The 144179-nt window shown below is 46.4% G+C and overlaps 1 protein-coding gene and 4 pseudogenes across 5 annotated transcripts; 1 reads left to right on the plus strand and 4 right to left on the minus strand.

Annotated features, from left to right (window-relative positions):
* Positions 1-13009: 13009 nt before the first annotated feature.
* Positions 13010-16042, minus strand: LOC114111321 (melanoma-associated antigen 10-like). Of its 5 annotated transcripts, none has more exons than XM_042241783.2 (4): positions 15919-16041; positions 14663-14755; positions 14443-14574; positions 13010-14310 (listed from the first exon to the last, which is right to left on the minus strand). In XM_042241783.2, exon 4 carries the CDS (start codon positions 14288-14290, stop codon positions 13496-13498), a length of 795 nt encoding a protein of 264 aa, XP_042097717.1. In that variant the 5' UTR covers positions 14291-14310; positions 14443-14574; positions 14663-14755; positions 15919-16041; the 3' UTR covers positions 13010-13495. The 5 variants fall into 5 exon arrangements, with proteins under 5 accessions (XP_042097717.1, XP_042097716.1, XP_042097718.1 ...); XM_042241782.2 differs by lacking the exon at positions 15919-16041 and adding an exon at positions 15525-15552; XM_042241784.2 differs by lacking the exon at positions 15919-16041 and adding an exon at positions 15227-15552.
* Positions 16043-17074: 1032 nt separating this feature from the next.
* Positions 17075-45970, minus strand: LOC106992002 (protein EOLA1-like; annotated as a pseudogene).
* A 1-nt stretch (position 45971) lies between these two features.
* LOC101116810 (heat shock transcription factor, X-linked member 3-like) lies at positions 45972-53151 on the minus strand (annotated as a pseudogene).
* Positions 53152-55998: 2847 nt separating this feature from the next.
* Positions 55999-56761, minus strand: LOC101110658 (melanoma-associated antigen 10-like; annotated as a pseudogene).
* Positions 56762-59325: 2564 nt separating this feature from the next.
* LOC101112298 (melanoma-associated antigen 10-like) lies at positions 59326-61871 on the plus strand (annotated as a pseudogene).
* Positions 61872-144179: the final 82308 nt, after the last annotated feature.

Raw genomic sequence — 144179 nt, forward strand, 5'->3', positions numbered from 1 at the left:
ATCACCATCTGCAGTGATTTGGGAGCCCCAAAAGATAAAGTCTGACACTGTTGCCACTGTTTCCCCATCTATTTGCCATGAAGTGATGGGACCAGATGCCATGATTTTAGTTTTCAGAATGTCGAGCTTTAAGCCAACTTTTTTCACTCCCCTCTTTCAGTTTCATCAAGAGGCCTTTTAGTTCCTCTTCACTTTCTGCCATAAGGGTGGTGTCACCTGCATATCTGAGGTTATTGATATTTCTCGCGGCAATCTTGATTCCAGCTTGTGCTTCTTCCAGTCCAGCGTTTCTCATGATGTACTCTGCATATAAGTTAAATAAGCAGGGTGGCAATATGCAGCCTTGACGTACTCCTTTTCCTATTTGGAGACAGTCTGTTGTTCCATGTCCAGTTCTAACTGTTGCTTCCTAACTTGCATATAGGTTTCTCAAGAGGCCAGTCAGGTGGTCTGGTATTCCCATCTCTTTAAGAATTTTCCACAGTTTTTGTGATCCACACAGTCAAAAGCTTTGGCATAGTCAATAAAGCAGCAACAGATGTTTCTCTGGAACTCTCTTGCTTTTTCCATGATCCAGCGGATGTTGGCAATTTCATCTCTGGTTCCTCTGCCTTTCCTAAAACCAGCTTGAACATCTGGAAGTTCACGGTTCACGTATTGCTGAAGCCTGGCTTGGAGAACTTTGAGCATTACTTTCCTAGCGTGTGAGATGAGTGCAATTGTGCACATCTTTGGCATTGCCTTTCTTTGGGATTGGAATGAAACATGACCTTTTCCAGTCTTGTGGCCTCTGCTGAGTTTTCCAAATTTGCTGGCATATTGAGTGCAGCACTTTCACAGCATCATCTTTCAGGATGTGAAGTAGCTCAACTAGAATTCCATCACCTCCACTAGCTTTGTTCGTAGTGATGCTTTCTAAGGCCCACTTGACTTCACATTCCACGATGTCTGGCTCTAGGTGAGTGATCACACCATCGTGATTATCTGGGTCATGAAGCTCTTTTTGTACAGTTCTTCTGTGTATTCTTGCCACCTCTTCTTAAGCTCTTCTGCTTCTGTTAGGTCCATACCATTTCTGTCCTTTACTGAGCAGATTACAACCCAACAAAAATATTCAGCCCTGTTTCCTGCAGTGAAACAGAAGTCTTCCAACATGGAAAACAATAAATGGGATCATGGTGTAAATAGAGAATCTATGGCAGTTTGTGTCCAACTTACGGGGACCCTGAATATCAGAGGAAGGTGTGTGGACCTTATGTTACACACTAAGTTGCTTCAGTTGTGTCAAGACTCTTTGCGACCCTAGGGACTGTACTTTTCCAGGCTCCTCTGTCCATGGGATCCTCCAGGCAAGAATACTGGAGTGGGTTGCCATTTCCTTCTCCAGGAGATCTTCCCTGCCCAGGGATTGAACCTGCATCTCTTATGTCTCCAGCATTGGCAGGCAGGTCCGTTTCCCCTGGTGCCACCTGGGAAGCTTTTTCTTTTATGGGTGGTAGATAATTAAGCAGCAGAGTGACATGATCACACCTGGGCTCCTCTCCTCCCCAGTTCCTTTTGGGAGTGGGATTTGGATCTGTTTTCTTATATACTGTCCTCACCGGGTATGAGGAAGGCTTAAATGTTCTCACTTTGGGATGTACTTATGAATATCTCAAAAGAACGGCCCATTTAAGCTCCCGTCTAAGAGCAATCCTTTGCTCATTTTGAGATTAAGGTGTTTCAATAAGTCACACATTCAGTTCACCTGTGTTCTCTTTATTCTTTCAGGTCAAATTCCATCCAGTCACTGCTCAACATCATGGCCCAAAACCCTGGAAAGCATGAAGTCTTAATGAGGAGCTGAAAACACCAGTTGAGCACCTTCATTCTTCATTGTGTATTATGGACTCCTATCCTATGGTCATGTGCACCATTGTATTTCCATCTGAATTCTGACTGTAGGCCTATTTTTGTGCCCAGGTATCTATCACCTCACTGTCTTGACCTCTCTGTTGCTAGAAGGGTGGATTTGCTAAACTAACACTGTCTCAGGTCCTTTTGACTTAAGCAAAAGTGAAACAGAAGTACTAAATACTTGTTTCACACACTCACTTTTCTGTAATAGTGACAGGAAGGCCAGGCCTGGAATTCGGACTGTGAGGGTACTTGTTTCTTGTGTACTGACATTTAACACATACACTGTCATGGAAGGGCCAGAATGTTTATCTTCTTAGAAGAGTCAAAGTTGTCTGTATCTTGGAGGTGCCAGAGGAAAGGCGCATCCATCCTTTCCTTTTAGGTAAGGACTGGGTTTTATACTTCTGGAAGTCATCAGAATATTGTACTCCTCCAAACCTAAATTGTCTTCCTATTGTGCCTAGTTGGTCCTTGCCTCCTAAATGCCACTTTGGTTATCCCAGAACGTGGAGGACACGGGCTCAGCTTGTCACTCTATGAGGAGCTCTTTCTTGCCATCATTTTGTTCTTTCATGGCAGTGATCAGATTTTGGGATTTTTTAAAGCTACCTATGGCCTAAAATGGTTCTGTCTCTGTTGGTGACGGAAGTGTCAGGCACCTCTCCTACAGATGTTTGCAGAGGTGTGTTTGCGTCACTGCTCCTGTTTGTGTTTATGGTTGTGTTGACCTGTTGCATGTGCTACTGCTAAGTCACTTCAGTTGTGTCCAGCTCTGTGCGACCCCATAGACGGCAGCCCACCAGGCTGCCCCGTCCCTGGGATTCTCCAGGCAAGAACACTGGAGTGGGTTGCCATTTCCTTCTCCAGTGCATGAAAGTGAAAAGTGAAAGTGAAGTCGCTCAGCCGTGTCCGATTCTTAGCGACCCCATGGACTGCAGCCTACCAGGCTCCTCCACCCCTGAGATTTTCCAGGGAAGAGTACTGGAGTGGGCTGTCATTGCCTTCTCCGGTTGCATGTATTGGGGGCCAAATAAAGTTGATCCAACCAGATTGCAGGAGCCATGAGTAAGACATTAACTAGCAAACACTTTCTGATCTCCCACGGAGTGCCAAGGACCATGGTGGACACCAAGACCACAGAGCATGACCAGTAGCCCTTACCCAGAGGAGCTCACAATCTTGATAGCTAAGTTGCTCCAAAGTTTTGACTATTCTTCAGAGTTCTGATAAAGTTGGTTCTTACACTTTCTGCTTGAGTTTTTGAAGTTTCTGAGGTTCTACACATTTTTTAGAAAAATTTAAAATGTGATATCCATTCTCGAATAGTTGTAGTACACATCAGGAGTGAGTGGGGTAGTTTCTGGATTTTGAGGAATTGTACGATTCCATTTAAGTTCTTGAATTTATCTACCATACATAGATTTGTTCTTAGTGTTTCCTTTTTATCTTTCCAACGTCTTCAGTGTAGGGCTTGTAGAATTGTAGTTATAGTCAGTATTTCATTTCTGGTATTAGTCATTTGTCCTCTCTTTTTCGATTTTGTTTATCTGGCTAGAGTTTTATCAATTTTGTTGATCTTTCCAATGAACCAGTTTTTTTTTTTTCCCATGATTTTTTTTTTTTTCCTCCTATGTTTCTAGTTTGTTTTCAGATTGCTTTGGGTAAAGTTTTCTCTTCTTTTTCTAAGTTAAGGTGGGAGCACAGATTATTGCTTGAGGTCCTTCTTCTTTCTTAACCTAAACATTAAATGCTATAATTTTCCCTCTTAACACTGATTTAGCTGCATGCCATGAATTGTAATACATTGCACTTTCCTTTTAATTCATTCTATTGCAGTTTCTGCTTCCTTGAGACTCTCTTTGACCTATGGATGGTTGTTTAATTTCCAAGTGTTTTGAGATTTTCTTCTCCTTCCATATTGCTTGATCTCTATTTTCATTCCTTTCTTGTCAGAGAACATACTCTGCATCATTTACATTTTTTCAATGTCTTTTGAGGATATAGGATTCTGTCTTGGTGGATGTTTCCCATGTACTCGAAATAAATGTGCATTTTGCTGTGGTTGATGCAGTGATGCTTAGATCCATAGTGTTTGTGAATCATGCAGGGCCCAGCCTGCCCCTTGGGCAACGGTTCAGTTCTCCATGCTTTTGGTGTTCTGCCTAGGGTGAAATTCCTACATGCACAGCTCAGGTCAAACTCAGGAGTTCCTACAACATGCTGGAATCCCTTGCTCATATTTGCTCTTCTCCACTCTCTGCCCTCACTCTTTGGCTACCAGGAGGCTCTCCTTCTGGTCCTCTCACTCTGAGTGGGGGTATTTAGTTTCCTCCCTCTGTCGTGTACTTCCCTTGAATGGATTCACCTAGATCACCAAGCGGTGAGGTAATACAAAAATAGCACAACCGTCACTTCTCACAAATTTTTTGTCTTTACAGAGAGAAAAAACGCCCTCCCTCAAAATTTTAGGTGTCTACCATGCTGTTATTGAGTCTTCCACCACAGGGTTACAACTCTAGACCTGGGGTTTTTGCTTCTATCCATGTTATAAATCCCTCAGATGTTCATGCTACTTTGCTTTACACCAGGGATCAGCAGATTTTCCCGGTAAATGGCTAAATTGTAAATATTTTTGTCCTTGTAGGCCATACTTTCTCTGAGATAGACAGATTTTAAATTTTATTTTTGTATTATATTCATAATAATTTTGTCTTTAATGTATTCATATTTAATGTTTATGATTAATTTAGTTACTTAATTGATCGATTTACTTAATATAAAGTTTTAATTATTTAATATCGGAGTGTTCATTGGAAGGACTGATATTGAAGCTGAAACTCCAATATTTTGGCCAGCTGACGCGAAGAGCTGACACATTTGAAAAGACCCTGATGTTGGGAAAGGTTGAGGCAAGAGGAGAAGGGGACAACAGAGGATGAGATGGTTAGATGTCATCACCGACTCAATGGAAATGAGTTTGGGTAAACTCCAGGAGTTGGTGATGGACATGGAGGCCTGGCGTACTGCAGTCCATGGGGTCGCAAAGAGTTGGACACGACTGAGCAAATGAACTGAACTGAACAGTATAACAATAATTAGCTTATATTATATTTTTATAGTTAGTCTTTAACTCATGTTCTTTTTTCTTAGAGGGTCATTTTACATCCAGCATACCACAGTCTATGTAGCTGTCATATTTCCTTAAATTTGTCGTTGCAGGGACAGTTTCTCAGACTTTCGTCTTTTTTTGTTGTTTTTTTCTCTCATGACATTGACAATTTTGAGGCATCCTGGTTAAGAATATTGTAGGGACTTCCCTCATGGTCCAGTGGTTAGGACGCTCTGCTTCCACTGCAGGGGCCGTGGGTTTGATCCCTGGTTGGGGAACTAGGATCCTGCATGCTGAGTGGCCAACATAATTTAAAACATCAAACTAGGTTGTGGCAACCACGAGTCCCTCTTTATCCCTCTGGACTTTACTCTTGAGCTCCACACACTGCAGGACACTCTGGCTGTCCACTGAGTTAAGTTCACAGCTATTTGAATATCATGGTACTTTGCTCACCTTAAAGGACAATTTCATGGACTCCTACAAGAAAGCAGTGGAGTTCTAGGAAATAAATTACAGCCACTCTCAGTTCAGCACAGCTTCTGCAGACACTGGCGTTTACTCACCACAGGAGCAACTGCTAAAAGTCATTGGGAGACATGGAGTTACCACGTTAGAGATCATTTCTCCAGTTCCCAGAGGGGGAAAAGGTGTCCTCAAGATCTTACCCTGGAGAGCCAGCTCTCCGTGCAGCCCCTCCGAGCTGGCAGGGGTTGGCAAAAAGGGTTTTGTGGAGGGAGACTGGGTAAGACCCAGATACAGATGGAGTAGGGGTAGAGTGGCCCTTGTCCTGACCTCTGTAAACCTGGACTTTGGGTTCAACCCTAGAGCTGGCGAAATGGCCTGGGAAGCCCATGGTCAGAGCAAAGTGCCCTAGAATTGAGGATCCTCTACCTTAAGAATGAAGATCTCTGTTTATTATCTCTACAGATATTGCAACATATATGCTCATCTCTTTGGGAATGCTTCTGGCTCCTGACCCCTGGGCAGGGAGGCTTTGGCTCTAATCCAGGGCAGGTGGGTCTCTCTCTGAAGCTCTTCATTCAGATAACTGGAACCAAGAGTAATTTATCACTTTGTGAAGGATTAATCAAATGTGTTTCAAGTTCACTTCAAAGACAGTTCAAGTGATGAAAATATACAAGACACTTGAGGGCCATAGACCAGGTGCGAAATTCAGAATAGGACTTTAGGAGAGCAGAACACTATGGAGATACTGTTAGACAGTCTTAACCTATGTCTTCTGCTCTGTTACATATTCCTCTGTCATGTGGTGTTTACTACTCTTGACTGTGTGGCGGTAATTGTCAAAGCTGGGAAATGGACTCACATTGTTCTCTGTTTGCATGTGGGGAGAGAGGTGACACTTTCTGAGTAACAAATCTTTGAACCAGGAAAGCAACTCTTAACCTGCATGTGTCCTCCAGTTCCATTAGTTATTACTGATGTTCAGTCAGGGGAGGTAAGGGAATTTGAAATTTAAAGTCTGACAATGTATAGATGCCAACTTTAAAACACTGAAACAAGCAGAAACTGGGATGACCCAAGAGGGATGGTACGGGGAGGGAGGTGGGAGGGGTGTTCAGGATGGGGAACACGTGTATACCTGTGGCGGATTCATGTTGATGTATAGCAAAACCAATACAATATTGTAAAGTAATTCATCTCCAATTAAAATAAATAAATGTATATAATAAAAAAAAAGGCAGAAAAGGATTCTGATCTGCAGACTGGTTTCCAGAGTGTTATATGGGATGCTGCACTGGACCCAGAATTGACAGCATCTCCTAAGGGATGTTTCAAATTTTGCTCACACTGAGAACTGTTTCTTGCTCAAGTCTGGAAGCGTCACATGGGTGAATGACACCACCACTGCAGTTAGGTTTACTCCACTAGAAGAGAAGCCTCGCTAGCAAGGAGGGATGGAGTTCAAGCAAAAATCTTGACATGTTGATATGATACATTTATAAATGGTGAAATGATTACTGACATAGTATTAGTTACCACCTCCATCCTGTCACATTTCTTTCTTTCTTTCTTTTTTTTGTGGCGAGAACGTAGAAGTTCTACTCTCCTAGCAACAGTCAAGTATTTGATACAGAATTGTGAGCTATAAGCATCCTGCTGTACACTGGATTTCAAAACTTGTTAGTATTATAAGTGGGGGCTAGTACCCTGTGAACAATCTCTGCCTATTTCCCCATCCCCTAATTCTTGGTAAACACCACTCTTGTCTCCATTTCTCTGTTTGTCCTTTTTACTTCTTAAATTTATTTTTATTTATTTATTTTTTTAATGTTTGGCCTTGCTGCTCAGCATGTGGGATCTTAGTTCTCCAACCAGGGATCAAATCCATGCTCCTTGCATTGGAAGCACAGAGTCTTAGCCACTGGACTGCCAGGGAAATCCTGGTTTGTCCTTTTAGGATTCCACATGTAAGTGACAACAACCGGTGTTTATCTTTTTCTGTCTCACTTATTTTACTTAGCATAACGCCCTCAAGCTCCTTCCAAGTTGTTGCAAACGGCATGATTTCCTTCTCTCACATGGCTGTGTATTGAATGTGTCACATCTTTATCCATTCATCCACTGACGGACACTTAGGTTGTATCCACATTTTGGATATTGTGAACAATGATGCAATAAATCTAGGAGTGAAAATATCTTTCTGATATCCTATTTTCATTTTCTTTTGAAAATACACTCAGAAGTGGAGTCGCTGTATCATATGGTAGCTTCCTTGATTGTGTTCTTTGATGCAGAGACATTTTCTCTTTTTAATTTGATGAGGTCCAATTTATCTGTGTTTTCTTTTTCTTTTTGCCTCTGTTTTTGGTATCATATCCATGAAATCATTACCATCTAAAATATTTCTAGATATATAAATAAACACAGATAGGAAGTACACATATAATTCTTTGCTCTGTCAAAAAAGAGGTCCCCAGAACCAATGACTCTTCAGTACCTATGAGCACAATTAGTGTACAGATCTAGATTTGTCAACACCATTCGATAATAAAAGGAATAAAGGCTCCATGGAAAAATGGATGATTCTAGAATTGGGTTAGGAAATATGAAAAATGAGCCTGGAGCATCTTTGTAGGGTGTGGAAAAAAAAAAAGTGCTCAAAAAGTGTTTAAAAAACGAAGCAACATTTCCAGGGGTATGACAAAGTTATTCACAAAGGGAACTGACAGGAAGAGCTCCCAATGGCCAATCTGAGAACAATTTGAAAATGAAAATATATAAATTTGTATAGGAGTTTAACCCAAAGTGTAATATAAATACCATGAGTCCATACTGAGAAAAAATTAATGATTTCTTAATTACACAAAGATAGGCAAATCTCCCACAGAGAAAAATTCCAGTTTATGCAGACACTCCCACTTCTAGAAAGTGGAGCATAACTCCCTACCCGTGAAGCATGGACCGTCCATCGTCGCTTTCCTCCAAAGAGGACAGGATGGAAATGGGGCATAATACAATCACTTTATCGCACAGATACCTGACAAGCACTACCTCAGCCAGATGATCAATGAGAGCATCATCAGTGATCAATTGTGCTAATAGAATATACACTTGATATGATGTGATGAGAATGGGATTTTTATCAGTAATATTCCTCTGGCAAACTCGTAATCCAAGACGAGGCAAGAGTACAATATCAGACAAATCCCAATCAAGGGACAGGGACATTGTACAAAACATCTACTGAGTACTCCTCAAAACTGTCAATATCATCCAAAACAAAGAAATGTTAAAGCGAAGGGGAACCCAAGGAGACATTACAACTAAATGTTAGGCTGGTTTCCTGGCCAAGATCCTGGAGTGGGTAAAACCTATAGAAATCTGAGTAAAGTATGGGCTTTAGTTGATAATAAATAATGCATCAATACTTCCTCAATAATTCCTCAGTAATAAATGTATCATATTAATGTAAGATATTAGTAATAGGGGAAACTGGGTGAGGGCATATGAGAAGTCCACGATTTTCACAAATATTACTCAAATCTTAAAGGGTTACAATGGAAAAGCTCCAATTAAAGTCTATTGACAGTTTCAAAATAATTTTTTAAAAAAGACAAGGAATCTTTGGGGAAAAGATGCTGAGTATGTTTAAAAAGGGAATAGAAAGGAAACCAAACGCGAGCACACAGAACCTATAAGTGTGAAACAACCCTTCCTAAATTATCTTCAGCTGTTCTTCTCCCTTAACCTCCAACCCCATATAATATACTAACTGGGCCTCTTCCACCACAGAAACATCTCTGGATCCACTTTTTCTCAAGTCCCACAAACACTGCCCTGATCCAATCTCATAGATGCTTTGCCTGGATGTGGCAAGAGCCACCACCTGAGGCCAGGGGTAGACCTGGAACCCTGTATTGCCCCAAATCCACTTTAGGATGTCTGCCAGTGTTATTTGCCACAGAAGAAGTCTGGCAAGTTCCAGCAGGGGCCAGTGTCTTGCCAAAGATAAAAGAGTCCAGAGCAAACCTTCAGATGTGCATACATGTGAGCATGCTCAGTCGCTCCGTCATATCCGACTCTGCGACCCCATAGACTGTAGTCCCCGGGCTCCTCTGTCCGTGGGATTTCCCAGGCAAGAATACTTGAGTGGACTGCCATTTCCTCCTCCAGAGTACCTTCCCACCCAGGGATCAAACTCGTGTCTCCCACATTGCAGGCGGATTCTTTAACACTGAGCCTCCAGGGAAGCCATGAGGAAACACAGGGCCTTCTCAGAAGAGCAGAACATTCACTGAGACTCCTTAAGCCAGGGGAGGCGCCTGTCCAATCGCTGATGCCCTGGGCAAGATCAGCTTGGGAACAGGGTGGTGTGTTTCCGCACAGAGGCTACTGCAGAAGATGCTGGATCCTGGAAATGACCTCCGGATAAGTCAGTGGGGGCAGGGAGCAGTTTGGGCCTCCTAGCAGCCAAAGGCCTGAGGTTCTTATGTACCCAGAGCAAGAACCCAACCACACCTAACAGTCATATCCAATAAGGGGCATGAGGAGTACCTGTTATGAGAGCTGTCACGTATCCATCCTGGAGTGAAACCCAGGGCTGTGGTCCTGGCCTTGGCCCCAGAGCACGGATGTCCTCATGGAGGCCGGGGTGGCAGCTCACCTGCAGCAGCATATGCTCCCCTCTCCCTCTCCTGGCCAGTCCCGGGAAAGTCAGATGGGATCTCCAGGGGCTTGCTGCTTCCACCTCTCTGCGGCAGCCGACCCTCTGTGCAGCCTGCACCCCTGGGATGCCAGATTCCTCTCCTCCCTGGTTCCTTTTCGAATCCCCACTGGAGTCTGTGGCCTCTGGCACCTAGGAGAGCGTCCTGGGTATGATCCCTGCCATCTGCTAGAGCCTGTCCTCTGCTCAAACAGCCCGACTGGCTCCTAGCTGGCTCTGCGGGTGGCTGACCAGACACCCCTCTGCCTCTCTTATTCAGGCTCAAAAGCCATGACCTAACAGTCACAGTCAAAAACCCTGCATTTACTCCAACACGTGGGATTCACAGGGAATGGTCTGATACACCTCAGGATTATACAGATGTGCCCCGCACATCCATGGCAATGATTACTACTGACCCACCATGAGGAGACTCGCCCAGGGGCTGCGTCAAGTCCTGCGGGCTCAAGCTGAAGCACCGTGGAAGGGGATGCTGCTCTGGGACTTCCAGATAAAGATACACACGTGAGGTCATCAGGACCAGGGCCTAAGCTGTTCTCAGTGGGGGGCCGGAGAGGGGGCCAGGCAGGACAAAACCCAAGGCCAGGTTCTGAGGGAGAGGGGGCACTGTGGGCAGCAGGGGTGGGAGGCCTCATGACTCTGGCCCATGAGGAGTATGCTCCCAACCCCAACAGGGACCTTTGGCAGCTGGCTGCTGTCCTCCCGATGGAGACTGAACAGAGCCCCGAAGGGGCTGACAGTGCCTCTCACCGGGGGTGGTGGCAGGCTGTGGGGGGGGGTGGGTGGAATTCCTGCAGCCAGCTCCCTGTGGGCCAGCCTCTCTCAAGGGTCAGAAGTGCAGGACTTTAGTCCCTAGGAGAGAAGCCTCACTCAGAGTTGTCTATGTCTGTGTGTTGTCCTCACTTGATGATTAACTCCCAGGCACCTGTGTCCCTTCAAAACAAATGGTCGTGACAAAAAATGCTTCTTTTCCAAATTCACTGGTCACGGGTCATCACATGACCCTTCCAAAGTGAAGAGGCCTGGCAGGGCTGTGTCCCCATGTGTGCAGGGAGAGAGGAAGACAAGAAGCAACTGAACACCTGCTGCTGCTAAGTCGCTTCAGTCCTGTCCGACTCTGTGCGACCCCATAGACAGCAGCCCACCAGGCTCCTCCAACCTTGGGATCCTCCAGGCAAGAACACTGGAGTGGGTTGCCATTTCCTTCTCCAATGCATGAAAGTGAAAAGTGAAAGTGAAGTTGCTCAGTCATGTCCGACTCCTAGAGACCCCACGGACTGCAGCCTACCAGGCTCCTCCGTCCATGGGATTTTCCAGGCAAGAGTACTGGAGTGGGGTGCCATTGCCTTCTCTGACTGAACACCTGACATCTCTCCAATTCCACACTGCCTACCAGATGCTCAACAAAGAGCAGCAGTTAGAACTTATAATGACAAAATCTCCTGTTTTGGGGAAGACAGTCTGAGCAGGTCACATGGGTCTTGAAATTCTCAACCATTTCCAAGTGTCCACTGACTATGTGGCAGGTGCCATGTATGTAGCCAGAATCACATCTTCTGTTCCTGTTGTTCTCTGGCACTCAGCAGGGAGAGCTGCCCCTTCAGCCCCCTGCACCCGCCCGCACACCAGACTGCAGTGACCTCACCACCTCCTGAGGCCGGAACTCGCTCCTGTCATTTGATGCCAGGCACAGCCTTAACCTGTTGAGTCTCTGCTGCCTCCACACTTCTGAACCCACCTGAAGCCAGGGACGCTGGTGGATGTTGCATCATTTTTTTTTTTTAATATCACAGCAAAAGAGACACAGATGTATGGATGCTGCATCTTTTCTGGCTAGTACTTATTTCTTTTGTCATTTGGATCTCAGACTCTGAGTCTCAGATAAATTAAAAAAGCAGTCAAAATCACTGCTCTGTGCGTTTTCCTCTTAGAGGTTATGTTATTCAACCTGGGTGTATGTGTGTGTTTGAGGGGTGCGGAGCTGTGTCTTTCCCACCTGGGAATCAAAGTTCCCAGGATCCAGTCACCCAGCAGGATTTCTCCACTTAGCAGCTTCTCTTCACTCATTTCATCCCTCTGATATCTAGAGCATGGGCACAAGTGGCCAAAATAAAGTCCAGATGACCAAATAAATGGTCATTTCAATATACTTGGTAATCTGCTTTCCCAGGACAGAGAGTAGAGGGCCAGCCCAGGGAATACTGGGCCATACTTCAAAGCAACATTTGCTCTTCTCCAGGATTCTGAGCAGATGGTGGGGCAGTGGTAAAAAACACCTCCTTTGCCCCTGTGGTCGACAGCAGTGCAACAACAGTCAGGACCCCTTCCTTCCTGCCCGAGAAAGAGATCTCTCTGTGTTTTATCCAAGATGCAAAAGGATACCTCACAGCAATGATCTGTTTCAGACTTTCCCGTCACCCCCAAGACACACTGTCTGCAAGTCTGAAGGATGCCACCATGCAGCCTCATCACAATCACCTCCCACAGAAGGAACCCAGCTTCCCAAAGCCCCAGAACGCCCTGGCTCAGACATTGACATTGCAGCGTTCCTCTAGGAGCCCGAGAGCCTCGCCCTGTGTTGCCTGGTTTAGTGTGACTAGGGGACTTATCTCCACCTTCTTCGTGTTGCTACGGCTCCTAGATCATCGCTCAAGGTGTGGGGGGTGTCCGGCTTCTCCCAGTGTCCCCACTGCTAACCCAGCCTTTCATGGAGCAGTGGCTCCATAAAGGTCTTTGGAATACACGAGCCGGTGAGCAGGGGGCTCAATTCATTATCCGCTAATTCCTTAAATAACCCAGGCAAATCCAAATGAACAAGACATTATTTAGTTTTTGAAAATGACACACGAGAAGGACAGAACCATGAATTCACTACAATTACTTTTATCATCTCTTCCATCATCAGTATTACTGCCAAGTAAGCTCACTTTTCCAAAACAGTTCTAATTCCCATTCCATTGCATCCTGTTCAGGACCACAAAATACCATGGAAGAGTCTCCAATCTCTTTTACAAAATAGCAAAACTCTTGCTCACAATCTGGGTAAGCGCAAATGCACTGTGATCAGCATCATTCACGAAGCTGAGACACTGAAGTTTATTTAGCATTCTATGAAAACAATCAAAGTTTGAAAATTTTCTAAGGAGAACTGGGGAATCTCCATGTCATCATACAGAAAGCAAATGCAATGAAGCTATACACTGGTTCCCCAAACTGCCCCAGGCCCTCACTTCTGAGAAGGCTGACCGCTCCCTCTTCAATCTCAGAGCGAAGGGTCACCTGGATGCTGCTCTGGCTCAGTCCGCCTCATCGTCCTCCCTTGCAGCCTCTGCAGACTGCAGTGGGAAGGCCCTCAAAGCCCTTTGTTTGACCCTGAGCAGAAATGCCATGATTTCCCACTTGCTGGTCTCCGCATAAGCCCGGGGACCCCACAGGAACTCATAGCGAGCAGGGTGGCTGTAAGGCACCTGCCGGTACTCCAGGTACCCCTCCTGCACCCACACGTGGGTCAGAAGCGTCCTGGGCTCCCCAAAGATGCAGTGCACACTCCCAGCATACACACCCAATCTGCTGAGTGCTCCCCAGACCTTCTCCTCAGGGGCACGGTCTCCATTGCGCATGATCAGGTTGAGGACCAGCACCAGGAGGCCGGCCTTGGGGATGCTCTGCCCACTGCTCAGCATTGCGTTGCAGCTGAGGCCCAGGATGGAGACCATGATGTAGATGTGCTCCCTGGGGTCCACCTCCTTCACTTCCACGCCAAAGACCAGCTGCAGGCACTGCGAGGCTTGGCTGAAGACCACCGGGAAGTACTCCTGGTTATCCCTGAGGACCTTATTCAGCATTTCCGCCTGGGAGGTCGGCTCCTTGGCTCGATACTTGAGGAGCAGGAACTTCATTAGGCTAGCTATCATCTCATTCAGCGCTTCCTGGGGCAAGGACTCCCCAGTGCCTAAGGAGGACACTGTGGGGGAGGAGGCCGAGGCAGATGCAGCCACCCCTGCCTCAGCCCCCAAGAGCTGCGCATTCACCGGGCCCTGGGCCTCGCCAGGGTCCTGAAAATCTTCCTCGGGCTTGCTCAGCTCACTCATCTCGACCACGAGCGTGATGCCTGGGATCAAACCACAGACAGGAGTCAGCCAGGGTGACAGATGGGGACCACGGGCCAGGCTGGGGGAGAGAGGGGCTGTGAATGGCCTCAGCTGAGCACCACACCCTGGGCGGACTGACACAGGCAACTTACAGGTCTCCTCTTGAGGGGTGCTCTCACACCTCACAGGGGCAAGCCTCCGGGGCAGCCAGTCCCCTGGCTACCGGAAGGAGGAAGTGAGGTGGCTCCGCAGGGTACAGTCAGCACAGTCCAAGATTTCTGAGGCTGACAAGGTGAGGGATTAGGCCCTTGGGTGGTCCCTTCTGTTCTGGGGTGGGGAGCCCCCAGTGCACATTCAGGGTACCCTCCTTACCTTGACTCTGGGTACTGCCTGCACCTTCTCTGCCCTCTGACCTCAGGGCACGAGCCTCAGTCCTCTGCCTTCCCCTCCTGGTTCCTGCAGCTCCTGTGAGAAAAAGGGAGGGGCAGCTCGGGGTATCCTGTGGCACAGCCCTGAGCCTTCTGTGACAGTACGAGGGTGGACTCTGTGAGGTCCCCCCAGTTGTGTGGTGGGAGGTCCCTCAGGGCTCCCTTGTAGTGCTCACCTTGCCCCTGGCACCACCTGGTCCCTCCCCTCTGGGGGCCTGCATGGAAATTCAGAACCAGATCCCAGCCTCAACAGAAAGCGCTGAGGGGCTCCACATGCTGCCGAAACTGCCCAGGGCTTCCTGTGGGTCCTAGGCTGGGGACATGCTCGGTCCTCAGCTCCTCCTCACGTCCTGCCTGGCCTCCCAGCACTGACCACAGGGGCGGGGGTCTGCTTAGTCCTCCCCCGGGTTTGGGGAGTTCAGCCTCTGCCGACCTGAAGCCTCTGCCCTCCGCCCAAATAAACCTCACCTCCCGGGGTCCCTAAGCCAGAAGTCAAGAAACTGCTCACCCCGCTCTAGGGCCTCCAAGAGTCCCCACAAGGGCTAGGATCCCTGCCTCCCTGTTGGGGTCTTTCCGCTTCAGTCCACCCTCGCATGCAGCCTGGCCCTCAGGCAGGACCGGCGATTGTCCCGTCCGCCATTTTGAGACCCTGCCACTTTCACAAGATCCCCAGTCTCTCTCAGACCAGCATGTAAGAAAGGCAGACAGACAGAATGTGCTCCCAGGGCCGACTACAGGGGCGGAGATCTGTGGGGATCCGTCGCTCCTCATGCAGGGTCCCCTCAGTCCTCCTTCAGGCACCTCACCTGCCTCCGGCCGGGACCTGGGATTCTCGCCTCGCCCCAGCTGAAGCCCCGCCCCTTATACCAGGGCCCCAGTCTCTCCAAGACCCGGATGTCAGGAAGTCAGACCATGCCTGCTGCGCTCATCCGACCCCACAGTTGCCCTGGACTGACAGCAGAGATGAGCCTCTCTGAGGTACCCTCTGATTGGGGTTCAGGGTCCTCTAGTTCCTCCTCAGGGTCCTCAACCTGACACCCCACCGGACCTGGGAATCGGACCACCTAAGGCCCCGCCCCAAATGCAAGGTCCCCAGTCTGAGATCCCGACTGACCGACTCAGGAAGTCAGCCCCCTACCACGTCTCCAGTCTGAGATCGGATATGAGGAAGTGAAACCACGCACTGTGGGCTCATCCTACCCCAGGGCCGCCAAGGACCAACAGCAGCTACAGGCTTCTCTGAGGTCTCCTCTGATTGGGGTCCAGAGTCCGCTCAGTCCTCCCTCAGGGTCCTCAACTTGAAACTCTGGACGAGCTGGGCTTCTTCCCTCTGCTCACCCGAGGCCACGCCCCCTTTCCCAGGTCCCCAGTTTCTCTGAGACCTGGATGTCAGGAAATGCAGCATGTGCTCATCCACCCTCTGTGTTCCCTGAGCCTTGATGTGAGGGTCCCGCCTCGGGTCAACACTAGGGGCATCCCTGGACCTGCCAGGGCTCAAGATGAGGTCCCTGAGGGATGATAAAAGGTAACCCCACTGATCCCTGCCCCTGCTGTCAGCCCTGGGCCACCCTGGTGGTGGGATGAGCACTTGGCAGCCTGTTCTGACTTCCGCATCTGCATCTCAGAGACATTAGGCAACTGTTAGAAGGGGCAGGGCCTCAGATGGGAAGAGGGGAGATCTTAGTTCTTTTGAGGGTCAAGGTGAAGACACTAAGGGAAGACTGAGAGGACGCTGGACCCCAGAGCAGAGTGGGGTCTGGGAGGACCTAGGGCAGATGAACCATGGTGCATTTCCTGACATCCGGGTGTCAGAGAGACTGGGGACCTGACATAACGGATGGGGCACGAGTGGGGAGAGGAGAGAATCGAAAGCCCTTACACAGAGACAGGTTGAGGTCCCTGAGGGATGACTGAAGGGACCCCAAGTGAAGACTCTAGGGACCCCAAGGTAAGACTGATGGAACCCCACAGATCTCAGCCCCTGTTATCGGCCCTGGGAGCCCTTGGGGTGAGAAGAGCACACTAGGTCTGTCCTCTCTTCCTGAGTTCCGGGTCTGTGAGTGTGGGGACCAGGTGTGAGGAGCAGGGACCTCTTCCCACCTTTCCTAGTGGGGAGACGCCAGAGCCTAGGTCCTACCGGAAGTCAAGGTGAACACCCTGAGTGAGGACTGAGGGTAGTCAGATCTCAGACCAGAGGGAACCTTGGTAGTCCCCAGGCAGGACAACTTCATGCCGCATTGCCTGACATCCCTGTCAGAGAGACGGGTGAAAGCAGCAGAGCCTCCTGATTGCAGACAGCACACTTGCAGATCTTGCCTGGAGTACAGGCTCCATGTGAAGAGGGACCGCGAGACAGTTAGACCCCAACAGGGAGGGACTTGGCCCTTGCAGGAGGGTCTTGGAGGGCCCAGAGCAGGGTGGTGAGCAGGGTGAGCAGCTTCTTGACATCTGGCCTAGGGACCTCATGAGGTGAGGTTTTTCGGGTGGAGTGCGGATGTCTTCAGGTTAGCAGAGGCTGGACACACCAATCCCGATGGAGGACTAAGCAGACCCCTGCCTCTGTGGTCAGTGCGGGAGGCCAGGCAGGACGTGAGGAGGAGTTGAGGACCGAGCATCTCCCCAGCCTAGGACCCGTGGGATTCCCTGGGCAGGTGTGGCCTCTTGTGGGGCCCCTCAGCACTTTTTGTTCAGGCTAGGGTCTTGTTCTGAGTTTCCTTGCAGGTCCCCAGAGGGTAGGGACCGGGTTGTACCAGGGGAAAGGTGAGCACTGCAAGAGAGCCCTGAGGGGACCTCCCGCCACACAAAACTGAGGGGACCTCACAGAGTCCACCCCTCGTACTGTCACAGAAGGCTGAGGGCTGTGCCACAGGATACCCCCGAGCTGCGTCCTCCCTTTCTCTCACAGGAGCTGCAGGAACCAGGAGGCGAAAGCAGAGGTCTGAGGCCCGTGTCCTGAGGTCAGAGAGCAGAGGTGGTCCAGGCAGTACCCGGAGTCAAGGTGAGGAGGGTGCCCTGAGTGTACACCAGGGGCTCCCTATCCCAGAACAGAGGGGACCCCACATGGGCCTAGGCCCACCACCTTGTCAGCCTTGGAAGTCTTGGACTGTGCTGACTGCACCCTGGGGAGACACCTCACTTCCTTCTTCAGGTAGCCAGGGGACTGGATGCCCCGGAGGCTTGCGCCTGTGAAGTCTGAGAACACCTTTCAAGAGGAGATGCATAAGTGGCCTGTGGCCGCCCAGGGTGTGGTTTTCAGCTGAGGCTGTTCACAGCCCCTCTCTCCACCATCCAGGCCTGTGGTCCCCATATGTCCCCATCTGCCCCCGCCCCCTCCACGGCCTCCCTCCTGCCTCAGGCTGTGGTTTGATCCCAGGCATCGCGCTCATGGTCGACATGAGTGAGCTGAGCAAGCTGGAGGAAGAACTTAGGACCCAGGCCCAGGGCCCATTGGAGGCGCAGCTCTTGGAGCCTCAGGCAGGGCAGACTGCAATTGCCCAACCCCCTTAGTGTGTGTCCGTAATTCTCCCACTGTATCTGTGTCTCTCTCAGTGTGTGTGTCCCTCTTAGGTTGCATGTCTTTGTGTGTTTCTCTCAGTGTTTTTGACTCTCTGAATCTGTGTGTCTGTCTCAGTGTGTTGTCTCTCTCAGTATGAGTGTGTCTGATTCTCAGTGTTTGTATTTGTTTTCTCTCAGGACTGTGTGTTTCTCCCACTGTATGTGTATGTCTCTGAGTGTGTGTGTCCCAGAGAGTTTGCCTCTCTGTGGGTCTCTGTGTGTGCCTGTCTGTATGTGTGTTTCTCTCAGTGTGTTTTGACTCTCTGTTTGTGTGTCGCTCTCAATAAGTGTGTCTCTCTCAGTGTGTGTGTCTCTCTCAGTGTGAGTGTGTCAGATTCTCAGTGTTTGTGTTTGTTTGCTCCAGGACTGTGTGTTTCTCCCACTGTACGTGTATGTCTCCCAGTGTGTGTGTCTGTCTCAGTTTACATGTTTCTGTGTGTCTCTGTGTGTGTCTCTCGGTGTGTTTTGAGTCTCGAATGGGTGTGTCTCTCTCAGTGAGAGTGTGTCTGATACTCAGTGTTTGTGATTGTTTGGTCTCAGGAATGTGTGTTTCTCCAGCTGTATGTGTATGTCTCTCAGTGTGTTTGTCCAAATGAGTTTGCCTGTCTCTGTGTCTGTGTGTTTCTCTCAGTGTGTTTTTAACACTCTCTCAGTGTGTGTCTCTCTCAGGATGTGTGTTTCTCAGTGTGTTTTTGTCTCTTTCAGTGTGTGTCTCTGTCAGTGTGTCTCTCTCATTGTGAGTGGGCCTGGTTCTTAGTGTGTGTCAGTATTTCTCCCACTGTATGTGTATGTCTCTCAGTTTGCATGTCTCTGTGTGTGTCTCTCAGTTTGTTTTGACTCTCTAAATGTGTGTGTGTCCCTCTCAGTGTGATTGTGTCTGATTCTCAGTGTTTTGGGTGTCTTGCCCTCAGGAGTGTTTCTCTTCCTGGATGAGGGTGTCTCTCAGTGTGTATGTCCCTTTCAGTTTGCCTGTCTCTGTGTGTCTCTGTGTGTGTCTCTCAGTATGTGTGTCTCTCAGTGTGTTTTTCTGTCTCTCTCAGTGTGTGTCTTTCTCAGTGTGTCTCTATCATTGTGTTTTTGTAGCTCTCTCAGTGTGTGTCTCTGCCAGCATGTTTCTCTCATTTTGAGTGTGCCTGGTTCTTAGTGTGTGTGTGTGTTTTTCTCCTTCTGTATGTGTGTGTCTCTCAGTGTGTGTCTCTCTCAATTTGCATGTCTCTGCGTGTCTCTGCATGTGTCTCTAGGTGGGTTTTGAGTCTCTGAATGTGGGTGTCTGTCTCAGTGTATGTGTCTCTCTCAGTGTGAGTGTGTCTGATTCTCAGTGTTTGTGTTTGTTTGGTCCAAGAATGTGTGTTTCTCCCACTATATGTGCAGGTCCCTCAGTATGTGTGTCCCTGTGAGTTTGCCTGTCTATGTGTCTCTGTGTGTGTGTCTCAGTTTGTGTGCGTCTCTCAGTGTGTTTTTCACTGTCTCTCAGTGTGTGTCTCTCTCGGGATTCTCTCTAATTGTGAGCATGCCGGTTGTTAGTGTGTGTGTGTGTGTGTGTTTCTCCCTCTGTACGTGTATGTCTCCCAGTGTGTGTGTCTGTCTCAGTTTTTATGTTTCTTTGTGTCTCTGTGTGTGTCTCTCAGTGCGTTTTGAGTCTCTGAATGTGTGTGTCTCTCACAGTGTGAGTGTGTCTGATACTCAGTGTTTGTGTTTGTTTTCTCTCAGGAATGTGTGTATCTCCAGCTGTATGTGTATGTCTCTCAGTGTGTGTGTCTGAAAGAGTTTGCCTGTGTGTCTATGTGTTTCTCTCAGTGTGTTTTTAACACTCTCTCAGTGTGTGTCTCTCTCAGGATGTGTGTTTCTCAGTGTGTTTTTGTCTCTTTCAGTGTGTGTCTCTGTCAGTCTGTCTCTCTCATTGTGAGTGGGCCTGGTTCTTAGTGTGTGTCAGTATTTCTCCCACTGTATGTGTGTGTCTCTCAGTGTGTGTGTCCCTCTCAGGTTGCATGTCTCTGTGTGTCTGTGTGTGTTTCTCTCAGTGTGTTTTGACTCTCTGAATGTGTGTGGCTGTCTCAGTGTGTTGTCTCTATCAGTTTGAGTGTGTCTGATTCTCAGCGTTTGTGTTTGTTTGCTCTCAGGAGTGTGTGTTTCTCCCACTGTATGTGACTATCTCTGAGTGTGTGTGTCCCAGTGAGTTTCCCTCTCTGTGTGTCTCTGTGGGTGTCTCTCTGTATGTGTGTGTCTCTCAGTGTGTTTTGAGTCTCTGTCTGTGTGTCTCTCTCAGTAAGTGTGTCTCTCTCAGTGTGTGTGTCTCTCTCAGTGTGTGTGTGCCTGATGTTCAGTGTTTGTGTTTGGTTGCTCTCAGCAGTGTGTTCCTCTGACTGTATGTGTATGTCTCTCAGTGTGTGTGTCCCTCTCTGTTTGCATGTCTCTGTGTGTCGTTGTGTGTGTCTCTCTGTGTGTTTTGATTCTCTCTCAGTGTGTGTGACCCTCTCACGTTGCATGTCTCTGTGTGTCTCTGTGTGTCTCTCTCAGTGTGTGTCTTTCTCAGTGTGTCTCTCATTATGTTTTTGTATCTCTCTCAGTGTGTGTCTCTATCAGTGTGTTTCTCTCATTGTGATGGTGCCTGGTTCTTAGTGTGTGTGTTTTGTGTCTCCCTCTGTATATGTATGTATCTCAGTGTGTGTCTGTCTCAGTTTGCATGTTTCTGCGTGTCTCTGCATGTGTCTCTAGGTGGGTTTTGAGTCTCTGAATGTGTGTGTCTGTTTCAGTGTGAGTGTGTCTGATTCTCAGTGTTTGTGATTGTTTGCTCTCAGGAATGTGTGTTTCTCCAGCTGTATGTGTATGTGTCTCAGTGTGTGTGTCCCAGTGAGTTTGCCTGTCGTGTGTCTCTGTGTATTTCTCTCAGTGTGTTTTTAACACTCTTTCAGTGTGTGTCTCTCTCAGGATGTGTGTCTCTCAGTGTGTTTTTGTCTCTTTCAGTGTGTGTCTCTGCCAGTGTGTCTCTCTCATTGTGAGTGGGCCTGGTTGTTAGTGTGTGTCAGTATTTCTCCCACTGTATGTGTGTATCTCTCAGTGTGTGTGTCCCTCTCAGATTGCATGGCTCTGTGTGTCTGTGTGTGTTTCTCTCAGTGTGTTTTGACTCTCTGAATGTGTGTATCTGCCTCAGTTTGTTGTCTCTCTCAGTGGGAGTATGTGTGATTCTCAGGGTTTTGTGTCTCTTGTGCTCGGGAGTGTGTGACTCTTCCTGGATGAGGGTGTCTCTCAGTATGTGTCCTTGTCAGTTTGCTGTGTCTGTGTGTCTCTGGGCTTGTCTCTCTGTATGTGTGTCTCTGAGCATGTGTGTCTCTTAGTGAGTGTTTCTGTCTCTCTCAGTGTGTGTCTCTCTCAGTGAGTGTCTCTGTCAGTGTGTCTCTCTCATTTTGTTTTTCTCTGTCTCTCAGTGTATGTCTCTGTCAGTGTGTCTCTCTCATTGTGAGTGTGCTTGGTTCTTAGTGTGTGTGTGCTTCTCCCAATGTATATGTATGTCTCTCTGTGTGTATGTCTCTCTGAGTTGGCATGCGTCTGCTGTCTCTGTATGAGTCTCTCAGTGTGTTTTGAGTCTCTGAATGTGTGCGTCTGTGTGTGTGTTTCTCAGTGTGAGTGTGTCTGATACTCAGTGTTTGTATTTGTTTGCTCTCAGGACTGTGTGTTTCTCCCACTGTATGTGTATGTCTCTGAATGTGTGTGTCCCAGTGAGTTTGCCTCTCTGTGTGTCTCTGTGTGTGTCTGTCTGTATGTTTGTGTCTCTCAGTGTGTTTTGACTCTGTATGTGTGTGTCCCTCTCAATAAGTGTGTCTCTCTCAGTGTGTGTCTCTGTCTCCGTGTGAGTTTGTCTGATTCTCAGTGTTAGTGTTTATTTGCTCACAGGAGTGTGTGTTTCTCCCACTGTATGTGTATGTCTCTCAGTGTGTATGTCCCTCTCAGTTTGCATGTCTCTGTGTGTCTCTGTGTGTGTCTCTCAGTTTGTTTTGACTCTCTAAATGTGTGTGTGACCCTCTCAGTGTGAGTGTGTCTGATTCTCAGTGTTTTGGGTGTCTTGCTCTCAGGAGTGTTTCTCTTCCTGGATGAGGGTGTCTCTCAGTGTGTATGTCCCTTTCAGTTTGCCTGTCTCTGTGTGTCTCTGTGTGTGTCTCTCAGTATGTGTGTCTCTCAGTGTCTTTTCTGTCTCTCTCAGTGTGTGTCTTTCTCAGTGTCTCTATCATTGTGTTTTTGTATCTCTCTCAGTGTGTGTCTCTGCCAGCATGTTTCTCTCATTTTGAGTGTGCCTGGTTCTTAGTGTGTGTGTGTGTTTTTCTCCTTCTATATGTGTATGTCTCTCAGTGTGTCTCTCTCAATATGCATGTCTCTGCGTGTCTCTGCATGTGTCTCTAGGTGGGTTTTGAGTCTCTGAATGTGGGTGTCTGTCTCAGTGTATGTGTCTCTCTCAGTGTGAGTGTGTCTGATTCTCAGTGTTTGTGTTTGTTTGGTCCCAGGAATGTATGTTTCTCCCACTATATGTGTAGGTCCCTTAGTATGTGTCTCCTTGTGAGTTTGCCTGTCTGTGTGTCTCTGTGTGTGTCTCTCAGTTTGTGTGAGTCTCTCAGTGTGTTTTTCACTGTCTCTCAGTGTGTGTCTCTCTCAGGGATTCTCTCTAATTGTGAGCATGCCGATTGTTAGTCTGTGTGTGTGTGTTTCTACCTCTGTACGTGTATGTCTCCCAGTGTGTGTGTCTGTCTCAGTTTTTATGTTTCTTTGTGTCTCTGTGTGTGTCTCTCGGTGTGTTTTGAGTCTCTGAATGTGTGTGTCTCTCACAGTGTGAGTGTGTCTGATACTCAGTGTTTGTGTTTGTTTGCTCTCAGGAATGTGTGTTTCTCCAGCTGTATGTGTATGTCTCTCAGTGTGTGTGTCTGAAAGAGTTTGCGTCTCTGTGTGTCTCTGTGTGTTTCTCTCAGTGTGTTTTTAACACTCTCTCAGTGTGTGTGTCTCTCAGGATGTGTGTTTCTCAGTGTGTTTTTGTCTCTTTCAGTGTGTGTCTCAGTCTGTCTCTCTCATTGTGAGTGGGCCTGGTTCTTAGTGTGTGTCAGTATTTCTTCCACTGTATGTGTGTGTCTCTCAGTGTGTGTCCCTCTCAGGTTGCATGTCTCTGTGTGTCTGTGTGTGTTTCTCTCAGTGTGTTTTGACTTTCTGAATGTGTGTGGCTGTCTCAGTGTGTTGTCTCTATCAGTGTGAATGTGTCTGATTCTCACTGTTTGTGTTTGTTTGCTCTCAGGAGTGTGTGTTTCTCCCACTGTATGTGAATGTCTCTGAGTGTATGTGTCCCAGTGGGTTTCCCACTCTGTGTGTCTCTGTGGGTGTCTCTCTGTATGTGTGTGTCTCTCAGTGTGTTTTGACTCTCTGTCTGTGTGTCTCTCTCAATAAGTGAGTCTCTCTCAGTGTGTGTGTCTCTCTCAGTGTGAGTGTGCCTGATGCTCAGTGTTTGTGTTTGATTTCTCTCAGGAGTGTGTGTTTCTCTGACTGTATGTGTATGTCTCTCAGTGTGTGTGTCCCTCTCTGTTTGCATGTCTCTGTGTGTCGCTGTGTGTGTCTCTCTGTGTATTTTGGTTCTTTCTCAGTGTGTGTGACCCTCTCACGTTGCATGTCTCTGTGTGTCTCTGTGTGTCTCTCTCAGTGTGTGTCTTTCTCAGTGTCTCTCTCTCATTATGTTTTTGTATCTCTCTCAGTGTGTGTCTCTATCAGTGTGTTTCTCTCATTGTGATGGTGCCTGGTTCTTAGTGTGTGTGTTTGTGTGTCTCCCTCTGTATATGTATGTATCTCAGGGTGTGTCTCTCTCAGTTTGCATCCCTCTGCGTGTCTCTGCATGTGTCTCTAGGTGGGTTTTGAGTCTCTGAATGTGGGTGTCTGTCTCAGTGTGTGTGTCTCTCTCAGTGTAAGTGTGTCTGATTCTCAGTGTTTTTGTTTGTTTGCTCCCAGGAATGTCTGTTTCTCCCACTATAAGTATAGGTCCCTCAGTATGTGTGTCCCTGTGAGTTTGCCTGTCTGTGTGTCTCTGTGTGTGTCTCTCAGTTTGTGTGCGTCTCTCAGTGTGTTTTTTACTGTCTCTCATTGGGTGTCTCTCCCAGGGATTCTAATTGTGAGCATGCCGGTTGTTAGTGTGTGTGTGTGTTTCTCCCTCTGTACGTGTATGTCTCCCAGTGTGTGTGTCTGTCTCAGTTTTTATGTTTCTTTGTGTCTCTGTGTGTGTCTCTCAGTGCGTTTTGAGTCTCTGAATGTGTGTGTCTCTCACAGTGTGAGTGTGTCTGATACTCAGTGTTTGTGTTTGTTTGCTCTCAGGAATGTGTGTTTCTCCAGCTGTATGTGTAGGTCTCTCAGTGTGTGTGTCCAAATGAGTTTGCCTGTCTGTGTGTCTCTGTGTGTTTCTCTCAGTGAGTTTTTAACACTCTCTCAGTGTGTGTCTCTCTCAGGATGTGTGTTTCTCAGTGTGTTTTTGTCTCTTTCAGTGTGTGTCTCTGTCAGTGTGTCTCTCTCATTGTGAGTGGGCCTGGTTCTTAGTGTGTGTCAGTACTTCTCCCACTGTACGTGTGTATCTCTCAGTGTGTGTGTCCCTCTCAGTTTGCATGTCTCTGTGTGTCTCTGTGTGTATCTCTCAGTGTGTTTTCACTCTCTCTCAGTGTGTGTCCCTCTCAGTTTGAGTGTGTCTGATTCTCAGTGTTTGTGTTTGTTTGCTCTCAGGAGTGTGTGTTTCTCCCTCTGTATGTCTATGTCTCTCAGTGAGTGTCTATTTCAGTTTGCATGTCTCTGCGTGTCTCTGCATTTGTCTCTCAGTGGGTTTTGTGTCTCTGAATATGTGTGTCTGTCTGAGTGTGTGTCTCTCTCTCAGTGTGTGTTTGATTCTCAGTGTTTGTGTTTGTTTGCTCCCAGGAATGTGTGTTTCTCCCACTGTCTGTGTATGTCTCTGAGTGTGTGTGTCCCCGTGAGTTTGCCTCTCTGTGTGTCTGTGTGTGTGTCTTTCTGCATGTGTGTTTCTCTCAGTGTATGTTTCCCTCACAGTTCACGTGTCTCTGTGTGTTTCTCTCAGTGTGTTTTGACTCTCGGAATGTGTGTGTCTGTCTCAGTGTGTTGTCTCTCTCAGTGTGAGTGTGTCTGATTCTCAGGGTTTGTGGATGTCTTGCTCTCAGGAGTGTTTCTCTTCCTGGATGAGGGTGTCTCTGAGTGTGTGTATCCCTGTCAGTTTGCCTGTCTCTGTGTCTCTGTGTGTGTGTCTCTCAGTATGTGTGTCTCTCAGTGTGTTTTTCTGTCTCTCTCAGTGTGTGTCTTTCTCACTGTGTCTCTCTCATTATGTTTTTGTACCTCGCTCAGTGTGTGTCTCTGCCAGTGTGTTTCTCTCATTGTGAGTGTGCCTGATTCTCAAGGTGTGTGTGTGTTTCTGCCTCTGTATGTGTATGTCTCTCAGTGTGTGTCTCTCTTAGTTTTCCTGTCTCTTCGTGTCTCTGCATGTGTCTTTCTGTGGGTTTTCTGTCTCTGAATATGTGTGTCTCTCTCAGTGTGAGTGTGTCTGATTCTCAGTGTTTGTGTTTGTTTGCTCCCAGGAATGTGTGTTTCTCCCATTGTATGTGTATGTCTCTGAGAGTGTTTGTCCCAGTGAGTTTGCCTGTCTGTGTGTCTCTGTGTGTGTCTCTCAGTTTGTGTGCGTCACTCAGTGTGTTTTTCACTGTCTCTCAGTGTGTATCTCTCTCAGGGATTCTTTCTAATTGTGAGCATGCCGGTTGTTAGTGTGTGTGTGCATTTCTCCCTGTGTACGTGTATGTCTCCTAGTGTGTGTGTATGTCTCACTTTACACATTACTTTGTGTCTCTGTATGAGGCTCTCAGTGTGTTTTGAGTCTCTGAACGTGTGTGTCTCTGTGTGTGTGTGTGTCTCGCTCAGTGTGAGTGTGTCTGATTCTCAGTGTTTGTGTTTGTTTGCTCCCAGGAGTGTGTTTCTCCCTCTGTATGTGTATGTCTCTGAGTGTGTGTGTATGTCTCTGAGTGTGTGTGCATGTCTCTGAGTGTGTGTGTCCCAGTCAGTTTGCCTCTCTGTGTGTCTCTGTGTATGTCTCTCTGTATGTGTGTGTCTCTCAGTGTGTTTTGACTCTCTGTCTGTGTGTCTCTCTCAATAAGTATGTCTCTCTCAGTGTGTGTGTCTCTCTCAGTGTGAGTGTGTCTGATTCTCAGTGTTTGTGTTTGTTTGCTCCCAGGAGTGTGTGTTTCTCCCACTGTATGTATATGTCTCTCAGTGTGTGTGTCCCTCTCAGTTTGCATGTCGCTGTGTGTCTCTGTGTGTGTCTCTCAGTGTGTTTTGACTCTCTCTCAGTGCTTGTGACCCTCTCAGTGTGAGTGTGTCTGATTCTCAGTGTTTGCGGGTCTTGCTCTCAGGAGTGTTTCTCTTCCTGGATGAGGGTGTCTCTCAGTGTGTGTGTCCCTGTCAGTTTGCATGTCTCTGTGTGTCTCTGTGTGTGTCTCTCGCTATGTGTGTCTCTCACTGGGTTTTCTGTCTCTCTCAGTGTGTGTCTTTCTCAGTGTGTCTCTCAAGGTGTTTTTGTATCTCTCTCAGTGGGTGTCTCTTTCAGTGTGTTTCTCTCATTGTGAGTGTGCCTGGTTCTCAGTGTACGTGTGTGTGTTTCTCCCTCTGTATGTGTATGTCTCTCAGTGTGTGTCCGTCTGGTTTTGCATGTCTCTGTGTGTCTCTGCATGAGTCTCTCAGTGGGATTTGAGTCTCTGAATGTGTGTGTCTGTCTCAGTGTGAGTTTGTCTGATTGTCAGTGTTTGGTGTCTTTTTTTTTTAATTTTGCTCTCAGGAGTATATGTTTCTCCCACTGTATGCGTATATCTCTTAGTATGTGTGTCTCTGTGAGTTTGCCTGTCTGTGTGTCTCTGTGTGTGTCTCTCAGTTTGTGTGCGCCAGTCAGAGTGTTTTTCACTGTCTCTCAGTGTGTATCTCTCTCAGGGATTCTCTCTAATTGTGACTGTGCTGGTTGTTAGTGTGTGTGTGTTTTTCTCCCTGTGTACTTGTATGTCTCCCAGTGTGTGTGTACCTCTGAGGTTGCATGTTTCTTTGTGTCTCTGTGTGTTTCTCTCAGTGTGTTTGAGTCTCTGAATGTGTGTGTCTATCTCAGTGTGTTGTCTCTCTCAGTGTGAGTGTGTCTGATTCTCAGGAGTTGTGTTTGTCTTGCACTCAGGAGTGTGTGACTTTTCCTGGATGAGGGTGTCTCTCAGTGTGTGTGTCCTTGTCAGTTTTCTCCGTCTGTGTGTCTCTGGCCTTGTCTCTCTGTATGTGTGTCTCTCAGCATGTGTGTCTCTCACTGTGTTTTTCTCTCTCTCTCAGTGTGTCTCTCTCTCAGTGAGTGTCTCTGTCAGTGTGTCTCTCTCTTTTGTTTTTCTCTGTCTCTCAGTGTGTGACTCTGTCAGTGTGTCTCTCTCATTGTGAGTGTGCCTGATTCTTAGTGTGTGTGTGTTTCTTCCAGTGTATGTGTATGTCTCTCTGTGTGTATGTCTCTCTGATTTTGCGTGTGTCTGTCTGTCTCTGTATGAGTCTCTCAGTGTGTTTTGAGTCTCTGAATGTGTATGTCTCTGTGTGCGTGTGTCTGTTCAGTGTGAGTGTGTCTGATTCTCAGTGTTTGTGTTTGTTTGCTGTCAGGAGTGTGTGTTTCTCCCACTGTATGTGTATGTCTCTGAATGTGTGTGTCCCAGGAGTTTGCCCCTCTGTGTGTCTCTGTGTGTGTCTCTCTGTATGTGTGTGTCTCTCAGTGTGTTTTGACACACTCTGTGTTTGTCTCTCTCAAGAAGTGTGTCTCTCTCAGTGTGTGTTTCTCTCAGTGTGAGTGTGTCTGATTCTCAGTGTTTGTGTTTGTTTGCTCTCATGAGTGTGTGTTTCTCCCACTGTATGTGTATGTCTCTCAGTGTGTGTGTGTCTCTCAGATTGTGTGTCTCTCTGTGTGTCTCTCAGTGTGTTTTGACTCTCTCTCATTGCTTGTGTCTCTCTCAGTGTGAGTGTGTCTGATTCTCAGGGTTTGCTGGTGTCTTGCTCTGAGGAGTGTTTCTCTCCTGGATGAGGACGTCTCTCAGTGTGTGTGTCCCAGTCAGTTTTCCTGTCTCTGTGTGTGTCTCTCAGTATGTGTGTCTCTCAGTGTGTTTTTCTGACTCTCTCAGTGTGTGTCTTTCTTATTGTGTCTCTCATTGTGTATTTGTATCTCTCTCAGTGTTTTTCTCTGTCAGTGTGTTTCTCTCATTGTGAATGTGCCTGGTTCTCAGTATGTGTGTGTGTTTCTCCTTCTGTATGTGTATGTTTCTCAATATGTGTCTGTCTGGGTTTGCATATCGTTGCGTGTCTCTGCATGTGTCTCTCAGTGGGTTTTGAGTCTCTGAATGTGTGTGTCTGTCTCAGTGTGTGTGTCTGTCTCAGTGTCATTGTGTCTGATTCTCAGTGTTTGTGTTTTTTTGCTCTCAGGGGTGTGTGTTTCTCCCACTGTATACGTATATCTCTTAGTGTGTGTGTCCCTGTGAGTTTGCATGTCTCTGTGTGTCTCTGTGTGTGTCTCTCAGTTTGTGTGCGTCACTCAGTGTGTTTTTCACTGTCTCTCAGTGTGTATCTCTCTCAGGGATTCTCTAATTGTGAGTGTGCCGGTTGTTAGTGTGTGTGTGTTTCTCCCTGTGTATGTGTAAGTCTCCCAGTGTGTGTGTATGTCTCAGTTTCCGTGTTTCTTGTGTCTCTCTGTATGTCTCTCATTGTGTTTTGAGTCTCTGAATGTGTGTGTCTCTCTCAGTGTGTGTCTCTCTCAATGTGAGTGTGTCTGATTCTCAGTGTTTTTGTTTGTTTGCTCTCAGGAATGTGTGTTTCTCCAGCTGTATGTGTATGTCTCTCAGTGTGTGTGTCCCAGTGAGTTTGCCTGTCTGTGTGTCTCTGTGTGATTCTCTCAGTGTGTTTTTAACACTCTCTCAGTGTGTATCTCTCTCAGGATGTTTGTCTCTCAGTGTGTTATTGTCCCTTTTAGTGTGTGTCTCTGTCAGTGTGTCTCTCTCATTGTGAGTGTGCCTGGTTCTTAGTGTGTGTCTGTATTTCTCCCACGGTATGTGTGTGTCTCTCAGTGTGTGTGTCCCTCTCAAGTTGCATGTCTCTGTGTGTCTCTGTGTGTTTCTCTCAGTGTATTATGACTCTCTGAATGTGTGTCTGTCTCAGTGTGTTGTCTCTCTCGTGTGAGTGTGTCTGATTCTCAGGGTTTTTGTGTGTCTTGCGCTCAGGAGTGTGTGACTCTTCCTGGATGACGGTGTCTCTCAGTATGTGTGTCCTTGTCTGTTTGCTGTGTCTTTGTGTCTCGGGGCTTGTCTCTCTGTATGTGTGTCTCTCAGCAAGTGTGTCTCTCAGTGTGTTTTTCTATTTCAGTGTGCCTTTCTCTGAGTGTGTCGTTCTAATTGTGGCTCTCTCTTCCTCTCTCTCTGTGTCTCTGTCAGTGTATTTCTCTCATTGTGAGTGGTACTGGTTCTTTGTGTGTGTGTTTCTCCCACTTTATGTGCATGTGTCTCAGTGTGTGTCTACCTGTCAGTTTGCATGTCTCTGTGTCTCCTTTTGTTTCTCTCAGTGTGTTTTTAACACTCTCTCACTGTGTGTCTCTCTCAGGATGTGTGTCTCCCAGTGTGTTTTTCTCTCTCTCAGTGTGTGTCTCTGCCAGTGTATCTCTCTCTTTGTGAGTAAGCCTGGTTCTTGGTGTGTGTCTGTATTTCTCCCACTATATGTGTGTGCCTCTCAGTGTGAGTCCCTCTAAGTTTGCTGTCTCTGTGTGTTTCTCTCAGTGTGTTTTAACTCTCTGAATGTGTGTGTCTGTCTCTGTGTGTTGTCTCTCTCAGTGTGAGTGTGTCTGATTCTCAGTGTTTGTGGGTGTCTTGCTCTCAGGAGTGTTTCTCTTCCTGGATGAGGGTGTCTCTCAGTGTGTGTGTCCCTGTCAATTTGCCTGTCTCTGTGTGTCTCTGTGTGTGTCTCTCAGTATGTGTGTCTCTCAGTGTGTTTTTCTGTCTCTCTCACTGTCTGTCTTTCTCAGTGTGTCTCTCTCATTGTGTTTTTGTACCTCTCTCAGTGGGTGTCTCTGCCAGTGTTTTTCTCTCATTGTGAGTGTGCCCGGTTCTTAGTGTGTGTGTGTTTCTCCCTCTGTATATTTATGGCTCTCAGTATGTGTCTCTCTCAGTTTGCCTGTCACTGCATGTCTCTTCATGTGTCTCTCAGGGGGTTTTGGGTCTCTGAATATTTGTGTCTCTCTCAGTGTGTGTGTCTCTCTCAGTGTGAGTGTGTCTGATTCTCAGTGTTTTTGTTTGTTTGCTCCCAGGAATGCGTGTTTCTCCCACTGTATGTGTAAGTCCCTCAGTATATGTGTCCCTGTGTGTTTGCCTGTCTGTGTGTCTCTGTGTGTGTCTCTCAGTTTGTGTGCGTCTCTCAGTGTGTTTTTCCACTGTCTCTCAGTGTGTTTCTCTCTCTGGTATTCTCTCTAACTGTGAGCGTGCCGGTTGTTAGTGTGTGAGTGTCTCTCCCTGTGTACGTGTATGTCTCCCAGTGTGTGTGTTTGTCTCAGTTTACCTGTTTCTTTGTGTCTCTGTGTGTGTCTCTGAGTGTGTTTTGAGTCTGAATGTGTTTGTCTCTCTCAGTGTGTGTGTCTCTCTCATTGTGAGTGTGTCTGATTCTTAGTGTTTGTGTTTGTTTCCTCTCAGGAATGTGTGTTTCTCCAGCTATATGTGTATGTCTCTCAGTGTGTGTGTCCCAGTATGTTTGCCTGTCTGTGTCTCTCTGTGTGTTTCTCTCAATGTGTTTTTAACACTCTCTCAGTGTGTGTCTCTCTCAGGATGTGTGTCTCTCAGTGTGTTTTTGTGTCTTTCAGTGTGTGTCTCTGTCAGTGTGTCTCTCTCATTGTGAGTGTGCCTGGTTCTTAGTGTGGGTCAGTATTTCTCCCACTGTATGTGTGTGTCTCTCAGTGTGTTTTGACTCTCAGTGCTTGTGACCCTCTCAGTGTGAGTGTGTCTGATTCTCAGTGTTTGCGGGTCTTGCTCTCAGGAGTGTTTCTCTTCCTGGATGAGGGTGTCTCTCAGTGTGTGTGTCCTGTCAGTTTGCCTGTCTCTGTGTGTCTCTGTGTGTTTCTCTCAGTGTGTTTTGACTTACTGAATGTGTGTGTCTGTCTCAGTGTGTTGTCTCTCTCAGTGTGAGTGTGTCTGATTCTCAGGTCTTTTTGTGTGTCTTGCGCTCAGGAGTGTGTGACTCTTCCTGCATGATTGTGTTTCTCAGTGTGTGTGTCCCAGTCATTTTGCCTGTCTCTGTGTGTATCTCTCTGTATGTTTGTCTCTCAGTGTGTTTTTCTGTCTCTCTCAGTGTGTGTCTTTCTCAGTGTGTCTCTCTCATTGTGTTTTTGTATCTCTCTCAGTGTTTCTCTGTCAGTGTGTTTCTCTCATTATTAGTGTGCCTGGTTCTCATGGTGTGTGTGTGTGTTTCTCCCTCCTTATGTGTATGTCTCTCAGTGTGTGTCTCTCTCAGTTTGCCTTTCCGCGTGTCTCTGCATGTGTGTCTCAGTGGGTTTTGAGTCTCTGAATGTGTGTGTCTGTCTCAGTGTGTGTGTATCTCTCAGTGTGAGTGTGTCTGAGTCTCTGTGTTTGTTTGCTCCCAGGAATGCGTGTTTCTCCCACTGTATGTGTAAGTCCCTCAGTATGTGTGTCCCTGTGAGTTTGCCTTTCTGTGTGTCTCTGTGTGTGTCTCTCAATGTGTGTGTCTCTATGTCTCTCTGTGTGTGTCTCTCAAGGGGTGTGACTCTGAGTGTATGTCTCTCTCTGTGTCTGTGTGTGTCCCTCACTGTGTGTTTCTCTCTCTGTTTTTGGATGTCTCTCTTTCACATTGTGTGTGTCTTTCTCAATGAGGGTGTGTTTCTCTATGTTTTGTGTTCAATCATGCACAATGTGTGTGTTTACTCTCAGATAGTGTGTGTCTCTCTCAGTGTGAGTCTGTCTTTTTCTCAGGGTGTGTGTGCCCGTATTAGTTTTTTCTCTCTCTGTAAGGGTATGTTTCTCAGTGTGTGTATCTGTCAATTGTGTGTCTGTATGCGTCTCTGTGTGTGTTTGTCAGGGTTTGTGACACTCTCTCAGTGTGTATATCTCTCTCAGTGCATTTGTCTGTCTCTCAGTGTGTGTGCCTCTCTCTTGGTGTGTATGTGTCTTTGTGTGTCTCTCAGTGTTAATATGTCTGGTTCTCAGTGTGTGTTTGTGTGTCAGTGTGCGTGAGTCTCTCTCTCTGTATGTATATGACTAACAGTGTGTGTGTTGTGTCTGTTCATTGTGTGTCTCTATGGGTCTCTGTGTGTCTCTCAGTGTTTGTGACTCTCTTGAAGTGTTTAAGTCTGTCAGTGTGTGTGTCTCTCTCTCAGTGTGTGTCTGTTTCTCTCTCTCAGTGTGTGTCTGTTTCTCTATCTGTATTTGCATGTTCTAAGTGTGTGTGTGTCTGTGTGTGTGTCTCTATGTGTCACTGAGTGTGGCTCACAGTGTATGTTTCTCTCAGTTTCTGTGTCTCTCACAGTGTGTTTCTCCTTCTCAGTGTGGATGTCTCTCTCTCTTAGTGTGTGTGTCTCTGTATGTTGTGTGTTCATTATTTCACAGTTGGTGTCTCTCTCTTGTATGTCTTTCCCAGTGTGTGTGTGTGTGTGTGTGTGTGTGTGTGTGTGTGTCTCACAGTGTGCCTGGATAAATCTCAGGGTGTGTGTTTCCCTTTCAGTGTGTGTGTCTCTGTGTGTGTCTCTGGGACTCTCACAATGTCTCTGTTTGTGTGTCTCCCAGTGTATCTCTTTCCATGTGTGTGTTTCTGTCTCATTTTGTGTCTGCCTCAGTGTTGTGCATCTCTTTTGTAGTGTCTGTGTGTTGCTCAATGTGTGTGTCTCCCCCTCGAAGTTGTGCATGTCTCTCAGTGTGTGTGTATCTCTCTCAATGTGTGAATGTGTGTCTCGCTCTCTGTCTTTAAGTTTCTCTCCCTCAGTGTGTTTATTTGTGTGTCTTGTGCTCAGGAGTGTTTGTCTCTTCCTGGATGCGGGTGTCTCTCAATGTGTGTGTCCCTGTTAGTTTGCATGTCTCTGTGTGTTTCTGTGTGTGTCTCTCAGTATGTGTGGCTCTCAGTCTGTTTTTCTCTCTCTCTCTCAGTGTGTGTCTCTCTCTCTCTCAGTGTGTGTGCCTCTTTCTCTGAGTGCGTATCTCTGTGTGTGTCTCTCAGTGTGTTTTTGTCTCTCTCTCTCTCAGAATGTGTGTCTCTCTGTGTGAGTTTCTCTGGTTCTAAGTGTGTGTGTGTGTCCATGTTTTTGTTTTCCTCTCTCTGTAAGGGTATTTCTCTTAGTGTGTGTATCTCTCAGTTGTGTGTCTGTATGTGTCTCTGTGTGTGTTTCTCAGTGTTTGTGACTCTCAGTGTGTATGTCTCTTTCAGTGTGTGTGTCTCAGTGTTTGTGTGTCTCTCTCTGTATGTGTATGTCTCTCAGTGTGTGCCTCTCAATGTGTGTCTCTCAATGTGTGTGTCTCTATGTCTCTCTGTGTGGGTCTCATGGTATGTGACTGAGTGTGTATGTCTCTCTCAGTGTCTGTGTGTGTCTCTCACTATGTGTTTCTCTCATTGTGGATGTCTCTCTTTTGCAGTGTGTGTGTGTGTTTCTCAATTCGTGTGTGTTTTTGTATGTTTTGTGTTCAATCTCCCACAGTATGTGTGTCTACTCTCATATAGTGTTGTGTGTCACTCTTAGTTTGAGTGTGCCTCTCAGTGTGTTTCTCTCTGTGTTTGTGCTTCTCTCTCTGAGAGTGTGTGTCTCTGTGTTTCTCTGTGTGTGTCTCTCTCAGTGTGAATGTGTCTGATTCTAAGTGTGTGTTTGTGTTTCAGTGTGTGTGTGCCTCTCTCTGTATGCGTATGACTCTCACTGTGTGTCTGTCTGCTGTGTCTCTCTATGTGTCTCTCTGTTTGTCTCTCAGAGTTTGTGACTCTCTCGAATTATTTAAGTCTCTCAGTGTGTGTTTCGCTCTCTCAGTGTGGATGTCTCTCTCTCCTAGTGTGTGTGTGTATGTGTCACTCTCTGTATGTGTCTGTCTCTAAGTGTGTGTGTGTGTGTGTGTATCTGTGTGTGTGTCTCTATGTGTCACTATGTGTGGCTCATGATGTTTGTGTCTCTATCTCAGTGTGTATGTTTCTCTCAGTGTGTATGTCTCTCACAGTGTGTTTCTCCTTCTCTCTCTGTAAGGGTATGTCTCTTAGTGTGTGTCGCTCAGTTTTGTATCTGTATGTGTGTGTGTGTGTTTTTCAGTGTTCATGACTCTCTCTCAGTGTGTATGTTTCTTTCAGTGTGTGTATGTCTCTCCCTGTATGTGTATGTCACTCAGTGTGTGTGTCTCTCAATGTGTGTATCTCTATATCTCTCTGTGTGGGTCTCTCATGGTTTGTGACTCTGAGTGTTTGTCTCTCTCAGTGTCTGTGTGTGTCTCTCACTGTGTGTTTCTCCTTCTCAGTGTGGTTGTCTCTCTCTCTCAGTGTATGTGTCTCTCAGTGTGCGTGTCTCTGTAAGTTGTGTGTTCACACTTTCACAGTGAGTATCTGTCTCTTGTGTGTGTCTTTTTCAGTGTATGTGTTTGTGTGTCTGTCTCTCTCAGTGTGCATGGCCAACTCTCAGCATGTGTGTCCCTTTCATTGTGTGTCTCTCAGTGTGTGTCTCTCACAATGTCTCTCAGTGTGTGTCTCTGTGTGACTCTCACAATGTCTCTGTTTGTGTGTCTCACAGTGTGTCTCCCTCTCCATGTGTGTTTCTGTCTCATTGTGTGTCTGCCTCAGTGTTGTGAGTCTCTTTGTTAGTGTCTGTGTGTGTTTCTCAATATGTGTCTTTCCCACTAAGTTGTGTATGTCTCTCTCTCAGTGTGTGAATGTGCATCTCGCTCTCTGTGGTTCAGTTTCTCTCCCTAAGTGTGTGTGTGTGAGACTTGCTCTCCGGAGTGTGTGTCTCTTCCTGGATCAGGGTATCTCTCAGTGTGTGTGTCTCTCTCTCAGTGTGTGTGCCTCTCTCTCTGAGTATGTGTCTCTGTGTCTGTGTGTGTCTCTCTCAGTGTGAGTGTGTCTGGTTCTCAGTGTGTGTGTGTGTCCGTGTGTGTGTGTATCTCTGTATGTGTATGACTCTCAGCATGTGTGTCTGTTCGTCGTCTGTCTCTATGGGTCTCTGAGTTTCTCAGTGTTTGTGACTCTCTCGAATTATTTAAGTCTCTCTCAGTGTGTGTGTCTCTCCCTGTATGTGTATGTCTCTAAGTGTGTGTGTTTGTGTGTGTGTTTTTGTGTTTGTGTCTCTATGTGTCACTATGTGTGGCTCACAAAGTTTGTGTGTCTCTCTCAGTGTGTAAGTTCCTCTCAGTGTGTGTGTTTCTCACAGTGTGTTTCTACTTCTCAGTGTGGATATCTCTCTGTCTCTCAGTGTGTGCGTCTCTCAGTATGTGTGTGTGTCTGTATGTTGTGTGTTCACACTTTCAAAGTGAGTGTCTCTCTCTTGTGTGTGTCTTTCCCAGTGTGTGTGTGTGTGTGCTTATCTGTCTCTCTCAGTGTGCATGTCTAACTCTCTGTGTATGCCCCTTTCAGTGTGTGTGTCTTTGTGTGTGTGTCTCCAAGTGTGTCTCTCTCTCTCCATGTGGGTGTTTCTGTCTCATTGTGTATCTGCCTCAGTGTTGTGGGTCACTTTGGTGCTGTCTCTGTGTGTTTCTCTCCCTCAAAGTTGTTCATGTCTCTCTCTAAGTGTGTGTGTCTCTCTCAGAGTGTGAATGTGTGTCTCGCTCTCTGTGTTTACATTTCTCTCCCTCAGTGTGTGTGTGTGTGTGTGTGTGTGTGTCTTACTCTCAGGAGTGTGTGTCTCTTCCTAGAAGAGGGTGTCTCTCAGTGTGTGTGTCGCTTTCAGTTTGCCTTTCTCTGTGTGTCTCTGTGTGTGTCTCAGTATGTGTGTCTCTCAGTATGTGGGTCTCTCAGTGTGCTTTTCTCTCTCTCAGTGTGTCTCTCTCTCATTGTGAGTGTGTCTGGTTCTTAGCATGTTTGTGGATGTCTCTCAGTGTGTGTGTCTCTGTCAGTATTTGTGTGTCTTTCAGTATGAGTCTGTCTTGTTCTCCGTGTGTGTATGTTTCTGTGTTTTTGTTTTTCTCTCTCTCTAAGGGTATATCTCACAGTGTGTGTATCTCTCAATTGTGTCTGTATGTGTCTCTGTGTGTATTTCTCAGTGTTTGTGACTGTCTCTCAGTGTGTATGTCTCTCTCCATGTGTGTATCTCTCTCAGTGTGTGAGTCTCTCTCAGTGTGAGTCTGTCATGTTCTCAGAGTGTGTGTGTGTCCTCTTTTTTGTTTTTCTCTCTCTGTAAGGGTATGTCTCTCAGTGTGTGTATCTCTCAATTGTGTGTCTGTGTGTGTGTTTCTCAGTGTTTGTGACTCTCAGTATGTATGTCTCTCTCCATGTGTGTGTCTCTCTCAGTATGTGTGTCACTCTCAATGTGACTCTGTCTTGTTCTAAGGGTATGTGTGTGTCCATGTTTTTGTTTTTCTCTCTCTCTAAGGGTATGTCTGTCAGTGTGTGCAACTCTCAATTGTGTGTCTATATGTGTCTGTGTGTGTGTTTCTCAGTGTTTGTGACTTTCTCTCAGTGTGTATGTCTTTCTCCCTGTGTGTGTCTCTCTCAGCGTGTGTGTCTCTCTCAGTGTGAGTCTGTGTTGTTCTCAGTGTGTATGTGTCTGTGTTTTGTGTTTCTCTATATATGAGGGTATATCTCGCAGTATGTGTATCTCTCAGTTGTGTGTCTGCATGTGTCTCTGTGTGTGTTTCTCAGTGTTTGTGATGCTCTCTCACTGTGTATGTATCTTTCAGTGTGGTGTGTCTCTCAGTGTGTGTGTGTCTCCCTGTATGTGTATGTCTCTCAGTGTGTGTGTCTCTGTGTCTCTCTCTGTGGGTCTCTCATGATTTGTGACTCTGAGTGTGTATGGCTCCCTCAGTGTCTGTCTGTGTCTCTCACTGTGTGTTTCTCCTTCTCAGTGTGGTTGTCTCTCTCTCTCTCAGTGTGTGTGTCTCTGTATGTTTTGTGTTCACACTTTCACAGTGAGTGTCTGTCTCCTGTGTGTGTCTTTTTCAGTGTGTGTGTTTGTGTATCTGTCTCTCTCAGTGTGCCTGGCTAACTCTCAGTGTGTGTGTGTCCCTTTCAGTGTGTGTGTCTCTCTGTGTGAGTCTCTGTGTGACTCTCACAATGTCTCTATTTGTGTGTCTCCCACTGTCTCTCTCTCTCCATGTGTGTTTCTGTCTCCTTGTGTGTCTGCCTCAGTGTTGTGGGTCTCTTTCATAGTGTCTGTGTGTGTTTATCAATGTGTGTATCTCCCCCTGTAAGTTGTGTGTGTCTCTTTCTCTCAAGGTGTGAATTTGTGTCTCACTCTCTGTGTTTAAGTTTCTCTCCCTCAGTGTGTGTGTGTGTGTGTGTGTGTGTCTTTCTCTCAGGAGTGTGTGTCTCTTCCTGGATGAGGGTGTCTCTCAGTGTGTGTGTCCCTGTTAGTTTGCCTGTCTCTGTGTGTTTCTGTGTGTTTCTCTCAGTATGTGTGTCTCTCAGTGTGTTTTTCTCTCTCCCACAGTGTGTGTCTCTCTCAGTGTGTCTCTCTCATTGTGAGTGTGTCTGGTTCTTAGCATGTGTGTGTCTGCCTCTTTCTGTATGTGTATGTCTCTCAATGTGTGTGTCCCTCTCAGTTTGCATGTCTCTGTGTGTCTCTGTGTGTGTCTCTCAGTATGCGTGTCTCTCTCAGTGTGAGTGTGTCTGGTTCTCAGTGTGTGTGTGTGTCTGTGTTTTTGTTTTTCTTTCTCTGTAAGGGAATGTCTCTCAGTGTGTGTATCTCTCAGTTGTGTGTCTGTATGTGTCTGTGTGTGTTTCTCAGTTTTTGTGACTCTCTCTCAGTGTGTATGTCTCTTTCAGTGTGTGTGTGTGTGTCTCAGTGTGTGTGTGTCTCTCTATGTATGTGTATGTCTCTCAGTGTGTGTGTCTCTCAATGTGGGTGTCTCTCTCATTGTGGATGTCTCTCTGTTGCACTGTGTGTCTTTCTCAATGAGTGTGTGTTTCTGCATGTTTTGTGTTCAGTCTTGCACAATGTGTGTGTCTAGTCTCATCTAGTGTGTGTGTCTCTCTCAGTGTGAATGTGTCTGATTCTCAGTGTGTGTCTGTGTGTCAGTGTGCGTGTGTCTCTCTCTGTATGTGTATGACTCTCAGTGTGTGTGTCTGTCCGTTGTCTGTCTCTATGTCACTCTGTGTGTGTCTCTCAGTGTTTGTGACTCTCTCGAATTATTTAAGTCTCTCTCAATGTGTGTGTCTCTCAGTGTTTGTTTCTCTCTCTCAGTGTGGATGTCTCTGTGTGTGTGTGTGTGTCTCTCTGTATTTGTTTGTCTCAATGTGTGTGTGTGTGTCTCAGTGTGTGTGCCTCTATGTGTTACTGAGTCTGTCTCAGAGTGCGTGTCTCTCTCAGTGTGTATGTTTCTCTCAGTGTGTTTGTCTCTCACAATGTGTTTCTTCTCAGTGTGTTTGTCTCTCAGTGTGTGTGTTTCTCTGTATGTTGTGTGTTCACACTTTCAAAGTGAGTGTCTCTCTCTTGTGTGTGGTTTTTTCAGTGTGTGTGTGTTTTCTGTGTCTCTCATTGTGCATGTCTAACTCTCAGTGTGTGTGTCTCTTTCAGTGTGTGTGTCTCTGTGAGTGTGTCTCTGTGTGATTCTCCCAATGTCTCTGTGTGTCTCCCAGTGTGTGTCTCTCTCTATGTGTGTGTTTCTGTCTCATTGTGTGTCTGCCTCAGTGTTGTGGGTCTCCTTGGTAGTGTCTTTGTGTGTCTCTCAATGTGTGTGTCTCTTCCTCTAAGTTGTGTATGTCTCTCTCTCAGTGCGTGAATGTGTGTCTCACTCTCTGTGTTTAAGTTTCTCTCCGTGTGTGTTGTGTCTTGTGCTCATGAGTGTGTGTCTCTTCCTGGATGAGGGTGTTTCTCAGTGTGTGTGTCCCTGTTAGTTTGCCTGTCTCTGTGTGTCTCTCTCAGTATGTGTGTCTCTCAGTGTGTTTTTCTCTCTCTCAGTGTGTGTCTCTCTCAGTGTGTCTCTCTCATTGTGAGTGTGTCAGGTTGTTAGCGTGTGTGTGTATGCCTCTCTGTATGTGTATGTCTCTCAGTGTGTGTGTGTCCTCTAAGATTGCGTGTCTCTTTGTGTCTCTGTGTGTGTGTCTCAGTGTGTTTTTGTCTCTCTCTCAGTGTGTGTGTTTCTCAGTGTGTGTGTGTGTGTCCGTGTTTTTGTTTTCTCTCTCTAAGGGTATGTCTCTCAGTTTGTGTATCTCTCAGTGTGTGTCTCTATGTGTCTCTGGGTGTGTCTCAGTGTATGTTACTCTCTCTCACTGTGTATGTCTCTTTCACTGTGTGTGTGTGTGTCTCTCTGTATGGGTATGACTCTCAGTGTGTGTGTCTCTATGTCTCTCTGTGTGGGTCTCTCATGGAGTGTGACTGAGTTTGTATGTCTCTCTCAGTGTCTGTGTGTGTCTCTCACTGTGTGTTTCTCTCTTTCATTGTGGATGTCTGTCTGTCATGGTGTGTGTGTGTGTCTTTCTCAATGAATGTGTGTTTCTGTATATTTTGTGTTCAATCTTACACAGTGTGTGTGTCTACTCTCATATAGTGTCTGTGTCTCTCTCAGTGTTTGTACATCTCTCTCTTTGGGTGTGTGTGTCTCTGTGTGTGTCTCTCTCAGTGTGAGTGTGTCTGATTCTCAGTGTGTGTGTGTCAGTGTGCCTATGTCTCTCTCTGTATCTCTTTGACTCTCAGTGTGTTTGTCTGTCTATTTTCTGTCTCTATGTGTCTCTGTGTGTGTCTCTCAGTGTTTGTGACTCTAATTATTTAGGTCTGTGTGTGTGTGTGTCTCTCAGTATGTGTGTCTCTCAGTGTGTGTTTCTCTTTCTCATTGTGGATGTCTCTCTCTCACTGTGTATGTGTGTCTTTCTCTGTATGTGTATGTCTCTAAGTGTGTGTGTGTGTGTATGTGTGTGTCTCTCTGTGTGTGTTACTCTATGTCACTATGTGTGGCTCACAATGTTTGTGTCTCTGTCTCAGTGTGTATGTTTCTCTCAGTGTGTGTGTTTCTCACAGTGTGTTTCTCCTTCTCAGTGTGGATGTCTCTCTCTCTCAGTGTGTGTGTCTCTGTATGTTGTGTGTTCACACTTTCAAAGTGAGTGTCTCTCCCTTGTGTGTGTCTTTTTCAGTGTGTGTTTGTCTTTCTCTCAGTGTGCATGGCTAACTCTCAGTGTGTGTGTGTCCCTTTCAGTGTGTGTGTCTCTGTGTGTGTGTGTCTCTGTGTGACTCTCACAATGTCTCTGTTTGTGTGTCTCCCAATGTGTCTCTCTCTCCATGTGTGTGTTTCTGTCTCATTGTGTGTCTGCCTCAGTGCTGTGGGTCTCTTTGGTGGTGTCTGTATGTGTTTCTCAATGTGTTTGTCTCTCCCTGTAAGTTGTGTGTGTCTCCCTCTCAGTGTGTGTGTGTATCTCTCTCAGTGTGTGAATGTGTGTCTCACTCTCTGTGGTTAAGTTTCTCTCCCTCAGTGTGTGTGTGTGTGTGTGTGTGTCTTGCTCTCAGGAGTGTGTGTCTCTTCCTGGATGAGGGTGTCTCTCAGTGTGTGTGCCCCTGTCATTTTGCTTGTCTCTGAATATCTGTGTGTGTCTCTCTCAGTATGTGTGTCTCTCAGTGTGTTTTTCTCTCTTTCTCAGTATGTGTCTCTCTCAGTGTGTCTCTCGAATTGTGAGTGTGTCTGGTTCTTAGCATGCGTGTGTGTGTCTCTCTCTGTATGTGTATTTCTCTCAGTGTGTGTGTCTCTCAGTGTGTTTGTCCCTCTCAGTTTGCATGTCCCTGTGTGTCTCTCTGTGTGTTTCTCAGTGTTTGTGACTCTCTCAGTGTGTATGTCTCTCTCAGTGTTTGTGTCATTCTCTCAGTGTGTGTTTGCTTGTTTCTCTGAGTGTGTGTGTCTCTGTGTCTCTTTGTGTGTGCCTCTCAGTGTGAGAGTATCTGGTTCTCAGTTTGTGTGTGTCAGTGTGCATGTGTGTCTCTCTCTGTATGTGTATGACTGTCTGTGTGTGTCTCTGCATTATGTGTCTCTATGTGTCTCTGTTTGTGTCTCTCATTGTTTGTGACTCTCTCAAAGTGTTTAAGACTCTCTCAGCATGTGTGTCTCTCAGTGTGTATTTCTCCATCTCACTGTGGATGTCTCTCTCTCTCTCAGTGTGTGTGTTTCTCAGTGTGTTTGTGTCTCTGTATGTTGTGTGTTGACTCTTTCACAGTGTGTCTCTCTCTCATGTGTGTGTCTTTCTCAGTATGTTTGTGTGTGTGTGTTGGTCTGTCTCTCTCAGTTTGCATGGCTAACTCTCAGTGTGTGTGTGTCCCTTTCACTGTGTGTCTCTGTGTATGTGTGTCCCTGTGTGACTCTCACAGTGTCTCTTTTTGTGTGTCTCCCATTATTTCTCTCTCTCAATGTGTCCGACTGTTTGCAATCCCATGCACTATATACATTCCATGGAATTCTGCAGGCCAGAATATTGGAGTCAGTAGTCGTTCCCCGCTCCTGGGCATCTTCTCATCTCAGGCAAGATCCCAGATCTCCCTCATTTCAGATGGATCCTTTACTGACTGAGCAACCAGGGATATCTCAACTTATTCCACTTTTGGCTATTGGATGTGCTGCATGAACATGTGTGTGTTAAGTCGCTTCACTCGTGTCCCACTCTTTGTCACTCCATAGACGGTAACCCGCCAGGCTCCTTTGTCCATGGGACGCTCCAGGCAAGAGTACTGGAGTGGGTTGCCATACTCTCCTCCAGGAAATCTTCTCGACCCCGGGACCAAACCCATGTCTCTTACACCTCCTGTATTGGCAGGTGGGCTCTTTCCACTTGCACAACCTGGGAACATGCATGTACATATACTTGTTTGGGTACCAGTTTAAGCTGGATTCAAGATTGCCGGGAGAAATATCAATAACCTCAGATATGTAGATGACACCACCCTAATAGTAGAAAGCAAAGAGGAATAAAAGAGCTTCTTGATGAAGGTGAAAGATGGGAGTGAAAAAGCTGGCTTAAAACACAACATTCAAAAAAATGATGATTATGGCATCCAGTCCCATTCAGTTCAGTTCAGTTGCTCAGTCGTGTCCGACTCTTTGCGACCCCATGAATTGCAGCACATCAGGCCTCCCTGTCCATCACCAGCTCCCAGAGTTCAGTCAAACTCATGTCCATCGAGTCGGTGATGCCATCCAGCCATCTCATCCTCTGTCGTCTCCTTCTCCTCCTGCCCCCAATCCCTCCCAGCATCAGGGTCTTTTCCAATGAGTCAACTCTTCGCATGAGGGGGCCAAAGTATTGGAGTTTCAGCCTCAGCATCAGTCCTTCCAATGAACACCCAGGACTGATCTCCTTTAGGACGCACTGGTTGGATCTCCTTGCAGTCCAAGGGACTCTCAAGAGTCTTCTCCAACGCCACACTTCAAAAGCATCAATTCTTTGGTGCTCAGCTTTCTTCCCAGTCCAACTCTCACATGCATACATGACCACTGGAAAAACCATAGCCTTGACTAGACGGACCTTTGTTGACAAAGTAATGTCTCTGCTTTTTAACATGCTATCTAGGTTGGTCATAACATTCCTTCAAAGGAGTAAGCATCTTTTAATTTCAAGGCTGCAGTCACCATCTGCAGTGATTTTGGAGCCCTAAAGAATAAAGTCTGACACTGTTTCCACTATTTCCCCATCTATTTCCCATGAAGTGATGAGACAGATGCCATGATCTTCATTTTTTGAATGTTGAACTTTAAGCCAACTTTTTCACTCTCCTCTTTCACTTTCATCAAGAGGCTTTTTAGTTCCTCTTCACTTTCTGCCATAAGGGTGGTGTCATTGCTCAAGCACAAACAAAATCCCTGAGCTGGCAGATCCCTAGGGGCACTCAAAAGCCCTCTCTTGTAATCAAAAGTCGATTTCTGGTCTGATGAAGTAAAGCAGAACTCCACAGGAGTAAAGAATCAAATGAGAACTGCGAGTCTGTGTTCTTTCTATCTGTCCGTGCTATTCACATGGCACAGGGTGAGCCCAATGAGGCTGGAAGCCCATGCAGCAGACAGTCTTCAGTCTGGACCCCATGGTTCCTTTTTTCTGAAGCAGCAACATTTCACACACTCGGCCAAGAGTGTGGTTGCTGATTTGAATGACGAGGCAAGCACAGGATGGACTGGTTCTTGGGCCTTGGCTCCTGTCCATGGGGGTGTCACCTTCCATGAGTTATGCACCCTGAAGCAGAAGGTGCTCCTCAAGGATCCCCCAAGGATACCACAAGTTTCTGATCAGGAGCTGAGCACCTGCAACTACCGATCCATGGGCCTCCCCAAGATGCTCAGCAGAAAGTGGGGTCACTCACCCCACCCGCCAAGAGCCTTGCAAACACATGACCCCAAACCCAAAGACAAGTACAGGTTCCCACAAGGTGAACAGCAGCCCTTTTTGCTCTGCCCTCACAGCTGTATTGACGAGCCTGTGTTTGGACATGATGCGGACAGGCAGTGTGTCCAACATGCAGGCCTTGTGAGCAAAGCAACAGTTTACAGCAGGACAAGGGTCACCTGCAAGGACACACCAAGGCCTGTTTCTGGGCCTGGGGACTCTCTACCAGCTGGAGGCCTCACTGGATGCTTACGCTCAGCCCTGCCCCCAGCCTTCTCTCATCACCCCGTGGACACTGTTCCAACATCAGGGAGTTTGGACCAGAACAAAGAGGAGAAAACACTAACAGGTTTCCTAACAACACATTTTCCCAAGCACCCAGACACAGCAGAGCCAATGCGAGTGGCAACACCATCATTTTGTAAAGGTCAAAGTCGTGGAGACCCTTGCTGAGTCCAGAACAGCACCTTATGAGGGGAGTCCCTGCACCCGGCCCTGCACCAAGTAGGCACCACAGGGTGGGGCAGATTCAGACAGAATCGCATGTCCAGGGCATGGTGTCACCATGTGCTGATCTCTCAGTCACCTTCCTTTTGAGAGCCCAGTCTGGACAGGCCTCCTGCCCAAAGGGGATCAGATGCTCGGGGATGTCCACCTGGAAGATGTCCTTCCCACCCCTTGCTGGGAAGGGCTGCAACAGCCAGCTAGGGTTGACGAGCACTGTCAGGTACTTCTATTGCAGGTCGGGTAGAAGGGCTTGAATCTCCAGCTCCTCCACCTCATCGGGACCTAGGTTTTCTGGGTGCAAGAAAGTGTCCCCGCTGTCCGCAAGACCTGAGTGCAAAGACAGGACACAGAAAGCGAACAAGGTGATTCAAAGTCGCACCTCCTAGAGATGAAGACTGTATCATGAAGGGGATGTGAGGTGAATTGGGTCCTCTGGCTGAGCAATTCAGGATGGCTCACCTTCAGTTCAGTTCAGTTCAGTTCAGTTGCTCAGTCGTGTCCGAATCTGTGACCACATGAATTGCAGCACGCCAGGCCTCCCTGTCCATCACCATCTCCCGGAGTTCACTCAGACTCGCGTCCATCGAGTCAGTGATGCCATCCAGCCATCTCATCCTCTGTCGTCCCTTCTCCTCCTGCCACCAGTCCCTCCCAGCATTAGAGTCTTTTCCAATGAGTCAACTCTTCGCATGAGGTGGCCAAAGTACTGGAGTTTCAGCTTTAGCATCATTCCTTCCAAGGAAATCCCAGGGCTGATCTTCAGAATGGACTGGTTGGATCTCCTTGCAGTCCAAGGGACTCTCAAGAGTCTTAAGGGAATTCAGGGCAAGGCCAAGCGAGGGAGGGAGCAAAATGAAAGGGAGAGGCCTGGTGCTCCAGGAATAGCACCAGGCCACAGGCAGGTCTCAGTCTGCCCACTGCAGGCCACAGGGGCAGAGCAGAAGGGCCCAAGCAGGGAGCCTGTGGACATCAGGTCCCCAAACATTTTGCCAGAAGACAGGTGTTGCTGTGGGGCCTATCCCTGGGGAGTCAGGGGACTTGCTCAAGCCCAGTTGCAGGCAGTGGGGGTGTGGAACCCTGGCTGGGTGCTTTCCTGCCTCTCATGGTCTCTGCCAGACACACACACACACACACACACACACACACACACACACACACACACGTGTGGACACACACACAGAGACAAGTGCCATGTGCAGACCTGGATGCACCTCTGCCTCAGAGCACAAATGGGGACTGAGGCACAGAGTGGTGGTCAGGCGCCTTGGCCACCATCTCCCAGCCCAGGGACCCTTGCTGTCCCTCTGAAGAACCCTCATCCCCCCACCCCCCACCAACCAGTTCAACAGAAAACAAACGAGCACAACCCAGCTGAGATCCAAGGCAGCACCCAGGGCTGTGTAGGCAGCGCAGGGCAGGGTGACACTTGCCTGCAATCACTCTGCAGCTGAACTTGTCCCCATCACACAGCAGGCCTGGATCTAGGTGGGGCCCATCCTTAGCCTCTGCTCTAGCAGCTCCTGCCAGGCCACGTCCTCCCAGTCCCAGTGTGCCATGTGGATGGCCAGGGTACAGTGCCGGGTCCACATAGCATGGGCCACCACCACATCTTCAGGGTCTTGACACTCTTTAAGATGAAACCTGAAAAAGGCTGTTGGAAGGACAGACAGTTAAACTTCATCTCACAGGGCTCCCCGGGCCTCCTGTGGCTGTGGAAACACAGAATCACAAAGGTCAGGAGCCTGACACAGCAGCCTCCAAGCTCACAGCCCTGGGCTGGACCTCAGCACTGGGCCGGACCTCAGCCTCACATGCCTGAGCATCTTTCAAGCCTGCTGACACAGAATGGGGGCAGGTGCTGTCAGAGAGGTCTGACTCCTTCCATCCATCTCCACATGGTCTGCTGACAGGTGGATGGCAATCTAGAGGACACATTCATCACATGGATGCTGTGGGGAGGTCAGGAAGGAGGGCAGGACAGTGGGAGAGAGTCACGTGGTGACTTCCAAGACAGAGGGCCCAGACACATGGGGAGCACTGAGGAGGGAGGGCAAGCCCCTGGCTTCACAGCCCAGAGGCTAGGCTCTGGTCCTCTCCAAGCAGAGACAGGCACTGTCTTGGGCTTGGCTTCCCCCACCCCAGGCCACCACCCTACCCCTCAGCTCCCAACCCCACCCCTGCCAATGCTCTACAGATCCCCCATCTCAGCCCAGGGCTGCTGAGGGCAGTTCCGTGCTAACCAATCTGGCCTTGGCCCTGGGGCTGCCCTGAAGCTCAGACGGCCCTGCCAGGTGTCTTCTGCATGCCTTTGGGAGCCACCTCCCTCCCAGCCCTTCCCACACCCCAGACGCCACTGTCAGCTGATGCCCTGGCCCTTGCCCAGAGCCTTGAGAAAGAACAAAGGAGAGCAGGAACTACAGGAACTACTGCAATGGATGCACTCCATGTCATCATCAGGGCCTGGGACGGCACCACACAGGGGTCACAGAACTCAAACCTCAAATAATCCGCTAGGTTACTGTCACCTCGTTCCATGACTGAGGAGATGCTGGGAGATAGAGAGATAGCCCATGACTTCAGGGGACCTGACCACACACACCTCCAATCTCATTTCTTTTCTTTTACCTGGAGGCGGGGGGGTCCCTGTTTACTGGAGGGAATTGGAGGCCGAGGAGCAGAGCCTCAGGCCTGAACCTCAGCAGGGTCTCAGCACCTCCAAGGGAGCCTCTGTTTCCACATGGCTGTGAGGACGGGGACAAGGTCCCAGAGGAACCCATCCCAGGGCCGTCCAGGCCTTCCCTTCCCTGAGAACAGCAGAGCCACAGTTACCACAGGCCCGTGAGGCCCCATGAGATCTGGCTCCTACCCTGGTGGCCTGCTCTCCTCCCCTCTAGATTCACCCCTGGTAGCCATGAAGATCATCCTTCCATACTTGGAACATTCCAGTGTCTTCCTACCTCAGGGCCTTTGTAGGGTGTGAGGAGACACATCATGCCCCTCAGAGTCAGGTGCTAGAGTCTGAGTCCCAAGTACCTTGGCGTGACATTAAAGACAAAGAAAAGGTCTTCACAGAGCTGACAGAGGTCAAGTGAGCTCATTAGGATGGACCCTCCTCTAACAGGACCGCAGGCTCCATATGAAGGACACATTTAGAGACAGAAAGGCACACAGGAGAACTCTGGGTGAAGAAGAAGGTGGAGCTCTCCAAGCCCAGACACACCCACCATGGTCAGCAATGCCCTGGAAGTGAGGGGGTAGAGATGGGACTGACTCTTCCCACAGCCCACATGATAGCCAACATCAGCTGACACCTCGACCTCGGCTCCTGGTCTACTGAGCCAACATGGGTCACACTTTGAGCTACCCAGCCTGTGTGACCCTTACACAAAAGCCATACTCCAAAGAAGACCCTTTCTCCAAAGATGACACAGATGGCTAACAGGCACTTGAAAAGATGCTCAACATTCTTAATTATTAGACAAATTCAAACCAAAACTCCAGTGAACTATCACCTTACACTGGTCAGAAAGGCCATCATCAATAAAACCTATGAAGAATAAATGCTGGAGAGTGTGCAGAGAAAAAGGAACCCTTGTACACTATTGGTGGAAACATAAACTGAAACAGTCAATATGAAGAACAGTGTGGAAGGTCCTTTAACAACAACAAATGGAACTACCATATGACCCAGCAATCCCACTCCTGAATATATGCTTGGAAAAGACAAAAACTCTAATATGAAAAGATACATACACCCCAATGTTCATTGCAACACTATCTACAACAGACAAGAAATGGAAGCACCCTAAATATCCATCAACAGATGAGTGGATAAAGAAGATGTGGTGCACACACGCACACACACCCACCCCCCGACACACACAGGGATACTACTCAGTCATGAAAAATAATGAAGTAATACCATCTGTTTGAGCATTCTTTGGCATTGTCTTTCTTTGTGATTGGAATGAAAACTGACCTTTTCCACTCCTGTGGCCACTGCTGAGTTTTCCAAATTTGCTGACATATTGAGTGCAGCTCTTTCACAGCATCATGTTTCAGGATTCGAAAAGCTCAACTTGAATTCCATCACCTCCACTAGCTTTGTTCGTACTGATGCTTCCTAAAGCCCACTTGACTTCACATTCAAAGATGTCTGGCTCTAGGTGAGTGATCACACCATTGTGATTATCTGGGCCGTGAGGATCTTTTTTGTACGGTTCTTTTGTGTATTCCTGCTACCTCTTCTTAATATCTTCTGCTTCTGTTAGGTCCCTACAGTTTCTGTCCTTTATCGAGCCCATCTTTGCATGAAATGTTCCCTTGGTATCTCTAATTTTCTTGAAGAGATCTCTAGTCTTTCCCATTCTATTGTTTTCCTCTATTTCTTTACATTGATCACTGAGGAAGGCTTTCTTATCTCTCCTTGCTATTCTTTGGAACTCTGCATTCAAATGGATACATCTTTCCTTTTCTCCTTGGCTTTTCGCTTCCCTTCTTTTCATAGCTATTTGTAAGGTCTCCTCAGACAGCCATTTTGCTTTTTTGCATTTCTTTTTCTTGGGGATGGTCTTGATTTCTGTTTCCTGTACAGTGTCATGAACCTCCAACCATAGTTTATCAGGCATTCTGTCTATCAGATTTAGTCCTTTAAACCTATATCTCACTTCCACTGTATAGTCATAAGGGATTTGATTTAGGTCATACCTGAATGGTCTAGTGGTTTTCTCCACTTTCTTCAGTATCAGTCTGAATTTGGCAATAAAGAGTTCATGATCTGAGCCACAGTCAGCTCCCAGTCTTGTTTTTGCTGACTGTATAGAACTTCTCCATCTTTGGCTGCAAAGAATGTAACCAATCTGATTTTGGTGTTGACCATCTGGTGGTGTACATGTGTAGAGTCTTCTCCTGTGTTGTTGGAAGAGGGTGTTTGCTATGACCAGTGCGTTCTCTTGGCAGAACTCTATTAGTCTTTGCCCTGCTTCATTCTGCAATCCAAGGCCAAATTTGCCTGTTACTCCAGGTATTTCTTGACTTCTTGCTTTTGCATTCCAGTCCCCTGTAATGAAAGGGACATCTTTTGGGGGTGTTAGTTCTAGAAGGTCTTATAGGTCTTCATAGAACTGTTCATCTTCAGCTTCTTCAGCGTTACTGGTTGGGGCATAGACTTGGATTACCATGATATTGAATGGTTTGCCTTGGAAACAAACAGAGATCATTCTGTTATCTTTGAGATTGCATCCAAGTACTGCATTTCAGACTCTTTTTTTGACTATGACAGCTACTCCATTTCTTCTAAGGGATTCCTGCCCACAGTAGTAGAGATAATGGTCATCTGAATTAAATTCACCCATTCCAGTCCTTTTTATTTCACTGATTTCTAGAATGTCGATGTTCACTCTTGTCATCTCCTGTTTGACCACTTCCAATTTGCCTTGATTCATGGACCTCTTGAAAGTTCCTTGGACAGCAAGGAGACCAAGCCTGTCGATCCTAACGTGGCATTGCTGGACGTACCCTCTCCACTGGGGCTGCCCTGTTCTCTGGGAAGATGGTTTGCCCCGGCCTGCGTGACTACACTGCCCATAAACCAGAGGCCACAGAACACAAAAGAGTGCCGGCCGTGGGTTCCATGAGCAGTTGGGGCTCCCTTCTGGGCCTTCTTGTCAGCCTCTTGGGTGGACTCGTTGTGATGGAATCAAGGAGAGTGTCTGGTCGTCAACGCTCACTTCTTTCTCTTTGGAGTCATTGTTGTGCCAGTGGTGGGCTGAGCAGTTTTTATGGGGTTGCCTTTTGTCTGGATGTTCTGCAGGAAGAGAGGCTTGTCTCTTTGAAAGTTGGAGCTGTGATAGATCTGAAAGGACATGGATTACTTTAGCCATTGTGGAGGAGAATAGCCATTCCTCGCTGCCCTCCTCCCCACCACAGTCCTGGCCTTCCCTAAGGAGGGAGACAAGGTCTTTTCATTCCTGGCAGGTTATGAGGCCCTAGCGAGTGTGCTCCCTAGAGCTCCCCTGGGGTTGGCCTCGCGTGAGGTGTTGCTGGTGGTCCCTGACATCAAGTGGCCTCTCAGGATCTGGAGTCACCCATGTGGATCCTGTCTAAGGGGATTTGTGGAACACGAAAGGCCCTGCTTTCTTCTCTTTCCTTAACCACCCTCTCATGAGAAAACAGTTCTCCTGGGAAATGAAAGCCGTCCCGCACTCGGGTCATCTAGTCTAGTCTCCCTGGAAGGGCTTTCTTCTTTACCATCATCCTCTTTTTCCCCACAGAGCTACCTGAAGGATGGATTTTACTGAACTCATACAGGTTCAGTTCACAGATAAAACCCTGGATGCTGTCTGTCTCAAAGATCCTGTCCACACCTCTGCCCTGGAGGACCTCTGTCTGGAAGAGATCTGCCTTGATGACCACTGTGTCTCCCTTGTTTTTCCAGTGCACAGAGGTGAAGGCCACATCCTCCACGATCATCCAGAGCTTCCTGGGGAAGGACAGCCTGAGGATGGTGTTGTTCTCTTCCTTGTTGGCTGTTTCTGGGTTTGGGCCCTGTGGGGGGGTGGGTTGTCTTGGGAGCCCGGATCTTGGCTCTTGGGTTGGTCACCCTGCTTTGCCAAAACCTCCCCTGAATACACATTTTCATTGGGAAAGAATGGGGGGGTATCTCCTGCTGTGGGCTCCCCATCAGTTGATGGGGCCAGCAGGGCTGTGTGCCTCGTTGGAACTCCAACTAGCCATGGAGCCACTCTAGCTCAGGAGCATTCTCTATCCAAGCAGTGAATGCTCAGGGCAGAAGGGCCTCAGACCAGGGGTGGGGGGGGGGGGACAAAAATACTCTCTAGAGGTTCTAGAATCTGGCAGCCAATTAAGTGGTCAGCTCCCTTAATTGTTTCATGATGTCACAGAGCTGATGTGGTGAGGCAGCCCTGCACCCAGTGTGGGGGAGGGGGGATGTAGACAGGGATGGGATCCCCAGCTTGTTTCTTGTCTGAAAGTACAGAAAAACATGTTTCAGGTTGCCTGCAAAAGCTCTCATCTGCTGCCAGGCACCTTGTTTCAGGGGGCCAGGCCCTGGATGGGTTGACAAACGTGCCCCTGGCTCCACCTCCCTCCTTAGCAATGGGCAGGCCTGTGGCTGGCTTCTGCTAAAGGGCCAGGCCCTGGTGAGTCCTGGCTCAGCTTCCACCGAGAGAGACCCCAGGGGTCAGATGGGCTCCTGGCGACTGTTCCTCCCAGAAGACCGGGTCCGTAGTGGGCTGGATGGCCTAGCTGAGTTGTTGGTCCCACCCCAACCCCCAACCCCCATCCCGGTCTCCTTGCCCCTCTTCTGGCTTTGGTCTCTTCCAACTGGTGCTGCTGGTAGGTAGGTCCTGCTCAGATGGCCCCAAAGTCAGAGTCCTGTTGTCCTGTCCTCAGCACCCCCCAGGTCAAGCCCTCCCCAGAATAGGGCTGTGCTTGAGCACAGTGGGAGCGACCTCACGTTCCACTTGACTGTGGAGAATGAGACATGGACACGGACTCCACACGAGACACAGACTCCACACGATGCCGTGTAAGAGGGCACAGCCAGGTGCTCTGCTGAACTCGCAGCCTCCTGAGTTCTGCCCACCCCCAAACGTCATCCCACTGAACATTACAGGTTGTTGCCTTCAGTTTCCATTTCTTCCTATAAAGACTGCTCTCATGGCTCACCTTGGGAACACCTGGGTGTGTGCTTTCCCTGCCCCCTTCCCAGAGTCTCAGACTTGGATTTAGACTCCCTGGAGGCTGACTCGAAGTCCTGTTTCCTTTCGAGACTGGGGTGGTTTGACTTCTGCTATCCCCAGTCCTGGCCTCCCATGTCCAACTTGCATGTCCCATGGGTACTTGCCCTTTGAAGGACTTGACTAGGGGCTCAAGGTACAGATTGTTCTGTTGAAAACAAGCATTTCAGTGGTCCTCTCCGAGGCCAGCTCTGATCTTCTCCACCCCTGCCCCTGCCCCTGCCCCCACCACCACTGTGGACCTGTTCTCCCTTACCCAGATGGCTGGTACATTGAATGATTTTGTTGGCTCACAGGTTAGGTACTTCTCAAGGAGTCTCCTTTATACACACTCACCCCCAGGGAGAGTTCTCAGTTGTTGAGCTAGATGTGACCAAAGGATGCCCCCGTCTACCTGTATTTGAAAATGGATGAGAGTCTGGGTGTGGGACTGGATGAAACCCAAGTGAGAGTCACCTGTCTTCACAGCACACGGACGATAGGGCACTGGGTTTGGAGATGTGTGTTCTCTGACCTTTGCGGGCCACTGTTCTTCAAAATCCCATGTAGGGGACAGACCAGCACCTTGGAAAGGCCCACGTGTGAGGACCCTAGGGCACTGTCCCCCTAGAGATGGTGTCCCCTTAGTTCTGCCACTCAGCAGGGTCATTTGCCCTGTGTGAGGGGCACAGCCTGGTGTGTGCAAGGGGAGAGCTAAGAGGCTGTGTAAGAGGCTCTCCCAGGAATTTTGGCCTGAGGACTGGTGGCCAGAATGGAGCTTGCAGGCCTCGACTTCGGCTTGCTCTCTTGCCTTTGCACTCCTAAACAGGCTGACAAGGCATTCCTTCAGGTCGGTTCATCTGACTGGAACATGACCCTGGAGGCTGTGATTGTTGGAGACCGCTGGTGGCTCCTCTGAAGGGGACCGGAGACTGGTATCTGTGGGCAGCTTGGCTAGGTGGCATTTCCTGCCACCACCCAACCCCACTCGGGGCCCCGCCTCACCCCCTGGGTCCTGAGGGAGCTGCGTTTTCTGGTTCCCATCCTCCAGGCACCACCTGGGGCCTGGCAGTGGGTTCATGTGGCACTGAGGAGTCTTCGTCAGCTGGTGCTCGGGACACATGTATTGTGCACACACCAAGCTCTCATGATGTCAAAGGCCTGCCCTTCTCAGCCTAGCTCTCCTGCCCCTGCGCTTGGCATCCCCACCCTGGTGTCCCCAGAGCAGAGGCCCTGCAGCTGCTCCCCTCCCTCACTGCAGCTGGAGAGACCTGGAGCCTCGGGGGTCTGCCTGTGTTACCTTCCCTCCCATATCGGAGGAGGCTCCTATAGGAGCCTTATCCCGGTGGGTACTGGGACCATACAGTCAGGCCCTCCTCCCTCCTGCTCAGTGAGAAGCTGGTCAGCCTGGCACATTCACTTGGGCAGGAGGCCCCATGGCAGCACCAAGGACAGGGTGCTGCCCTCACTCGGGAGGTGCTGGGACTGCACAGAGACACTGGCCCCAGAGTCAGTTCTCAGCAAAGCACAGAGCAGCCCACAGTGCTTCTGATTCGCCTTGTCCCCTTCCTTCGCCAGCCTGCTTTTTGTCGCCTCAGAGACATCGTGTAGCACTAAGAGGAAGGCGTGAGGTGTCGGAAGGATGGGGCACAGCCTGGGCTGGGCGGGGAGGGCAGGGGCTCCAGAGGAATTGAGACCAGGGCTCTAAGCCCACGCTGGCCCTCACTAGCAGGTGGTCTTGGGAAGATGGCCAAGCCCCATGGCCTGAGTTCTTCATCTGGGAGGTGAGCAGGTGTGAGGAGCCCCGTATGCTGGGTTGCAGGATGGGCCTGAGGGACAGTACAGAGCTCGCAGGGCCTGGCGGCCGTTGGCACTGTGATGACACGACAGGAATCTCGCACATCGCTGCCCCCAGACACTCCTCCACTCTCCACTGTGGGATGGGGTTGGCTGCTTTGTGGTCCAGGCATGTCAGAGAATATGACCCTCAAGAGGATGTGGAATAGCTAATCAGCCAAACTGGACGTTTCATAAATAAAACTAAGAAACTTTTCTACTTAGACCATAGTGGACTATAGTGTTTGTCACTCAGTCATGTCTGACTCTTTGCAGTTCCGTGGACTGTAGCCTGCCAGTCTCCTCTGTCCATGGAATTCTCCAGGCAGGAATACTGGAGTGGGTTGCCATGCCCTTCTCTAGGCAATCTTCCTGACCCAGCAATCGAACCCAGGTCTCCCACAGTGCAAGCAGATTCTTCATCATTTTAGCTACTTGTTAAGCCCCATTTCCAGTTAGAGGACCTGTTAAACCTGGGTGTGAAGGAGTGTTCCAGCAGGACCCAAGCTGGAAATAGAACCCAAGCTGGAAATAGAAGCAAGAACCAGTCTTTGCCTCTGCCTCAGCCGGTCTTCCATCCAAACCGTTATTTTCCTTCATTGCAGCCCCAACAGAGGTCGATTCATTGATTATGATGGCCAAATACAATCAAGATAATTCAAAGCTAATTAACACTTTATGATCCGGATCCCTTGGTCCAGGAAAAAGAGAGTAGTTTCATGGATTTCTTGGGCACCACTTCAAGGGAGTGTGACCAAGTTCTGCAGAATTCCTAGCAGATATGGGGTATGATGGAGAAGGCAATGGCACCCCACTCCAGTACTCTTGCCTGGAAAATCCCATGGATGGAGGAGCCTGGCAGGCTGCAGTCCATGGGGTCACTAAGAGTCGGATACGACTGAGCGACTTCACTTTCACTTTTCACTTTCACCCACTGCAGAAGGAAATGGCAACCCACTCTAGTGTTCTTGCCTGGAGAATCCCAGGGACAGGGGAGCCTGGTGGGCTGCTGTCTATGGGGTCGCACAGAGTCACACACGACTGAAGTGACTTAGCAGCAGTAGCAGCAGCATGGGGTGTGAAAACACCTCATTTGCCCCTGTGATCAAGAGCAATGTGACGAGAGCCAGGGCCCCTTCCTTCCTGCCCAAGAAAGAGATCTCTCTGGGCTTTATCCAAGATGCAAAAGGACACCTCACAGCAACGATCCACTTCAGAATTTCCCGTCACCCCCAAGACACACTGTCTGCAAGTCTGAGGGCTGCCACCACCCAGCCTCAACACAGTCACCTCCCAGAGAAAGAACCCAGCTTTCCCAAGCCCCAAACCACCCTGGCTCAGGCACTGACACTCCAACACTCCTCCCGTAACCCCACCACCCCGCCCTGTGTTGCACTGTTCATTGCGACTATGGGATGTCTTTCCACCTTCCTCATGTGACTGCAGCTCCTAGACCGTCGCTCTAGGTGTGGAGGTGTCCTGCTTCTCCTAGTGTCCCCACTGCTAACACAGCATTTCGCAGAGCAGAGGCTCCAAAAAGGTCTTTGGAATAGACGAGCCAGTGAGCAGGGGGCTCAATTCATTATCTGCTACTTCCTAAAGTGACCCAGGCAAATCCAAATAAACAGAGATAATTTAGTTTTTGAAAATGACACAAAAGGACAGAACCATGAATTCACTACAATTACTTTTATCATCTAATTCTTCCCCCATCTATATTACTGCTAAGTAAACTCACTTTTCCAAAACAGTTCTAATTCCAATTCCATTGCATCCTGTTCGGGACCACAAAACACAATGGAAGAGTCTCCAATCTCTTTTACAAAACAGCGAAGCTCTTGTTCTTGACCTGGGTAAGTTCAAACACACTGTGATCAACATCATTCACTAACGTAAGACACTGAAGTTTATTTAGGCTTCTATGAAAACAATCATGGAAAAAAAAAAAAAGAAAACAATCAAAGTTTGAAAGTTCTCTAAGGAAAACAGATGAATCTCCATGTCATCATAGAGAACAGGGACCCAAAGATGCTATACACCAGTTTCCCCAACTGGCCTGGGCCAGCACGTCTGAGAAGGCTGACCTCTCCCTCTTCAATCACAGAGGGAAGGATCACCTGGATGCTGCTCTGGCTCAGCCCGCCTCATCCTCCTCCCTTGCAGGCTACGTAGACAGGGGTGGGAAGGCACTCAAAGCCCTTTGTTTGACCCTGAGCAGAAATGCCGTGACGTCCCACTTGCTGGTCTCCGCATAGGCCTGGGGACCCCACAGGAACTCAGAGCAGGCAGGGTGGCTTTCAGGCACTTGCCGGTATGCCAGGCACCCCTCCTGCACCCACATGTGGGTAAGCAGCTCCCTGGGCTCCCCAAAGTTGCAGTGCTCACTCTCAACACCCCCCCCATCCTGCTGAGTGCTCCCCTGACCTTCTCCTCAGGGGCACGGTCTCCATTCCACGTGATTAGGCTTAGGACCAGTACTGGGAGGCCGGCCTTGGGCAGGCCCTGCCCACTGTTCAGCATCATATCATAGGTGAGGCCCACGGTGGGGACCATGATGTAGACGTGCTCCCTGGGTTCCACCTCCTTCACCTCCACACCACAGACCAGCTGCAGGCACTGTGAGGCTTGGCTGAAGACCACCAGAAAATGCTCCTGGTTATCCCTGAGGACCTTCTTTAGCATTTCCACCTGGGAGGTCAGCTCCTTGGCTGGATGCATGAGCAGCAGGAACTTAATCAGGTTAGCCAGCATCTCATTCAGAGCTACTGGGGGCAAGGCCAGAGACTGTTGGGGGGGGGCAATTGCAGTCTCCCCTGCCTCAGGCCCAAGAGCTGCGCCTCCAATGGGCCCTGGGCCTGGGTCCTAAGTTCTTCCTCCAGCTTGCTCAGCTCACTCATGTCGACCATGAGCGCGATGCCTGGGATCAAACCACAGCCTGAGGCAGGAGGGAGGCCGTGGAGGGGTGCGGGGGGCAGATGGGGACATATGGGGACCACAGGCCTGGATGGTGGAGAGAGGGGCTGTGAACAGCCTCAGCTGAAAACCACACCCTGGGCGGCCACAGGCCACTTATGCATCTCCTCTTGAAAGGTGTTCTCAGACTTCACAGGCGCAAGCCTCCGGGGCATCCAGTCCCCTGGCTACCTGAAGAAGGAAGTGAGGTGTCTCCCCAGGGTGCAGTCAGCACAGTCCAAGACTTCCCAGGCTGACAATGTGGTGGGACTAGGCCCATGTGGGGTCCCCTCTGTTCTGGGATGGGGAGCCCCTGGTGTACACTCAGGGCACCCTCCTCACCTTGACTCCGGGTACTGCCTGGACCACCTCTGCTCTCTGACCTCAGGACACGGGCCTCAGACCTCTGCTTTCACATCCTGGTTCCTGCAGCTCCTGTGAGAGAAAGGGAGGACACAGCTCGGGGGTATCCTGTGGCACAGTCCTGAGCCTTCTGTGACAGTACGAGGGGTGGACTCTGTGAGGTCCCCTCAGTTTTGTGTGGCGGGAGGTCCCCTCAGGGCTCCCTTGCAGTGCTCACCTTTCCCCTGGTACAACCTGATCCCTACCCTCTGGGGACCTGCAAGGAAACTCAGAACAAGACCCTAGCCTGAACAAAAAGTGCTGAGGGGCCCCACAAGAGGCCGCACCTGCCCAGGGAATCCCACGGGTCCTAGGCTGGGGAGATGCTCGGTCCTCAACTCCTCCTCACGTCCTGCCTGGCCTCCCAGCACTGACCACAGAGGCAGGGGTCTGCTTAGTCCTCCATCGGGATTGGTGTGTCCAGCCTCTGCTAACCTGAAGACATCCTCACTCCACCCGAAAAACCTCACCTCACGAGGTCCCTAGGCCAGATGTCAAGAAGCTGCTCACCCTGCTCACCACCCTGCTCTGGGCCCTCCAAGACCCTCCTGCAAGGGCCAAGTCCCTCCCTGTTGGGGTCTAACTGTCTCACGGTCCCTCTTCACATGGAGCCTGTACTCCAGGCAAGATCTGCAAGTGTGCTGTCTGCAATCGGGAGGCTCTGCTGCTTTCACCCGTCTCTCTGACAGGGATGTCAGGCAATGCGGCATGAAGTTGTCCTGCCTGGGGACTACCAAGGTTCCCTCTGGTCTGAGATCTGACTACCCTCAGTCCTCACTCAGGGTGTTCACCTTGACTTCCGGTAGGACCTAGGCTCTGGCGTCTCCCCACTAGGAAAGGTGGGAAGAGGTCCCTGCTCCTCACACCTGGTCCCCACACTCACAGACCCGGAACTCAGGAAGAGAGGACAGACCTAGTGTGCTCTTCTCACCCCAAGGGCTCCCAGGGCCGATAACAGGGGCTGAGATCTGTGGGGTTCCATCAGTCTTACCTTGGGGTCCCTAGAGTCTTCACTTGGGGTCCCTTCAGTCATCCCTCAGGGACCTCAACCTGTCTCTGTGTAAGGGCTTTCGATTCTCTCCTCTCCCCACTCGTGCCCCATCCGTTATGTCAGGTCCCCAGTCTCTCTGACACCCGGATGTCAGGAAATGCACCATGGTTCATCTGCCCTATGTCCTCCCAGACCCCACTCTGCTCTGGGGTCCAGCGTCCTCTCAGTCTTCCCTTAGTGTCTTCACCTTGACCCTCAAAAGAACTAAGATTTCCCCCTCTTCCCATCTGAGGCCCTGCCCCTTCTAACAGTTGCCTGATGTCTCTGAGATGCAGATGCGGAAGTCAGAACAGGCTGCCAAGTGCTCATCCCACCACCAGGGTGGCCCAGGGCTGACAGCAGGGGCAGGGATCAGTGGGGTTACCTTTTATCATCCCTCAGGGACCTCATCTTGAGCCCTGGCAGATCCAGGGATGCCCCTAGTGTTGACCCGAGGCGGGACCCTCACATCAAGGCTCAGGGAACACAGAGGGTGGATGAGCACATGCTGCATTTCCTGACATCCAGGTCTCAGAGAAACTGGGGACCTGGGAAAGGGGGCGTGGCCTCGGGTGAGCAGAGGGAAGAAGCCCAGCTCGTCCAGAGTTTCAAGTTGAGGACCCTGAGGGAGGACTGAGCGGACTCTGGACCCCAATCAGAGGAGACCTCAGAGAAGCCTGTAGCTGCTGTTGGTCCTTGGCGGCCCTGGGGTAGGATGAGCCCACAGTGCGTGGTTTCACTTCCTCATATCCGATCTCAGACTGGAGACGTGGTAGGGGGCTGACTTCCTGAGTCGGTCAGTCGGGATCTCAGACTGGGGACCTTGCATTTGGGGGCGGGGCCTTAGGTGGTCCGATTCCCAGGTCCGGTGGGGTGTCAGGTTGAGGACCCTGAGGAGGAACTAGAGGACCCTGAACCCCAATCAGAGGGTACCTCAGAGAGGCTCATCTCTGCTGTCAGTCCAGGGCAACTGTGGGGTCGGATGAGCGCAGCAGGCATGGTCTGACTTCCTGACATCCGGGTCTTGGAGAGACTGGGGCCCTGGTATAAGGGGCGGGGCTTCAGCTGGGGCGAGGCGAGAATCCCAGGTCCCGGCCGGAGGCAGGTGAGGTGCCTGAAGGAGGACTGAGGGGACCCTGCATGAGGAGCGACGGATCCCCACAGATCTCCGCCCCTGTAGTCGGCCCTGGGAGCACATTCTGTCTGTCTGCCTTTCTTACATGCTGGTCTGAGAGAGACTGGGGATCTTGTGAAAGTGGCAGGGTCTCAAAATGGCGGACGGGACAATCGCCGGTCCTGCCTGAGGGCCAGGCTGCATGCGAGGGTGGACTGAAGCGGAAAGACCCCAACAGGGAGGCAGGGATCCTAGCCCTTGTGGGGACTCTTGGAGGCCCTAGAGCGGGGTGAGCAGTTTCTTGACTTCTGGCTTAGGGACCCCGGGAGGTGAGGTTTATTTGGGCGGAGGGCAGAGGCTTCAGGTCGGCAGAGGCTGAACTCCCCAAACCCGGGGGAGGACTAAGCAGACCCCCGCCCCTGTGGTCAGTGCTGGGAGGCCAGGCAGGACGTGAGGAGGAGCTGAGGACCGAGCATGTCCCCAGCCTAGGACCCACAGGAAGCCCTGGGCAGTTTCGGCAGCATGTGGAGCCCCTCAGCGCTTTCTGTTGAGGCTGGGATCTGGTTCTGAATTTCCATGCAGGCCCCCAGAGGGGAGGGACCAGGTGGTGCCAGGGGCAAGGTGAGCACTACAAGGGAGCCCTGAGGGGACCTCCCACCACACAACTGGGGGGGACCTCACAGAGTCCACCCCTCGTACTGTCACAGAAGGCTCAGGGCTGTGCCACAGGATACCCCCGAGCTGCCCCCTCCCTTTTTCTCACAGGAGCTGCAGGAACCAGGAGGGGAAGGCAGAGGACTGAGGCTCGTGCCCTGAGGTCAGAGGGCAGAGAAGGTGCAGGCAGTACCCAGAGTCAAGGTAAGGAGGGTACCCTGAATGTGCACTGGGGGCTCCCCACCCCAGAACAGAAGGGACCACCCAAGGGCCTAATCCCTCACCTTGTCAGCCTCAGAAATCTTGGACTGTGCTGACTGTACCCTGCGGAGCCACCTCACTTCCTCCTTCCGGTAGCCAGGGGACTGGCTGCCCCGGAGGCTTGCCCCTGTGAGGTGTGAGAGCACCCCTCAAGAGGAGACCTGTAAGTTGCCTGTGTCAGTCCGCCCAGGGTGTGGTGCTCAGCTGAGGCCGTTCACAGCCCCTCTCTCCCCCAGCCTGGCCCGTGGTCCCCATCTGTCACCCTGGCTGACTCCTGTCTGTGGTTTGATCCCAGGCATCACGCTCGTGGTCGAGATGAGTGAGCTGAGCAAGCCCGAGGAAGATTTTCAGGACCCTGGCGAGGCCCAGGGCCCGGTGAATGCGCAGCTCTTGGGGGCTGAGGCAGGGGTGGCTGCATCTGCCTCGGCCTCCTCCCCACAGTGTCCTCCTTAGGCACTGGGGAGTCCTTACCCCAGGAAGCGCTGAATGAGATGATAGCTAGCCTAATGAAGTTCCTGCTCCTCAAGTATCGAGCCAAGGAGCCGACCTCCCAGGCGGAAATGCTGAATAAGGTCCTCAGGGATAACCAGGAGTACTTCCCGGTGGTCTTCAGCCAAGCCTCGCAGTGCCTGCAGCTGGTCTTTGGCGTGGAAGTGAAGGAGGTGGACCCCAGGGAGCACATCTACATCATGGTCTCCATCCTGGGCCTCAGCTGCAACGCAATGCTGAGCAGTGGGCAGAGCATCCCCAAGGCCGGCCTCCTGGTGCTGGTCCTCAACCTGATCATGCGCAATGGAGACCGTGCCCCTGAGGAGAAGGTCTGGGGAGCACTCAGCAGATTGGGTGTGTATGCTGGGAGTGTGCACTGCATCTTTGGGGAGCCCAGGACGCTTCTGACCCACGTGTGGGTGCAGGAGGGGTACCTGGAGTACCGGCAGGTGCCTTACAGCCACCCTGCTCGCTATGAGTTCCTGTGGGGTCCCCGGGCTTATGCGGAGACCAGCAAGTGGGAAATCATGGCATTTCTGCTCAGGGTCAAACAAAGGGCTTTGAGGGCCTTCCCACTGCAGTCTGCAGAGGCTGCAAGGGAGGACGATGAGGCGGACTGAGCCAGAGCAGCATCCAGGTGACCCTTCGCTCTGAGATTGAAGAGGGAGCGGTCAGCCTTCTCAGAAGTGAGGGCCTGGGGCAGTTTGGGGAACCAGTGTATAGCTTCATTGCATTTGCTTTCTGTATGATGACATGGAGATTCCCAGTTCTCCTTAGAAAATTTTCAAACTTTGATTGTTTTCATAGAATGCTAAATAAACTTCAGTGTCTCAGCTTCGTGAATGATGCTGATCACAGTGCATTTGCGCTTACCCAGATTGTGAGCAAGAGTTTTGCTGTTTTGTAAAAGAGATTGGAGACTCTTCCATGGTATTTTGTGGTCCTGAACAGGATGCAATGGAATGGGAATTAGAACTGTTTTGGAAAAGTGAGCTTACTTGGCAGTAATACTGATGATGGAAGAGATGATAAAAGTAATTGTAGTGAATTCATGGTTCTGTCCTTCTCGTGTGTCATTTTCAAAAACTAAATAATGTCTTGTTCATTTGGATTTGCCTGGGTTATTTAAGGAATTAGCGGATAATGAATTGAGCCCCCTGCTCACCGGCTCGTGTATTCCAAAGACCTTTATGGAGCCACTGCTCCATGAAAGGCTGGGTTAGCAGTGGGGACACTGGGAGAAGCCGGACACCCCCACACCTTGAGCGATGATCTAGGAGCCGTAGCAACACGAAGAAGGTGGAGATAAGTCCCTAGTCACACTAAACCAGGCAACACAGGGCGAGGCTCTCGGGCTCCTAGAGGAACGCTGCAATGTCAATGTCTGAGCCAGGGCGTTCTGGGGCTTTGGGAAGCTGGGTTCCTTCTGTGGGAGGTGATTGTGATGAGGCTGCATGGTGGCATCCTTCAGACTTGCAGACAGTGTGTCTTGGGGGTGACGGGAAAGTCTGAAACAGATCATTGCTGTGAGGTATCCTTTTGCATCTTGGATAAAACACAGAGATCTCTTTCTCGGGCAGGAAGGAAGGGGTCCTGACTGTTGTTGCACTGCTGTCGACCACAGGGGCAAAGGAGGTGTTTTTACCACTGCCCCACCATCTGCTCAGAATCCTGGAGAAGAGCAAATGTTGCTTTGAAGTATGGCCCAGTATTCCCTGGGCTGGCCCTCTACTCTCTGTCCTGGGAAAGCAGATTACCAAGTATATTGAAATGACCATTTATTTGGTCATCTGGACTTTATTTTGGCCACTTGTGCCCATGCTCTAGATATCAGAGGGATGAAATGAGTGAAGAGAAGCTGCTAAGTGGAGAAATCCTGCTGGGTGACTGGATCCTGGGAACTTTGATTCCCAGGTGGGAAAGACACAGCTCCGCACCCCTCAAACACACACATACACCCAGGTTGAATAACATAACCTCTAAGAGGAAAACGCACAGAGCAGTGATTTTGACTGCTTTTTTAATTTATCTGAGACTCAGAGTCTGAGATCCAAATGACAAAAGAAATAAGTACTAGCCAGAAAAGATGCAGCATCCATACATCTGTGTCTCTTTTGCTGTGATATTAAAAAAAAAAAAATGATGCAACATCCACCAGCGTCCCTGGCTTCAGGTGGGTTCAGAAGTGTGGAGGCAGCAGAGACTCAACAGGTTAAGGCTGTGCCTGGCATCAAATGACAGGAGCGAGTTCCGGCCTCAGGAGGTGGTGAGGTCACTGCAGTCTGGTGTGCGGGCGGGTGCAGGGGGCTGAAGGGCAGCTCTCCCTGCTGAGTGCCAGAGAACAACAGGAACAGAAGATGTGATTCTGGCTACATACATGGCACCTGCCACATAGTCAGTGGACACTTGGAAATGGTTGAGAATTTCAAGACCCATGTGACCTGCTCAGACTGTCTTCCCCAAAACAGGAGATTTTGTCATTATAAGTTCTAACTGCTGCTCTTTGTTGAGCATCTGGTAGGCAGTGTGGAATTGGAGAGATGTCAGGTGTTCAGTCAGAGAAGGCAATGGCACCCCACTCCAGTACTCTTGCCTGGAAAATCCCATGGACGGAGGAGCCTGGTAGGCTGCAGTCCGTGGGGTCTCTAGGAGTCGGACATGACTGAGCAACTTCACTTTCACTTTTCACTTTCATGCATTGGAGAAGGAAATGGCAACCCACTCCAGTGTTCTTGCCTGGAGGATCCCAAGGTTGGAGGAGCCTGGTGGGCTGCTGTCTATGGGGTCGCACAGAGTCGGACAGGACTGAAGCGACTTAGCAGCAGCAGGTGTTCAGTTGCTTCTTGTCTTCCTCTCTCCCTGCACACATGGGGACACAGCCCTGCCAGGCCTCTTCACTTTGGAAGGGTCATGTGATGACCCGTGACCAGTGAATTTGGAAAAGAAGCATTTTTGTCACGACCATTTGTTTTGAAGGGACACAGGTGCCTGGGAGTTAATCATCAAGTGAGGACAACACACAGACATAGACAACTCTGAGTGAGGCTTCTCTCCTAGGGACTAAAGTCCTGCACTTCTGACCCTTGAGAGAGGCTGGCCCACAGGGAGCTGGCTGCAGGAATTCCACCCACCCCCACCCACAGCCTGCCACCACCCCCGGTGAGAGGCACTGTCAGCCCCTTCGGGGCTCTGTTCAGTCTCCATCGGGAGGACAGCAGCCAGCTGCCAAAGGTCCCTGTTGGGGTTGGGAGCATACTCCTCATGGGCCAGAGTCATGAGGCCTCCCACCCTGCTGCCCACAGTGCCCCCTCTCCCTCAGAACCTGGCCTTGGGTTTTGTCCTGCCTGGCCCCCTCTCCGGCCCCCCACTGAGAACAGCTTAGGCCCTGGTCCTGATGACCTCACGTGTGTATCTTTATCTGGAAGTCCCAGAGCAGCATCCCCTTCCACGGTGCTTCAGCTTGAGCCCGCAGGACTTGACGCAGCCCCTGGGCGAGTCTCCTCATGGTGGGTCAGTAGTAATCATTGCCATGGATGTGCGGGGCACATCTGTATAATCCTGAGGTGTATCAGACCATTCCCTGTGAATCCCACGTGTTGGAGTAAATGCAGGGTTTTTGACTGTGACTGTTAGGTCATGGCTTTTGAGCCTGAATAAGAGAGGCAGAGGGGTGTCTGGTCAGCCACCCGCAGAGCCAGCTAGGAGCCAGTCGGGCTGTTTGAGCAGAGGACAGGCTCTAGCAGATGGCAGGGATCATACCCAGGACGCTCTCCTAGGTGCCAGAGGCCACAGACTCCAGTGGGGATTCGAAAAGGAACCAGGGAGGAGAGGAATCTGGCATCCCAGGGGTGCAGGCTGCACAGAGGGTCGGCTGCCGCAGAGAGGTGGAAGCAGCAAGCCCCTGGAGATCCCATCTGACTTTCCCGGGACTGGCCAGGAGAGGGAGAGGGAGCATATGCTGCTGCAGGTGAGCTGCCACCCCGGCCTCCATGAGGACATCCGTGCTCTGGGGCCAAGGCCAGGACCACAGCCCTGGGTTTCACTCCAGGATGGATACGTGACAGCTCTCATAACAGGTACTCCTCATGCCCCTTATTGGATATGACTGTTAGGTGTGGTTGGGTTCTTGCTCTGGGTACATAAGAACCTCAGGCCTTTGGCTGCTAGGAGGCCCAAACTGCTCCCTGCCCCCACTGACTTATCCGGAGGTCATTTCCAGGATCCAGCATCTTCTGCAGTAGCCTCTGTGCGGAAACACACCACCCTGTTCCCAAGCTGATCTTGCCCAGGGCATCAGCGATTGGACAGGCGCCTCCCCTGGCTTAAGGAGTCTCAGTGAATGTTCTGCTCTTCTGAGAAGGCCCTGTGTTTCCTCATGGCTTCCCTGGAGGCTCAGTGTTAAAGAATCCGCCTGCAATGTGGGAGACACGAGTTTGATCCCTGGGTGGGAAGGTACTCTGGAGGAGGAAATGGCAGTCCACTCAAGTATTCTTGCCTGGGAAATCCCACGGACAGAGGAGCCCGGGGGACTACAGTCTATGGGGTCGCAGAGTCGGATATGACGGAGCGACTGAGCATGCTCACATGTATGCACATCTGAAGGTTTGCTCTGGACTCTTTTATCTTTGGCAAGACACTGGCCCCTGCTGGAACTTGCCAGACTTCTTCTGTGGCAAATAACACTGGCAGACATCCTAAAGTGGATTTGGGGCAATACAGGGTTCCAGGTCTACCCCTGGCCTCAGGTGGTGGCTCTTGCCACATCCAGGCAAAGCATCTATGAGATTGGATCAGGGCAGTGTTTGTGGGACTTGAGAAAAAAGTGGATCCAGAGATGTTTCTGTGGTGGAAGAGGCCCAGTTAGTATATTATATGGGGTTGGAGGTTAAGGGAGAAGAACAGCTGAAGATAATTTAGGAAGGGTTGTTTCACACTTATAGGTTCTGTGTGCTCGCGTTTGGTTTCCTTTCTATTCCCTTTTTAAACATACTCAGCATCTTTTCCCCAAAGATTCCTTGTCTTTTTTAAAAAATTATTTTGAAACTGTCAATAGACTTTAATTGGAGCTTTTCCATTGTAACCCTTTAAGATTTGAGTAATATTTGTGAAAATCGTGGACTTCTCATATGCCCTCACCCAGTTTCCCCTATTACTAATATCTTACATTAATATGATACATTTATTACTGAGGAATTATTGAGGAAGTATTGATGCATTATTTATTATCAACTAAAGCCCATACTTTACTCAGATTTCTATAGGTTTTACCCACTCCAGGATCTTGGCCAGGAAACCAGCCTAACATTTAGTTGTAATGTCTCCTTGGGTTCCCCTTCGCTTTAACATTTCTTTGTTTTGGATGATATTGACAGTTTTGAGGAGTACTCAGTAGATGTTTTGTACAATGTCCCTGTCCCTTGATTGGGATTTGTCTGATATTGTACTCATGCCTCGTCTTGGATTACGAGTTTGCCAGAGGAATATTACTGATAAAAATCCCATTCTCATCACATCATATCAAGTGTATATTCTATTAGCACAATTGATCACTGATGATGCTCTCATTGATCATCTGGCTGAGGTAGTGCTTGTCAGGTATCTGTGCGATAAAGTGATTGTATTATGCCCCATTTCCATCCTGTCCTCTTTGGAGGAAAGCGACGATGGACGGTCCATGCTTCACGGGTAGGGAGTTATGCTCCACTTTCTAGAAGTGGGAGTGTCTGCATAAACTGGAATTTTTCTCTGTGGGAGATTTGCCTATCTTTGTGTAATTAAGAAATCATTAATTTTTTCTCAGTATGGACTCATGGTATTTATATTACACTTTGGGTTAAACTCCTATACAAATTTATATATTTTCATTTTCAAATTGTTCTCAGATTGGCCATTGGGAGCTCTTCCTGTCAGTTCCCTTTGTGAATAACTTTGTCATACCCCTGGAAATGTTGCTTCGTTTTTTAAACACTTTTTGAGCACTTTTTTTTTTCCACACCCTACAAAGATGCTCCAGGCTCATTTTTCATATTTCCTAACCCAATTCTAGAATCATCCATTTTTCCATGGAGCCTTTATTCCTTTTATTATCGAATGGTGTTGACAAATCTAGATCTGTACACTAATTGTGCTCATAGGTACTGAAGAGTCATTGGTTCTGGGGACCTCTTTTTTGACAGAGCAAAGAATTATATGTGTACTTCCTATCTGTGTTTATTTATATATCTAGAAATATTTTAGATGGTAATGATTTCATGGATATGATACCAAAAACAGAGGCAAAAAGAAAAAGAAAACACAGATAAATTGGACCTCATCAAATTAAAAAGAGAAAATGTCTCTGCATCAAAGAACACAATCAAGGAAGCTACCATATGATACAGCAACTCCACTTCTGAGTGTATTTTCAAAAGAAAATGAAAATAGGATATCAGAAAGATATTTTCACTCCTAGATTTATTGCATCATTGTTCACAATATCCAAAATGTGGATACAACCTAAGTGTCCGTCAGTGGATGAATGGATAAAGATGTGACACATTCAATACACAGCCATGTGAGAGAAGGAAATCATGCCGTTTGCAACAACTTGGAAGGAGCTTGAGGGTGTTATGCTAAGTAAAATAAGTGAGACAGAAAAAGATAAACACCGGTTGTTGTCACTTACATGTGGAATCCTAAAAGGACAAACCAGGATTTCCCTGGCAGTCCAGTGTCTAAGACTCTGTGCTTCCAATGCAAGGAGCATGGATTTGATCCCTGGTTGGAGAACTAAGATCCCACATGCTGAGCAGCAAGGCCAAACATTAAAAAAATAAATAAATAAAAATAAATTTAAGAAGTAAAAAGGACAAACAGAGAAATGGAGACAAGAGTGGTGTTTACCAAGAATTAGGGGATGGGGAAATAGGCAGAGATTGTTCACAGGGTACTAGCCCCCACTTATAATACTAACAAGTTTTGAAATCCAGTGTACAGCAGGATGCTTATAGCTCACAATTCTGTATCAAATACTTGACTGTTGCTAGCAGAGTAGAACTTCTACGTTCTCGCCACAAAAAAAAAAGAAAGAAAGAAAGAAAGAAAGAAATGTGACAGGATGGAGGTGGTAACTAATACTATGTCAGTAATCATTTCACCATTTATAAATGTATCATATCAACATGTCAAGATTTTTGCTTGAACTCCATCCCTCCTTGCTAGCGAGGCTTCTCTTCTAGTGGAGTAAACCTAACTGCAGTGGTGGTGTCATTCACCCATGTGACGCTTCCAGACTTGAGCAAGAAACAGTTCTCAGTGTGAGCAAAATTTGAAACATCCCTTAGGAGATGCTGTCAATTCTGGCTCCAGTGCAGCATCCCATATAACACTCTGGAAACCAGTCTGCAGATCAGAATCCTTTTCTGCCTTTTTTTTTTATTATATACATTTATTTATTTTAATTGGAGATGAATTACTTTACAATATTGTATTGGTTTTGCTATACATCAACATGAATCCGCCACAGGTATACACGTGTTCCCCATCCTGAACACCCCTCCCACCTCCCTCCCCGTACCATCCCTCTTGGGTCATCCCAGTTTCTGCTTGTTTTAGTGTTTTAAAGTTGGCATCTATACATTGTCAGACTTTAAATTTCAAATTCCCTTACCTCCCCTGACTGAACATCAGTAATAACTAATGGAACTGGAGGACACATGCAGGTTAAGAGTTGCTTTCCTGGTTCAAAGATTTGTTACTCAGAAAGTGTCACCTCTCTCCCCACATGCAAACAGAGAACAATGTGAGTCCATTTCCCAGCTTTGACAATTACCGCCACACAGTCAAGAGTAGTAAACACATGACAGAGGAATATGTAACAGAGCAGAAGACATAGGTTAAGACTGTCTAACAGTATCTCCATAGTGTTCTGCTCTCCTAAAGTCCTATTCTGAATTTCGCACCTGGTCTATGGCCCTCAAGTGTCTTGTATATTTTCATCACTTGAACTGTCTTTGAAGTGAACTTGAAACACATTTGATTAATCCTTCACAAAGTGATAAATTACTCTTGGTTCCAGTTATCTGAATGAAGAGCTTCAGAGAGAGACCCACCTGCCCTGGATTAGAGCCAAAGCCTCCCTGCCCAGGGGTCAGGAGCCAGAAGCATTCCCAAAGAGATGAGCATATATGTTGCAATATCTGTAGAGATAATAAACAGAGATCTTCATTCTTAAGGTAGAGGATCCTCAATTCTAGGGCACTTTGCTCTGACCATGGGCTTCCCAGGCCATTTCGCCAGCTCTAGGGTTGAACCCAAAGTCCAGGTTTACAGAGGTCAGGACAAGGGCCACTCTACCCCTACTCCATCTGTATCTGGGTCTTACCCAGTCTCCCTCCACAAAACCCTTTTGCCAACCCCTGCCAGCTCGGAGGGGCTGCACGGAGAGCTGGCTCTCCAGGGTAAGATCTTGAGGACACCCTTTTCCCCCTCTGGGAACTGGAGAAATGATCTCTAACGTGGTAACTCCATGTCTCCCAATGACTTTTAGCAGTTGCTCCTGTGGTGAGTAAACGCCAGTGTCTGCAGAAGCTGTGCTGAACTGAGAGTGGCTGTAATTTATTTCCTAGAACTCCACTGCTTTCTTGTAGGAGTCCATGAAATTGTCCTTTAAGGTGAGCAAAGTACCATGATATTCAAATAGCTGTGAACTTAACTCAGTGGACAGCCAGAGTGTCCTGCAGTGTGTGGAGCTCAAGAGTAAAGTCCAGAGGGATAAAGAGGGACTCGTGGTTGCCACAACCTAGTTTGATGTTTTAAATTATGTTGGCCACTCAGCATGCAGGATCCTAGTTCCCCAACCAGGGATCAAACCCACGGCCCCTGCAGTGGAAGCAGAGCGTCCTAACCACTGGACCATGAGGGAAGTCCCTACAATATTCTTAACCAGGATGCCTCAAAATTGTCAATGTCATGAGAGAAAAAAAAACAACAAAAAAAGACGAAAGTCTGAGAAACTGTCCCTGCAACGACAAATTTAAGGAAATATGACAGCTACATAGACTGTGGTATGCTGGATGTAAAATGACCCTCTAAGAAAAAAGAACATGAGTTAAAGACTAACTATAAAAATATAATATAAGCTAATTACTGTTATACTGTTCAGTTCAGTTCATTTGCTCAGTCGTGTCCAACTCTTTGCGACCCCATGGACTGCAGTACGCCAGGCCTCCATGTCCATCACCAACTCCTGGAGTTTACCCAAACTCATTTCCATTGAGTCGGTGATGACATCTAACCATCTCATCCTCTGTTGTCCCCTTCTCCTCTTGCCTCAACCTTTCCCAACATCAGGGTCTTTTCAAATGTGTCAGCTCTTCGCGTCAGCTGGCCAAAATATTGGAGTTTCAGCTTCAATATCAGTCCTTCCAATGAACACTCCGATATTAAATAATTAAAACTTTATATTAAGTAAATCGATCAATTAAGTAACTAAATTAATCATAAACATTAAATATGAATACATTAAAGACAAAATTATTATGAATATAATACAAAAATAAAATTTAAAATCTGTCTATCTCAGAGAAAGTATGGCCTACAAGGACAAAAATATTTACAATTTAGCCATTTACCGGGAAAATCTGCTGATCCCTGGTGTAAAGCAAAGTAGCATGAACATCTGAGGGATTTATAACATGGATAGAAGCAAAAACCCCAGGTCTAGAGTTGTAACCCTGTGGTGGAAGACTCAATAACAGCATGGTAGACACCTAAAATTTTTGAGGGAGGGCGTTTTTCTCTCTGTAAAGACAAAAATTTGTGAGAAGTGACGGTTGTGCTATTTTTGTATTACCTCACCGCTTGGTGATCTAGGTGAATCCATTCAAGGGAAGTACACGACAGAGGGAGGAAACTAAATACCCCCACTCAGAGTGAGAGGACCAGAAGGAGAGCCTCCTGGTAGCCAAAGAGTGAGGGCAGAGAGTGGAGAAGAGCAAATATGAGCAAGGGATTCCAGCATGTTGTAGGAACTCCTGAGTTTGACCTGAGCTGTGCATGTAGGAATTTCACCCTAGGCAGAACACCAAAAGCATGGAGAACTGAACCGTTGCCCAAGGGGCAGGCTGGGCCCTGCATGATTCACAAACACTATGGATCTAAGCATCACTGCATCAACCACAGCAAAATGCACATTTATTTCGAGTACATGGGAAACATCCACCAAGACAGAATCCTATATCCTCAAAAGACATTGAAAAAATGTAAATGATGCAGAGTATGTTCTCTGACAAGAAAGGAATGAAAATAGAGATCAAGCAATATGGAAGGAGAAGAAAATCTCAAAACACTTGGAAATTAAACAACCATCCATAGGTCAAAGAGAGTCTCAAGGAAGCAGAAACTGCAATAGAATGAATTAAAAGGAAAGTGCAATGTATTACAATTCATGGTATGCAGCTAAATCAGTGTTAAGAGGGAAAATTATAGCATTTAATGTTTAGGTTAAGAAAGAAGAAGGACCTCAAGCAATAATCTGTGCTCCCACCTTAACTTAGAAAAAGAAGAGAAAACTTTACCCAAAGCAATCTGAAAACAAACTAGAAACATAGGAGGAAAAAAAAAATCATGGGAAAAAAAAAAAACTGGTTCATTGGAAAGATCAACAAAATTGATAAAACTCTAGCCAGATAAACAAAATCGAAAAAGAGAGGACAAATGACTAATACCAGAAATGAAATACTGACTATAACTACAATTCTACAAGCCCTACACTGAAGACGTTGGAAAGATAAAAAGGAAACACTAAGAACAAATCTATGTATGGTAGATAAATTCAAGAACTTAAATGGAATCGTACAATTCCTCAAAATCCAGAAACTACCCCACTCACTCCTGATGTGTACTACAACTATTCGAGAATGGATATCACATTTTAAATTTTTCTAAAAAGAAAATGTGTAGAACCTCAGAAACTTCAAAAACTCAAGCAGAAAGTGTAAGAACCAACTTTATCAGAACTCTGAAGAATAGTCAAAACTTTGGAGCAACTTAGCTATCAAGATTGTGAGCTCCTCTGGGTAAGGGCTACTGGTCATGCTCTGTGGTCTTTGTGTCCACCATGGTCCTTGGCACTCCGTGGGAGATCAGAAAGTGTTTGCTAGTTAATGTCTTACTCATGGCTCCTGCAATCTGGTTGGATCAACTTTATTTGGCCCCCAATACATGCAACCGGAGAAGGCAATGACAGCCCACTCCAGTACTCTTCCCTGGAAAATCTCAGGGGTGGAGGAGCCTGGTAGGCTGCAGTCCATGGGGTCGCTAAGAATCGGACACGGCTGAGCGACTTCACTTTCACTTTTCACTTTCATGCACTGGAGAAGGAAATGGCAACCCACTCCAGTGTTCTTGCCTGGAGAATCCCAGGGACGGGGCAGCCTGGTGGGCTGCCGTCTATGGGGTCGCACAGAGCTGGACACGACTGAAGTGACTTAGCAGTAGCACATGCAACAGGTCAACACAACCATAAACACAAACAGGAGCAGTGACGCAAACACACCTCTGCAAACATCTGTAGGAGAGGTGCCTGACACTTCCGTCACCAACAGAGACAGAACCATTTTAGGCCATAGGTAGCTTTAAAAATCCCAAAATCTGATCACTGCCATGAAAGAACAAAATGATGGCAAGAAAGAGCTCCTCATAGAGTGACAAGCTGAGCCCGTGTCCTCCACGTTCTGGGATAACCAAAGTGGCATTTAGGAGGCAAGGACCAACTAGGCACAATAGGAAGACAATTTAGGTTTGGAGGAGTACAATATTCTGATGACTTCCAGAAGTATAAAACCCAGTCCTTACCTAAAAGGAAAGGATGGATGCGCCTTTCCTCTGGCACCTCCAAGATACAGACAACTTTGACTCTTCTAAGAAGATAAACATTCTGGCCCTTCCATGACAGTGTATGTGTTAAATGTCAGTACACAAGAAACAAGTACCCTCACAGTCCGAATTCCAGGCCTGGCCTTCCTGTCACTATTACAGAAAAGTGAGTGTGTGAAACAAGTATTTAGTACTTCTGTTTCACTTTTGCTTAAGTCAAAAGGACCTGAGACAGTGTTAGTTTAGCAAATCCACCCTTCTAGCAACAGAGAGGTCAAGACAGTGAGGTGATAGATACCTGGGCACAAAAATAGGCCTACAGTCAGAATTCAGATGGAAATACAATGGTGCACATGACCATAGGATAGGGAGTCCATAATACACAATGAAGAATGAAGGTGCTCAACTGGTGTTTTCAGCTCCTCATTAAGACTTCATGCTTTCCAGGGTTTGGGGCCATGATGTTGAGCAGTGACTGGATGGAATTTGACCTGAAAGAATAAAGAGAACACAGGTGAACTGAATGTGTGACTTATTGAAACACCTTAATCTCAAAATGAGCAAAGGATTGCTCTTAGACGGGAGCTTAAATGGGCCGTTCTTTTGAGATATTCATAAGTACATCCCAAAGTGAGAACATTTAAGCCTTCCTCATACCCGGTGAGGACAGTATATAAGAAAACAGATCCAAATCCCACTCCCAAAAGGAACTGGGGAGGAGAGGAGCCCAGGTGTGATCATGTCACTCTGCTGCTTAATTATCTACCACCCATAAAAGAAAAGCTTCCCAGGTGGCACCAGGGGAAACGGACCTGCCTGCCAATGCTGGAGACATAAGAGATGCAGGTTCAATCCCTGGGCAGGGAAGATCTCCTGGAGAAGGAAATGGCAACCCACTCCAGTATTCTTGCCTGGAGGATCCCATGGACAGAGGAGCCTGGAAAAGTACAGTCCCTAGGGTCGCAAAGAGTCTTGACACAACTGAAGCAACTTAGTGTGTAACATAAGGTCCACACACCTTCCTCTGATATTCAGGGTCCCCGTAAGTTGGACACAAACTGCCATAGATTCTCTATTTACACCATGATCCCATTTATTGTTTTCCATGTTGGAAGACTTCTGTTTCACTGCAGGAAACAGGGCTGAATATTTTTTGTTGGGTTGTAATCTGCTCAGTAAAGGACAGAAATGGTATGGACCTAACAGAAGCAGAAGAGCTTAAGAAGAGGTGGCAAGAATACACAGAAGAACTGTACAAAAAAGAGCTTCATGACCCAGATAATCACGATGGTGTGATCACTCACCTAGAGCCAGACATCGTGGAATGTGAAGTCAAGTGGGCCTTAGAAAGCATCACTACGAACAAAGCTAGTGGAGGTGATGGAATTCTAGTTGAGCTACTTCACATCCTGAAAGATGATGCTGTGAAAGTGCTGCACTCAATATGCCAGCAAATTTGGAAAACTCAGCAGAGGCCACAAGACTGGAAAAGGTCATGTTTCATTCCAATCCCAAAGAAAGGCAATGCCAAAGATGTGCACAATTGCACTCATCTCACACGCTAGGAAAGTAATGCTCAAAGTTCTCCAAGCCAGGCTTCAGCAATACGTGAACCGTGAACTTCCAGATGTTCAAGCTGGTTTTAGGAAAGGCAGAGGAACCAGAGATGAAATTGCCAACATCCGCTGGATCATGGAAAAAGCAAGAGAGTTCCAGAGAAACATCTGTTGCTGCTTTATTGACTATGCCAAAGCTTTTGACTGTGTGGATCACAAAAAACTGTGGAAAATTCTTAAAGAGATGGGAATACCAGACCACCTGACTGGCCTCTTGAGAAACCTATATGCAAGTTAGGAAGCAACAGTTAGAACTGGACATGGAACAACAGACTGTCTCCAAATAGGAAAAGGAGTACGTCAAGGCTGCATATTGCCACCCTGCTTATTTAACTTATATGCAGAGTACATCATGAGAAACGCTGGACTGGAAGAAGCACAAGCTGGAATCAAGATTGCCGCGAGAAATATCAATAACCTCAGATATGCAGGTGACACCACCCTTATGGCAGAAAGTGAAGAGGAACTAAAAGGCCTCTTGATGAAACTGAAAGAGGGGAGTGAAAAAAGTTGGCTTAAAGCTCGACATTCTGAAAACTAAAATCATGGCATCTGGTCCCATCACTTCATGGCAAATAGATGGGGAAACAGTGGCAACAGTGTCAGACTTTATCTTTTGGGGCTCCCAAATCACTGCAGATGGTGATTGCAGCCTTGAAATTAAAAGACACTTACTCCTTGGAAGGAAAGTTATGACCAACCTAGACAGCATATTAAAAAGTAGAGATATTACTTTGCCAGCAAAGGTCCGTCTAGTCTAGGCCATGGTTTTCCAGTGGTTATGTATGGATGTGAGATTTGGACTGTGAAGAAAGCTGAGCACCAAAGATTTGATGCTTTTGAACTGTGGTGCTGGAGAAGACTCTTGTGATTCCTTTTTACTGCAAGGAGATCCAACCAGTCCATGCTAAAGGAGACCAGTCCTGAGTGTTCATGGGAAGGACTGATGCTGAGGCTGAAACGCCAATACTTTGGCCATCTCATGCGAAGACTTGACTCATTGGAAAAGACCCTGATGCTGGGAGGGATTGGGGGCAGGAGGAGAAGGGGACGACAGAGGATGAGATAGCTGGATGGCATCACCGACTCGATGCACATGAGTTTAGGTGAACTCCGGGAGCTGGTGATGGACAGGGAGGCCTGACGCACTGCAATTCATGGGGTCGCAAAGAGTTGGACATGACTTGAGCGACTGAACTGAACTGAATCTGTGTGACAAGTTAGCCACAGTTAGCAGTGATTTCTGGCTGGTTATTTAGGACATGATGCAAGTGCTGTCTTCCTCTATTCCTTATTTCTGCATCTGAGCTCAAGAGAGGAGAAAACATGACAAATACTACTTCAGCTAGGTGATCGAGGTAAATATCAATGGTGATAAATCATGTTGATAGTATGTACCCTTGATATGATGTGATAAGAATGGCACTTTGTCTCTCTGGTCTTCCTCCCCAAAACTCATTACCTCAGTTGAATACTTTGGACTAACCCTTCTTTTTATGATGACTGGATGTTGATTTTTATTAATACTTTCCTGCATCAGTGTAGGTCTGATTTTTCTCACTCAATCTGTTATTTTAATGAGGCTTATGCATTCCCAGATCCATCCCTCATTCTTCCTTGCTCTGTTCTAGATTACACAGGGGCCGAGTCTGGCAGGCTGCAAACAAACTAGCCAACAGTTGGCTGCCATTTTGGTTCAGCTCACCAGAAACACCAGCAAGAATTTAGAATCCTGGAAGACAGAGCAGTCAAAGATTTTTCTCCTTCCTCTGCGTCAGGTGGTTCTTGCCCTTCAGTGGTTCTATAGTCATGGCTCCAGCCATTCAGCCATGAGATTGGCCCATCATGGCTCTGGATCCTGTTGAATCCAACACCCATGTTCCAGTAATACTGTCTCCTTTCTTTGCCCTTCCATCCTAGAGGTGATTGATTTCTTCGTGTTGCTAATAATTGGGTTTCCCAATTCTTTCCCACTTGGCTTCCTACCACTTTTGTAACCAACCCCTGGCATTACGTTCTCTCCATGTTAAGTATTTACAGTTCTTTCTATTTTCCTGGACAAACCTTGACTGTTACATGCAGCCAATTATAGTGACTGATCTTCTAGTAAAGTCCTTTGCATTCCTGGCATAAACCCAGCTCTGTCACCAGCAGTTACATATGTTTGTCTCTTCTGTAATTAATAAAAATAATAATAAAACAAAATACCCCTGGGCTCTGAAACTTTCCACAAATAATGCATCTTTCATCGTCATCTTCACAGCCTTCTCAAAACTAAATTTTACACTTGCTCTTTTGGGGGCATATATTGAAAATTTCTAATAGCATAAGTAACACAGTGATTTAGTCAACTTATAAAAATAATTCAAGCAATACCAGTTCAGTTTAGTTCAGTCGCTCAGTCGTGTCCGAATCTCTGCGACCCCATGAATCGCAGCATGCCAGGCCTCCCTGTCCATCACCAACTCCCGGAGTCCACCCAGACTCACGTCCATCGAGTCAGTGATGCCATCCAGCCATCTCATCCTCTGTCGTCCCCTTCTCCTCCTGCCCCCAATCCCTCCCAGCATCAGAGTCTTCTCTAATGAGTCAACTCTTCGCATGAGGTGGCAAAGTACTGGAGTTTCAGCTTTAGCATCATTCCTTCCAAAGAAATCCCAGGGCTGATCTCCTTCAGAATGGACTGGTTGGATCTCCTTGCAGTCCAAGTGACTCAAGAGTCTTCTCCAACACCACATTTCAAAAGCATCAGTTCTTCAGCGCTCAGCCTTCTTCACAGTCCAACACTCACATCCATACATGACCACAGGAAAAACCATAGCCTTGACTAGATGGACCTTAGTCGGCAAAGTAATGTCTCTGCTTTTGAATATACTATCTAGGTTGGTCATAACTTTTCTTCCAAAGAGTAAGCGTCTTTAAATTTCATGGCTGCAATCACCATCTGCAGTGATTTTGGAGCCCCCAAAAATAAAGTCTGACACTGTTTCCACTGTTTCCCCATCTATTTCCCATGAATTGATGGGACCGGTTGCCATGATCTTCGTTTTCCGAATGTTGAGCTTTAAGCCAACTTTTTCACTCTCCTCTTTCACTTTCATCAGGAGGCTTTTTAGCTCCTCTTCACTTTCTGCCATAAGGGTGGTATCATCTGCATATCTGAGGTTATTGATATTTCTCCCGGCAATCTTGATTCCAGCTTGTGTTTCTTCCAGTCCAGCGTTTCTCATGATGTACTCTGCATATAAGTTAAATAAGCAGGGTGACAATATACAGCCTTGACTTACTCCTTTTCCCATTTGGAACCAGTCTGTTGTTCCATGTCCAGTTCTAACTGTTGCTTCCTGACCCGCATACAGATTTCTCAAGCAGTATACATAGAATTAGATAGCATGGCTTCTGCAAAAGAGCCAAAATGGTACTCAAAGGGAAATATATATCCTGAAATAGATGTGTTAGAAAACAAGAGCTATCTAAATCCCCCAAGAAATTCAAGAAGCTAGGTAATGAACATCATAGGAAACCTTAGGTAATAGAAGGTAGGAAATAATGAAGATAAGTGTAGAAATAATGAGTTGGAAAGCAGTAAGGCCAAAACACAAATGCCACTTACTTGAAGATATTTATGAAAGAGGCTTTTTTTGAAAATATGACCAGATACTAAAGAAAAAATATAACACATAAACAATATAAATTAAAACTGTATAAACTATAGATGCCAAACCTACTTAAATGACGTAAAGACACAGCAAATATGTTATATGATTCCCTCAAGATAAGCAAATGGTGGACAAGGAAACGTTTCTCCATATGAAAGTACTTCAGGTAATAAACTAAAACTGAATGAGAGAATTTGAAAATTTACCCCTCTGCAACCCTCAATGGGTAAATGAAGGTGAGGATCATCAATGACTGCCAACTCAGCACAAGGAAAAGAAAACATTATGTTCTTAATGGAAGTACATGGCGTCACCTAGGTAGCAGTCTTGTAGATAAACAAGTTAATCAAGCTTCTACCTGTAACTAGCAATTTAAAGAACTGTTTAAGGGCCAGTCGTGTTAAATGACATCAAACTGTTTCATTCAACATAATGTATATTATGGAAAACTTGAAAAATACAAAACTTGCTTTTTCTTTTCACAACAAACACTTTTCTTTTTTTTTTTTTCAAAACAAAGAAAAAAAGATGCAGGGGAAACATATTGATTAAAAAGACTTAAGGAACATAAAAAAATCACAATATATAGACCATATTTCTATCCAAACAAACTAAAAAACATTACTGTATAAGGTAAATGTGAAAATTACTAGATATTTGCTCTTGTTGAAACATTTAAATTTTTAGGAATGATCATTGTTTTGGGTTTATGTTTTACACAATATCCCTTGTCTTTTAGAAATGCATACTGACATATTTAGAGATGAAACATCCTGATGTCTTGGACTACCTTCACATTAGTCAACTGGCAGAGATGTGGGGAAGGTTAGGGGACATTGGAACCAGACCGGCCAGTGCTACAGATGATTGATGCTGGCTGCCAAGCATATTGGGTCCCTTATACCATTCTCTACTGCTATATGTGTTTTACAGCATCTGTTATAATAATAAAGTTGTATTAGTAATATCATGCAATAAACTTGAAATTCTGGGTGAAATGGACAATTACTTTTTAAAAAAGACCAAATCAGTCCATAAAGTGATAGAAAACTTTAAACAATACAAACTTTAACTGTAGTCAACACCCAGGCTACCTTCAAATGTTCCAAAACAGGCATTTCCGGTGGTCATTTCTACCAATGGTCAGGGAGAACTAATCTCCATCTTATGTAAACTTTTCTAAAGCACACACACACAAAACGGGGAAATTATTAAACTTATTTTCTGACTAGCTCTCCTTGACTATAAAACCAGATGAGTACCCCTACTCCCACCATGAAAAGAACACTTGAGCAAAGTTCAGCCACACAGTAGCAAATATGCTAAGCAAACTAATAGCATATTCAATATAGCAGTGAATTACATGAACAGACAGGTTATGGCTAAAGAATGAAAATATGATTCAAACTAGAAAATAGCTCAATTATAATTATCCACAGTAACAAATTAGGGAAAATCATTGGAGCATGTCAATGGATGTGGAAAAAGCCTCTGAAACCAATTCAACATGAATATGACTTTTAACTAATTGAGATTAGAAAGGATCTTCCATCTCCTAATATCTACAGCAAGCATACTTCAATGTGAAATGTTCGATGCATTCCCATTAAAGACAGGAACGTGTCAAAGATGCATGCTCTCCCTTATACGATGCAAAAATTCACTGGAACACAGAGTTGGAACTGTGCATATCAAAGGAACTAAGAAGTATGACTATTGAAAAAGATAATATTTTGTGACATTATGGTCATCTACATAGGGAATTCAAAGAAATCAATACATGGAATACTCAAATTAATAAGAGACCAAAAAAAACTTTGCATGGAAGATTACTACAGCAAAATGAAGAGCCTTCCCACACACACAAAGCACTATTTAGAAGATGTAATTTAAAAATGCCCCATTCACAACACAACCCCCCAAATTACCTAAGAAGCCTAATGAAATATGTAAAATCTTAATAGAGACTACAACACAAATTTGTAGATAGATATGGGTAAAAAAAAAAAATCGCAAACAGTCTCAAACAAAAAGTCTCTAGCAGTGTACCATATTCATTTATGGGGGAAAACTGTTATAAAGATGTCAAGTCTGCTTAAATTATTTATAGATTTAGTGCTTTACCTGTAGTTCTCAAGATGGTGGTGAAGTGTAGGCTGCTGTCTTCTGTTCCCAAAATCTACCCTGACAAACTCAAGAAGAGAAAATGAAGCAAATGAAAAGAGCAATATCGACCACAAAAGCTAAACAACAGAACATGAGATGCCTCTGTAAGAGAACAGGGCTGGGAGACATATCAGTATGAAAGAAAGATGCTTTTAGCATTTCCACAATGGTTTCCAACAATTTAAAATTTTGAGAGACCACATCAAAATCTGGATTTACAGCTCAATTTAAAAAAGAGGGAAAGCACTGACAACACTTGGCCTCTGTGCCAGGCTGGTGTTTTTCCTGCAGCTGGGCAGCTTCATTCATTTATATCAGCCACCGAGCCCCCACCAGAATCTGCATTTGCGTGTTCCTTTGTCTTGCCCTGCACCACAACCTTCTGCTCTGGCCACAGAATGACCCTATTGGGGCTTCTCACATAGGACTGCACTTCACACTTCTGGGTTAGCGGTACACGCAGTGACCTTCCCCTCTCTCTTCTATTGTTAGCTCTTCCACAAAGCCTCCTCCCATTCTGCCATTCATATCTGACCTCACTCTTCAGTCTCTCTTCTGAACATTGCTCAGGTCTGAGTAAGCAAACCCCACACCTGCCTCTGCCCTAGGTATTTGCATGCAGTTCTAGGGCCTCCACTAGACTCTCATCCTTTCTGTCTTACTGATTGCCAGCTTGACTGCTGCACCCTCTATATACCCTGTAGACCGTAGGTGCCTAATATTTTACAGATTGGGTGGTCCTGCTGGCCTGGCCTGATGCTGAGGAAGTAAAGTTGCTATCACCATAGGAAAAGATTCAGCACAGAAAATCATGGTACACTAACTCAGAGCAGTGACAAGTGAGGGAATTTAGCAGCAAAGACCATGGGGAAACACTCCTTGCTTGAACTGAGCTAAGCCTGTTCAGAGATATTTCACAATGTGGCTCAGCGGAAAAGAATCTGCCTGCAATACAGGAGATGAAGGTTTGATCCCTAGGTTGGGAAGAGCCTCTGCAGGAGGAAATGACAAGCCACTCTAGTATTCCTGCATGGGAAATCCCATGGACAGAAGAGCCTGGTGGGCTGCAGTCCATGGGTTCGCAGAGTCAGTCACAACTGAGTGACTGAGCATGAAGGGTCTCACTCAAACTGCAAGTGGCCTCATTCCTTCCAACAGCAATGCTCTCCTGATGGTGGCTGGTAAATGGCATGTTGGCAGCTGAGGCAGTGAAAGGTGATCTGGCCTGTGCAGCCAGTGCTTGCAAATCTGACAATCACATTTTCTGACAACCCCATCGGCAAAGTGCTACTTCTCCCTCCCACTAGAACAGGCTAGACTGCAGGGTTGACGGGCAGAGCACAGAAATCGCTATTTATTGCCTGTCTCCACCTGAGAAACCACCTGGAGAGTAGGGGAAAGCCAAGAACAGAGGTTTGGAGGTGGGTGGGGGCTGGGAAGAGAAGTCCTAACTTCTGTTTTCCTTTAAACCATTAAGATCAATTTTTTTCTCCGTGGTCCTTGCTCTTCAGTCATGAAAAATTTCTTCTCAAGGAAGAATAAAATCACGCTCCTAAGGAACTGAAAACAACTCTTGCTAGGTGAGTAACTAACTGGAGTTTCTAGACAGTCTCCACTGAAGAAATCAGGCTCGATTACTTCTGACTATGTGCACATGCTAAGTCGTTCATGGACTGTAGCCCACTAGGCTCCTCTGTCCATGGAATTTCCCAAGCAGGACTGCTGGAGTGGGTTGCCATTTCCTCCCGCAAGGAATGTTCCCTACCCAAGGATCCAACCCACATGTCTTGCAGCTCCTGCACTGTAGGCAAATTATTACCACTAGGTGGCGGTAGTGGATAAAGAACCCACTTGCCAACACAGGACACTACTGAAGCAACTCAGCCGGCAAGCAGGAGCCACTGGGGAAGCCATTCCTGACTATGGAAGACACAATGGCCCTGCATTCACAGACTCTACAAGGCAGTGGACCACAGCACAAGGGACAGTGAACACGTGGTGACTTGCTCCATCCCCCTCCTGAAAGTGAACGTGTCAGTCTCTCAGTCGTGTCTGACTCTTTGTGACCCCATGGAAGCCACCAGTCTCTGCTGTCCGTGAAATTCTAGGGTTGCCATTCCCGTCTCTAGGGGATCTTCCCGACTCAGGGATCTAACTTGGGTCTCTCCCATTGCAGGCAGATTTTTTTTTACCATCTGAGCCACCAGGGAAGCCCTTCCCCCTTCTGGGGATCTGGTTAATATGGGGATCTCTGTATAGCTGGGTGGAGGCTGAGATCTCACCTCTCTTCTCTGCACTCAGGTGATGGGGTGCTGCTGGTCCAGAACCAGGGGCTGCAGAGGAGGGAAGGAGTTGGGGTGGGTGCAGGGAGGGTGGGCTGCAATGGAGACAAAGTAGCCAGAGTGGGCCTTGGCTCACCCCAGGCACAGGTGGATGCACCCTGGTGGTCCTTGAGAAGGCTTGGGATTTGTTTAAGCAGCTCTCGCCCTCGTGGCTAGAGCCCCTTTTGGCTCCTCACTTCTTAGAGATTAGAGATTCACTGGTGTCTCAGGATCATGATAAAGCACCTGGCTGCAGTGCAGGAGACCCGGGTTTGATTCCTGGATCAGGAAAATCCCCTGGAGAAGGGAATGGCAACCCATTCCAGTAGTGCCTCAAGATTTCCATGGACAGAGGAGACTGGCAGAGAGTTGGACACAATTGAGCGACTTTCACTTTTCCTTAAAGATCCAGCAAAGGATGGTGACAGCGCTGGAACCAGTTACTGTGTGCAGGAAAATGTCAGTGTGTAATGTTGGACACGGGCTGGGATGGGCTGGGACTAGCGTATGACCTCCCCAATCTGTCCTTTCCCCCAGTGCCAGAGAGATGAGTGGGATCGTCTTTCAGGGATGCACTGGGGAACATGGGGAGACCTCCACACATGTCCCCAGTCTCTCTCCTCAAGGAGACCCTGGGTTCACTCTTGGAGGTGCCCTGCAGTGGCTGATAGTTCTCCCTCAGCCTTAAGCTTCTTTGACTCCCACCAGCCAAGGGCAGAGCCTCCCAGCTGCACCACACGGAAGGAGTCACGGGCTGAGGTCCAGGGGACCCAGTGTCTCTGCCAGACTGGGCAAGCCCTTGGCCCCAGGCATGCAGTTGCCCCAGGGATGCTGGACTGCAGAAGTTTCTTCCCTGTCAGAGCATCTCTCTATGGGTGCAGGTGGCAGCCCGAGTTGCTCTCGTCACTGTCCCTCCTTCAGGACCCCGTGGCGCCTCCTCGGGGGGACCATGCAAGCTTGGTCTCCCCGGGGACCAAGGGCATCTTCATGGCTCTGTTCCTCTTCGCTATCCTGTTCATCTTCAATGTGATCCTCTGGTACATTTGCCAGGACCTGAACAATGACCCCTTCTGAAGCAGGTAAAGTGCTGCCTCAGCCCCATGACCCCACGTTCGTCCCCAGAATCTACTTCTCTTCCCAGGACCCTGCACTCTTCCTATGGATTCTGTGTTGCTCCCTGGGACCCCAAGCCCTCTCCCAGTCCTGCACCACTCCCTGTACTCTGGGTGCTCTCATTTCCAATCCCAGGCTTCTTCAGATACCACCTACCCTTCCTTTGTTTCTGAATTCCTTACCTGGACCTGGCGCCCTTCCCCAGATTCCTTGCCTGCAACCCAATCCCAAGTCCCAACTCTTACCTCACATGCTCCTCCCCCAGACTCTGAGCCCCTTCCCAGGACCCTAGCACTCTCTCTTTAGCTCACCATCCCTTCTCTGGACCCTGTAGACCTCCCCGAACCCCCGGAGTCCTCTTGGAAATCCCCAGGACTCCGTGATCTTCCCAAGATCCTGTGGCTCCATCCTGATCCTCTGATCCTGAGCCCTCTCGCCGGACTCCCCTCTCTTCCTTGGAGCACTATCTCCTCCCCAAAGCCCCAAGGCCCTCTCCCCATCTGTGAAATCTGCTTATTGCCCCTACTCATCACAGCCCTGCATCCTCCTCCGACCCCACACTCTGAAGCTTTCTCCAGACACTGGAGAAACCCAGTGCTTTTCTTCAGAAACCCATAGCCCACTGGCCAGAACTCCTCGTCCCTCCCCAGGCCGCGAACCCCCTCTCTCTCATGCCCTTCCCAGGAGGCCTGGGCCGTCTCCCAAGTTTGTGCCCTTCCTGGCGTCCTTCGCCCTTCTCCAGATTCTGCCCCCACCAACACGTCCCCACCTCCAGTACCTGCTTCCCTTTCTAGCTCCTGGCCGGTGTGCAGGCTCACTTCACTGTCCCCTCCCAATCTGCTGTTGGGTTTTGTGTCTGAGCATCAGGTGACTAAAAGCCCCACAGCAACACCTGTTTTCTGGCAAAATGTTTGGGGACCTGATGTCCACAGGCTTCCCGCTTGGGCCCTTCTGCTCTGCCCCTGTGGCCTGCAGTGGGCAGACTGAGACCTGCCTGTGGCCTGGTGCATTCCTGGAGCACCAGGCCTCTCCCTTTCATTTTGCTCCCTCCCTCGCTTGGCCTTGCCCTGAATTCCCTTAAGACTCCTGAGAGTCCCTTGGACTGCAAGGAGATCCAACCAGTCCATTCTGAAGATCAGCCCTGGGATTTCCTTGGAAGGAATGATGCTAAAGCTGAAACTCCAGTACTTTGGCCACCTCATGCGAAAAGTTGACTCATTGGAAAAGACTCTAATGCTGGGAGGGACTGGTGGCAGGAGGAGAAGGGACGACAGAGGATGAGATGGCTGGATGGCATCACTGACTCGATGGACGCGAGTCTGAGTGAACTCCGGGAGATGGTGATGGACAGGGAGGCCTGGCATGCTGCGATTCATGGGGTCACAGAGTCGGACACGACTGAGCAACTGAACTGAACTGAACTGAACTGAACTGAAGGTAAGCCATCCTGAATTGCTCAGCCAGAGGACCCAATTCAACTCACATCCCCTTCATGATACGGTCTTCATCTCTAGGAGGTGTGACTTTGAATCACCTTGTTCTCTTTCTGTGTCCTGTCTTTGCACACAGGTCTTGTGGACAGCGGGGACACTTTCTTGCACCCAGAAAACCTAGGTCCCAATGAGGTGGAGGAGCTGGAGATTCAAGCCCTTCTACCACCTGCAATAGAAGTACCTGACAGTGCTCGTCAACCCTAGCTGGCTGTTGCAGCCCTTCCCAGCAAGGGGTGGGAAGGACATCTTCCAGGTGGACATCCCCGAGCATCTGATCCCCTTTGGGCAGGAGGCCTGTCCAGACTGGGCTCTCAAAAGGAAGGTGACTGAGAGATCAGCACATGGTGACACCATGCCCTGGACATGCGATTCTGTCTGAATCTGCCCCACCCTGCGGTGCCTACTTGGTGCAGGGCCAGGTGCAGGGACTCTTCTCATAAGGTGCTGTTCTGGACTCAGCAAGGGTCTCCAAGACTTTGACCTGTAAAAAATGATGGTGGTGTCACTCGCATTGGCTCTGCTGTGTCTGGGTGCTTGAGAAAAATGTGTTGTTGGGAAACCGGTTAGTGTTTCTGAGAGACATACACATACAGTGAGAGAAACACACAGAGATACACAGAGACATGCAACCTGACAGGGACACACACAGTGAGAGACACCCTCATCCAGGAAGAGAAACACTCCTGAGAGCAAGACACCCTCAAACACTGAGAATTTGACACACTCACACTGAGAGGGACACACACAGTGAGAGAGAATGAAAAAACTCTGAGAGACACACACAGAGACACACAGAGACATGCAAACTCAGAGGGACACACACACTGAGAGACATACACATACAGTGAGAGAAACACACAGAGATACACAGAGACATGCAAACTGACAGGGACACACACAGTGAGAGACACCCTCATCCAGGAAGAGAAACACTCGTGACAGCAAGACACCCACAAACACTGAGAATCAGACACACTCACACTGAGAGAGACACACACATTCAGAGACTCAAAACCAACTGAGAGACACATGCAGAGACATGCAAACTGAGAGACATACAGCGAGAGGCATACACATACAGAGGGAGAAACACAAACACACTCTCTAAGAATCAGGCACATTCAGAATAAGAGAAACACACTGGCAGAGATGCACACTGAGAGATATACAAACACACAATGAGAGAGACACACTGAGAAAGACACACACTGAGAGAGACAGAAAAACACATTGAGAGACACACATACTGAGAGACACACACAGAGACACACAGAGACAGGCAAACTGAAAGGGACATACACACTGAGAGACACCCTCATCCAGGAAGAGAAACACTCCTGAGAGCAAGACACCCAAAACACTGAGAATCAGACACACTCACACTGAGAGAGAAACACACACTTAGAGAGACACACTTATTGAGACAGACACACATAGAGAGGGTCAAAAGACACTGAGAGACACACACAGACAGAGAGACACACACAGAGACACACAGAGAGGCAAACTCACTGGGACACACACACTCAGACACATACACACACAGTGGGAGAACCACACACTCCTGACAGCAAACAAACACAAACACTGAGAATCAGACACACTCACACTGACAGAGACACACACATTAAGAGATTCAAAACACACTGAGAGACTCATACAGAGACAGACAGACAGATCCAAAATCAGAGAGACATACACACAGAGAGACATACACGTACATTGGGGGAAACATACACACACACTAAGAAACAGACACACTCACAATGAGAGAGACACACTGACAGAGACACACACTGAGAGGGAGATACTTGGAGAGATAGACAAAAAGACACTGAAAGCACACATGCTCGCAGACACACATACAGAGTGACAAGGCCAGACACACACAGACACAGCAAACTGACAAGGACACACACACTGAGAGACACGCTCATACAGGAAGAGTCACACACTCCTGAGCGCAGGACACACACAAACCCTGAGAATCAGACACACTCACACTGAGAGAGACAACACACTGAGACAGTCACACACATTTCAATAGTCAAAACCCACTGAGAGAAACACACAGAGACACGTAAACTGAGGGAAACATACACTGAGAGACACACACAGAGACACGTGAACTGAGAGGGACACATACACTGAAAGACACACACATACTGTGGGAGCAATACAGACACACATTAAGAACAAGGCACACTCACAATGAGAGAGACACACTGACAGAGACACACACTGAAAGAGACAGAAACACACGGGGAGACACACATCCTGAGAGAGACACACACTGAGAGAGTGTTAAAAACGCAATGAGAGAAACACACAGACACACATAGATATGCAAACTGAGAGGGACACACACACTGAGAGAAATGCACATACAGTGAGAGAAACACACAGAGATACACAGAGACATGCAAACTGACAGGGACACACACAGTGAGAGACACCCTCATCCAGGAAGAGAAACACTCGTGACAGCAAGACACCCACAAACACTGAGAATCAGACACACTCACACTGAGAGAGACACACACATTCAGAGACTCAAAACCAACTGAGAGACACATGCAGAGACATGCAGAGACATGCAAACTGAGAGACATACAGCGAGAGGCATACACATACAGAGGGAAAAACACAAACACACTCTCTAAGAATCAGGCACACTCAGAATAAGAGAAACACACTGGCAGAGATGCACACTGAGAGATATACAAACACACAATGAGAGAGACACACTGAGAAAGACACACACTGAGAGAGACAGAAAAACACATTGAGAGACACACATACTGAGAGACACACACAGAGACACACAGAGACAGGCAAACTGAAAGGGACATACACACTGAGAGACACCCTCATCCAGGAAGAGAAACACTCCTGAGAGCAAGACACCCAAAACACTGAGAATCAGACACACTCACACTGAGAGAGAAACACACACTTAGAGAGACACACTTATTGAGACAGACACACATAGAGAGGGTCAAAAGACACTGAGAGACACACACAGAGAGAGAGACACACACAGAGACACACAGAGAGGCAAACTCACTGGGACACACACACTCAGACACATACACACACAGTGGGAGAACCACACACTCCTGACAGCAAACAAACACTAACACTGAGAATCAGACACACTCACACTGACAGAGACACACATTAAGAGATTCAAAACACACTGAAAGACTCATACAGAGACAGACAGACAGATCCAAATTCAGAGAGACATACACACAGAGAGACATACACGTACACTGGGGGAAACATACACACACACTAAGAAACAGACACACTCACAATGAGAGAGACACACTGACAGAGACACACACTAGGAGGGAGATACTTGGAGAGATAGACAAAAAGACACTGAAAGCACACATGCTCGCAGACACACATACAGAGTGACAAGGCCAGACACACACAGACACAGCAAACTGACAAGGACACACACACTGAGAGACACGCTCATACAGGAAGAGTCACACACTCCTGAGCGCAGGACACACACAAACCCTGAGAATCAGACACACTCACACTGAGAGAGACAACACACTGAGACAGACACACACATTCCGAGAGTCAAAACACACTGAGAGAAACACACAGAGACCCACAGAGACATGCAACCTGAGAGCGAAACACACTCTGAGAGACACACATATACAGTGGGAGAAATACAGACACACACTAAGAACCAGGCCCACTCACAAAGAGAGAGACACAGTGACAGAGACACACACTGAGAGAGAGAAAAACACACTGGGAGACACACATCCTGAGATAGACACACACTGAGAGAGTGTTAAAACACTCTGAGAGAAACACACGGAGACACAGAGACATGCAAACTGACAGGGACACACACACTGACACATGCACATAAAGTGGGAAAGACACACACACAAAAAAAAGTTACGCACACTCACAATGAGAGAAACACACTGACAGAGACACAGAGAGAGAGAGAGAGGGAGAGAGAGAAACACAATTAGAAAGACACACTCAGAGAGAAGCACACTGAGACAGAGAGAGAAACACACTGAGTGATACACATGCTGAGAGACACACACACAGAGAGACAAGCCCAGAGACACACAGACACAGCAAACTGACAAGGATACACACACTGAGAGACACCTTCATCCAGGAAGAGTCACACACTCCTGAGCGCAAGACACACACAAACCCTGAGAATCACACACACTCACACTGAGAGAGACAACACACTGAGACAGTCACACACATTTCAATAGTCAAAACCCACTGAGAGAAACACACAGAGACACGTAAACTGAGGGAAACATACACTGAGAGACACACACAGAGACACGTGAACTGAGAGGGACACATACACTGAAAGACACACACATACTGTGGGAGCAATACAGACACACATTAAGAACAAGGCACACTCACAATGAGAGAGACACACTGACAGAGACACACACTGAAAGAGACAGAAACACACGGGGAGACACACATCCTGAGAGAGACACACACTGAGAGAGTGTTAAAAACGCAATGAGAGAAACACACAGACACACATAGATATGCAAACTGAGAGGGACACACACACTGAGAGAAATGCACATACAGTGAGAGAAACACACAGAGATACACAGAGACATGCAAACTGACAGGGACACACACAGTGAGAGACACCCTCATCCAGGAAGAGAAACACTCGTGACAGCAAGACACCCACAAACACTGAGAATCAGACACACTCACACTGAGAGAGACACACACATTCAGAGACTCAAAACCAACTGAGAGACACATGCAGAGACATGCAGAGACATGCAAACTGAGAGACATACAGCGAGAGGCATACACATACAGAGGAAAAACACAAACACACTCTCTAAGAATCAGGCACACTCAGAATAAGAGAAACACACTGGCAGAGATGCACACTGAGAGATATACAAACACACAATGAGAGAGACACACTGAGAAAGACACACACTGAGAGAGACAGAAAAACACATTGAGAGACACACATACTGAGAGACACACACAGAGACACACAGAGACAGGCAAACTGAAAGGGACATACACACTGAGAGACACCCTCATCCAGGAAGAGAAACACTCCTGAGAGCAAGACACCCAAAACACTGAGAATCAGACACACTCACACTGAGAGAGAAACACACACTTAGAGAGACACACTTATTGAGACAGACACACATAGAGAGGGTCAAAAGACACTGAGAGACACACACAGAGAGAGACACACACAGAGACACACAGAGAGGCAAACTCACTGGGACACACACACTCAGACACATACACACACAGTGGGAGAACCACACACTCCTGACAGCAAACAAACACTAACACTGAGAATCAGACACACTCACACTGACAGAGACACACATTAAGAGATTCAAAACACACTGAAAGACTCATACAGAGACAGACAGACAGATCCAAATTCAGAGAGACATACACACAGAGAGACATACACGTACACTGGGGGAAACATACACACACACTAAGAAACAGACACACTCACAATGAGAGAGACACACTGACAGAGACACACACTGAGAGGGAGATACTTGGAGAGATAGACAAAAAGACACTGAAAGCACACATGCTCGCAGACACACATACAGAGTGACAAGGCCAGACACACACAGACACAGCAAACTGACAAGGACACACACACTGAGAGACACGCTCATACAGGAAGAGTCACACACTCCTGAGCGCAGGACACACACAAACCCTGAGAATCAGACACACTCACACTGAGAGAGACAACACACTGAGACAGACACACACATTCCGAGAGTCAAAACACACTGAGAGAAACACACAGAGACCCACAGAGACATGCAACCTGAGAGCGAAACACACTCTGAGAGACACACATATACAGTGGGAGAAATACAGACACACACTAAGAACCAGGCCCACTCACAAAGAGAGAGACACAGTGACAGAGACACACACTGAGAGAGAGAAAAACACACTGGGAGACACACATCCTGAGATAGACACACACTGAGAGAGTGTTAAAAACACTCTGAGAGAAACACACGGAGACACAGAGACATGCAAACTGACAGGGACACACACACTGACACATGCACATAAAGTGGGAAAGACACACACACAAAAAAAAGTTACGCACACTCACAATGAGAGAAACACACTGACAGAGACACAGAGAGAGAGAGAGAGGGAGAGAGAGAAACACAATTAGAAAGACACACTCAGAGAGAAGCACACTGAGACAGAGAGAGAAACACACTGAGTGATACACATGCTGAGAGACACACACACAGAGAGACAAGCCCAGAGACACACAGACACAGCAAACTGACAAGGATACACACACTGAGAGACACCTTCATCCAGGAAGAGTCACACACTCCTGAGCGCAAGACACACACAAACCCTGAGAATCACACACACTCACACTGAGAGAGACAACACACTGAGACAGTCACACACATTTCAATAGTCAAAACCCACTGAGAGAAACACACAGAGACACGTAAACTGAGGGAAACATACACTGAGAGACACACACAGAGACACGTGAACTGAGAGGGACACATACACTGAAAGACACACACATACTGTGGGAGCAATACAGACACACATTAAGAACAAGGCACACTCACAATGAGAGAGACACACTGACAGAGACACACACTGAAAGAGACAGAAACACACGGGGAGACACACATCCTGAGAGAGACACACACTGAGAGAGTGTTAAAAATGCAATGAGAGAAACACACAGACACACATAAATATGCAAACTGAGAGGGACACACACACTGAGAGAAATGCACATACAGTGAGAGAAACACACAGAGATACACAGAGACATGCAAACTGACAGGGACACACACAGTGAGAGACACCCTCATCCAGGAAGAGAAACACTCGTGACAGCAAGACACCCACAAACACTGAGAATCAGACACACTCACACTGAGAGAGACACACACATTCAGAGACTCAAAACCAACTGAGAGACACATGCAGAGACATGCAGAGACATGCAAACTGAGAGACATACAGCGAGAGGCATACACATACAGAGGGAAAAACACAAACACACTCTCTAAGAATCAGGCACACTCAGAATAAGAGAAACACACTGGCAGAGATGCACACTGAGAGATATACAAACACACAATGAGAGAGACACACTGAGAAAGACACACACTGAGAGAGACAGAAAAACACATTGAGAGACACACATACTGAGAGACACACACAGAGACACACAGAGACAGGCAAACTGAAAGGGACATACACACTGAGAGACACCCTCATCCAGGAAGAGAAACACTCCTGAGAGCAAGACACCCAAAACACTGAGAATCAGACACACTCACACTGAGAGAGAAACACACACTTAGAGAGACACACTTATTGAGACAGACACACATAGAGAGGGTCAAAAGACACTGAGAGACACACACAGAGAGAGACACACACAGAGACACACAGAGAGGCAAACTCACTGGGACACACACACTCAGACACATACACACACAGTGGGAGAACCACACACTCCTGACAGCAAACAAACACTAACACTGAGAATCAGACACACTCACACTGACAGAGACACACATTAAGAGATTCAAAACACACTGAAAGACTCATACAGAGACAGACAGACAGATCCAAATTCAGAGAGACATACACACAGAGAGACATACACGTACACTGGGGGAAACATACACACACACTAAGAAACAGACACACTCACAATGAGAGAGACACACTGACAGAGACACACACTGAGAGGGAGATACTTGGAGAGATAGACAAAAAGACACTGAAAGCACACATGCTCGCAGACACACATACAGAGTGACAAGGCCAGACACACACAGACACAGCAAACTGACAAGGACACACACACTGAGAGACACGCTCATACAGGAAGAGTCACACACTCCTGAGCGCAGGACACACACAAACCCTGAGAATCAGACACACTCACACTGAGAGAGACAACACACTGAGACAGACACACACATTCCGAGAGTCAAAACACACTGAGAGAAACACACAGAGACCCACAGAGACATGCAACCTGAGAGCGAAACACACTCTGAGAGACACACATATACAGTGGGAGAAATACAGACACACACTAAGAACCAGGCCCACTCACAAAGAGAGAGACACAGTGACAGAGACACACACTGAGAGAGAGAAAAACACACTGGGAGACACACATCCTGAGATAGACACACACTGAGAGAGTGTTAAAAACACTCTGAGAGAAACACACGGAGACACAGAGACATGCAAACTGACAGGGACACACACACTGACACATGCACATAAAGTGGGAAAGACACACACACAAAAAAAAGTTACGCACACTCACAATGAGAGAAACACACTGACAGAGACACAGAGAGAGAGAGAGAGGGAGAGAGAGAAACACAATTAGAAAGACACACTCAGAGAGAAGCACACTGAGACAGAGAGAGAAACACACTGAGTGATACACATGCTGAGAGACACACACACAGAGAGACAAGCCCAGAGACACACAGACACAGCAAACTGACAAGGATACACACACTGAGAGACACCTTCATCCAGGAAGAGTCACACACTCCTGAGCGCAAGACACACACAAACCCTGAGAATCACACACACTCACACTGAGAGAGACAACACACTGAGACAGTCACACACATTTCAATAGTCAAAACCCACTGAGAGAAACACACAGAGACACGTAAACTGAGGGAAACATACACTGAGAGACACACACAGAGACACGTGAACTGAGAGGGACACATACACTGAAAGACACACACATACTGTGGGAGCAATACAGACACACATTAAGAACAAGGCACACTCACAATGAGAGAGACACACTGACAGAGACACACACTGAAAGAGACAGAAACACACGGGGAGACACACATCCTGAGAGAGACACACACTGAGAGAGTGTTAAAAATGCAATGAGAGAAACACACAGACACACATAAATATGCAAACTGAGAGGGACACACACACTGAGAGAAATGCACATACAGTGAGAGAAACACACAGAGATACACAGAGACATGCAAACTGACAGGGACACACACAGTGAGAGACACCCTCATCCAGGAAGAGAAACACTCGTGACAGCAAGACACCCACAAACACTGAGAATCAGACACACTCACACTGAGAGAGACACACACATTCAGAGACTCAAAACCAACTGAGAGACACATGCAGAGACATGCAGAGACATGCAAACTGAGAGACATACAGCGAGAGGCATACACATACAGAGGAAAAACACAAACACACTCTCTAAGAATCAGGCACACTCAGAATAAGAGAAACACACTGGCAGAGATGCACACTGAGAGATATACAAACACACAATGAGAGAGACACACTGAGAAAGACACACACTGAGAGAGACAGAAAAACACATTGAGAGACACACATACTGAGAGACACACACAGAGACACACAGAGACAGGCAAACTGAAAGGGACATACACACTGAGAGACACCCTCATCCAGGAAGAGAAACACTCCTGAGAGCAAGACACCCAAAACACTGAGAATCAGACACACTCACACTGAGAGAGAAACACACACTTAGAGAGACACACTTATTGAGACAGACACACATAGAGAGGGTCAAAAGACACTGAGAGACACACACAGAGAGAGAGACACACACAGAGACACACAGAGAGGCAAACTCACTGGGACACACACACTCAGACACATACACACACAGTGGGAGAACCACACACTCCTGACAGCAAACAAACACTAACACTGAGAATCAGACACACTCACACTGACAGAGACACACATTAAGAGATTCAAAACACACTGAAAGACTCATACAGAGACAGACAGACAGATCCAAATTCAGAGAGACATACACACAGAGAGACATACACGTACACTGGGGGAAACATACACACACACTAAGAAACAGACACACTCACAATGAGAGAGACACACTGACAGAGACACACACTGAGAGGGAGATACTTGGAGAGATAGACAAAAAGACACTGAAAGCACACATGCTCGCAGACACACATACAGAGTGACAAGGCCAGACACACACAGACACAGCAAACTGACAAGGACACACACACTGAGAGACACGCTCATACAGGAAGAGTCACACACTCCTGAGCGCAGGACACACACAAACCCTGAGAATCAGACACACTCACACTGAGAGAGACAACACACTGAGACAGACACACACATTCCGAGAGTCAAAACACACTGAGAGAAACACACAGAGACCCACAGAGACATGCAACCTGAGAGCGAAACACACTCTGAGAGACACACATATACAGTGGGAGAAATACAGACACACACTAAGAACCAGGCCCACTCACAAAGAGAGAGACACAGTGACAGAGACACACACTGAGAGAGAGAAAAACACACTGGGAGACACACATCCTGAGATAGACACACACTGAGAGAGAGAAAAACACACTGGGAGACACACACGGAGACACAGAGACATGCAAACTGACAGGGACACACACACTGACACATGCACATAAAGTGGGAAAGACACACACACACAAAAAAGTTACGCACACTCACAATGAGAGAAACACACTGACAGAGACACACAGAGAGAGAGAGAGGGAGGGAGAGAGAGAAACACAATTAGAAAGACACACTCAGAGAGAAGCACACTGAGACAGAGAGAATAACACACTGAGTGATACACATGCTGAGAGACACACACACAGAGAGACAAGCCCAGAGACACACAGACACAGCAAACTGACAAGGATACACACACTGAGAGACACCTTCATCCAGGAAGAGTCACACACTCCTGAGCGCAAGACACACACAAACCCTGAGAATCAGACACACTCACACTGAGAGAGACAACACACTGAGACAGTCACACACATTTCAATAGTCAAAACCCACTGAGAGAAACACACAGAGACACGTAAACTGAGGGAAACATACACTGAGAGACACACACAGAGACACGTGAACTGAGAGGGACACATACACTGAAAGACACACACATACTGTGGGAGCAATACAGACACACATTAAGAACAAGGCACACTCACAATGAGAGAGACACACTGACAGAGACACACACTGAAAGAGACAGAAACACACGGGGAGACACACATCCTGAGAGAGACACACACTGAGAGAGTGTTAAAAACGCAATGAGAGAAACACACAGACACACATAGATATGCAAACTGAGAGGGACACACACACTGAGAGAAATGCACATACAGTGAGAGAAACACACAGAGATACACAGAGACATGCAAACTGACAGGGACACACACAGTGAGAGACACCCTCATCCAGGAAGAGAAACACTCGTGACAGCAAGACACCCACAAACACTGAGAATCAGACACACTCACACTGAGAGAGACACACACATTCAGAGACTCAAAACCAACTGAGAGACACATGCAGAGACATGCAGAGACATGCAAACTGAGAGACATACAGCGAGAGGCATACACATACAGAGGAAAAACACAAACACACTCTCTAAGAATCAGGCACACTCAGAATAAGAGAAACACACTGGCAGAGATGCACACTGAGAGATATACAAACACACAATGAGAGAGACACACTGAGAAAGACACACACTGAGAGAGACAGAAAAACACATTGAGAGACACACATACTGAGAGACACACACAGAGACACACAGAGACAGGCAAACTGAAAGGGACATACACACTGAGAGACACCCTCATCCAGGAAGAGAAACACTCCTGAGAGCAAGACACCCAAAACACTGAGAATCAGACACACTCACACTGAGAGAGAAACACACACTTAGAGAGACACACTTATTGAGACAGACACACATAGAGAGGGTCAAAAGACACTGAGAGACACACACAGAGAGAGAGACACACACAGAGACACACAGAGAGGCAAACTCACTGGGACACACACACTCAGACACATACACACACAGTGGGAGAACCACACACTCCTGACAGCAAACAAACACTGACACTGAAAATCAGACACACTCACACTGACAGAGACACACATTAAGAGATTCAAAACACACTGAAAGACTCATACAGAGACAGACAGACAGATCCAAATTCAGAGAGACATACACACAGAGAGACATACACGTACACTGGGGGAAACATACACACACACTAAGAAACAGACACACTCACAATGAGAGAGACACACTGACAGAGACACACACTAGGAGGGAGATACTTGGAGAGATAGACAAAAAGACACTGAAAGCACACATGCTCGCAGACACACATACAGAGTGACAAGGCCAGACACACACAGACACAGCAAACTGACAAGGACACACACACTGAGAGACACGCTCATACAGGAAGAGTCACACACTCCTGAGCGCAGGACACACACAAACCCTGAGAATCAGACACACTCACACTGAGAGAGACAACACACTGAGACAGACACACACATTCCGAGAGTCAAAACACACTGAGAGAAACACACAGAGACCCACAGAGACATGCAACCTGAGAGCGAAACACACTCTGAGAGACACACATATACAGTGGGAGAAATACAGACACACACTAAGAACCAGGCCCACTCACAAAGAGAGAGACACAGTGACAGAGACACACACTGAGAGAGAGAAAAACACACTGGGAGACACACATCCTGAGATAGACACACACTGAGAGAGTGTTAAAAACACTCTGAGAGAAACACACGGAGACACAGAGACATGCAAACTGACAGGGACACACACACTGACACATGCACATAAAGTGGGAAAGACACACACACACAAAAAAGTTACGCACACTCACAATGAGAGAAACACACTGACAGAGACACAGAGAGAGAGAGAGAGGGAGAGAGAGAAACACAATTAGAAAGACACACTCAGAGAGAAGCACACTGAGACAGAGAGAGAAACACACTGAGTGATACACATGCTGAGAGACACACACACAGAGAGACAAGCCCAGAGACACACAGACACAGCAAACTGACAAGGATACACACACTGAGAGACACCTTCATCCAGGAAGAGTCACACACTCCTGAGCGCAAGACACACACAAACCCTGAGAATCACACACACTCACACTGAGAGAGACAACACACTGAGACAGTCACACACATTTCAATAGTCAAAACCCACTGAGAGAAACACACAGAGACACGTAAACTGAGGGAAACATACACTGAGAGACACACACAGAGACACGTGAACTGAGAGGGACACATACACTGAAAGACACACACATACTGTGGGAGCAATACAGACACACATTAAGAACAAGGCACACTCACAATGAGAGAGACACACTGACAGAGACACACACTGAAAGAGACAGAAACACACGGGGAGACACACATCCTGAGAGAGACACACACTGAGAGAGTGTTAAAAATGCAATGAGAGAAACACACAGACACACATAAATATGCAAACTGAGAGGGACACACACACTGAGAGAAATGCACATACAGTGAGAGAAACACACAGAGATACACAGAGACATGCAAACTGACAGGGACACACACAGTGAGAGACACCCTCATCCAGGAAGAGAAACACTCGTGACAGCAAGACACCCACAAACACTGAGAATCAGACACACTCACACTGAGAGAGACACACACATTCAGAGACTCAAAACCAACTGAGAGACACATGCAGAGACATGCAGAGACATGCAAACTGAGAGACATACAGCGAGAGGCATACACATACAGAGGGAAAAACACAAACACACTCTCTAAGAATCAGGCACACTCAGAATAAGAGAAACACACTGGCAGAGATGCACACTGAGGGATATACAAACACACAATGAGAGAGACACACTGAGAAAGACACACACTGAGAGAGACAGAAAAACACATTGAGAGACACACATACTGAGAGACACACACAGAGACACACAGAGACAGGCAAACTGAAAGGGACATACACACTGAGAGACACCCTCATCCAGGAAGAGAAACACTCCTGAGAGCAAGACACCCAAAACACTGAGAATCAGACACACTCACACTGAGAGAGAAACACACACTTAGAGAGACACACTTATTGAGACAGACACACATAGAGAGGGTCAAAAGACACTGAGAGACACACACAGAGAGAGAGACACACACAGAGACACACAGAGAGGCAAACTCACTGGGACACACACACTCAGACACATACACACACAGTGGGAGAACCACACACTCCTGACAGCAAACAAACACTAACACTGAGAATCAGACACACTCACACTGACAGAGACACACATTAAGAGATTCAAAACACACTGAGAGACTCATACAGAGACAGACAGACAGATCCAAATTCAGAGAGACATACACACAGAGAGACATACACGTACATTGGGGGAAACATACACACACACTAAGAAACAGACACACTCACAATGAAAGAGACACACTGACAGAGACACACACTGAGAGGGAGATACTTGGAGAGATAGACAAAAAGACACTGAAAGCACACATGCTCGCAGACACACATACAGAGTGACAAGGCCAGACACACACAGACACAGCAAACTGACAAGGACACACACACTGAGAGACACGCTCATACAGGAAGAGTCACACACTCCTGAGCGCAGGACACACACAAACCCTGAGAATCAGACACACTCACACTGAGAGAGACAACACACTGAGACAGACACACACATTCCGAGAGTCAAAACACACTGAGAGAAACACACAGAGACCCACAGAGACATGCAACCTGAGAGCGAAACACACTCTGAGAGACACACATATACAGTGGGAGAAATACAGACACACACTAAGAACCAGGCCCACTCACAAAGAGAGAGACACAGTGACAGAGACACACACTGAGAGAGAGAAAAACACACTGGGAGACACACATCCTGAGAGAGACACACACTGAGAGAGAGAAAAACACACTGGTAGACACACATCCTGAGATAGACACACACTGAGAGAGTGTTAAAAACACTCTGAGAGAAACACACGGAGACACAGAGACATGCAAACTGACAGGGACACACACACTGACACATGCACATAAAGTGGGAAAGACACACACACAAAAAAAAGTTACGCACACTCACAATGAGAGAAACACACTGACAGAGACACAGAGAGAGAGAGGGAGAGAGAGAAACACAATTAGAAAGACACACTCAGAGAGAAGCACACTGAGACAGAGAGAGAAACACACTGAGTGATACACATGCTGAGAGACACACACACAGAGAGACAAGCCCAGAGACACACAGACACAGCATACTGACAAGGATACACACACTGAGAGACACCTTCATCCAGGAAGAGTCACACACTCCTGAGCGCAAGACACACAAACCCTGAGAATCACACACACTCACACTGAGAGAGACAACACCCTGAGACAGTCACACACATTTCAATAGTCAAAACCCACTGAGAGAAACACACAGAGACACGTAAACTGAGGGAAACATACACTGAGAGACACACACAGAGACACGTGAACTGAGAGGGACACATACACTGAAAGACACACACATACTGTGGGAGCAATACAGACACACATTAAGAACAAGGCACACTCACAATGAGAGAGACACACTGACAGACACACACACTGAAAGAGACAGAAATACACTGGGAGACAAACATCCTGAGAGAGACACACGCTGAGAGAGTGTTAAAAACGCAATGAGAGAAACACACAGACACACAGAGTCATGCAAACTGAGAGGGACATGCACAGTGAGAGACACCCTTATCCAGGAAGAGAAACACTCCTGAGAGCAAGACACCCGCAAACACTGAGAATTAGACACACTCACACTGAGAGGGACACGCATATGGTGGGAGAAGTACAGACACACGCTAAGAACCAGGCACACTCACAATGAGAGAGACTCACTGACAGGGACACATACTGAGAGAGAGGAAAACACACTGGGAGACACACATCCTGAGAGAGACACACACTGAGAGAGTGTTAGAAACACTCTGAGAGAAACACACAGAGACACAGAGACGTGCAAACTGACAGGTACCCCCACACTGACACATGCCCATAAAGTGGCAAAGACACACACACAAAAAAAACTACGAACACTCACAATGAGAGAGACACACTGACAGAGACATACACTGAGAGGGAGATACTTGGAGAGACAGACAAAAAGACACTGAAAGCACACATGCTCGCAGACACACATACAGAGTGAAGAGGCCAGAGACACAAAGACACAGCAAACTGACAAGGACACACACACTGAGAGACACCCTCATACAGGAAGAGTCACACACTCCTGAGCGCAGGACACACACAAACCCTGAGAATCAGACACACTCACACTGAGAGAGACAACACAATGAGACAGACACACACATTCCGAGAGTCAAAACACACTGAGGGAAACACACAGAGACCCACAGAGACATGCAACCTGAGAGCGACACACACCCAGAGAGACACACACATACAGTGGGAGAAATAAAGACACACACTAAGAACCAGGCACACTGACAATGAGACAGACACACTGACAGAGACACACACTGCGAGAGAGAAAAACAACACACTGAGAGGAACACATACTGAGAGAGACACACACTGAGAGTGTTAAAAACACGCTGAGAGTAACACAAAGAGACACAGTGACATGCAGACTGACAGGTACACACACACTGAGACACATACACATGAAGTGGGAGAAACACAAACACACACACAAAGAACCAGGCACACTCACAATGAGAGAAACACACTGACAGGGACACAGAGAGAGAGGGAAAAAATCACAATCAGAAAGACACACTCAGAGAGGCACCCTGAAATAGAGAGAAAAACACACTGAGAGACTCACATTCAGAGAGTCAAACACACTGAGGGAAACACACAGAGGCAGGCTAACTTAGAGGGACTCACACACTGAGAGACACACACATATGGTGGGAGAAATACAGACACACACTAAGAACCAGGCACACTCACAAGAGAGGGACACACTGACAGAGACACACACTGAGAGAGAGGAAAACACTCTGGGAGACACACATCCTGAGAGAGACACACACTGAGAGAGTGTTAGAAACACTCTGAGAGAAGCACACAGAGACACAGAGACATGCAAACTGACAGGGACACACACACTGACACATGCACATAAAGTGGCAAAGACACACACACAAAAAAAAGCTACGCACACTCACAATGAGAGAAACACACTGACAGAGACACAGAGCGAGAGAGAGAGAGAAACACAATCAGAAAGACACACTCAGAGAGAAGCACACTGAGACAGAGAGAGAAACACAGTGAGTGACACACATGCTGAGAGACACACAGACACAGCAAACTGACAAGGATACACACACTGAGAGACACCCTCATCCACGAAGAGTCACACACTCCCGAGCGCAAGACACACAAAGACCCTGAGAATCAGACACACTCACACTGAGAGAGACAACACACTGAGACAGACACACACATTCTGAGAGTCAAAACCCCCTGAGAGAAACACACACAGACATGTGAACTGAGGGAAAAATACACTGAGAGACACACACATACTGTGGGAGAAATACAGACACACACTAAGAACCAGGCAAACACACAAAAGACAGACACACTGACAGAGACACACACTGAAAGAGACAGAAACACACTGGGAGTCACACATCCTGAGAGAGACACACACTGAGAGAGTGTTAAAAACGCAATGAGAGAAACACACAGACACACAGAGACATGCAGACTGAGAGGGACACACACACCGAGAGAAATACACATACACTGAGAGAAACACACAGAGATACACAGAGACATGCAAACTGACAGGGACACACACAGTGAGAGACACCCTCATCCAGGAAGAGAAACACTCCTGAGAGCAAGACACCCGCAAACACTGAGCATTAGACACACTCACACTGAGAGGGACACGCACATTGAGAGAGAATGAAAACACACTGAGAGACACACACAGAGACATGCAAACTGAGAGGGACACACACTCAGAGAGATACACATACAGTGAGAGAAACACACACTCCTGAGAGCAAACAAACACTGAGAATCAGACACTCACACTGAGAGAGAAACACACACTTAGAGAGACACACTCATTGAGACAGACACACAGAGAGACAGTCAAAAGACACTGAGAGACACACACATACAGAGAGACACACACAGAGACACACAGAGAGGCAAACTCACTGCGACACAAACACTCAGAGACATACACACAGTGGGAGAACCACACACTCCTGACAGCAAACAAACACAAACACTGAGAATCAGACACACTCACACAGACAGAGACACACACACACACAGACACACACATTAAGAGACTCAAAACACACTGAGAGACTCATACAGAGACAGACAGACACATGCAAATTCAGAGAGACATACACACAGAGAGACATACACATACATTGGGGGAAACATACACACACACTAAGAAACAGACACTCTCACAATGAGAGAGACACACTGACAGAGACACACACTGAGAGAGAGATACAGTGAGAGATAGACAAGAAGACACTGAGAGCACACATGCTCACAGACACACATACAGAGTGACAAGGCCAGAGACACACAGACACAGCAAACTGACAAGGAGACACACACTGAGAGACACCCTCATTCAGGAAGAGTCACTCACTCCTGAGCGCAAGACACACACAAACCCTGAGAATCACACACACTCACACTGAGAGAGACAACACACTGAGACAGACACACACATTCTGAGAGTCAAAACCCACTGAGAGAAACACACAGAGACACGTGAACTGTGGGAAAAAATACACTGAGAGACACACACAGAGACACGTGAACTGAGGGGGACACATACACTGAGAGACACACACATACTGTGGGAGAAATACTGACACACTCTAAGAACCAGGCACACTCAAAATGAGAGAAACATGCTGGCAGAGACACACACTGAGAGAGCTACAAAAACACAATGATAGAGACACACTGAGAAAGACACACACTGAGAGAGACAGAAAAACACACTGAGAGACACACATACTGAGAGACACACACAGAGACAGGCAAACTGAAGGGGACATACACACTGAGAGACACCCTCATCCAGGAAGAGAAACACTCCTGAGAGCAAGACACCCAAAACACTGAGAATCAGACACACTCACACTGAGAGGGACACACACACATTTAGAGAGTCAAAACAAACTGAGAGACACACACAGAGACATGCAAACTGAGAGGGACATACACACTGAGAGACACACACATACAGTGGGAGAAACACACACTCCTGTGAGCAAACAAACACTAACACTGAGAATCAGACACCCTCACACGGAGACAGACACACACACTAGGAGAGACACACTTATTGAGAGGGACACACACACACAGAGTCAAAATACACTGGGAGACACAAACATACAGACAGACACACACAGAGACACACAGAGAGGCAAACTCACTGGGACACACACATTCAGAGACATACACATACAGTAGGAGAAACACACAGTCCTGAGAGCAAAAAATACAAACACTGAGTATCAGACACACTCACACTGAGAAACACACACACACACAGACACACACATTCAGAGACTCAAAACACACTGAGAGACTCATACAGAGACAGCAGGCGCATGCCAACTCAGAGAGACATACACACAGAGAGACATACACATACATTGGGAGAAGCACACACACACACTAAGTACCAGGCACACTCACAATGAGAGAGACACACTGACAGAGACATACACCGAGAGACAGTGAAAAACAAAATGAGAGAGACACACTGACAGAGACACTCACTGAGAGAGACACACACTGAGAGAGACAGAAACACACACTAAGACACACACATGCTCAGAGACACACATACAGAGAGACAAGCCCAGAGACACACAGACACAGCAAACTGACAAGGACACATACTGAGAGACACCCTCATCCAGGAAGAGTCACACACTCCCGAGCGCAAGGGACACACAAACCCTGAGAATCACACACACTCACACTGAGAGAGACAACAAACTGAGGCAGATACACACATTCAGAGAGTCAAAACACACTGAGAGAAACACACACAGACACACAGAGTCATGCAACCTGAGAGGAACACACACACTGAGAGATACACACATACAGTGGGAGAAATACTGGCACACACTAACAACCAGGCACACTCACAATAAGAGAGACACACTGGCAGAGACACACACTGAAGGAGACAAAAACACACTGAGAGACACACATCCTGAGAGAGACACACACTGAAAGAGTGTTAAAAACACACTGAGAGAAATACAAACAGACACACAGACAGGCAAACTCACTGGGACACACACACTGAGAGACATACACATACAGCTGGAGAAACACACATTCCTGAGAGCAAACAAACACACACACTGAGAATCAGACACACTCACACTGAGACAGACACACACATTCAGAGACTCAAAACCCACCTAGAGACACATGCAGAGACACGCAGAAACATGCAAACTGAGAGTGACACACACTGAGATACATACATTTACAGAGGAAGACACACAAACATACACACAAAGAACCAGGCACACTCACAATGAGAGAAACACACTGACAGGGACACAGAGAGAGACAGAGGGAAAAAAATCACAATTAGAAAGACACACTCAGAGAGGCACACTGAAATAGAGAGAAAAAAACACTGAGAGACTCACATTCAGAGAGTCAAACACACTGAGGGAAACACACAGAGGCAGGCTAACTTAGAGGGACTCACACACTGAGAGACACACACATATGGTGGGAGAAATACAGACACACACTAAGAACCAGGCACACTCACAAGAGACAGACACACTGACAGAGACACACACTGAGAGAGAGAAAAACACATCCTGAGAGAGACACACACTGAGAGAGTGTTACAAACACTCTGAGAGAAACACACAGAGACAGAGACATGAAAACTGACAAGCAGACACACACTGACACATGCACATAAAGTGGGAAAGACACACACACAAAGAAAAGCTACGCTCACTCACACTGAGAGAAACACACTGACAGAGACACACATACACACAGAGAGAGAAACACAATTAGAAACACACACTCAGAGAGAAGCACACTGAGACAGAGAGAGAAACACACTGAGTGACACACATGCTGAGAGACACACATACAGAGAGACAAGCCCAGAGACACACAGACACAGCAAACTGACATGGATACACACACTGAGAGACACCCTCATCCACGAAGAGTCACACACTCCTGAGCACAAGACACACACAAACCCTGAGAATCAGACACACTCACACTGAGAGAGACAACACACTGAGACAGACACACACATTCCGAGAGTCAAAACCCACTGAGAGAATCACACAGAGACACATAAACTGAGGGAAACATACACTGAGACACACACAGAGACACGTGAACTCAGAGGGACACATACACTGAGAGACACACACATACTGTGGGAGAAATACAGACACACACTAAGAACCAGGCACACTCACAATGAGACAGACACACTGAAAGAGACACACACTGAAAGAGACAGAAACACACTGGGAGTCACACTTCCTGAGAGAGACACACACTGAGAGAGTGTTAAAAACGCAATGAGAGAAACACACAGACACACAGAGACATGCAAACTGAGAGGGACACACACACCGAGAGAAATACACATACAGTGAGAGAAACACACAGAGATACACAGAGACATGCAAACTGACAGGGACACACACAGTGAGAGACACCCTCATCCAGGAAGGGAAACACTCCTGAGAGCAAGACACCCGCAAACACTGAGAATTAGACACACTCACACTGAGAGGGACACGCACATTGAGAGAGAATGAAAACGCACTGAGAGACACACACAGAGACATGCAAACTGAGAGGGACACACACTCAGAGAGATACACATACAGTGAGAGAAACACACACTCCTGAGAGCAAACAAACACTGAGAATCAGACACACTCACAATGAGAGAGAAACACACACGTAGAGAGACACACTTATTTAGACAAGACACACACACAGAGTCAAAAGACACTGAGGGACACACACATACAGAGAGACACACACAGAGACACACAGAGAGGCAAACTCACTGGGACACACACACTCAGAGACATACACACACAGTGGGAGAACCACACACTCCTGACAGCAAACAAACACAAACACTGAGAATCAGACACACTCACACTGACAGAGACACACACACACGCAGACACACACATTAAGGGACTCAAAACACACTGAGAGACTCATACAGAGACAAACAGACACATCCAGATTCAGAGAGACATACACACAGACAGACGTACACATACATTGGGGGAAACATACACACACACTAAGATACAGACACACTGACAATGAGAGAGACACACTGACAGAGACACACACTGCAAGAGAGAAAAAGAATACACTGAGAGGAACACATACTGAGAGAGACACACTGAGAGTGTTAAAAACACACTGAGAGTAACACAAAGAGACACAGTGACGTGCAAACTGACAGGTACACACACACTGAGACACATACACATGAAGTGGGAGAAACACAAACACACACACAAAGAACCACGCACACTCACAATGAGAGAAACACACTGACAGGGACACAGAGAGAGACAGAGGGAAAAAAATCACAATTAGAAAGACACACTCAGAAAGGCACACTGAAATAGAGAGAAAAACACACTGAGAGACTCACATTCAGAGAGTCAAACACACTGAGGGAAACACACAGAGGCAGGCTAACTTAGAGGGACTCACACACTGAGAGACACACACATATGGTGGGAGAAATACAGACACACACTAAGAACCAGGCACACTCACAAGAGACAGACACACTGACAGAGACACACACTGAGAGAGAGAAAAACACACTGGGAGACACACATCCTGAGAGAGACACACACTGAGAGAGAGAAAAACACATCCTGAGAGAGACACACACTAGACAGTGTTACAAACACTCTGAGAGAAACACACAGAGACAGAGACATGCAAACTGACAGGGACACACACACTGACACATGCACATAAGTGGGAAAGACACACACACAAAGAAAAGCTACGCTCACTCACACTGAGAGAAACACACTGACAGAGACACACACACACACAGAGAGAGAAACACAATTAGAAACACACACTCAGAGAGAAGCACACTGAGACAGAGAGAGAAACACACTGAGTGACACACATGCTGAGAGACACACATACAGAGAGACAAGCCCAGAGACACACAGACACAGCAAACTGACAAGGATACACACACTGAGAGACACCCTCATCCACGAAGAGTCACACACTCCTGAGCACAAGACACACACAAACCCTGAGAATCAGACACACTCACACTGAGAGAGACAACACACTGAGACAGACACACACATTCCGAGAGTCAAAACCCACTGAGAGAAACACACAGAGACACGTAAACTGAGGGAAACCTACACTGAGAGACGCACACAGAGACACGTGAACTCAGAGGGACACATACACTGAGAAACACACACATACTGTGGGAGAAATACAGACACACACTAAGAACCAGGCACACTCACAAGAGAGAGACACACTGACAGAGACACACACTGAAAGAGACAGAAACACACTGGGAGTCACATATCCTGAGAGAGACACACACTGAGAGAGAGAAAAACACACTGGGAGACACACTTCCTGAGAGACACACACTGAGAGAGTGTTACAAACACTCTGAGAGAAACACACAGAGACAGAGACATGCAAACTGTCAGGTACACACATACTGACACATGCTCATAAAGTGGGAAAGACACACACACACAAAAAAGTTACGCACACTCACAATGAGAGAAACACACTGACAGAGACACAGAGAGAGAGAGAGAGGGAGAGAGAGAAACACAATTAGAAAGACACACTCAGAGAGAAGCACACTGAGAAAGAGAGAAACACACTGAGTGACACACATGCTGAGAGACACACATACAGAGAGACAAGCCCAGAGACACACAGACACAGCAAACTGACATGGATACACACACTGAGAGACACCCTCATCCACGAAGAGTCACACACTCCTGAGCACAAGACACACACAAAGCCTGAGAATCAGACACACTCACACTGAGAGAGACAACACCCTGAGACAGACACACACATTCCGAGAGTCAAACCCACTGAGAGAAACACACAGAGACACGTAAACTGAGGGAATCCTACACTGAGAGACACACACAGAGACACGTGAACTCAGAGGGACACATACACTGAGAGACACACACATACTATGGGAGAAATACAGACACACACTAAGAACCAGGCACACTCACAATGAGACAGACACACGGACAGAGACACACACTGAAAGAGACAGAAACACACTGGGAGTCACACCTCCTGAGAGGGACACACACTGAGAGAGTGTTAAAAGCGCAATGAGAGAAACACACAGACACACAGAGACATGCAAACTGAGAGGGACACACACACCGAGAGAAATACACATACAGTGAGAGAAACACACAGAGATACACAGAGACATGCAAACTGACAGGGACACACACAGTGAGAGACACCCTCATCCAGGAAGAGAAACACTCCTGAGAGCAAGACACCCGCAAACACTGAGAATTAGACACACTCACACTGAGAGGGACACGCACATTGAGAGAGAATGAAAACGCACTGAGAGACACACACAGAGACATGCAAACTGAGAGGGACACACACTCAGAGAGATACACATACAGTGAGAGAAACACACACTCCTGAGAGCAAACAAACACTGAGAATCAGACACACTGACACTGAGAGAGAAACACACACGTAGAGAGACACACTTATTTAGACAAAACACACACACAGAGAGTCAAAAGACACTGAGGGACACACACATACAGAGAGACACACACAGAGACACACAGAGAGGCAAACTCACTGGGACACACACACTCAGAGACATACACACACAGTGGGAGAACCACACACTCCTGACAGCAAACAAACACAAACACTGAGAATCAGACACACTCACACTGACAGAGACACACACACACGCAGACACACACATTAAGAGACTCAAAACACACTGAGAGACTCATACAGAGACAAACAGACACATCCAGATTCAGAGAGACATACACACAGACAGACGTACACATACATTGGGGGAAACATACACACACACTAAGAAACAGACACACTGACAATGAGAGAGACACACTGACAGAGACACACACAGCAAGAGAGGAAAAGAATACACTGAGAGGAACACATACTGAGAGAGACACACACTGAGAGTGTTAAAACACACTGAGAGTAACACAAAGAGACACAGTGACATGCAAACTGACAGGTACACACACACTGAGACACATACACATGAAGTGGGAGAAACACAAACACACACACAAAGAACCAGGCACACTCACAATGAGAGAAACACACTGACAGGGACACAGAGAGAGAGAGGGGGGAAAAAAATCACAATTAGAAAGACACACTCAGAAAGGCACACTGAAATAGAGAGTAAAACACACTGAGAGACTCACATTCAGAGAGTCAAACACACTGAGGGAAACACACAGAGGCAGGCTAACTTAGAGGGACTCACACACTGAGAGACACACACATATGGTGGGAGAAATACAGACACACACTAAGAACCAGGCACACTCACAAGAGACAGACACACTGACAGAGACACACACTGAGAGAGAGAAAAACACACTGGGAGACACACATCCTGAGAGAGACACACACTGAGAGAGAGAAAAACACACTGGGAGACACACATCCTGAGAGACACACACTGAGAGAGAGATACACTGAGAGATAGACAAAAAGACACTGAGAGCACACATGCTCACAGACACACATACAGAGTGACAAGGCCAGAGACACACAGACACAGCAAACTGACAAGGACACACACACTGAGAGACACCCTCATCCAGGAAGAGTCACACACTCCTGAGCGCAAAACACACACAAACCCTGAGAATCAGACACACTCACACTGAGAGAGACAACACACTGAGACAGACACACACATTCTGAGAGTCAAAACACACTGAGAGAAACACACAGGGACCCACAGAGACATGCAACCTGAGAGCGACACACACCGTGAGAGACACACACATACAGTGGGAGAAATACAGACACACACTAAGAACCAGGTACACTGACAATGAGAGAGACACACTGACAGAGACACACACTGCAAGAGAGAAAAGCAACACACTGAGAGGAACACATACTGAGAGAGAGACACACTGAGAGCATGTTAAATACACACTGAGAGAAACACACAGAGACACACAGACAGGCAAACTCACTGGGACACACAGACCGAGAGACATAAACACACATTGGAGAAACACATTCCTGAAAGCAAACAAACACAAACACTGAGAATCAACACACTTACACTGAGAAAAACACACACAATGAGAGAGACACACATTCAGAGACTCAAAACACACTGAGAGACACACACAGAGACACAATGAAACATGTTAACTGAGACGGACAAACACACTGGGAGACATACACGTATAGAGGGAGAATCACACAAACACACTAACAACCGGTACCCTCGCAATTAGAGAGAATCCCTGATAGAGACGCACACTGAGAGACAGTGAAAAACACACTGAAATTCCCACACAAACTTAGAGACACACACAGAGAACACAGACAGGCAAACTCACTTAGACACACATACTGAGGAAATACACATACAGTGGGAGAATCACACAGTCCTGGGAGCAAACAAACACAAACACTGAGCATCAGACACACTCACACTGAGAGAGACACACACACTGAAACAGATACACACATTCAGAGACTCAAAACCCATTGTGAGACAAATGCAGAGAAACGCAGAGACATGCAAACTGAGAGAGACACACACTGAGAGACATACAGAGGGAGAAACACACACACACACCAAGAACCAGGCACACTCACAGTGAGATAAACACGCTGGCAGAAACACATACTGAGAGGGATACAAAAACACAATGAGAGAGACACACTGATAAAGACACACACTTAGAGAGACAGAAAAACACACTGAGAGACAAACATACTGAAAGACACACACAGAGACACACAGAGACAGGCAAACTGAACGGGACACACACACTGAGAGACACCCTCATCCAGGAAGAGAAACACTCCTGAGAGCACAACACTCGCATCACTGAGAATCAGACACACTCACACTGAGAGTGACACGCACACTGTAGACACACAGAGACATGCAGACTGAGAGGGACACACATACTGAGAGATATACACATACAGTGGGAAAAACACACATTCCTGAGAGCAAACAAACACAAACACTGAGAATCAGACAGACTCACACTGAGAGAGATACACACAATGAGAGAGTCACATATCGAGAGAGACACACACAGAGAGAGTCAAAACACACTGAGAGACACACACATACAGAGAGACACACACAGATACACACAGAGAGACAAATTCACTGGGACACACACTCAGAGATATAAGCATACAGTGGGAGAAACACACACTCCTGAGAGCAAACAAACACAAATACTGAGAATCAGACACACTTACACTGACAGAGACACACACACACACAGACACACACATTCAGAGACTGAAAACACACTCAGAGACTCATACAGAGACAATGAGACACATGCAAACTCAAAGAGACATATACATACACTGGAAGAAACACACACACACTCACAAAGTATCAGGCACTCTCAAAATGAGAGAGACACACTGACAGAGACCCATACTGAGAGACAGAGAAAAACAAAATGAGAGACACGCTGACAGAGACACTCACTGAGAGAGAGACAAACAGAGAGAGAGAGAAAACACACTGAGAGACACACATGCTGAAAGACACACATACAGAGACACAAGTCCAGAGACACACAGACAAAGCAAACTGACAAGGTCACACATACAGAGAGACACCCTCATCCAGGAAGAGTCACACACTCCTGAGCGCAAGACACACACAAACCCTGAGAATCAGATACACTCACACTGAGAGAGACAACACACTGAGACAAACACACATTCAGAGAGTGAAAACACACTGAGAGAAACACACAGAGACATGCAAACTGAGAGGGAAACACACACTGTGAGACACACACATACAGAAAGGAAAACTACAGACACACACTAAGAACCAGGCATACTCACAATGAGAGAGACACCCTGACAGGGACATACACTGAAAGAGACAAAAACACACTGAGAGACACACATCCTGAGAGAGACACACACTGAGAGAGTGTTAAAAACACACTGAGAGAAACATACAGAGACACACAGACAGGCAAACTCACTGGGACACACAGACTGAGAGACATACACATACAGCTGGAGAAACATACATTCTTGAGAGCAAACAAACACAAACACTGAGTATCACACACTCACACTGTGAGAGACACACACACTGAGAGAGATACACACATTCAGAGACTCTAAACACACTGAGAGACACACACACAGACACAAACAAACATGTAAACTGAGACAGACACACACACTGGGAGACATAAATGTACAGAGGGAGAAACACACACACACACACACACTAACAACCGGCATGTTCACAGTTAGAGAGAATCCCTGAGAGACACACACACTGAGAGAGAGTGAAAAACACCGTGAGAGATGCACACAAACTGAGAGACACACACAGAGACACACAGACAGGCAAACTCACAGGGACACACATACTGAGTAACTTACACATACAGTGGGAGAAACACACATACCTGGGAGCAAACAAACACAAACACTGAGAATCAGACACACTCACACTGAGACAGACACACACACTGAGACAGACACACACATTCAGGGACTCAAAACACACTGAGAGACACATGCAGAGACACGCAGAGACATGCAAACTGAGAGAGACACACACTGAGAGACATACACATACAGATGGAGAAACACACACACACACTAAGAACCAGGCACACTCACAATGACAGAAACACACTGACAGAGAAACACACTGAGAGAGATACAAAAACACAATGAGAGAGACACACTGAGAAAACACACACTTAGTGAGACACAAAAGCACACTGAGAAACACATATATTGAAAGACACACAGAGACACAAAGGGACAGGCAAACTGACAGGGACACACATACTGAAAGATGCCCTCATCCAGGAAGAGAAAGGCTCCTCAGAGCAAGACACCTGCAAACACTGATAATCAGACAGAGTCACACTGAGAAGGACACACACACAGAGACACACACATTCAAAGATTCAAAACACACTCAGAGACTCATACAGAGACAAACAGAGGCAGGCAAACTCATAGACACATACCCACAGAGAGACATACACTTAAACTGGGAGAAATACACACACACACTAAGAACCAGGCATATTCACAATGAGAGAGACACATTGACAGAGACGCACACTGAGAGACAGAGAAAAAAAATGAGAGAGACACGGTGAGAGAGACACTCACTGACAGACACACTGAGAGAGAGAGAGAAAAACACACTGAGAGACACACATGTTGAGAGAGACACATACAGAGAGACAAGTGCAGAGAGATACAGACACAGCAAACTGACAGGGACACACACACTGAGAGACATCCTTATCCAGGACGAGAAACACTTCTTAGAAGAAGACACCTACAAACACTGAGAATCAGACACACTGACACTGAGAGGGACACACACACTGAGAGAGAGTCAAAACACACTGAGTGACACACAGAGAGACACACAAAGACATGCAAAGTGAGAGGGACACGTGTGTGACATACACATACAGTGGGAGAAACCCACACTCCTGAGAGAAAACAAACACAAACACTGAGAATCAGACACACTGAGAGACACACACACTCTAAGAGAGACACATTTATTGAGAGAGACACATACACAGAGAGTCAAAACACACTGAGAGACACACACATAGAGAGAGAGACACAGAGATGCACAGAGAGGCAAACTCACTGGGACACACACACTGAGAGACATGGACATACAGTGCTAGAAACACACTCCTGAGAGCAAACAGACACAAACACTGAGACTCAGACACACTCACACTGAGAGAGACACACTTTTTGAGACAGACACACACACAAAGACTTAAAACACACAGAGAGACACACACATACAGAGAGACACACACAGAGACACACAGAGAGGCAAACTCACTGGGACACACACACTCAGAGACATACACATACACTGGGAGGTACACACACTCCTGAGAGCAAACAAACACAAACACTGAGAATCAGACACACTCACACTGACAGAGACACACACACACAGAGACACACACATTCAGAGACTCAAAACACACCGAGAGACTCATACAGAGACAAACAGACGCATGCCAGTTGAGAGAGACATACATACAGAGAGACATACATATACACTGGGAGAAACACAAACACACAGTAAGAACCAGGCACACTCACATTGAGAGAGACACACTGACAGAGACACACACTGAGAGACAGAGAAAAACAAAATGAGAGAGACACAGTGACAGAGACACTCACTGAGAGAGAGACACACTGAGAGAGAGAGGAAAACACACTGAGAGACCACATGCTCTGAGACACACAAACACACAGACAAGCCCAGAGAAACACAGACACAGCAAACTGACAAGGCCGTACACACTGAGAGACACCCTCATCCAGGAAGAGTCACACACTCCTGAGAGCAAGACACACACAAACTTGAGAATCAGACACACTCACACTGAGAGAGACAACACACTGAGACAGACACACACATTCAGAGACTCAAAACACACTGAGAGAAACACACAGAGACATGTAAACTGAGAGGGAAACATACACCGAGAGACACACACATACAGTGGGAGAAATACAGACACACGCTAAGAACCAGGCACACTCACAATGAGAGAGACACACTGACAGAGACACACACTGAAAGAGACTGAAACACACTGAAAGGCACACATCCTGCGAGAGACACACACTGAGAGAGTGTCAAAAACGCACTGAGAGAAACACACAGAGACACACAGACAGGCAAACTCACTGGGACACACACACTGAGAGACAACACATACAGCTGGAGAAATACACATTCCTGAAAGCAAACAAACACAAACACTGAGAATCAGACACACTCACACTGAGAGAGACACACACAGTGAGACGGACACGCACATTCCGAGACTCAAAACACACTGAGAGACACACACACAGACACAAAGAAACATGTAAACTGAGACAGACACACACACTGGGAGACATACACGTACAGAGGGAGAAACACACACACACACTAACAACCGGCACGATCACAATTAGAGAGAAACCCTGAGAGAGACACACACTGAGGGACAGTGAAAAACACACGGAGAGATGCACACAAACTGAGAGACACACACACAGACACACCAACAGACAAACTCACAGGGACACACATACTGAGGGACTTACACATACAGTGGGAGAAACACACACTCCTGGGAGTAAACAAACACAAACACTGAGAATCAGAAACACTCACACGGAGAGAGAGACACACACTGAGACAGACACACATATTCAGAGACTCAAAACCCACTGAGAGACACGTGCAGAGACATGCAGAGACATGCAAACTGAGAGAGACACACGGAGACACTTACACATACAGAGTGAGAAACACTCACACACACACTAAGAACCAGGCACACTCACAATGAGAGAAACACTGACAGAGACACACACTAAGAGGGAAACAAAGTCACAATGAAAGAGACACACTGAGAAAGACACACTGAGAGAGACAGAAAAACACAGACAGACACACACAGAAACACACAGAGACAGGAAAACTGACAGGACACACACACTGAAGGAGACCCTCATCCAGGAAGAGAAACACTCCTGGGAGCAAGACACTCACAAACACTGAGAATCAGACACACTCACACGGAGAGGGACTCACACACTGAGAGAGAGTGAAATCACACTGAGCGACACACAGAGAGACACACGAAGCCATGCAAACTGAGAGGGACACACACACTGAGAGACATACACATACAATGGGAGAAACACACACACCTGAGAGCAAACAAACACAAACACTGAGAATCAGACACACTCACATGGAGAGAGACACACTTATTGAGAGAGACACACAGAGAGAAACTCAAAACACACTGAGAGACACACATATACAGAGAAACCACAGAGACACACAGAGAGGTAAACTCACTGGGACACACACACTAGACACATACACATACACTGGGAGAAACACACACTCCTGAGATCAAACACCAACAGTGAGAATCAGACATACTCACACTGAGAAAGACACACAAACACAGAGACACACACATTTAGAGACTCAAAACACACTGAGAGACTCATACAGAGACAAGCAGATGCATGCCAACTCAAGGAGACATACACACAGAGAGACATACACATACATTGGGAGAAACACAAACACACACACTAGGAAACAGGCACACTCAAAATGAGAGAACCACACTGGCAAAGACACACACTGAGAGAGACACCAAAGCACACTGAGAGACACACATACTGAGAGACACACACAGAGACACACAGAGACAGGCAAACTGACAGGGACACACACTGAGAGACGCCCTCATCTAGGAAGAGAAACACTCCTGAGAGCAAGACACACACAAACCCTGAGAATCAGACACACTCACACTCAGAGAGACACACTCACACTGATAGAGCTCACACTGAGAGAGACACACACACACTGAGAGTGACATGCACACTGAGAGAGTCAAAACACACTGAGAGACACACAGAGAGACACACAGAGACATGCAAACTGAGAGGGACACACACACACTGAGAGACATACACATACAGAGGGAGACACACACACACTAACAACCGGCACGCTCACAATTAGACAGAATCACTGAGAGACACACACACTGAGAGAGAGTGATAAAGACACTGAGAGACACACACATACTGAGAGACACACACACAGACACACAGACAGGCAAACTCCTGGGGACACACACACTGAAAGATATACACACACAGTGGGAGAAACACACACTCCTGAAAGCAAACACACACAAACACTGAGAATCAGACACTCTCACACTGAGAGAGACACACACAGTGACAGACACACACATTCAGAGACTCAAAACCCACTGAGAGACACATACAGAGACAAACAGAGACATGCAAACTCAGAGAGACACACACACTGAGAGACATACACATACAGTGGGAGAAACAGACACACACACTAAGAACCAGGCACACTCACAATGAGAGAGACACACTGAGAGAAACACACACTGAGAGAGAGCAAAACACACACTCAGAGACACACATACTGAGAGATATACATACTGAGAGACACACATACTGAGAGACACTCAGAGACAGGCATACTGACAGGGACACACAAACTGAGAGACACCCTCACACAGGAAGAGACACACAGTCTTGTGAGCAAGACACACAAACACTGAGAATCAGACACACTCACACTGAGAGGGACAACAGACTGAGAGAGACACACACATGGAGAGAGTCAAAACACTCTGAGAGACACACACAGAGAAACACAGAGACATGCCAACTGAGAGGGACAGACACACTTAGAGACATACAGATACAGTGGGAGAAATACAGCCACACTAAGAACCAGGCACACTCACAATGAGAGAGACACACTGACCGAGACACACACTGATTGAGATAGAAAAACACACTGAGAGATATACATACTGAGAGACACACAGACAGGCAAACTCACAGGGCAAACACACTGAGAGACATACACATACAGTGAGAGAAACACACACTCCTGAGAGCAAACGAACACAAACACTGAGAATCAGACACACTCACACTGAGAGAGACACACACATTCAGAGACTCAAAACACACTGAGAGACACACACAGAGACACACAGAGACATGCAAACTGAGAGTGACACACACACTGAGAGACATACACATACAGAGGGAGAAACACACACACACACTAAGAACCAGACACACTTACAATGAGAGAGACACACTGAGAGAGACACACACTGAGAGACAGAGAAAAACACACTGAGAGACACACATACTGAGAGACACACAGAGACATGCAAACTGACAGGGACACACATACTGAGAGAGACACCCTCACCCAGTGAGAGACATGCACTCCTCAGAGCAAGACACACACACACACTGAGGGAGAGAAACTTAAACACAGAGAGTGAGATACACATTCACAAACTGAGAGAGGCACACAAACACTGAGAGAGACACACACAAAACTTAGAGGGAGAGACACACACATTGAGCAACACACCCAGACACTACGAAAGATACCCACAACACTGAGGCAGACACACAATGAGACAGAAACACACACATGCAGAGAGACACACACTGGGAGACACACAAACAGAGACATTGTGAGAGACACACACACACTGAAAGGGACACACACATACTAAGAGTTAGCCATGCACAATGAGAAAGACAAAAATACACACACACTGAGAAAGACACACACAAGAGAGGGACACCCACTGTGAAAGAGTGAACACACAACATACAGAGACATGCATGCACTGAGAGACACACACACTGAGAGAGGCTCACCCACACTGAGAAAGAGAAACACACTGTGAGAGACACAGACACTGAGAGAAACATACACACTGAGAGATACAGTGTGAGCCACACTCAGTGACACATAGAGACACACACAGACACACACACACACACACTTAGAGACATACACATACAGAAAGAGACTCATACACACACTGAGAGAGAGAGACATCCACACTGAGAGAGAGAAACACACACTGAGAGACACACACTCTGAGAGAGACTTAACCACTTCAAGAGAGTCACAAACACTGAGACACACACAGAGACACATAGAGAAACACAACGGACAAACATACATACTGAGAGTCATACACATACAGAGAGAGAAAAACACCCACACTGATACACACACACACACACACAGAGAACCGGACACACTCACACTGAGAGAGAAACAAAAACACACTGAGAGACACACTCACACTGAGAGAGATACACACAGTATGAGAGTACACACACACTGTGGAAGATTGAACACAAAACATACAGAAACACACACTCATTGAGAATGACACAAACACACTGAGAGAGACATCCACAATGAGAGTGAGAAACACACTGTGAGAGACACACACACACTGAGAGAGACACACACACACTGAGACACACCCAGAGATACATACAGACACAAACACTGAGGGAAACATACACTAGAGACATACACCTACAGAGAGACACACGCACACTGTGAGACACAAAGACACTGAAGGAGACATATACACTAAAAGTCACAAACCCTGAAAGACCCACACAGAGACACAAACATTGAAAGACACACACACTGAGAGACATACACATACAGAGAGAGACACCCACACACTAATAGATATGCACAAACTGATAGAGACATACACACTAAGAGAGAGTCACAAATACTGAGAAACAGACACAGACACATACAGACACACAACTGAGAGATACACACACTGAGAGACACTCTTCCACAGAGAGAAAAACAAAAATATGGAAATACACATACTGAGAACCACACACACACTGAGAGAGACACACACACTTACAGAGACACACACAGAGAGACAAAATCACACTGAGAGACAAACACACTGAGAGACATACCCTCACAGAGAGAGAAAAACAAAACACGGACACACACACACTGAGAACCAGACACACTCACACTGAGAGAGACACACACACTGGGAGATATACACATACAGACAGAGACACACAAAAAAACTGGAAGAACCAGACACCCTCACAATGAGACACACTGAGAGAGACACACACTGAGAGAGAGAGAAATAACACTGAGAGACACACTCAGAGACAAACAGAGACATGCAAACTGCGAGGAACACGCACACTGAGAGACATACACATACAGAGGGAGAAACACACACACACAAAGAAAGAGACACACTCACAATGTGAGAGACACTGAGAGAGACACACACTGAGAGAGAAAAACATACTGAGAGACACACATAGTGAGAGATACACACAGAGACAGGTAAATTGACAGGGACACACATACTGAGAGAGACACCCTCATGCAGGAAGAGACACACTCCTGAGAGCAAGACACACATACACACACACACGGAGAATCAGACACATTTACACTGAGAGAGACACACACTGAGAGAGAGTCAAAACACTGAGAGACACACACCGAGACACGCAGAGACATGCAAACTTAGAGGGACACACACACTGAGAGACATAAACATACAGAGGGAGAAACACACACACACACACTAAGAACCAGGCACGCTCACGAGAGAGACACACTCAGAGAAGGACACACACTGAGAGAGACTTAAACACTTCGAGAGAGTCACAAACACTGAGAGACACACACAAAGACACATACAGACAAACAACGGGCAGACACACACACTGAGAGTCATACACATACAGAGAGAGACACACATGCACACTGACACACAAACACACTGAGAACCAAACACACTCACACTGAGAGAGATACACACAGAGACACACACACTCAGAGAGAGAGGCACACACACTGAGAGAAAAACACAAACACACTGAGAAAACACACTCACACTGAGAGAGATACGCACAGTATATGAGAGTAGACACACACACTGTATAAGATTGAACACAAAACATACAGAAACACACACTCATTTAGAAAGGCACACACACACTGAGAAAGAGAGACATCCACAAAGAGACAGAAAAACAGAGTGAGAGACACACACACACAGAGACATACATGCTGAGAGAGACACAAACACTCTGAGACACACCCAGAGACACACAGAGACACACACACTGAGAGAAACATACACTGAGAGACATACAGATACTGAGAGACACACACACACTGCGAGACACACAGATACTGAGAGAGACATACACATTGAGAGTCACACACCCTAAGAGACCCACACAGAGGCACATAGAGATACACACATTGAGAGACACACACACTGAGAGATATACACATCCAGAGCGAGACACACACACACTCAAAGAACCAGACACCCTCACAATGAGACACACTGAGAGAGAGAGAAAAACACACTGAGAGACACACATACTGAGAGACACACATACTGAGAGACATGCAGAGACACACAGAGACAGGCAAACTGACAGGGACACACACACTGAGAGACACCGTCATCCAAGAAGAGATACACACTCCTTAGAGCAAGACACACACACACACTGAGGGAGAAAAACTTAAACACACAGAGCGAACCACACATTCACACATTGTGAGAGACACACAATCCCTGAGAGAGACACACGCACACCTTAGAGGGAGAGACACACACATTGAGCAACACACCCAGACACTACGAAAGAGACCTACAACACCTAGGTAGACACACAATGAGACAGAAACACACACATGGAGAGTGAGAAACACTTGGAGACACACAGAGACATTGAAAGAGTCACACAGAGACACACACACTGAAAGGGACAAACACACACACACTGAGAGTTAGCCATGCATACTGAGAGAGACAAACACACACACACACAAACACACTGAGAGACACACTCACACTGAGACATTGCGAGAGTCACACAGAAAAACACACACTGAAAGGGACACTCACACTGCATGGGACACACACACACTAAGAGTTAGCCATGCACACTGAGATAGACAAACACACACACACACACAAACACACTGAGAGACACACTCACACTGAGAAAGACACACACTATATGAGAGTAGACACACACTGTGTAAGATTGAACACAAAACATACAGAAACACACACTCACTGAGACACACAAACGTACTCATGGGAGAATCACAAACAGAGACATGGTGAGGGTCACACAGAGACATACACAGTGAAAGCGACCTTCACACTGAAAGGGACACACACAATGAGAGTTAGCTATGCACACTGAGAAAGACAGACAAACACACACACACAAACACACTGAGAGACACACTCACACTGAGAAAGACACACACTATGAGAGTAGACACACACATTTTGTAAGATTGAACACAAAACATACAGAAACACACTCATTTAGAAAGACACACACACACTGAGAAAGTGAGATATCTGCAATGAGAGACAGAAACACACAGTGAGAGACACACACACACTGAGAGAGACATACACACTGAGAGACACACACACTGAGACACACCCAGAGACACATAAACACACACACTGAGAGACACATACACTGAAAGACATACACCTACAGAGAGACCCACGCACACTGTGAGACACACAGACACTGAGAGAGACATGCACACTGATTCACACACCCTGAGAGACTCACACAGAGACACATAGAGACACACACACTGAAAGACATACACATACAGAGAGAGACACACACTGAGAGAGACACACACACTGAGAGAGTCACAAACACTGAGAAACACACACACAGACACATATAGACACACAACTGAGAGATACACACACTGAGAGACATACCCTTACAGAGAGAGAAAAACAAAAACACACAAACACACACTAACAACCAGACACACTCACACTGAGCGAGACACACACACTGAGAGAGACACAAAAACACACTCAGAGACACACACAGAGACACACAGAGACATGCAAACTGAGAGGGACACACACACTGAGAGACATACACATACAGAGAGAGGCACACACACACTAAGAACCAGACACACAATGAAAAAGACACACTGAAAGGCACACATACTGAGAGAGAAAGAAAAACACACTGAGAAACACACATACTGAGAGGCACACATAAAGACACACAGAGTCAGGCAAACTGACAGGGACACACACACACAGAAACACCCTCATCCGGGAAGAAACACACACTCCTGAGAGCAAGACACCCACACACACACACACACACACACACTGAGAATCAGACACACTCACACTGAGAGAGACACACAAACTGAGAGAGACACACACACTGGTAGAGAGACACAAACACTGTGAGCCACACACAGTGACACATGGAGACACACACAGAGACAGACACACACACGCTTAGAGACATATGCATAGAGAGAGACACACACACACACACGGAAAGGGAGAGACATCCACACTGAAAGAGAGAAACACACACTGAAAGACACACACACTGAGAGAGACTTAAACACTTAGAGAGAGTCACAAACACTGAGAGACACACACAGAGACACAGAGAGACACACAACGGACAGACATACACACTGAGAGTCATACACTTACAGAGAGAGACACACATGCACACTGACACACACACACTGAGAACCACACTCACCCTGAGAAAGACACACACAGAGACACACACACTCAGAGAGAGAGGCACACACTCTGAGAGCAAGACAGACATACTGAGAGAGAAACACAAACACACTGAGAGACACACACATTGAGAGACACACAGAGACACACACACAAGAGTAGGACACACAACTACAGACAAGCATAAGCTGAGAGAATTCAGCACCACCAAACCAGCTCTCCAACAAATGCTAAAGAATCTTCTCTAGACAGGAAACACAAAAAGTATGTATAAACTTGAACCCAAACAATAAAGTAAATGGCACTGGGATAATACTTATCAATAATTACCTTAAACTAAATGGGCTGAATGCCCCAACCAAAAGACAAAGACTGGCCGAATGGATACAAAAACAAGACCCTTATTCATGTTGTCTACAGGAGACCCACCACAAAACAAGGGACACATACAGACTGAAAGTGAAGGGCTGGAAAAAGACCTTCCATGCAAATAGAGATCAAAAGAAAGCAGGAGTAGCCATACTCATATCAGATAAAATAGACTTTGAAATAAAGGCCATGGAAACAGACAAAGAAGGCCACTACATAATGATCAAAGGATCAATCCAAGAAGAAGATATAACAATCATAACTATATATGCACCCAACAAAGGAGCACGCAATATGTAAGACAAATGCTAACAAGTATGAAAGGGGAAATTAACAATAACACAATAGAGGAGAATATAAAAGATGGCGGAGGAATAGGACGGGAAGATCACGTTCTCCCTCACAAATTCCTCAAAAGAACATTTCAACGCCGAGCAAACTCCACAAAACAACTTCTGTAGGCTGGCAGAGGACATCAGGCAACCAGAAAAGCAGACCATTGTCTTCAAAAACAGGTAGGAAAAAATATAAAAGACGAAAAAGGAGACAAAGGAGGTGGGGAGGGAGCTCCGTCCCGGGAAGGGAAGCCCGTCCCGGGAAGGGAATTTTAAGAAGAGAGGTTTCCAAACACCAGGAAACACTCTCCCTGCCGAGTCTGTGGCGAGCCTTGGAAACACAGAGGGCAACATAACAGGAAGGAAAAATAGATAAATAATTAAAACCAAGAGATTACAAGCCCACCAGTAACTCCCCCAGCGGAAAAGCAGCACAGCCGCCTGCATCCACCATTGGGAAGTGGGGGCAGGGCAGGGACGCGCGGGAGGCGCGGGCTGCAGAGCTTTGCAAGAATCGGGCAGGAGCGCCCCACGCGCAACCAGAACGATCTAACTTGGGCTAGCAAACCCGACTGTGGGATAGCTACCACGCGAAAAGCTCGAACATAAGACACCGCCAGGACTGAGCACAGAACAAAGGACGGAGCGGAAAAAAGCCGGCTGCAGACCATTCCCCGCCGGGGACAGGCAGCCAGAGCCATAAGGTCTGGAAAGGGGCAATTGCAGACCCGGAGAGACTTTACTTACATAACTGCAAGCAGGCTCCTTTGCTAAGACTTCTGGGGTTGCTGGACAGTCACAGTCTGCCTCACGGGGTGCGCCAGCGGTCCAGCCAGAGAGCTGAGCGGCAGCGGCGGAAAAGGTGATAAGCCCCGGCGATCGCGCTCGCCAAACTCCTGAGCTACTCGGACCTGGGAAGAGCACAAAGCGCAGTCCCAGCCGCATTTGTGCCTCTGAGGGCTGCCTGAGGGCCGAACCTGAGCGGCTTGGACCGGGGAAGTGCACGCAGCCTAGGGCCGGCCCCAGACGGCTCCCGGCTGAGCATCGTAGAGCCGGAGTGGTTTGTGCGCCGCGAGAAAGGACAGGTCAAGCGGGGCAGAGATACTGTGTACACACGACAGTGCTATTTGTTTGCAGCATCCCCCCTCCCCACAGCGCGACTGAACTAGTGAGCCTAAAAACCAGCAAACAGAAGAAGTTAAACAGAGGGAACCACCTTGGAAATGAGCCCACACGGCCCATAACATCAGAGAAGAGTCAGATATATTTTTAATTTTTTAATATTTTTAAAATCATTCTTTTTTTTTTTTGCCTTTTGCTTTTTTTTTCTTTTTTTTCGAGCTTTTTTTTAATTGTTAAGTCTTCTATTTCTCCTCTAATTTTTATTTCTATAACCTAGTATTACTATTTTTTTTAAAAAAAAGACTTTTTTTTTTTTTTAAGGCAAACACCATATATACTCTTTGGATGGTTGTTGGTGTTTTGTTTTGTTTTTTTTGTTTGTTTGTTTTTTAATAATTCTTTTTTTCCTTTCTTCCTTTTTCCTTCTGCTTTTCTTTAATATTGTATCTTTGAAAATCCAACCTCTACTCCAGATTTTTAATCTTTGTTGTCAATTTTGTACATTTAAAAACCCAAACTTCACTACCCAAGTTTACCTGAGAGCGAGATTACTGGCTTGTCCACTCTCTCCTCCTCTGGCCTTTTTCTCCACCAGGTGGCCTCTGTCTCTTTTCTCCCCCATCTCTTCTCTATCCAACTCTGTGAATCTCTGTGTGTTCCAGACGGTAGAGAACACCTAAGGAACTGGTTACTGGCAGGATTTGTCTCTCTCCTTCTCATTCCTCTCTCTTATCCTCCTGGTCACCTCTGTCTACTTCCTCCCTCTCCTCTTCCCCGTATAACTCTGTAAATACCTCTGAGCGGTCCAGACTATAGAGCGCACATAAGGAAGTGACTACTGGCTAGCTTCCTCTCTCCTCTCTTGATCTCACCGCATCTCATTCCAGTTACCTCTAACTACCCCCTCCATCTTCTCTTCTCCTTGTAACTCAGTGAACCTCTCTGAGTGTCCCTCAAGGTGGAGAAACTTTTCATCTTTAACCTAGATGTTTTATCATCGGTGCTGTATAGATGGAGAAGTCTAGAGGCTACTGTGAAAATAAAACTGAAAACCAGAAGCAGGAAGCTTAAACCCAAAGCCTGAAAACATTAGAGAACTCTTGAATTCAGGGAACATTAAGCAATAGGAGCTCATCAAATGCCTTCATACCTACACTGAAACCAAGCTCCACCCAAGGGCCAACAAGTTCCAAAACAAGACATACCACGCAAATTCTCCAGCAACACAGGAACACTCCCTGAGCCTCAATATACAGGCAGCTCAAAATTATCCCAAAACCTTTGATGTCTCATAACCCATTACGGGTCACTCCACTGCACTCCAGAGAGAAGAAACCCAGCTCCACCCACCAAAACTCCAACACAAGCCTCCCTAACCAGGAAACCTTGACAAGCCACTGATAGAACCCCACCCAAAGTGAGGAAGCTCCATAATAAAGAGAACTCCACAAATTATCAGAATATAAAAGGCCACCCCAAACACAGTAATATAACCAAGATGAAGAGACAGAGGAATACTCAGCAGGTAAAGGAACAGGAGAGTTGCCCACCAAACCAAACAAAAGAGGAAGAAGTAGGGAATCTACCGGAGAAGGAATTCCGAATATTGATAGTGAAAATGATCCAAAATCTTGAAATCAAAATGGAAACACAGATAAATAGCCTAGAGACAAGGATTGAGAAGATGCAAGAAAGGTTTAACAAGGACCTAGAAGAAATAAAAAGAGTCAAAATATAATGAATAACACAATAAATGAGATCAGAAACACTCTGGAGGCAACAAATAGTAGAATAACGGAGGCAGAAGATAGGATTAGTGAAATAGAAGATAGAATGGTAGAAATAAATGAATCAGAGAGGAAACAAGAAAAACGAATTAAAAGAAACGAGGACAATCTCAGAGACCTCCAGGACAATATGAAACGCTCCAACATTCGAATTATAGGAGTCCCAGAAGAAGAAGACAGAAAGAAAGATCATGAGAAAATCCTTGAGGAGATAATAGTTGAAAACTTCCCTAAAATGGGGAAGGAAATAATCACCCAAGTCCAAGAAACACAGAGAGTCCCAAATAGGATAAACCCAAGGCGAAACACCCCAAGACACATATTAATCAAATTAACAAAGATCAAACACAAAGAACAAATATTAAAAGCAGCAAGGGAAAAACAACAAATAACACACAAGGGGATTCCCATAAGGATAACAGCTGATCTGTCAATAGAAACTCTTCAGGCCAGGAGGGAATGGCAAGACATACTTAAAGTGATGAAAGACAATAACCTACAGCCCAGATTACTGTACCCAGCAAGGATCTCATTCAAATACGAAGGAGAAATCAAAGCTTTACAGACAAGCAAAAGCTGAGAGAATTCAGCACCACCAAACCAGCTCTCCAACAAATTCTAAAGGATATCCTCTAGACAGGAAACACGGAAAGGGTGTATAAACCCGAACCCAAAACAATAAAGTAAATGGCAACGGGATCATACTTATCAATAATTACCTTAAACGTAAATGGGTTGAACGCCCCAACCAAAAAGACAAAGACTGGCCGAATGGATACAAAAACAAGACCCCTCTATATGCTGCTTACAAGAGACCCACCTCAAAACAAGGGACACATACAGACTGAAAGTGAAGGGCTGGAAAAAGATATACCACGCGAATAGAGACCAAAAGAAAGCAGGAGTGGCAATACTCATATCCGATAAAATAGACTTTAAAACAAAGGCTGTGAAAAGAGACAAAGAAGGCCACCACATAATGATCAAAGGAACAATCCAAGAAGAAGATATAACAATTATAAATATATATGCACCCAATATAGGAGCACCACAATATGTAAGACAAATGCTAACAAGTATGAAAGGGAAATCAACAATAACACAATAATAGTGGGAGACTTTAATACCCCACTCACACCTATGGACAGATCAACTAAACAGAAAATTAACAAAGAAACGCAAACTTTAAATGATACATTAGATCAGTTAGACCTAATTGATATCTATAGGACATTTCACCCCAAAACAACGAATTTCACCTTTTTTCAAGTGCTCATGGAACCTTCTCCAGGATAGATCACATCCTGGGCCATAAATCTAAACTTGATAAATTCAAAAAATCGAAATCATTCCAAGCATCTTTTCTGACCATAATGCATTAAGATTAGATCTCAATTACAGGAGAAAAACTATTAAAAATTCTAACATATGGAGGTTGAACAACACACTTCTGAATAACCAACAAATCACAGAAGAAATCAAAAAGAAATCAAAATATGCATAGAAACTAATGAAAATGAAAACACAACAACCCAAAACCTGTGGGACACTATAAAAGCAGTGCTAAGAGGAAAGTTCATAGCAATACAGGCATACCTCAAGAAACAAGAAAAAGTCAAATAAATAACCTAACTCTACAACTAAAGCAACTAGAAAAGGAAGAGTTGGAGAACCCCAGAGTTAGTAGAAGGAAAGAAATCTTAAAAATTAGGGCAGAAATAAATGCAAAAGAAACAAAAGAGACCATAGCAAAAATCAACAAAGCCAAAAGCTGGTTCTTTGAAAGGATAAATAAAATTGACAAACCATTAGCCAGACTCATCAAGAAGCAAAGAGAGAAAAATCAAATCAATAAAATTAGAAATGAAAAGGGAGAGATCACAACAGACAACACAGAAATACAAAGGATCATAAGAGACTACTATCAGCAGTTGTATGCCAATAAAATGGACAACGTGGAAGAAATGGACAAATTCTTAGAAAAGTACAATTTTCCAAAACTGAACCAGGAAGAAATCGAAAATCTTAACAGACCCATCACAAGCACGGAAATTGATAATGTAATCAGAAATCTTCCAGCAAACAAAAGCCCAGGTCCAGATGGCTGCACAGCTGAATTCTACCAAAAATTTCGAGAAGAGCTAACACCTATCCTCCTCAAACTCTTCCAGAAATTGCAGAGGAAGGTAAACTTCCAAACTCATTCTATGAGGCCACCATCACCCTAATACCAAAACCTGACAAAGATGTCACAAAAAAGAAAACTACAGGCCAATATCTCTGATGAACATAGATGCAAAAATCCTCAACAAAATTCTAGCAATCAGAATCCAACAACACATTAAAAAGATCATACACCATGACCAAGTGGGCTTTATCCCAGGGATGCAAGGATTCTTCAATATCCGCAAATCAATCAATGTAATTCACCACATTAACAAATTGAAAATAAAAACCATATGATTATCTCAATAGATGCAGAGAAGGCCTTTGACAAAATTCAACATCCATTTATGATAAAAACTCTCCAGAAAGCAGGAATTGAAGGAACATACCTCAACATAATAAAAGCTATCTATGACAAACCCACAGCGAACATTATCCTCAATGGTGAAAATTGAAAGCATTTCCCTAAAGTCAGGAACAAGACAAGGGTGCCCACTTTCACCGCTACTATTCAACATAGTTCTGGAAGTTTTGGCCACAGCAATCAGAGCAGAAAAAGAAATAAAAGGAATCCAAATTGGAAAAGAAGAAGTAAAACTCTCACTGTTTGCAGATGACATGATCCTCTACATGGAAAACCCTAAAGACTCCACCAGAAAATTACTAGAGCTCATCAATGAATATAGTAAAGTTGCAGGATATAAAATCAACACACAGAAATCCCTTGCATTCCTATACACGAATAATGAGAAAGTAGAAAAGAAATTAAGGAAACAATTCCATTCACCATTGCAACGAAAAGAATAAAATACTTAGGAATATATCTACCTAAAGAAACTAAAGACCTATATATAGAAAACTATAAAACACTGATGAAAGAAATCAAAGAGGACACTAATAGATGGAGAAATATACCATGTTCATGGATTGGAAGAATCAATATAGTGAAAATGAGTATACTACCCAAAGCAATTTACAAATTCAATGCAATCCCTATCAAGCTACCAGCCACATTTTCACAGAACTAGAACAAATAATTTCAAGCTTTGTATGGAAATACAAAAACCTCGAATAGCCAAAGCAATCTTGAGAAAGAAGAATGGAACTGGAGGAATCAACTTGCCTGACTTCAGACTCTACTACAAAGCCACAGTCATCAAGACAGTATGGTACTGGCACAAAGACAGACATATAGATCAATGGAACAAAATAGAAAGCCCAGAGATAAATCCACACACATATGGACACCTTATCTTTGACAAAGGAGGCAAGAATATACAATGGAGTAAAGACAATCTCTTTAACAAGTGGTGCTGGGAAAACTGGTCAACCACTTGTAAAAGAATGAAACTAGATCACTTTCTAACACCGCACACAAAAATAAACTCAAAATGGATTAAAGATCTAAATGTAAGATCAGAAACTATAAAACTCCTAGAGGAGAACATAGGCAAAACACTCTCAGACATAAATCATAGCAGGATCCTCTATGATCCACCTCCCAGAATGCTGGAAATAAAAGCAAAAATAAACAAATGGGATCTAATTAAAATTAAAAGCTTCTGCACAACAAAGGAAAATATAAGCAAGGTGAAAAGACAGCCATCTGAATGGGAGAAAATAATAGCAAATGAAGCAACTGACAAACAACTAATCTCAAAAATATACAAGCAACTTCTGCAGCTCAACTCCAGAAAATAAACGACCCAATCAAAAATGGGCCAAAGAACTAAATAGACATTTCTCCAAAGAAGACATACGGATGGCTAACAAACACATGAAAAGATGCTCAACATCACTCATTATTAGAGAAATGCAAATCAAAACCACAATGAGGTACCATTTCACACCAGTCAGAATGGCTGCGATCCAAAAATCTGCAAGCAATAAATGCTGGAGAGGGTGTGGAGAAAGGGAACCCTCCTACACTGTTGGTGGGAATGCAAACTAGTACAGCCACTATGGAGAACAGTGTGGAGATTCCTTAAAAATTGCAAATAGAACTACCTTATGACCCAGCAATCCCACTGCTGGGCATACACACCGAGGAAACCAGAATTGAAAGAGACACATGTACCCCAATGTTCATCGCAGCACTGTTTATAATAGCCAGGACATGGAAACAACCTAGATGTCCATCAGCAGATGAATGGATAAGAAAGCTGTGGTACATATACACAATGGAGTATTACTCAGCCGTTAAAAAGAATTCATTTGAATCAGTTCTGATGAGATGGATGAAACTGGAGCCGATTATACAGAGTGAAGTAAGCCAGAAAGAAAAACACCAATACAGTATACTAACACATATATATGGAATTTAGGAAGATGGCAATGACAACCCTGTATGCAAGACAGGGATAGAGACACAGATGTGTATAACGGACTTTTGGACACAGAGGGAGAGGGAGAGGGTGGGATGATTTGGGAGAATGACATTCTAACATGTATACTATCATGTGAATTGAATCGCCAGTCTATGTCTGACGCAGGATGCAGCATGCTTGGGGCTGGTGCATGGGGATGACCCAGAAAGATGTTATGGGGAGGGAGGTGGGAGGGGGGTTCATGTTTGGGAATGCATGTAAGAATTAAAGATTTTAAAATTTAAAAAATAAAAAACTAAAAATAAAAAAAATAAAAAAAAAAAAACAATAACACAATAATAGTGGGAGACTTTAATACCCCACCCACACCTATTGATAGATCACCTAAACAGAAAATTAACAAGGAAACACAAACTTTAAATGATACAATAGACCAGTTAGACCTAATTGATATCTACAAGACATTTCACCCCAAAATAATGAATTTCACCTTTTTCTCAAGTGCACACGGAACCTTCTCCAGGATAGATCATATCCTGGGCCATAAATCTAGCCTTGGTAAATTCAAAAAAATTGAAATCTTTCCAAGCATCTTTTCTGACCACCATGCAGCAAGATTAGATCTCAATTACAGGAGAAAAACTATTAAAAATTCCAACATATGGAGGCTGAACAACACGCTGCTGAATAACCAACAAATCACAAAAGAAATCAAAATATGCATAGAAACAAATGAAAATGAAAACACAACCCAAAACCTCTGGGGCACTGTAAAAACAGTGCTAAGGGGAAAGTTCATAGCAATACAGGCATACCTCAAGAAACAAGAAAAAAGTCAAATAAATAACTTAACTCTACACCTAAAGCAACTAGAAAAGGAAGAAATGGGTTAGCAGAAGAAAAGAAATCTTTAAAATGAGAGCAGAAATAAATGCAAAAGAAACATGAGACCATAGGAAAAATCAACAAAGACAATAGCTGGTTCTTTGAGAGGACAAATAAAATTGACAAACTATTACCCAGACTCATCAAGAGACAAAGGGAGAAAAATAAAATCAGTAAAATTAGAAATGAAAATGGAGAGATCACAACAGACAACACAGAAATACAAAGGATCATAACAGATTACTATCAGCAATTATATGCCAATAAAATGGAAAACTTGGAAGAAATGGACAAATTCTTAGAAAAGTACAACTTTCCAAAACTGAACCAGAAAGAAATAGATAATCTTAACAACCCATCACAAGCACAGAAATTGAAACTGTAATCAGAAATCTTCCAGCAAACAAAAGCCCAGGTCCAGGCGGCTTCACAGCTGAAAATAAACAAATGGGACTTAATTAAAATTAAAAGCTTCTGTACAACAAATGAAACTCTAAGCAAGGTGAAAAGACAGCCTTCAGAATTGGAGAAAATAATAGCAAATGAAGCAACTGACAAAGAATTAATCTCACAAAGATGAATGCAACACCTGCAGCTCAATTCCAGAAAAATAATCGACCCAATCAAAAAATGGGCCAAAGACCTAAACAGACATTTCTCCAAAGAATACATACAGATGGCTAACAAACACATGAAAAGATGCTCAACATCACTCATTATCAGAGAAATGCAAATCAAAACCACAATGAAGTACCATTCCACACCAGTCAGAATGGCTGCGATCCAAAAGTCTACAAGCAATAAATGCTGGAGAGGGTGTGAAGAAAAGGGAACCCTCTTAGACTGTTGGTGGGAATGCAAACTAGTACAGCCACTATGGAGAACAGTGTGGAGATTCCTTAAAAACCTGGAAATAGAACTGCCATACACCCCAGCAATCCCACTGCTGGGCACACACACCGAGGAAACCAGAACTGAAAGAGACACGTGTACTGTTCATCCCAGCACTGTTTATAATAGCCAGCACTGTTCATCACAGCACTGTTTATAATAGCCAGGACATGGAAGCAACCTAGATGTCCATCAGCAGATGAATGGATAAGAAAGCTGTGGTACATATACACAATGGAGTATTACTCAGCCATTAAAAAGAATACATTTGAATCAGTTTTAATGAGGTGGATGAAACTGGAGCTGATTGAAGTAAGCCAGAAAGGAAAACACCAATACAGTATACTAACACGTTTATATGGAATGTGGATGGGAGACACATGTACACCTGTGGTGGATTCATGTTGATGTATGGCAAAACCAATACAACATTGTAAAGTAATTAGCCTCCAATTAAAATAAATACATTTATATTAAAAAAGAAAACTATAGGACATCGATAAAGAAATTGAAAACAGAAAAGAAAAATATCCTATACTCAGGCATCAAGAAAAATATTTTTAAAATACTTTCTACTGGGCCCAAGAGCCTAGAATCCCATTCTCCACAGCAAGAGAGGCCACTTCCAAGAAAAAACCATATACTGTAACTAGGAGTAGCCCCACCACTACAACTAGTCAAAGCCTGTACACAACAAAGACACAGTGTAGCCAAAATTGAAAATAAAACAAAAAATAACTTTTAATAAAAAAGTCTATCAACAAAAGAAAAAAATGTGGACTTTATAAAATTAATAATGTCTACTCTATGGGAGACTTTATTCATAAAACCAAAAGACAAAGTACATACTGCATGCTCAGTTGCTTCAGTCATGTCCTACTTTTTGTGACCCTATGGAATGTAGCCTGCCAGGCTCTGTCCATGGAATTCCCCAGACAAGAATACTGGAATGGATTGCCACACCCTCCTCCAGGGGATCCTCCCAGCCCAGGGGTTAAATCCACATCTTCTATGTCTCCTGCATTAGCAAGTGGGTTCTTTACCACTAGTGCCATTTGCAAAACACATATCTGTAAAAGGCTCTGAATCAAGTTATACCAAACGACCTCTTTAAAATTTGTTAAAGACTGAAATATACAGCTGGCCAAAGAAGATAAAGAGAGAGTAAATAATCATACAAGAGGTCACTCAAGATGCTGGTGGAATGCATGGACAGTCAACTTTGGAGGACAGCTTGGCACTTTTCTCCAAATATAAACAGTCTCATCTTAGGATCCAAGAAGTGTACCTCTTGTATTTAGACAACTGCTTTGCAAAACTGTGAAGTAAAATCTAGCCTCAAGTAATGTACAAGAGCTCTATACATAATAGTTAAAAACTTAAATATATCAGGATATCCTTCCACAGATGCATTCATAAGTAAATTAGGACACAGACATGTCAAGGGGAGCACAAAACAGGATACCTAAAATATGCCCATTTGACAAAAGGATTATTTTGGACTGATTAATTTTAAAAAACAGCAGCACCAGGAGAATCTTGGAAAAGCAAGTAGAAATGCCATTTTATGAAGCAGATTTACATTTATTGATGATATCTCCATCTGTAAGGGTGTGTCACTCTCTGGGCTAGGAATTGGATGATAACTAAATACCAAGAAAAGCTTGTCTAAGGAATGGACCTCCATGTTATTCTGCAAAACCACCATACCCTTATTTACTGTGCTTCACCTAATAATCTCCCTTAAATGGATTCTTCCATTCCCTAACCTTCTCCTTTCATTCTTGGTTGATGACAGCATTTAAAGCAAAGTCTTGGGCCATTTCTTGGACCAGTCTTGCAATGTAAAAGTCAAGAGATACCTGGAGTGACAGGCAAATGTGGCCTTGGAGCACTAAATGAATCAGGACAAAGGGTAACAGTTTTTCCAAGAGAACACACTTACCATAGCAAACACCCTCTTCCAACAACAGAAGAAAACACTCTACACATGGACATAACCAGATGGTCAATACCAAAACCAGACTGATTTTATTCTTTGCAGCCAAAGATGGAGAAGCTCTATACAGTCAGGGAAAATAAGAATGAGAGCTGACTGGAGCCCAGATCATGAACTCCTTACTACAAGATTCAGACTTAAATTGAAGAAAGCACGGAAAATCACTAGACCATTCAGGTATGACCTACATCAAATCCCTTATGATTATCCAGTGGAAGTGAGAAATAGATTCAAGGGATTATATCTGATAGACAGAGTGTCTGAAGAACTATGAATGGAGATTCATGACATTGTACAGGAGGCAGTGATCAAGACCACCCATAAGAAGAAGAAATGCAAAAAGGTGAAATGGTTGTCTCAGGAGGTCTTACAAATAGCTGAGGAAACCAGAGAAGCAAAAAACAAAAGAGAAAGGAGAAAACACCCATTGGAATGCAGAGTTCCAAAGAATAGCAAGGAGAGATAAGAAAGCCTTCCTCAGGGATCAGTGCAAAGAAATACAGGAAAACAATAGAATGGGAAAGACTAGAGATCTCTTCAGGAAAATAAGAGAAACCAAGGGAGCATTTCATGCAAGTTCAGTTCAGTTCAGTCGCTCAGTTGTGTCCGACTCTTTGCGACCCCATGAATCGCAGCACGCCAGGCCTCCCTGTCCATCACCAACTCCAGGAGTTCACTCAGACTTGCGTCCATCGAGTCAGTGATGCCATCCAGCTACCTCATCCTCTGCCGTCCCCTTCTCCTTCTGCCCCTAATCCCTCCCAGCATCAAAGTCTTTTCCAATGAGTCAACTCTTCACATGAGGTGGCCAAAGTACTGGAGTTTCAGCTTCAGCATCATTCCTTCCAAAGAAATCCCAGGGCTGATCTCCTTCAGAATAGACTGGTTGGATCTCCTTGCAGTCCAAGGGACTCTCAAGAGTCTTCTCCAACACCACAGCTCAAAAGCATCAATTCTTCAGTCCTCAGCCTTCTTCACAGTCCAACTCTCACATCCATACATGACCACAAGAAAAACCACAGCCTTGACTAGACGGACCTTAGTCGGCAAAGTAATGTCTCTGCTTTTGAATATGCTATCTAGGTTGCTCAAAACTTTTATTCCAAGGAGAAAGTGTCTTTTAATTTCATGGCTGCAATCACCATCTGCAGTGATTTTGGAGCCCCAAAAAATAAAGTCTGACACTGTTTCCACTGTTTCCCCATCTATTTCCCATGAAGGGATGGGACCAGATGCCATGATCTTCATTTTCTTTTTTTTTTTTTTTTAATTTTAGTTTTTTATTTTTTAAATTTCAAAATCTTTAATTCTTACATGCATTCCCAAACATGAACCCCCCTCCCACCTCCCTCCCCATAACATCTTTCTGGATCATCCCCATGCACCAGCCCCAAGCATGCTGCATCCTGCGTCAGACATAGACTGGCGATTCAATTCACATGATAGTATACATGTTAGACTGTCATTCTCCCAAATCATCCCACCCTCTCCCTCTCCCTCTGAGTCCAAAAGTCCGTTATACACATCTGTGTCTCTTTCCCTGTCTTGCATACAGGGTCGTCATTGCCATCTTCCTAAATTCCATATATATGTGTTAGTATACTGTATTGGTGTTTTTCTTTCTGGCTTACTTCACTCAGTATAATCGGCTCCAATGTTGAGCTTTAAGCCAACTTTGTCACTCTCCTCTTTCACTTTCATCAAGAGGCTTTTAGCTCCTCTTCACTTTCTGCCACAAGGGTGGTGTCATCTGCATATCTGAGGTTATTGATATTTCTCCCGGCAATCTTGATTCCAGCTTGTGTTTCTTCCAGTCCAGCGTTTCTCATGATGTATTCTGCATAGAAGTTAAATAAGCAGGGTGACAATATACAGCCTTGACATACTCCTTTTCCTATTTGGAACCAGTCTGTTGTTCCATGTCCAGTTCTAACTGTTGCTTCCTGACCTGCATACAGATTTCTCAAGAGGCAGATCAGGTGGTCTGGTATTCCCATCTCTTTCAAAATTTTCCACAGTTTATTGTGATCCACAAAGTCAAAGGCTTTGGCATAGTCAATAAATCAGAAATAGATGTTTTTCTGGAACTCTCTTGCTTTTTCCATGATCCAGCGGATGTTGGCAATTTGATCTCTGGTTCCTCTGCCTTTTCTAAAACCAGCTTGAACACCTGGAAGTTCACGGTTCATGTATTGCTGAAGCCTGGCTTGGAGAATTTTGAGCATTACTTTACTAGCATGTGAGATGAGTGCAATTGTGCGGTAGTTTGAGCATTCTTTGGCATTGCCTTTCTTTGGGATTGGAATGAAAACTGAACTTTTCCAGTCCTGTGGCCACTGCTAAGTTTTCCAAATTTGCTGGCATATTGAGTGCAGCACTTTCACAGCATCATCTTTCAGGATTTGAAATAGCACAACTGGAATGCCATCTCCTCCACTAGCTTTGTTTGTAGTGATGCTTTCTAAGGCCCACATGACTTCACATTCCAGGATGTCTGGCTCTAGATGACTGATCCCACCATCGTGATTATCTGGGTCTTGAAGATCTTTTTTGTGCAGCTATTCTGTGTATTCTTGCCATCTTAATATCTTCTGCTTCTGTTAGATCCATACCATTTCTGTCCTTTATCGAGCCCATCTTTGCATGAAATGTTCCCTTGGTATCTCTAATTTTCTTGAAGAGATCTCTAGTCTTTCCCATTGTTGTTTTCCTCTATTTCTTTGCATTGAAGAAGGCTTTCTTATCTCTTCTTGCTATTCTTTGGAACTCTGCCTTCAGATGCTTATATCTTTCCTTTTCTCCTTTGTTTTTCACCTCTCTTCTTTTCACAATTATTTGTAAGGCCTCCCCAGACAGCCATTTCGCTTTTTTGCATTTCTTTTCCATGGGAATGGTCTTGATCCCTGTCTCCTGTACAATGTCACAAACCTCTGTCCATAGTTCATCAGACACTCTATCTATCAGATCTAGGCCCTTAAATCTATTTCTCACTTCCACTGTATAATCATAAGGGATTTGATTTAGGTCATGAACTGAACTGAACTGAATGGTCTAGCGGTTTTCCCTACTTTCTTCAATTTAAGTCTGAATTTGGCAATAAGGAGTTCATGATCTGAGCCACAGTCAGCTCCTGGTCTTGTTTTTGCTGACTGTATAGACCTTCTCCATCTTTGGCTGCAAAGAATATAATCAATCTGATTTCGGTGTTGACCATCTGGTGATGTCCATGTGTAGAGTCTTCTCTTGTGTTGTTGGAAGAGGGTGTTTGCTATGACCAGTGCATTTTCTTGGCAAAATTCTATTAGTCTTTGCCCTGTTTCATTCTGCATTTCAAGGCCAAATTTGCCTGTTACTCCAGGTGTTTCTTGACTTCCTACTTTTGAATTTCAGTCCCCTATAATGAAAAGGACATCTTTTTGGGGTGTTAGTTCTAAAAGGTCCTGTAGGTCTTCATAGAACCATTAAACTTCAGCTGCTTCAGCGTTACTGGTTGGGGCATAGACTTGGATTACTGTGATGTTGAATGGTTTGCCTTGGAAACAAACAGAGATCATTCTGTTGTTTTTGAGATTACATACAAGTACTGCATTTCAATCTCTTTTGTTGACCATGATGGCTACTCCATTTCTTCTGAGGGATTCCTACCCACAGTAGTAGATATAATGGTCATCTGAGTTAAATTCACCCATTCCAGTCCATTTTAGTTCGCTGATCCCTAGAATGTTGACGTTCACTCTTGCCATCTCGTTTGACCATTTCCAATTTGCCTTGATTCATGGACCTGACATTCCAGGTTCCTATGCAATATTGCTCTTTACAGCATCGGACCTTGCTTCTATCACCAGTCACATCCACAGCTGGGTATTGTTTTTGCTTTGGCTCCATCTCTTAATTCTTTCTGGAGTTATTTCTCCACTGATCTCCAGTAGCATATTGGGCACCTACTGACCTGGGGAGTTCCTCTTTCAGTATCCTATCATTTTGCCTTTTCATACTGTTCATGGGGTTCTCAAGGCAAGAATACTGAAGTGGTTTGCCATTCCCTTCTCCAGTGGACCACATTCTATCAGACCTCTCCACCATGACCCACCCGTCTTGGGTTGCCCCACGGGAATGGCTTAGTTTCATTGAGTTAGACAAGGCTGTGGTCCTAGTGTGATTAGATTGACTAGTTTTCTGTGAGTATGGTTTCAGTGTGTCTGCCCTCTGATGCCCCCTTGCAACACCTACCATCTTACTTTGGTTTCTCTTACCTTGGGCATGGGTTAACTCTTCACGGCTGCTCCAGCAAAGCACAGCCACTGCTCCTTACCTTGGACGAGGGGTATCTCCTCACCGCCACTCTTCCTGACCTTCAACGTGGGATAGCTCCTCTAGGCCCTCCTGCACCTGTGCATTTCATGCAAAGATGGGCACAATAAAGGACAGAAATGGTAGAGACCTAACAGAAGCAGAAGAGATTAAGAAGAGGTGGCAACAATACACAGCAGAACTGTACCCAAAAAGATCTTCATGAGCCAGATAATCACGATGGTATGATCACTCACCTAGAGCCAGACATCCTGGAATGTGAAGCCAAGGGGGCCTGCGGATGCATCACTACAAACAAAGCTAGTGGAGGTGATACAATTCCAGTTGAGCTATTTCAAATCCTAAAAGACGATACTGTTAAGGTGCTGCACTCTATATGCCAGCAAATTTGGAAAACTCAGCTGTGGCACAGGACTAGAAAAGGTTGTCAGTTTTCATTCCAATCCCAAAGAAGGGCAACGCCAAAGAATGTTTAAATTACCACACAATTGCACTTATCTCACATGCTAGCAAAGTAATGCTGAAAATTCTCTAAGCCAGGCTTCAACAGTAGATGAGCCATGAACGTCCAGATGTTCAAGCTGGATTTAGAAAAGGCAGAGGAAGGAGAGGCAAAATTGCCAGCATCTGTTGGATCATCAGATGTCCATCAGCAGATGAATGGATAAGAAAGCTGTGGTACATATACACAATGGAGTATTACTCAGCCGTAAAAAAGAATTCATTTGAATCAGTTCTGATGAGATGGATGAAACTGGAGCCGATTATACAGAGTGAAGTAAGCCAGAAAGAAAAACACCAATACAGTATACTAACACATATATATGGAATTTAGGAAGATGGCAATGACGACCCTGTATGCAAGACAGGGAAAGAGACACAGATGTGTATAACGGACTTTTGGACTCAGAGGGAGAGGGAGAGGGTGGGATGATTTGGGAGAATGACATTCTAACATGTATACTATCATGTAAGAATTGAATCGCCAGTCTATATCTGATGCAGGATGCAGCATGCTTGGGGCTGGTGCATGGGGATGACCCAGAGAGATGTTATGGGGAGGGAGGTGGGAGGGGGGTTCATGTTTGGGAACGCATGTAAGAATTAAAAATTTTAAAATTAAAAAAAAAAGACTAAGGTGTATACTTGGGAGCAAAATAACTAGTTGTAGGACATGTATATCAAAACCATTACTGGCATAAACAAATTATTCTCCATGGTTATTGTGCTGACATACTTATTGCCCAATCTCCTTATCATATGTTCTCAGGCTTTAACATTTTTGCCCAGTCTCATAAGTATGAAGTGGCATTTTATTTCACATTTTTCCATTTCTTTCTGAAGTTGGCCATCTATGTTTATATTACTGGCTTATAATATTTGCATTTCTCCTTTAGTGAATTGTCCTTATATATATTTAAATAAATCTTTTTCAAATTCCGTTGACTGTTTGACTACATTTTAAAAATTGATTTTAGGAAAAATCTTTATACAGTCTTGACATTACTGATTTACTTTTATGTTGTGCAAATATGTTTTCCTAATAAATTGCTTATTTTCTCAAAAATAAAAAAGACAAGCAAGTTTCAGAAAAACATCTACTTCTGCTTTATTTACTATGCCAAAGCCTTAGGCCAATTGATGCTTTTGAACTGTGTTTTTGGAGAAGACATTTGACAGTCCTTTGGACTGCAAGGAGATCCCACCAATCCATCCTAAAGGAAATCAGTCCTGAAGTTTCTTTGGAAGGACTGGCACTGAAGCTGAAACTCCAATACTCTGGCCACCTGATGCAATGAACTGACTCGAAAAAACTCTGATGCTGGGAAAGACTGAAAGAGGGAGGATAAGGGGACGACAGAGGATGAAATGGTTGAATGGCATCACTGACGGGATGGACATGAGTTTTCACAAGCTCTGGGAGTTGGTGATGGACAGGGTGACATGGTATGCTGCAGTCCATGGGGTCGCAGAGAGTTGGATACGACTGAGCGACCAAACTGAAATAGAAAATCTACATGGCCTTGGGTTTGTCCTGTGTATCATGAGCTTTTGAGTTTTAACACACAACCTGTCATCCATAAAATAAAAATATTGTGGACTTCGCAAAATTAAGGAGATCTATTCTGAAAGACTTTATTCAGAAAATCAAGAAAATAATCCTACTTAAAATTGCATCTCCCAGCAAAACTAGGAAGTCAACCAAGGACTTCAAAGACCTACAAGCTAAAAACTGCAAGACACTGATCAATGCAACTGAACAACACAAAGATATATCCCAAGCTAATGGGTGAAAATTTCATTAAGATGTCCATTCTAACCAAAGCAATGTACACATTCATGTGATCACTATCAACATTTCAGTGACATTTTTCAGATAAACAAAAGCAATCTTAATGTGTGTGGAGTCACAAAAGACTCAGAAAAGCCCAAGTGATCCTGAGAAAAGAGAACAGGCTGGTGTTATCTCCCTCCTTGACTTCAATCAACATTATGCACCTAAAGGCACCGCAGGATGTGTGGAACTGGCTCAGAGACAGGCACAGAGATCAGAGAGTTCAGAAATAAATCTACAGGCAAGGCATGTGGTTAGTTACTTCACAAGAAAGAAGCCAAGAACATACACCCAAGAAAGGGCAGTCCTCTCAATAAACTGTGGGGAAAATGGATGCCGTACACCAAGGAACAACACTAGACATCATTATATACCACAGACAAAAACTGACTAAAAACCCACAACTTTCCACATCAAGCCCTAATAGTCCTGAGTCCTCTGAAGACAGACACTCAGCAAAAGCCACAAACAGAAAGCTTCTTCCCAATTTTCCTCACCTTTTCCTTCAGTGGCACCACCTCCCTGCAGGTCCTGAGGAAATCAGACTCCTCTCAGACTCGACAGAACCCCACAATGTACCAAAGATGAAGCCCCAGCAGGTCCTGAGGAACCCAGGCTCCTGACAGCCTGAACTGAAACCCACTATGTCCCAAAGCTATAATGGGTCCTGAGGGGCCAGACTCCCATCATCCAGGATTGAACTCCAAAATGCATCAAAGCTGAAACCCCACTGGATCCTGAGAAGACCAGACTTTCATCAGCTTGAACTGAACCCCACAATGTATCAATGTTAAAGCTCCAATGGGTCCTCCATGGCCAGAGTCCCATTTCACTGAACTGAACCCCACAAAGTCCCAAAGCTGAAACCCCAGTGGCTCCTGAAAAGATAAGACTTCTGTCAGCCTGAACTGAACCCCAGAAAGTCCTAAATCTGAAGCACCAGCAGGTCCTAAGGAGACCAGATTCCCTTCACCCTGGATTGAACCCCAAAATGTATCAAAGCTGAAACCCCAGTGGGTCCTGAGAAGACCAGACTCCTGTCAGCTTGAACTGAACACCACAATGTTTCTAAGTCAAAGCCCCAGTGGGTCCTCAGTGGCCAGACTCCCATCTCCTTGAACTGAACCCCGCAATGTCCCAAAGTTGAAATACCAGTGGGTCCTGAAAAGACCAGACTCCTGTAAGCTTGAACTGAGCCCCACAAAG

This window comes from Ovis aries, chromosome X (genome assembly GCF_016772045.2).
Source record: "Ovis aries strain OAR_USU_Benz2616 breed Rambouillet chromosome X, ARS-UI_Ramb_v3.0, whole genome shotgun sequence".
Lineage (NCBI taxonomy): Eukaryota > Metazoa > Chordata > Mammalia > Artiodactyla > Bovidae > Ovis > Ovis aries.

What these genes read in the sequence shown, in the direction of transcription:
- LOC114111321 (XM_042241785.2), bottom strand. Translation starts at nt 14,290, where the DNA reads ATGAGTGAGCTGAGCAAGCCCGAGGAAGATTTTCAGGACCCTGGCGAG.